Source organism: Lonchura striata, chromosome 18 (assembly GCF_050655825.1).
Source record: "Lonchura striata isolate lonStrDom1 chromosome 18, ASM5065582v1, whole genome shotgun sequence".
Taxonomy (NCBI): domain Eukaryota; kingdom Metazoa; phylum Chordata; class Aves; order Passeriformes; family Estrildidae; genus Lonchura; species Lonchura striata.
In genome coordinates this window covers 11,243,871-11,365,766 of record NC_140720.1, presented here as the reverse complement: position 1 = coordinate 11,365,766, position 121,896 = coordinate 11,243,871, and the positions used below count along the sequence as shown (strand labels likewise).

Here is a 121,896-nt window from a genome sequence, read left to right as displayed (position 1 = left end):
GGAGCGCGTCCCGGGGGACCGGCCCCGCTCCGGGAGCGCGTCCCGGGGGACCGGCGCTCCCTGCCCCGGCTGTGCCCGAGCTGGCAGCAGCTGAGCTGCCGCGGCAGCCGCAGAGCCCTGAGCAAAAGCAGATGTGGGAGATGCTGCGGGCGGGAGGCGCTGCCAGGGGCACAAACACCGTGCCTGGAGCGGGCGGATGGAAAAGTGTCCTTGGAGGGACTCCCGGTGTCCCGGAGCGGCGCCGTTTGTCGGGAGGTGTGAGCACCCGGGCCCCCTCTGCCTCCCTGGGCGGCGGCAGGGCAGGGATCGCCCTGTCTGGGGCGGCTGGCAGCACAGCGGGGGCTGTGCCAGGGCTGGTGCCAGGGGCGGTGCCAGGCTCACGGACTCATCCCCTGGCCCGACCTGCTCTGAGGGGACGCGCCCAGGGCAGGGCTGAGCCTCCCTCGCTGCTCCGCCCGTGCGGAGAGCGCCGGGGGACGGAGCCGCGCTCGGGGCCGGCTCTGGCACCGCGGGGCTCCTCCGCCGGAGAGGAAATTGTCCCGAAATAACTCGGCGCTTCCCCTCCGCCCCGCGCGCTGTGAAGCGGCGGCAGAGCCCGGGAGCCGCCGCGGCTCCGCCGCCACCCGCGGCCGATGTCCCCCGCGGGACCCTGCCGTGCCCCCCGCGCCGGCCGGGCCCCCTCGGGGGGCTGCGGCTCCCTGGGCCCCCCGAGCCCGGCCTGAGGAAGGTAAGAGCCCCGGCTCCGGCCGCGGGGAATGCCGCGGGGAATGCCGAGGGGAATGCCGAGGGGAATGCCGTGGGGAATGCCGCGGGAATGCCGTGGGGAATGCCGTGGGGAATGCCGTGGGGAATGCCGTGGGGAATGCCGTGCCCCGCTGCTCTCGGGGCTGCTCTGCCCCTGCCGAGGGCTTTGTCTGGGGACTGGCACCGTCTGCAGCAGCGCTGGATGCCAGGGCTGACAGAACCCGGGAGGGCTCTGGGGGCAGAGCCGTTCCTTTTCCCGGGCAGGACGAGGGGAGGGAGCCGCGGTGGTGCAGGAGATCAGGAACGCGATGCTGCGGGCGGAGCAGCAGTGCCAGCTGCCCTGCCAGCCGGCGGGATCCTGCCGGGCAGGGGCTGGAGCCCGTCCCAGGCAGGAGCGCGGGGCTCCTGCTGCCCGAGCCCCGGGGCCGGCACCGGGCCTGGCAGGGCGTTGTCGCTGCTCCGGCCGTGCCAGCCCCGCACGGCCCGGCCCGGCCCGGTAAGTGAGCTCTGCCCCATCCCGGGGGCTGCCTGGCACCAGCCCGTGCCGCTCCGCTTTGTTCTGTGCTGCCAGGGACAGTCACCTGCCCAGTGCCACCCCGGCCACCCCCGGGCGCCCCGTCCCCGCTGCCCGTGCCCGGGGCTGTGCTGGGGATGTTGGCACGGCGGGGGTGACTCGCACGCTGGCCCTGGCTGCGTGTGCGGTCCTGTGGCTGCCCAGCTGGCCCGGCGCCTGGGCTGTCCCCTGGGGCCCCGAGCGGCGGTGACAGGGCAATAGAAGCGATGGCAGAGCGATAACGAGCAGAGAGCGGGGCCCCGTCCAGAAAGGAAGCAAAAATCTGCGTGCTCGGGGCTCGCTGCGAGCAAAGGCACGTGAGCCAAGCCTGCGGCGGGCAGGGCTCAGTCCTCCTGCCCTGAGCGCCTGGCTCGGCACCTCGGGCTGCTCAGAGCCGCCTCCCGTGACTCTTACCTGCTGGGGATGCTGCTCCCTCCCACGGCAGCTCGCCAAGCAGGGAGAGCTGCAGGAGCTGTGCTGGGCTGGGTGTGACTGAGGGCAGGGAGAGCTTCAGGAGCTGTGCTGATCCAGGTATGATTCAGGGCAGGGAGAGCTGCAGGACCTGTGCTGGGCTGGGTGTGATTCAGGGCAGGGAGAGCTTCAGGAGCTGTGCTGATCCAGGTATGATTCAGGGCAGGGAGAGCTGCAGGAGCTGTGCTGGGCTGGGTGTGATTCAGGGCAGGGAGAGCTTCAGGAGCTGTGCTGATCCAGGTATGATTCAGGGCAGGGAGAGCTGCAGGACCTGCACTGATCCAGGTATGATTCAGGGCAGGGAGAGCTGCAGGACCTGCACTGATCCAGGTATGATTCAGGGCAGGGAGAGCTGCAGGACCTGTGCTGATCCAGGTATGATTCAGGGCAGGGAGAGCTTCAGGAGCTGTGCTGGGCCGGGTGTGATTCAGGGCAGGGTGCTGTAGTTCTTCAGGCCAGACTGAGTTTTCGGGAGCTCACTGAAAGCAGAGGAGCTGTTGATGTCTCTGCCCTGTAATTAAATCGCCTTTTTGACCTTGTTGTCCTGGTGCAACCCTAAACCCTCATCCCTTCCTTGCTAAGGGCTTCTCTGTGCCCTCCCTGCCCACAGCTGTCACATCACTGTGTTCCTACGGTGCCAAGAGAGCACCCCCAGCCCTGGCACTGCCCCCGCAGGGCTGGGTGCCACGCAGTCACTCTGGTCACCCTCTTCCTGTCATTCTCTTCCTGTCACCCCCAGGGGTTCCTCTGTGCCCTCCCCAGGTCACCCCCACCGCGGCCACCTGAGGCAGCTGTGGCAGAGGCAGGGGATGGGCAGCAGAGTCCTGCACAGAGCCGGGCACTGGGGCACTGCTCTGTGCCAGCCGGTGGCACCGAGGCGTGTGTGACAGTGCAGGGCTGTCCCAGTGACCGTGCAGATGACAGTCCTGCCCAGGGCATGGCTCTGGAGGGAGGCAAGGAGCAGCTGTGCCCCCCCTCAGCCCCTCCCAGCCCAGGAAACAGCCTGGCCCTCCCAGCTGGGCCACATTTGGGAGCCTGAGCTCTCCCTGCTTTTATTCCCCCTCAGGTGGGCAGTGCTTGCCTGGGCTGTTTGTGAGCACAGTCCTGGCCGTGGCTTTCAAATCACACCTATTTTTTCCCTGTGATTGTTTTTCCAAAGTTGACTCCGGGGATGGAAAGAGATGCTAAATCTAAAAAGCTGCTGTTTCCGGAAGACTCTTTCCTTTCCTTAGGAAGAATGAAATGTGATGTTGGCAAGGAAGTCTCCAAACAGTCGGTGGTGTCCAGGAAGCTGCTGGACTTCCACAGCTCCAGCAAAGGCTTGGGGGCTCCTGCAGAGCTGTGGCTGATGAACGCTCACTGCAGGGCCAGTGAAGGAGTTTCATTCCTGAGCTGGCCCCGAGAGCCCTCCGTGCTCTCCCCCTCTCCGGGCAGGACCCCCGGCAGGGCTGTGCCTTCCCCGAGCAGCCAGCAGGCAAACGGAGCCTCAAGGAGATGCTGGAAAGCCGAGCCTGGGCTCGAGATTCTCTTCCTTGGCAGTAGGAGCACGAGGGAGAGCATCTGCTTTCATCTCAGAGTGCTGCCAGGGCTGGAGTTAAATCTGGAAACGAGAGCAGGAGGGGGCTCAGGTTGGTATGGCCAGCCCAGCTCCAGGGATTTGGGGTGGGAGCAGAGAGAGGATCCTGGACATGCTGGAGCTCCCCAGGGCAGCCTCGTTTGCTGCCAGCACAGCTCCCACCACCCAAGGCTTTGGGGCTGGGTTTTCTTCCGTGGCTTCAGCTATTTCTGCCTCGCTTCAGCTATTTCTGTGCCTCTCGTGTTTCACCTGGTCGCGGGGGGGAGGTTGGGGTTTGGTGATTTCCGACAGCGTTACAGCCTGCGTGACAGAGCAGAGGTTTTTGGGGAGCTGCTGCAGCCCCACATTTCCAGGGGCCAGCCTGAGTCACCACGGCCCCAGCCCTCAATGGGATTTTCAGTGAGGTGAGAGGAGGCAGAGGCTGGAGGATCCCGGAATGGCACAGAGCTTCACCTGGGATTAGCTGGGCTGGGACAGAGCACTGGTACAAACTGCCCAACCCTGCCCCCGGGCTGCTGCCCTGCAGAGGAGGGGCTGAGGAGGGTTTGTGGGGCGCTCAGCACCCTGTGCTCAGCCAGGCCCTGCTCTCGCTGTCTCCAGCACCTGCAGTTTGGAACAAGAGGGTTCCCTTTAAGCCTGCAATTCCCCTTAACCCATGAATTTATCTGCCAGGGTCCAGGGTGAGCTGCACTTTCACTGCCAAGTCCTGCATTTTGAAGCATAGAACCAGTTGTTCCCCAAAACTGCTCCAAACCCTTGGGGAAGGCGGTTTTGGGGTCATTTAGGGTTTTTCTCCTATGAATCTCAGAATTATCAAATCCTGAAGGGAGAATTGCGACTTCTGTTCTTGCCCTTCCTTCTTCATTTTTCTCCCTGCAAAAGGAATAAAATCCAGCTGATGCCATGGGTATTTTAAGAATTGCGGAGAGGAAGCAGAGATTTGCAGCTCTGCAAAGAAGTGGGATGAATGCAGAGAAGGCTCTGGTCTTGCTGAGCTGGCAGACAGCAAAGCAGCCGGTTATTATGGGATGAGCTGTGCCTCGTGTCTGCTGCAGGGGAGGCAGCAGGTCCAGGGGGACGAGGGGCACAGAGAGCAGACCCTGCTGGGTCTGGGATGGGCACAGGCAGGGCTGAGGGGCTGTGCCCTCAGCCTCGGGCAGCACAGCAGGCAGAAAACACGCCAGGGAACCGGGGCAATTTCTGTTCTTTGGGTTCAGAAACATTCCCTGGCTTGGGTTCCTGTGCTGGTCAGAAACATTCCCAGGGAAAAGGGGGAATTTCTGCTCGTTTGGGTTCCTGTGCTGGTCCTGGCCAAGGGAGGAGCAGTGGCTGGAGCCTGGCAGGGCCATGCCTGACCCCGCTGTTCCTCAGAGCCGTTCCTGGGCGGGTCCTTTCACCCTCTTCTCCCACGGCACCTCCTGTCCTCCCCGGACAGCGTGACCGTGTCCCGAGCGTGCCGGGGACCACTTTTGCCTCTTCCTGTTGGATTTTCCCGGGACACCCAAGCTCTGGGAGCAGCAGAGCGCTGTGGGCTCAGCCTCAGCTGCTCTTCGCTGCCGGGAGGGAAAGGAGCCCTGCCGGAGCAGCCGGGAGAAGCAGAGTTCCTCGGGCAGGCCGGGCTCACGTCGGGCTTTGCTAAATTTGGAAGCTGTGGCAGGCGGGCAGCGCCCGCCCCCGCAGCGCCAGGAGGATGCGGATGTGGGAAGCCACCGACACCTTCAGCCGCATTTGGCTGCCGCTTCCTGCGGCGGCGAGAGGAGCCCGAGGGCGGAGCGGGGGTCTCCGTGCCCCGGGACTGGCCGTGCCCCGGGACTGGCCGTGCCCACCCGGGACTGGTGGAGCCCCGGGACCGGCCGTGCCCGCCCGGGACCGGCCGTGCCCATCCGGGACTGGTGGAGCCCCGGGACCGGCCGTGCCCACCCGGGACCGGCCGTGCCCATCCGGGACTGGTGGAGCCCCGGGACCGGCCGTGCCCACCCGGGACCGGCGGTGCCCCGGGACTGGCGGTGCCCGCCCGGGACCGGCCGTGCCCACCCGGGACTGGCGGTGCCCCGGGACTGGCCGTGCCCACCCGGGACCGGCCGTGCCCACCCGGGACTGGAGGTGCCCGCCCGGGACCGGCCGTGCCCACCCGGGACTGGCGGTGCCCCGGGACCGGCCGTGCCCGCCCGGGACTGGTGGAGCCCCGGGACCGGCCGTGCCCACCCGGGACCGGCCGTGCCCACCCGGGACTGGCGGTGCCTCGGGACCGGCCGTGCCCACCCGGGACTGGCGGTGCCCGCCGCTCCGAGCTGGGGCTGTGCCCCCAGCACCGCCCATGCCCAGCCCTGGGCTGTGCCCCTGCCCGCGGGGTCCCGCGGGGTCCCGGTGCCCCCCAGGCCCATCCCGAGCCCCAGCCCGGCCGAGCCGAGCCGAGCCGAGCCGTTCCGTTCCCGCAGGCACCGTGGCGGCTGCCAGGCCATGCCCCAGCGCCGTGGGGAGCTCCGCGCTCGGCGCCCGGAGCGGCAGCGCCGGCCCGGCCATGGAGAGCTCAGGTGGGTGATGCCGAGCGGGGCCGGGGGGAGCCGGGAGCAGGGAGCCCCCTGCCTTCCCAGGGGTTCCCAGCGCTGCTGGAAGAGGGGAAATGAGGCACAGAGCGGCGCAGGGGCAGCCAAAAGCTTGGCTGAGTGTGGGGCACTCACATCTGACAAAACATTTGTGTATTAAAGTAGTTTATTTTATAGTAGTAGATTTTATTTTTAATTTTACAGTAGCATATTTTATTATTAATAAGTTTTATTTTATTATTCTTAATTTTTTATTTTATAATAGTATATTTTATTTTTAATTTTTTATTTTACAGTAGTATATTTTACTATTGATAATTTTTATTTTATTATTATTATTAACTGTTTATTTTATAGTAGTATATTTTATTTTTAGTTTTTCTTTTTTAGTAGTATATTTTATTATTATTTTGAATTTTTCTTTTATAGCAGTATATTTTATTATTAATATTTTTTTTATTTTATAGTAATTTTTTTTTATTTGGTGTGTATTTCACTCCATTTCCCCCCGTGTTTAATTTTCACACCGTTTCAGAGGTGCTGTTGATTTCCCAGGGTCAGGATGTCATTGCTGAAAGGTTTTATTCCATTTCCAAGCCGCTGCTCTTTGTTGCCGGGTTTATTTTTTGCTGTTTTTAGATCAAAGTGCCTCTTGTTTGTGCTGGGTCAAACTCTTTGCTCTGCACCTCGTGAGGGAGCCTCGGCGCTGGGGCTGCTTTGATTCAGGAGGGGAGGACAGGACTGAGGGCAGTGCTCAGGAAAACCTCCCCTGGAGGGTGCAAACACACACAAAGGAAAAGAGCAGGACATTGGACATTTCAAACAGTCCGCGCCAATAAACAGGAGAGTGACACCAGGGAGCTCCCCAAAATCCCAGGAGGAAGGCAAGAGTGAGGAAAGAGAAGTTTCCGAGACCTTTGTCCGAATGACGCCTCCAAACCAGACAAACCCGGAGTATTTTTTTGTAAGGATATTTTTGGGGTGGCAGGGGGGCAGCCGGTGCACGCACAGACCCTCAGCAGGGGGGTCTGACCCGGGTCTGCGGCTCCTCCCTGGCACGGCTCCCTCCTGGGAAAGCCAAAATCGTCCCCAGGGCAGGAGGCGCGTGGGAAAGGCAGCAGTGCCAGGACCAGGCGGGCATTTCGGAGCAGCTCACGCTTCCCTGGGAGGCAGAAGTGAGGTTTTGGCCAAGCCTTTGGTCTCTGCTCCCAGGGAGGGCTGAGGGAGCTGGGCACAGGCAGAGCCTGCGGGCATTTGCTGTGCCAGGTCTGGCATTTGCTGTGCCAGGTCGGGCATTTGCTGTGCCAGGTCAGGCACAGCCCAGCTGGGCGCCGCAGGCTGGGCCTGTGCTCACTCACAAGTGATGGAGAAGTCAGTGATTTCCTTAAACCACAGGTATGAGGCAATGGCAGCACCTTTAGGATGGTACCATGGCGACAAAGTTCAGCCTTTTGTCCTGTGCCAAGCTGTAAAAATGAGCGTGGTGCCAGGAAAGCCTCTGGAGCGGGGGTGGGACAGCCCGGGGTCACCAGCTGCACTCCAGAAGAACTCCCAGCCAGGCTGGGCCAGCACTTTTGGGCTTCTGTGGCACCCTTTGGCACCTCCAGCAGCCTTGGGCACAGCTCTGGGTGTGCAGGGCGGCTCGGGGGGCTCGGGGGGCTTGGGGGGCTCCGAGGGCACTGAGGGCATTGGGGGCTTTGGGGACTCTGGGGGATATGGGAGCCATGGGGAAGGCTCTGGGGGCTCTGGGAGCTCTGGGTGCCATGGGGAGGGTTCTGGGGGCACTGAAAGCTCTGGGTGCCATGGGGAGGGCTCTGTCCCGGCTGTCCCCTGGCAGTGCCAGCCTGGCTCAGGCGCTACTGTCCCTGCAGAGCTGGAGTCGGACATCCTGCGGCGGGTGCGGGCGCTGCTACGGGAGCTGGACGGGCACCACCCGTCCTGCCAGAGTGACCGAGGTGAGGGACTGGCACCACCCGGGCACTCCTGCCCCGACCCCCTCCCTCCCACTGCCAGCGGGGACACGGCGGCTGCACCCATCCCCCTTCCCCACCCTCTCCAGAGCGGCCAAATCCTTCAGCAGCTGTGTCCATGCCCCAGCAGTGTGTGCCACCCCGTGTGCCACCCCGTGTGCCACCCAGAGCCAGGGCAGGGGCCCAGGGGCACAGCTGGGAGAGAGGGCACAGGAGCTGCCGTGGCCCTCAGGGGTGTGCCAGGGCAGTTCCGCACCGCAGTGCCCGGCTCCCGGGTGCCCGGGACAGCTCAGCCGGGTCCCCCCGTGGTGGCCTGAGCTCCCCCGGCTGTCCCTCCCAGGAATGCTGCGCTGGACCCTGCACAAGAGAACGGACCAGAACCCCAGAACCAGCTGTACCCTGGTCAGCATCCTGGTGAAGGAGCTGGAGAGGGTGAGTGCCACCCCAGGGAGGGGACAGTGCCCCCCCAGAGACCCTGGCCCACGCTGGGGGCTCTGGGGCTGCCCTGCCCAGCGCGGTGCCCTGCCAGGCCCTGACTGTGCCTGTCCTGCCCTGTCCCAGGCCGAGCGCGGGGACCTGCGGCACTACATCATCCCCCTGCTGCACACGCTGATGTACACCTTGATCCAGGTGAGTCGGGGGCCGGTGCCAGGCTGTGCCAGCCCGGGAACATCGGGGCCAAGGAGGGGCTGCTGGGGCACCCAGAGCCTGGACCAGCCCCCCAGAGCCAGCAGAGCCCTGGCACGGCCCTGGGCAGGCTCAGCTGGGCATGTCCCGTGTCCCTGTGGCACACAGAGCTCCAGCTCCACCTGAGCCCTTGTGGTGCCTGCAGAAGCCACACGCTGGCAAGACAAAGTGCCCCAAGCTCCAGCGGGTATTGCTGGAGGTTCCCAAAGCACTGCGGGACCCGATTCTGCCCCTTGTTCTTCTCTGTAGTGAATTCGGTGCCGGGAATTTGGGGCAGATTTAGGGGTCACTGCCTGTCGCCCCCCTGTTCCCCTGCAGGCTCCCTGCATCCCTGACGAGCTCTGTGCCAGGGTTTATGACTTCTGCAAGAGGCTGCTGACCCTGCCCAAGCCCTTCTGCACCATCGGGCTGGACTATGCCAGCAGGCTGCAGCTGGAGAGGACAGCCCCAGGTAAGGGGGGCTGCCAAGGCTGGGCCCCCCAGGGGAGGAAACCAGCTCTGAAGCAGCCCCTGGACACGGGGGTGTCAGTGGGGCTGCAGGCAACAGCCCCGGTAGGGAGCAAGCCCAAGGACACCTGGTTCCTTTTCTCTCTGTGTTCTTTTTCTCTGTTCCCACTAAAGCTCTTCCAGGTCAAGTTTTCCTTAATAGGAGCCTTTCAAACAATCCTTTAGAGCAGAGCAAGGTGCAGACACCCTGTGAGGTGTGGGGAGGGGAAGCAGAAGAGACCTGGTGGGGGATTTTGGTGCCATTTTGGGGAGCCTCAGGCCACACCCCAAGCACTCCTCCCCAGCACTGCCTCCAAGGGGCTCCTTTCCCTCCCCTGAGCTTTAGTACAGGCATGGCTCAGGTGGAGAGAGGGGGGCTCCAGCAGGGCTCCCCTCGGAGCAGCCACAGGGCTGGCCCTGAGCCAGGCTGGGACTGTCCCTGGGCCAGGCCAGGGCTGCCAGGACTGTCCCTGGGCCAGGCCAGGACTGTCCCTGAGCCAGGCCAGGACGGACCCTTGCCCCAGGCAGGGCCAGGGCAGTGCCTCCCTCCTGATCCACAGACCCTGCTGCTCCTCAGGTGTCCCCAGTGCCGTCCCCAGGTGGCCCTGGGGGCAGAGCTGTCCCTCCTGCCTCCAGCTCCGCTCCCAAGCTCCCAGACAAAGGAAGGGAACCCCAGCAAAGCATTGGAGTAGAAGGGGGTTTCTTTTCCTGGGTGTCCTGGGCTGGTTTTAGTTCTGGCCCCATTCCTGGCAGCTTGGGGCGTGCCCAGCGGGTGTTCCCTGGCAGGGCAGAGCCCGCTCAGGCTGCAGAGCTGGAGCAGCCTGGGCCAGGCACGGTGCCCCCGCTGCCAGCGCCGTTTGTGCCCACAGGGACCCTGTTCCAAAGGATGGTCATCTCCGAGCACAGCCTGCCCAGCACACCCTTCCCCTTCCAGGAGAGGTGGGTGCTGCCCCTGGCCAGGGCTGGGCTTTGGTTCCGTGCCCCCCCAGGGAAACCCGTCCTTTTCAACACTCGGAATTAGTCTTGCTTGGACCAGACAAGCTGGGCCTGAGCCTCGCGGCCTTGGGGGACGCTGCTGGGCGAGATCCAGTCCGTCACCAGATTCGGGAGGGAACGTTCTCCCCCATTATTTTGGGATGTAGGGAGCTGCCCTTGGTGGGGAGACGGGGTGGAGAAGGGGAAGATCAACAGCAGCAATAGAAAAAGTGAGACAAGAGCTGCTCCTGCCAGCCCTGGTGCCGCTGATGCGAGTCTGCCTCTCCCCCTTTGCCCACCCTGCTGCCCCCCAGGATTTTCATCTTCGCTGACCCCGAGCTGCTGCCCGAAGCCATCTGCAAGGCGCTGGCCACCGACACCGAGGCGGCCCAGGTGTCCCAGAGCCGCCGGGGCTGCATGAGCTGCGTGGTCACCCACGCCCTGCAGGCGGCCCTGGGTGACACCTGCGACACCCACGGCCTCAGGGCGCGGCTCCAGGTAACACAGCAGCTCCTGACCTGCTTTTCCCTGGTCCTGCTCTGCCTGGACACCCTGGAGAAGCAAAAGGTGTTTTGGCAAGTGGAGAAACTCCCCAAGATCCCCAGCGCTGGTCTGCAGCCCCAGGGCTGGGCTGGGGCTGAACTCAAACACCCTTCGAATGCAAAGCAGTGGCTGCAGCAGAGCCAGAGGCTGGAACTCAGCCTGAGTTTGGTTTTGCACAGCAAAGCTGAAGCAGAGTCTCTGTAGTCTCCTCTGGGAGCCCCTGGGCACTGCAGGAACCTCTCAGGGGAAAGGTTTCAATCAGTTTTCTCCCAACCCTCCTGAAGGAGCTGTGGGCTCACAGTGACACAAACGTCTGCCTCAGAAACTCTGCAGGCCACCTTCGTGTGCCTGCTGTCCCCATGTCCCCAGAGTCACCCCAGGTGCCAGCGCTGACGGGGGACACGCTGCCCTTCAGCTGCAAGGCTGCCCAAAAGGAGCTGGGAGCAGGCAGCACAGGCAGCGTCTGCTGGGGCAGGAGGGCGTTCGTGTCCCCCGGGGCAGTTTTTGCAGGACTCCTTTGCTCTCCTGCCCCTCCGCTGCCTGGCCCCATCATTCCCGATCATTCATTGCCGATCATTCCCGATCATTCCCGATCATTCCCGATCATTGCCGATCATTCCTGTTCCCCCGTTCCCCGGTTCCCCTGTTCCCCTCTCCCACAGGCCTTGCCCGCGGGGGACGTGGAGCTCTGCTTCCAGCAGGTGGTGGCGGCTGTGGAGGGCAGCGCGGGGGGCTCGGGCCGAGGCCAGCACAGGGCACGGCTGGAGAGGATCTACCAGGGCATCCTGGGCTCCTCGCCCGCAGGTGAGCCCCGGGCAGGCCTGCCCTGGGGACGGGAGCCCTCGTGTCCCCTCATGTCCCTGCCATGGCTCCTGCCCGTGCCTCAGTTTCCCCCTTCCCATTTCTCCCTCCCTCCAGTGGTGCAGACACTTGGCGATGGCTCGGTCGTTGAGGGCTGGGTCCTCCCAGCCTCACGTCTGGCCTCACCCCAGCAGCTCTGGGCTGGGAGAGCCCCAGGGCTGCCTCAGCCCGTGCTCAGCTCGTGCTGCTGCGTGGGGAAACGCTGCCATGTGCTCCAAGCATCCTTGTTTTCCCAGGGAATGCTCCCCAGGAAGGGCTGCAGGGGACCCCCCTGCCCAACCCCAACATCAGCTTCCACCTGTGGACAGAGGATGAGCAGCTCTGTGAGTGCCCCGGGGTGCGGGCTGGGCTCTGAGCCTGGGGGTGCTGTCCCAAGGGGTGCCTTAGCCCTCACCCCTGGGCCGGGAGTTTGGGCAGTGCTGTGCCAAGCTCGTGCAGCTCTGTGCTGCTGCCCCAGCGCTCCCTCCTGGCTGCTGAAGGAGCCGGGGCTGCAGCAGGACGTGCCCACAGCGCCTGACTGGTGTGGGTGCTCCAGCCCCGGCGGTGTCCAAGGCCGGGCCGGGTGGAGCTCGGAGCAGCCTGCTCTGGTGTCCCTGCCATGGCAGGGCTTGGGAGCGAGATCGTCCCCAGGGTCCCCTCCAGCCCGGGCTGGGGCCCTGGCACTGGGTGGCACCGGGTGGCACCGGGTGGCACCGATCTCGCTCAGCTGGAGCGGGACGGAAGGGCTGGCTGTCCCGGAGCCGCTGGCCGAGCTGTCGGCTCCGCGGGAGGAGGGCAGCCGGGGCAGGAGCGGGCTGTGCCCCTCTCCCCGCTGAGCGCGGCCCGTGCCCGCAGGGAAGGAGCTGGTGCTGTTCCTGCGGCCGCTGTCGCAGAGCTGCGAGCCCGAGGGCCCGGGGCAGGGGCTGGAGGCGGCGGAGCTGCCGGAGCTGCTGCCGGGCTGCGGCTGCTGCGGGCAGAGCCGCTTCTCGGTGCTGTCCACGGACAGCGGCATCGAGCGGGACCTGCCCGCGCCCGACGAGCCGTGCGCGCCCTGCGCCGAGCGCCGCCGGCTGCACAGGAAGGGCGGCATCAAGAAAAAGCCGTCCCCGCTGGACAGCGTGGCCCTCCTGCAGGCTGGCAGCGCTGTGCCCGGGGAAAAGCCCCCCGGCAAGACGCCCGGCAGGGCAGGGATGCCCCCCGAGCCCGCGGCCCCGCGCCGGAGGCTGCACACCGCCCGCGTGGTGCTGCTGGGGGACGATCGCATCCTGGGCCGCCTGGCACAAGCCTTCCACTCCCTCAGGTACCCGGGGGCACCCGGGGGTTCGGGGGGACACCCGGGCTGGGGGAGCAGCCAGGCTGGCTGGGGCGGCGGGGCTCGGTGATGCCCGGGGGGGCTCAGCGGTGCCCGGCCCGGGCTCGGGTCCCGCTGCTGGCTCCCAAACGCACACGGCCGCTCCCCCCCTCTGTCCGGGCGCTCGGTTCAATGAACAACAAACGGGGCAAGGTGATTTTCCGTGCCCAAGGGACAAATCCTCCAGGGAAGCTGTTTCCCAGGTGATGTCCCCAGCTGGTGCCCCGGGGTGGGTGACAGTGTGGGCAGCCTGGGAGCAGAGCTGCGTGTGCAGGGGCACCAAGCCCTGACAAAAACCTCTCTGAGGCTCCCCATCACCTCCTGCGCTTGATTTGGGAACCCAGGGCACATCCTGGGAAAGGAGGCATCGAGGGGCCCCGTGGCAGAGCAGCCACAGCGTCCTGGCACTGCCAGCCTGGCCCAGGAGCCGCCTTCTGCCCCTTCCCCTTGGGACATCTCCGCTTTCATTCCAGGAAACGGGAGGCCCGCCGAGTGTTCCTGACGCCCAGGCTGGACCTGCAGTTCTACCACATCCCCGTGGTGCCCTCGGCCGCAGCCGTGAGTGCCGGGGCTGGGAGCCTGGGGGGAGAGCAGGGGGATCAGGGATTCCCACCCGGCCCTGCCCTGGCCCCGAAACAGGGAGGGGGGGAGCCAGCACGGGGCTGTGGGGCTCAGTTTGGGGTCACAGCCCTTCAGTTCTGCCTCCAGGCCTCGGCTGCAGAGGCTCAGCTGAGCCCTGCTGCTTCTCCCACCTCCCAAATGCTGAGGGGAAGCAGCTGCTGCTCACTGAGGGCTTTCCCTCCTTGGCCATGGCCCCGGTGTTAGGTCTGTGAGTCTCTACTTGTGGTTTATGTCAGGCACATACCCTCCCCTTGGACAGAGGCAAATAATTGCATTTCGGATATTTTAAGCTGGCCCAGAGCCGGCTGTGACCCCTGACAAACAGGCCGTTAGAAAATCAGAATTCCTTCTTTTCATTCCTCAGGGAAGTTTTGTGCTTGAGCACCTGCCAAATGAGCAGGAAGGGGAAGGGATGGGGGAATGTCACAGGTGTCTCTGCCTCCTTATGGCTCCTGGTACGGTGAGCCCCCTGCTCCTCCTGGGCTGCAGGAGGCTTCCCAGAAGTGTGAGCCGAGTCCCACAGGAGCTGGATTTAGGGCTGGGGGGGTTCTCCAGGACCTTCTCCTCACGTTTTGCTCGATACAAGCCCAGGAAAAGCAAAGGATCCCCAGGCTGGAGTGGCTGTGAGCTGTGTTTCCCTGCAGGACCACGCTGGCCCCGAGGAGCTCTGCGAGGTGGCCGGGTACCTGGGCAGGGCTGACCCCTGGTACGAGAGCAACATCAACACCCTGTGTCACATCATCCCCAAGCTGGCCACCATGGTAGGAGGAAACCCTTCCCATTTCCCAAAAACACCCGCAGCACCCGAGGAGGAGTCTCTCCATCCCCAGGCAGAGATTTCCCCTGACACTGCCCCAGCCCACAAGAGCCATTTGCTGTGATGGGTGGCTTTGACCAGGGGACAGGAAATGGCAGCTCTCAGGAGAGAAAGCTCTTGCTGAAATCCCCCCAGCTGTCATTTCTGTCATTTCCCGGCACTTGGAGCCACGGCTGCCAGCCCTGCCAGCCCACGCACACGGGGCGGGAGGTGGGAGGCCAGAGGCCAGCTCATCCCTCCCTCTGTGACCAGGAGGGTGTCAGACTTTGTGGCAGGGTTTTGGAGAAGTGTCAGGGGCTGAGCCAGCCTGTGATTTGCCCCCAGCCTTCGTCACCGAGCAGGGCCCTGGTGACCGACCTGTTCCTCCCCGATGTCATCGCCTACTACGCCCGCATGGGCACCCAGCCCGTCCTCTTCCAGGTGCACTCCGTCAAGGTGAGTGGCACAGCTGGCACTGGCTCCAGCGGCCCTGCAGGGGCTGGCAGGGCCCTGCAGAGCCAGCGGGCTCTGGGGGCACCCAGCACATCCCAGCCTGGCTCCCCGTGCCCCCAGCCCGTGACCCTGGAGCTCCGCTCAGCTGGAGCCAATGACCCTGGCAGGGCGGTTTGGGGATCTCAGCTCAGCAAAGGGAGCCTTGAAATGCCCCACGGGGTCAGGGATGTGCTGCTCTGCTGGGCTCGGGGTGCTCAGGAGCCCTGGACCTCCTCCTGCTTCACGTGCTGGGAGCAAGCAGGGCTTTGCTGAGCAGCCTTGCCAAAACCTCCTGTACCTGCAGGGGCTTTGCAGGGTTTCCTGCAGCACCGTTTCACTGATTTCCTGCCAGCTTTGCTCTGAAATGGTATCAGAGCGAGGCCTGTTTGATAGGGCAGCAAAGAAGGGCTAAATTTGGGCATACAACATTAACCCTTCCCTCGCTGCTCCTCTGGCAGCTCTGGCAGCCCCTCCCCACAGGAACCCTGAGCGCCATGGTCAGGTCCCAGCTCCCCACGGCTGCTCTGGAGAAGCTGTCCAGGCTGTGAGCCTCGTGTGACACCTCAGGGTGACAGAGGAGACGTCCCCAGCGGTGTTCCTGTCAGGCTGTGTCTCCCAGAGATGTCCCTCTCAGGGCTCTCCCTCTCAGGGCTGTCCCTCTCTTTCAGGTCCTGTTCCAGGACCCAGCACAGGACCCAGCTGAGGACGTGTTCCTCACGGAGCTGCTGGTGCAGGTGCAGGAGAGCCCCTCGCACAGAGGTGAGCGTGTCCCACCAGCCCGGGCGGGCTCCTGCCATCCCCAGCTCCCAGCCTGCGGAGCCCCAGGCCGTGGGCAATGCTCCCTGCTCCTGGCAGGACTTCCCTGATGGCCTCCACCTCCTCCTGGGCAGGAGCCCGGCTGGTGCCAGTCCTGGCACCCCTGGCCCAGGTTTGTTCTCTGCCTCACTTGGCCCAGGACGCTCGGGACTGGACCCAAGCCCTGCTCTAGCTGAGGAAACAAGCTGGGCTTCCCAGCCAGGCCTTTTCCTGCTAGAAATCCAGTTCCTCGAGCTGCCAGGGATGGAATAACGCTGTGTGGAGGCTGGGCTGTTCCAGCAGTCCCAGCCGGCCCCTCCATCGGTGCACTCTGCTGCCCCATCAGTGCACATTTGCCACCCAGGCTGGCACAGAGCCCCCCATCCCGAGGCAGGGGCAGAGGGGACAAAGTGTGGCAGAACACTTGGGGGTCTCAGTGTGGGACACTGGGGGTCTCAGCCCAGGGGAGGATCCCTCTGCTGAGCACAGGCAGGTGGGGTGAGGGAGATTCAACCCCTCCCTCTTCCCTCCCGGCAGAGCTGAGCACAGCCAAGAGGAAAAGCACCCTGGATGGGCCTGGCATGGATCTCACCGTGACCTACAGGAGGGTGAGTGGGGCTCCTGCACCCCAAATGTCTCTGCTCCAGGGCACAGATCTCCTAAAAGGGGACTGGCCCTGCCTCTTTGCTCTGGAATTGCTGTCCAGGCAAGGACAGAGGGGCTGTGCAGAGCCTGTTGGCTCCCCTGTGTTTGTGACAAGCTGTGCCCAGCCCTGCCAGGGCTGTGCCAGGGCTGTGCCAGGGCTGTGCCAGGGCTGTGCCAGGACGCTGACCCTGACCCTTCCCGCAGGTCGTGCTGAGTGACCGGCAGAAGGAGCTGGCGCTGGCCCTGCGCTCCACGGGCCTGCTGATGAAGGCCATCCCTGCTGAGGAGGCTGAAGGTGGGCTCCTCCTGCTTTGTGAGGTTCCTGGGGCTCAGGGCACTAAATCTGGCCACGGTCCTTGGTGCCAGCTGTGTCTGGGCTCTGGGGTGGAATTAGGCACAGGAATATTGGTGTTCCCATGCTCTGGTTGGGTTTTTCTCAGGAATGATGTGTCTGAGGCTCAGAGAGGATTTCAGCTCCAGCCTTCCTCTTCCAGCTGGCCCTTGGCACAGCCTCTGACCCCACTCTGGGCACGATCCCACACGATTCCTGTGCCCACTGAGCCTGCTGGAGTCCCGTGTGCCCATAGCCAGTGCACCCAAATGTGGGGCAGGGCCCCGGGGAGCTGAGCTGAGGTTGTGCCATGGCCCCAGACCAACCCTCTGCTTCTGTCCCAGGCCTGGGCTGCCTGAGCGTGACCGTCACCGAAATCATCAAGAGCAGCCACTTGGCAGGCCGCTCCTTCTCAGTGAGTACCCGTGGGATCCTCAGGGCCAGATCCCTTCCACAGCAGGGACAGGGCAGCTCTGAGGGGAGGAGAAGGCTCTGGGGCCACCCTGCTCCGAGGGCGTTTGGTGATTATTTTCTGTGGAAAAGTCTGGATGTTTGAGCCAAAGCCCCAGACACCCTGGGTGCCCTCCCTGCTGGTCAGTGCCATCCCTCTGGTCAGTGCCCTCCCTGCTGGTCACTCATCCCTGCTGGTCAGTGCCAGGTTCTGAATACAGAGAAAGGATTCGCTTTGTGCCACATCTGAGGTTAAAAAAGAAAACCAGAGAAATGCCATTTTCTGTCCCTGCCACGCCCAGCACGCAGCCCGGGGAGGGCAGGGACAGCCTCAGCGGGCTCTGCCTCCTCTCCCCATGCAGGCTGTGGCAAACAGGTTCAGAACACGGATTATCAAGGTCAGGAGCCCAGAGCAGAGACCCTTCACGGTGCGGCTGGACAAGGACAGCAGGAGAACCTACAGGGACGTGATCGGGTGAGAACCCGGGGTGCCGGGCCCTGCACGCCTGCCCTGCATCCCCTCCTGTGTTCCGGGAGCCCCGATCCTCATCCCTGACAAAAACCCCACGTTCCCTCTCCGGGGAAAGCGGGGCACGCTGGGGCTCTCCTCCATTTGTGGTTTTGCGGGGTGGTGTGAGGATCAAATGGTGCTTGACACAAAAGCTGCTGTCATGGAGGCAGCGGAAGCGCGGGCACCCCCAGGGACAGGCAGAGCTGAGATCTCCGGAATGGTGAATTAGATCGGGATGCTGATGCTCTCTGCACCACTGCATCCCTGCCCCGGGGGCTCCAGCAGGCGCAGGCGGGGAGAGGTCCCAGCCCTGTGGAAGGGCCGGGATTGATGTGCCTGGAGCAGCTGCAGTGGCCTGGGATGTGCTGGTGGCTCAAGGTCCAGCCAGCATAAACTGGGAATTCCTGAGTCCCGCTGAGCCAGGCTCGGGACCTTGGGCTCGTGCCAAGCACTGGCACAGCAGCTCATCTCTGCAGTCAGACCCAGCTGCAAAAAGCAGAAATGCAGCTGCACCTGGCGGGGGGAGAGCCCTCCCCAGAGGCAGTGGGGGAGCTGGGCTTTGCTCAGGGATGCAGGAAACGTGTTCTGTGCTCTTCCAGCCTGGACGTGTCTCCCTGCCTCGAGCCCAGCTACTGCCTGCAGAAGACGAGGACCACGAAACTCAGCCCTCAGGAAACAGAAGACGTGGGGCTTGTGAAATACCTGCCCAAGTCTCTGCTGCTGCCCATCAACACTTTTGCAGGAGTCATCCCGTGAAGGAGACGGGAGAAGGGGCTGTGAGTTATGACGTGGGGTCATCACAGAGGACGTGGGGAAAGAAAACGCACTAAAAGCCACCAGTGGTGACTTTAAATGGTGACGGTGTGAAGAGCTGCCCCAGCAGAGGTGGATAGGCTTGGAGGGCACAGCCCTGCCCCGCCGGTGACAGTGTGACAGTGCCCCATGCCCCTGCCAAGGGCACAGCCACTGCAGGACTGAGCTCTCACCTTTTGCACAAGTCAGGGAAAAGCTCTGAGCTCCTCCATCGGGGAGGAGAGAGGAAGACCCGCGGAGGTGGCGCTGGCTGTCCTGGGAGCCCAGGGCCGCCGGCAGCAGCAGTGATCCTTTTGGAGATGCCTCAGAGCCCGGCAGGGGTCAGGTTTTCACCTCACAACCCAAACGCTGTTGCTGCTCCCCTGTGCCAGACCTGAGCAGCAAACATTGAGTCCCTGAAGGAAGCTGCGGGGCGGCAGGAGCTCTCAGGCACCTCGGATACCCCCCAAAAGCAGCTGCTGTTGTTGGGGTCGTGCGGGCTTTAAGGGGTGAGCAGTGGCTCTGCACCCCTCTGCCTCTTCGGGGCTGCCCTGTGGGGCTTGCACACACAGACAAAAGGCTCCAAAAGCCAAAAGGCTTGGAGCTGGGCTGGAGGGTGGGCTGGTGTCCAGAGTTGTTCTGTACAGCTGTAAATGATGTAGATGGATGCTAAATTATTTGTATAGGAGTCATGGATGAACTTGTACCGGAGAGCGCAGACCTTTCAGTGCCAATTGAAAGAATTGAAGCTGCCCCTTGGTGGTTGTTGTGTGCTGGCGGCTGGGGACGGGTGCTCAGGAGCTCCAGCTGAACGTGCGGTTCCGCTCTTCCCTGTGCCCGGGACAGATTGTCCCTCCCCGGGGACACCCCACACCCACCTGGACCCAATCCCGTTCCGTGTGGCTCCCGTCCGCGCCCCGGCGGGCCGGTGAGGGCGAGCCTCGGGCCGGTGCCCTCCGAGCCCAGCGGAGCCGCAGCCGCCGCTGCCCGCTGCGAGCGCTTCCAGCCCGGGATCCTGCGGGACGGGAACGCCCCGGGCCGTTCCCGTGCCGGTCCCGTGCCGGACCCGGGCCATTCCCGGGCCATTCCCGTGCCGTTCCCGTGCCATTCCCGTGCCATTCCCGTACCATTCCCGTGCCGGTCCCGGGACGTTCCCGTGCCATTCCCGTGCCGGACCCGGGCCATTCCCGGGCCATTCCCGTGCCATTCCCGTGCCGGTCCCGGGCCGTTCCCGTGCCATTCCCGTGCCATTCCCATGCCATTCCCGTGCCGGACCCGGGCCGTTCCCGTGCCATTCCCGGGCCATTCCCGTGCCGGCCCCGTTCCCCGCAGCAGGGACAGCGCTTTGGCCAGCCCGGGAGCGCCACGGCGACAGCCGCCCGTACTGCCCGGGACGGCCGGGCGCCGCTGTTCGCGGGCACCCCGTTGCTCGTGGGTGCTGCCAGCTCTGCCACCCACAACCTCCTCCTGGGGCAGCTGCAGGGCCAGGGCGGAGCGAGCTCCGCACGGGGCTCTGGGTGGCCCTGGGGCCGCTGGCAGAGCTGCCCCTTCCCCGCTCGGGGCGCAGCTGCTGCGGGCGCCGCCGGGCAGCGGAGGTGGGCCGGGGCTGCAGGCAGGGGCAGGGACGGGAGGGAGCGGTGGAACAGTGGGATCGGAGCGGAGGGAACAGTGGGATCGGAGCGGAGGGAGCGGCGGAGCCCCCGCCCCGGCGGAGCGCGGCGCTGCGGATGGAGAGCAGCCGCGCTTCTCCCCGCTACGGATCCATGGAATCCCCCCGGTGGCCGCCGGCCGGCGCGGGGCCAGGTGAGCGCGGCGGGACCGGGATGAGACCGGCGCCGGCACCGGCAGCGGCACCGCCCGAGCCCGGCTTCCCCCGCCGCCGGGCTCCGGGACAATCCGGGCACACGAGCCCCGGGAACTGGCGGGGAACCGGCGGCTTCATCCGGCGAACGGAGCCCGGCCGGGTCCCCGGACCGGCACCGGCACCGCCGGAGCCCCGCGTGGGGGATGGATGGATGGATGGATGGATGGATGGATGATGGATGGATGGAGTGGCTGGGGGAGAGAAAGGACGGGGAGAATTGGCTGGGAGGGAGGGAGGGTGGCGGCAGGGAGATGTCTGGAGGGACACACCGGCAGAGCACGGTCACATCTCGCTGCTGCTGCCCTGCGCGGCCCTGGCACGGCTGGGAGCGGGGCACAGGAGGCCTCGCCCTGCCCCTCACCGCCTTTGTCCCCCTCCGAGCGGTTCCTCCAGCAGGAGCGCGGGGGATGCCAAGCGGGGAATTGCCTTGAGCAGAGCCCTCGACCTTGCGCTGGGAGGAAGGGTCGCAGTGCTGGGCTGGGCGGAGGGAGGCGCCTGCAATGCCTCTGCCCTGCCACCCCCCGACCCCTCCCCTTCGCTGGCCCTCTCTGCTGCCCCTCACCCCCAGCACCCAGCGGGCACGGACGGGCAGCTGGAGAGGCGGGGAGGAGGGACCAGCCAGCTCCAGCATCCTGCTGGGCACTGCCTGGGGCCGTGCGGTGCCCACGGAGCTGCTCAGCTCCTGGGTGAGCTGTGGGAAGTTTTGGTCCTTTTCCTCTGTGCCTTCCCTGGCAGTGTGTCCTCCCCTACAGATCCCGTGGGGCTCTGAGCACTTCATCACCCAGTGCTCGGCCCAGCAGCTGGGTGACATCGGGGTGGGCCAGGGACTGCACCCAGGCTGCTGGGTGTGGGCTGGACACCCCCATGGGTGCCTGTGAGCAGGGCTGTGCTGCCTGTGATTTTGCTGGTTCAGTGCAGTTCTGTGAGCTCCCAGCCCCTGGGGACCTTGGGGCAGGTGAGACCCTCGGGACAGGTAAGAACCTGGTGACAATCTCTGCCTGCTCTTGGGATGCTGCTCTGCTGCTTGCTCCCCGCCAGGAAAGCTCAGACCGAGCCTGTGCAGTGCTGAGCTCCTGGAGCCTCTCGTCCTGCTCAGGCTGAATGTCCCTGTCCCTGCTGCTCTCAGGAATGGGGACTGACTGGGACAGGCTGAATGTCCCTGTCCCTGCTGCTCTCGGGAGCAGGGGAAAACACGGCTGAGTGCCCCACAGAGAGCTCTGCCCCTCCACTGGGGGCTGTCCATCAATATCCCAACTTTAGTCATGAAGAAAATTGCTGGAAGCTCACCCTGCACTGCTGGCTGCGGTGACTCATCCCAGCTCGCTGCTGCCTGTCCAAATGTTTTCCCCAAACCATCTGGAGTGGAAGGCCCTGGCTATTACACTCCTCATTAGTGGCGAGCCCTCCCTGGGCTGGCTGTGATGATTAGAGCACCTCCAAATTTCTGTCAAAGCTTTCTCGCCCTCCTTGGTTTGCCAGGCTGAGACACTGCCAGGCAGGATCCCTTTGCCTCAGGTGCTGGGGGGTTTTCTGTGGGGGGTTTTCTATGGGGGGTTTTCTGTGGGGGGTTTTCTGTGGGGGGTTTTCTGTGGGGGTTTTCTGTGGGGGTTTTCTGTGTGGGGTTTTCTGTGGGGGGTTTTCTGTGGGGGTTCTATGTGGGGTTTTCTGTGGGGCGTTTTCTGTGTGGGGTTTTCTGGGGGTGTTCTGTGCATGGCTGTGCTGCTCTGGGCGAGCTGTGGGAGCAAAGGGACCCCAGGGCAGTGCGGCCACACAGGGGTCCCTCCCTGTCCATCCCCAAAGGGAGATTTGGACTGTGGGCTTGATCCCAGTGAGCACCCTGCCTTGGGTGTCCCCTTCTCCACGTGCTCCCTCCCAGCATTTGTGGGTTCATTTTCCAGGAGTTCTCTCCTGGCACTGCCCTCCCTCTGCTTCTGCCCCGAGTTCAGCAGCTCCAGGCACACGAAGGTCCCATCCAGCACTGCCTGCTTTGGGGAGCAGCTCCTTGGAATTCCTGAGGGCTGCAGAGTGCCAGGACCTGACCACAGCGCCTGAAGACACAGCCAGGGGCTGGCACAGCCAGGGGCTGGCACCCTCCAGCTGAGCCCCGGCTGGGCCGTGCTGTGACCTTCCCTCTGTCCCCACGTCACAGGACACTCCTGACCTGGTCCTTGCACATCTGGCAGCATCTGCTGCAGGCTCCTGCAGCTATCCCCAGCTGCTCAAAATATCCCAGGCCAGAGGAGCTGGGATAGCGGAGCCCCAGAATGCCTGGGATGAAGGACCTCAGCATCCTGGTCCCCTAGCAACCGCGCTCGGGTCCCTTAGCAACCACACGGTGATGCTCTGGCAGCCACAGGCCGGTCCCTCGGCAACGGTGCCAGGAGGGAGGCAGGGAGGGGCTGGGCAGGGGATGGGCAGAGCCTGGGCAGGGGCTGCTGGAGGCTCCCCTATCCCCACAGCTGCCCCGAGCCCCAAGGAGAAAGAGCGAGGAGCTGTGCCCTGGCATCAGCTCAGCGTGCCTGGGCAGAGGGACCTGTGCCCAGACAACCTCCGAGAAACCCCCATGAGTTTCCGAGCCAGAAACAGCAGAAAACTCTTCCCCAAACCCCTCACACGAATCCAAACCATTGGATTTCCACAATAAGCCTTCCCTGCTGGAAGACTTGGCAATGTGTCCCAGTCTGGGGATGATTTCCCGAGCAGTGTTTTGTGATGGGGAGAGGACAGAGGTGCAGAGTGTTCGGTCCTGTGCCCTGGAGTTTGTCTCTTCCTGCCCTGTCACCCTCGGCACTGGCCTGGCTCCTGCTTGGAGCACCCAGAGCACACACCCTGCACCCCCAGCACCCCTGCCTGGAGATCTGCCCCTGGAGCAGCTTTCTGTGCTTTCTGTACCCCCTCTTCCTGCACGGGGACAGTCCCAGGGCTGCAGGAAGGGGACGTGTCCTGCGAAGGCTCAGAGAAGGCAGGCAGCCCCCCAGGATGTTTGGAAGGGTTTGGAATGTTGTCCCACAGCCTGGCTGGGATGGGATGAGGGTGCCACTGCCGGCTCTGTGACAGCTCAGTCTGAGAGCCACCCGAGCCAGGAGCCGGCCTGGAGCAAATCCTCAGCTATTCTATAAACCTGGGAGTCACTGCGGGACCCACACGGCATCCAGAGAAATCGGGACAGGCTGGGGCAAACGAGTGGGATCTGTGTGTGATCCAGGGCAAACGAGTGGGATCTGTGTGTGATCCAGAGCAAACGAGTGGGATCTGTGTGTGATCCAGGGCAAACGAGTGGGATCTGTGTGTGATCCAGAGAAATCTGGGACAGGCTGGGGCAAACGAGTGGGATCTGTGTGTGATCCAGAGCAAACGAGTGGGATCTGTGTGTGATCCAGGGCAAACGAGTGGGATCTGTGTGTGAGTCACAGTGGGGGAGGCAGAGCTGCTGGTCAGAGCCATGGACGGAGGTGGGTGGGCTTTCATCCTGTCCATCCCTCTAAAACATCAACTGCAGCCCCTTTAGCCCACATCTTGCTGTGGAGCTCCTGCCCCTCACCCTGAGCAGGTGATCCTCCCTTTCCTGCCTCAGTTTCCCCCTGTGGGGGCTGGATGTGATCCTCGGCACTGCAGAGGGTGAGGGAGCTGAACGGGGGGCCTGGGAAGGATGGGGGTGCTCATCCAGCGTGGGATGGGGGGAGCAGCAGGAGGAATTCCTGTGGCTCCTCACTCTGAGCTTTGTGTGCCCAGGGTTTGCTCCTGGCCTTGCAGGAGGAGGTGCTGGGCAGGCTCAGCTCTCCGTGCTGGATGTGCTGGAGGCTTCCATGGCTCTGGGAAAAGAAAGGGACATTCCTGAGGTCCCCTCGGGCTGCCTTGGGCTCCTGCTCAGGGGAGACCCCCGGGAATTCGGGGCTCTGTCGGCTCGGGGAGCAGGGCCAGCGCTGCTGCTGCTCCAGGGCTGCCCCGAGGGCCCTGCTGCTCTCCTGCTGCTCAGTCCACTCCTCTCCTTCTGCAGAGGACGGGGTGGTGTCCATGGCCGACTCCAGCAGCACCATGGACGACATCGAGGGAGAGCTGTTCCGGATCGAGCGCATCCGGGAGGTGCTGGTGCGCCGGGAGTCGGAGCTGCGCTACATGTGAGTGCCAGAGGCCGGGCACTGCCCGGGCACTGCCCGCCCCTCCTGCCAGCAGCGTCCCAGCCCCGGGACCAGCAGGGCTGAGCCCGCTGCCCACCCTCTTCCCATTCCAAAAACCCAACAAGTGCTGGAATGAAACTCTCCAGGCCCTCACACCCAGACCCCTGTGTGCAGTGGTGCCCAGCAGCCCCGGGGGCACACGGGGCATTTTCCCTGGCTCTGCGCAGAGATTTCATGTGGGAAATGCCAGAGAAACCATCCCAGCCAGGGAAACCATCCCAGCCAGGGAAACCATCCCAGGCAGAGAAACCATCCCAGCCAGGGAAACCATCCCAGCCAGGGAAATCATCCCAGCCAGAGAAACCATTCCAGCATTCCCGGGGGTCTGAGCTCTGGGAAACCATGAGGCACCGAACGCTTCTCCTTTGGGGCAAAGGAAATCTCTGGAATTCCTTGGGAGGTGCAGCTCCACGCTGGGCCCCGGGTGCTCCCCGGCTCTGGCTGATGCTGCCACAGGTGTCTCTGGCAGGGGTGGAGGCAATCCCAGCCCCACAGGATCCTCCTGGGCGCTTGTCCCTGCAACCCTTCCTAATTCTAATTGAAAAAAGAATTTATTGTCTTTTATTCCTCCTAACAGTTTTTCCTGAATTAATTTCCATTTAAATGCAACAATCATCCAGCTCTCAACAGGACTGTTCATTTTCATTTAAATCAGTTTAAATCCCCAGCAATCTCTGTTGTCCTTGTGGCCTGCTGGTGCTCTGCACAGCCTTTCATGTTTCTACCTTTATTTAATTCTGCAGGAAGGTGGCATAAAATAGGTCTTTTCTGTGGCAGCAGCTCCCACTTCTTTTCACGTTTTGCTCTTTGGGATTATTTTCTGGGACCGGGAGAAACGCTGCAGCTCTTGCCTGGCAGATGGGCCAGGTTTTGATAAGGCTTTGTTATCTTAAAGGTGATGGAACTTTCTCTCTGCCAAGCATCAACACCCCAGGAAAACTCTGGGATGAAGTGGGCTGGCATTTCCCATTTCCCTTCAGGCAGGGAAATCTGGGATCCCCCCAACTGGCACCGGCTGGAGCCTCTCCTCTCCCTCCTCCCCTCAGAGGCTCCGTTTGTGTCTCTGCAGGATGGACGACATCCAGCTCTGCCAGGAAATCAGCCAGCTGAAAACGGAGCTCCAGAACCTCCTGGTCCTGCCAGGTGAAGCTCAGGGTGCTGGGATCCTGCTGGGGGCCCTGGGGTGCTGGGATCCTGCTGGGATCCTGCTGGGATCCTCAGGATTCTGGGATTCTCAGGATTCTGGGATCCCCGGGGTCTTGGCAGGGGTGGCCCCTGTGGGGGTGTGAAACGTGCTCCCTGTGGCTGTGAATGGGGCCCTGTGCTGCAGAGAACCAGAAATCCAGCGAGGAGAAGCAGAGGGAAGAAGAGCTGGTGCAGCAGATCCACAAGCTGGTGGAAAGGCGGGATTTCCTGGTGGATGACGTGGAGCTGGAGAGGCTCAGGTGGCGGCTCTCAGCTCCTGCTTGTGCACCCCATCCTCTGAGCTGTGTCCTGCTGCTCCGGGGGCCTTGCTGCTCCTTTCCCAGCAGTGACAAATTCTTTGTCCCAGGGAAAGGGAAGAGGACAAGGAAATGGCCGAGTTCCTGCAGAGCAAGCTCTCCAAAAGCCACCTCCAGAGAGCCAGTGGGTGCCACGGGGCCCCTGCCTGCACGGAACCCCTGGCACTCCTGCCCTGTCCTGGCACCCTGCCTGCAGGGCTCCACTGCCGGGGGCTGCCTGGCCCGGGGAGGTGGGGGAGCAGCTCAGGGGGTGCTGCTGCTCGGGCTCAGTGCGTGGAACGCCTGGAACCCATTTCCCTCCTGGCATTCCCCAGCGTGGCCCATGGGAACGGGGCTGGGGGTGGGTCTCAGAGCTGCCAGCCCGCATCTGGCCCCTGAACATTGGCTCACACCTCGGCTGGGTGCAGGATGGGCACCACGTTCTCTGGGCTGTGCCCCGGGCTGTGCCCCATCCCCAGGTTGTGCCCCATCCCCAGGTTGTGTCCCAGGCTGTGCCCTGTCCCCGGGCTGTGCCCCATCCCCAGGTTGTGTCCCAGGCTGTGCCCTGTCCCCGGGCTGTGCCCCATCCCCAGGTTGTGTCCCAGGCTGTGCCCTGTCCCCGGGCTGTGCCCCATCCCCAGGCTGTGCCCCAGGCTGTGCCCTGTCCCCGGGCTGTGCCCCATCCCCAGGCCGTGCCCCTGGCTCCTGTTCCCGCAGCTCCTGTCCAAGAGAAGAGGATGACATCGAGGGGACAGCAAACCTCGGCTCCCTACGTGACCAAGACGGGCCTGACCCTGCTCAAGGAGTGCTGTGGCTTCACCTGCTCCGTCATGTAGGGCACTGCCAGCCCCAGCATAGGACACGGCCGTGGTAGGGGCACAGCCTGGGCACCTGGGATGGGCAGGAGGGCGTTCCTTGGTGCTGGCCCTTCCCTGGAGCTGGCTGGGTGTCCCTGGAGAGCCCCACAGGGATGAGCCATGATTTTGGGAGCAGGGCTGTGCCGTGACAGCGGCTCAGGGCAATCCTGTGGCAGCTGAGCCAAGCAGGCAGTTCCCAGCCGTGCCAGGCAGTTCCCAGCTGTGCCAGGCAGCTCCCAGCCTGTGCCAATGGCTCAGGACAGGATGATCAGAATTCCATGGGCATGGCACACCCCCAGAGGTGCTGCCTGCCCAGCAGCTCCGGGCTCCCCGCTCAGCCCGGAGGGAGCTGGCAGAGATTTGGGGGGATCCCCAGCGGAGCAGCCGTGCCCGGCTCTGGCTGCCCCCTGCCCTGTGCAGGGCCCTGCTCCCAGCCCCTGCTGCCCAACCTGGCATTTGGAGGGGCTCTTTTGGGCCAGCAAGGCCCAGACAGCTTGAAGGGCTTCACCCCACGGGTGCCGAGCACAGAGCGCAGCTCCTGAGCCCTGGACAGGCTCGGAGTGAGGCAGGGGCTGCTGCCAGAGGTGCGGGGGCTGCAGGCCCTGGGCAGGACTGATCTGGTGCCCGTGCAGCTCTCCGTGTGCCCAGAGGCAGCGGGAGCCTCCTCAGGGCAGGGCACTCTGCAGGGCAGGGCAGGGCTGGCTCCACGGCCCCGGAGAAGGAGGCACAGGGGACAGTGCCCGTGATTCCTGCTTCCCCTCCTGCAGCCTCTGCTCCCCAGCTCTGCAGCCAGAGCCACTGCCCGCTCTCCTCCGAGAGATCCAGCGCCCGTCACTGCCCACAGCTCCCTGCAGCAGCACCGAGCGCCCGGCCGGCCGGGCAGCCCCGGCGCTGGCACGGCTCCTGGTGGCCCCGGGCTGGCACAGCTCCTGGTGGCCCCGGGCTGGCACAGCTCCTGGTGGCCCCGGGGTTGGCACAGCTCCTGGTGGCTCCAGGCTGGCTGGGCAGCTCCAGGGCTGGCACAGGTCCTGGTGGCCCCAGGCCCTCCCTGGCAGTGCAGACACCACGTCCCACCTTGGCCTGGAGACTGTGCCAGCAGCAGGGAGCCCCTGGCACGGGGCAGAGCATCCCACACCGGGCTGAGGGATGAAAACCCTGCTGCCCGGAGAACACCCTGCTCCACCCTGGGAGGGTCCATGGGAGGTTCCAGCCCGGAGCTGATCTCATCCTGGAGCTGATCCCGTCTGGAGCTGATCCCGTCTGGAGCTGATCCCGTCCTGGGCCACTCCAGAGGTTCTCCAGCGCTGCCTTGCTTGGCCCACAGGGATTTCTTAGTTCCACACACCAAAAGCTCCTCTCTGCCCTGCCAGGGCCTTACCCGGACAGTGAATGACCCAGCCAGTGAGTGTGGTGGGGCTGAGGGGGAGCCAGGGGAGCCCCGGGCTGCAGAGCTGCCCTCGAGCCAGCCTGGGCTGGGAGCGGGGACAGGAGCAGGGCTGGGAATAGGGCTGGGAACAGGGCCGGGAGCAGGGACAGGAGCAGGAGCAGGGCTGGGAATAGGGCTGGAGCAGGAACAGGGCTGGGAGCAGTGCCAGGGCAGGCAGGAGGAGGACCAGGCTCTGTCCGTCTGTCCCACCTGCGGCCGCCCCCCGGGCACACGGCACTGAGGGAGGGGCTGGGAGAGGAGCCCAGCCCTCGGGAGGGACACTGCTTCGTGCGCATCGATCTCAACCCAAACCAATAAACCTCTGCTGGAAGCTCCCGGTGCTTTTCCTCCCGGGGCCGCTCAGGAGCTGGCTCAGCTGTGACCCCGCAGGGGCAGGGTGGGCAGAGAGGAACAGACGCTGACCCTGGACGGTTAGGCTGGGCTCGGGAGCTCCCTGGAACCCCCAGAGCAGCTCCTGCTGCTGCACAAGACCCCCAACCCTTCCATTTCTGCCTCTGAGCCTCACTTCCCTTCCCTCAGTGGCCTCCACAGCCCCTGGGCACAGCCGTGTCCCCACTGTCCCTCGCAGGGCAGGGGCAGAGCTGCTCCCATCCCATGAGCTCCTGCCAGCAGAGAGAGGGGCCCAGGTGGGTGTCAGGGTGGCCATGGGTGGCCGGGGGTGGCCGGGGGTGGCTGTGGGTGGCTGTGGGTGGCCATGGTGGCCGTGGGTGGCCGTGTGGCAGGGCAGGGACAGCTGAGTCGCCTCTCAGGAGGGGTGTGGATGGCCCTGTCCCTTGGGCAGTGTCACCACTGGGATGAGAGGCAGGGCACAGAGGCACGGCATCCCCTGTGCCCTGTGGTGAGGCAGAAGCTCTTGGTGGCACCGTCAGTGTCCATGAGACCCCTGGGAGCCCCGAGAGCCAGCAGGGCTCACTCCCCTCTGCTTTTCTCTCCCTTCTGCTCCTGAGTCTTTGGGCTCACAGAAGAGCAGGGCAGATCAGCAGGAGATGAAGAGATGCCTTAAAATATTTGCTGTTTTTTTAGTCTGCAGTATCTGCGGGGTTCTCTCGTCCTCCCCTTCCCCTGCCCACCCTGCTGCTCCCTCGCTGGCAGGGCGGCTCTCACAGAGCTCGGCCACGCTCCTTCATGTCCTCCGTGAAGTCCTGGAGGTCGTGGATGAACTGCTGTATCTTGGGGGGGGAGAGGGCAGGGTCAGGCAGGAGTGGGAATGGGAGGCAGAGGGGAGCCTGTCCCCTGTGGAGGGCAGATGTCCCCAAGGTGAGGGACAGGACAGGAAAGCAGGTGCAGCACCAGAGTGCCTCTGTGGGGGAATGGAATGGAACCAGAGCCTGGCCGTGGATCAGACCCTGGATCTGCACCCCTGTCCTGCTGGCCGGGGTGGCCGTGCTGGCGTTACCGTGTCCAGCTGCCTGTGGCTGTCCCCAGCTGCCACCCTGCCCTGCGGCTGCAGCCGCACGCTGGCGGCCTGGAACAGGCTGTGGATGGCCATGGTGAGGCACTTCAGCTCCGTGGCCTTCCTGGCAGCCCTGTCCTGCAGCTCGGCCCAGCGATCCTCCTGGGGACAGCAGACACGTCCCAGCACAGCTGCTTCAGCCCCAGGAGCCCGGCTTGGACCCCGAATTCCAGATTCCTCCGGGCTGGGAAGGAGCCGGCGCAGCCCGGTGCGCTGGGAGCAGGGCCAGGAGCCAGCCCGGCTGGGCTGCAGCCCTGCAGTGCCACCCTGGCACGTCCCCTGCCAGCCCCGTGCCCACCCCGCAGCAGGGACAGCTCCCTGCAGGGCTGCCCCCAGCTCCTCTGGTGACAAACCTGCCCCACAGCCGGGCTCTCCCTCCTCCTGCAGCCCCTGCAGGGATGGGACCGGGCATCTCCTGCACCTCACACTGCTGCCCTGAGGGTCGGGCATCACCTCCACCTCACACTGCTGCCCCGAGGGTCGGGCATCTCCTGCACCTCACACTGCTGCTGGGCTCTGCCACGAGCCCCTGGCTGCAGGAGAAGCCTCTCCTGGCCCCCAGGCCTTGGAGAGCCCCTGTGAACACCCCACAGCTCCTTACCCACTGGCGGATGTCACTCTGAGCCTGCTCAAAAGATTCCTTGAGCTGCAGGAGGTCGTTCTTGCACTGAAGCATCTCAGCCTCCTTCTCTGCCCTGATCTGCTGCTGCAGGCTCTTGCCCTGCTCCGTCAGCTGCCGCTGCCACCACTGGGACTGCAGCAGGTCCTTGCGTGTCCTCAGCAGGGCCTTGTAGTAGGTGATGAGGTCATCGATGTCATGGAACTGCAGCACAGGGTCCTGGGTCAGGGACACCCTGCCCTGGGTCAGGGACACCCTGTCCTGGGTCGGTGACACCCTGTCCTGGGTCAGGGACACCCTGCCCTGGGTCAGGGACACCCTGCCCTGGGTCGGTGACACCCTGCCCTGGGTCAGGGACACCCTGCCCTCGGTCAGGGACACCCTGTCCTGGGTCAGGGACACCCTGCCCTGCCCTGCCCTGCCCAGGTTCCCCTGCCCTGAGCAGGCCAAGGCTCCCCCCTGGAAGGTTCTCCCTCCTCCATGGTCTTGCTGTCCCTGAGCACAGCCACGTCCCCTGGGCCGTGCCGTGCCCGGGGCCAGGCCCGGGACTGGCAGTGGCACAGGGAGGTGGTACAGCTGTGCCCAGGGGAACAGCGCTGGGACAAACACAGCAGCTCCGGGTGCCCAGGGGAGCAGCAGGAGCACGAGGGGTGCAGGGAGAGGTGCCCCAGCACCCCTGAGAGGAGGCACAGCTTTCCTCACAAGCGCCCGCTCCCGCTCTGGGCAGCTCTCACCTCTGCCAGACCACCGGTGTGACCTGGAATGGTGGCACCAAGGGGACCCTGCTGCCCTCAGCGCTGAGCTTTCCCCTTTCTCATGGTTTTTGTTCCCTTTTCTCAGTTCTCTGTTCTGGTTCCCTCCTGCCCCTGCTCCCTGTGGCCCGCCTCGGTTGCCAGGGGACCCTTCCCAGCCCTCCTGGAGTTCTGGCTCTGATCAGGTGTGCATTTCCCTGGCCCTGCTTCGTCCCCTCTGGTCCAACCCAGGCGAGGCCGTCCCCGAGCCTCGTCCACGCTCACCTGTGAGTTCTCCACCACATCCTCCAGGTACCTCTTGAACAGGGAGTACTTCTGCAATTTCTTTGAGAGCTTCTGGCGCTGTTTCCTCAGGGCTTCTAGTTCCATCCTAGCCCTCAAGACCTCACTCTCCTTTTTTGAATTCTCCTCTTTCTCTTCTTTGGCTTTCTTCAGAGCTTGGGTTCGCAGCCTTTCCTTCTCCTGGGGGGGGTTCCCACACCACGCTCAGCCAGAGGGGGAGGGAGGCACGGGAAGGCAGAGCTGGGTCACCCAGGGCACTGCCAGGACACCCCGGCACTGCTGAGCACTCCCTCCGTGTCCCAGGGCCACCCTGGCAGTGTCCCTCAGGCCTGGGGGCAGCCCCGGTGGGGCTGTGCCTGCCAGACCAGCCCCTCCTCACCGGGGCACAAACCCCAGCCCCGGCCTCAGGGGGGCACGGCCGGGAGCGCCGAGCCAGGGCTCTTCCAGGGAGAGGGGGGAGCGGGGGCAGTGTGCCAGGTGTGCCAGGTGTATCAGGTGTGCCAGGTGTGCCAGGTGTATCAGGTGTGCCAGGTGTATGAAGTGTATGAAGTGTACCAGGTGTGCTGATGTGCCAGATGTATGAAGTGTGCCAGATGTATGAGGTGTGCCAGGTGTGCCTGGTGTATGAGGTGTGCCAGGTGTGCCAGGTGTGCCAGGTGTGCCAGGTGTACCTTTACAGTCGCCCCCGATGCCACCACGTGTGCTTTCAGCTGGGCCCTCCTGGCGTGCAGGTCCCTCCACTGCTCAGCCAGGGCCTCCATGCTCTGGGTGAAGGACTGGCAGCGGCAGAGCGGGGCTGATGCTGCTGTCAGCCAGAGCCACCCCCGGAGCCCCTGGAGCCCCCCGAACCCCCGGAGCCCCCCGAGCCCCGGAGCCCCTGGAGCCCCCCGAGCCCCCGGAGCCCCCCGAGCCCCCGGAGCCCCCCGAGCCCCCCGAGCCCCCGGAGCCCCCAGAGCCCCCGGAGCCCCTGGAGCCCCCGGAGCCCCCCGAGCCCCCGGAGCCCCCCGAGCCCCCAGAGCCCCCGGAGCCCCCAGAGCCCCCGGAGCCCCCAGAGCCCCCGGAGCCCCTGGAGCCCCCGGAGCCCCCCGAGCCCCCGGAGCCCCCCGAGCCCCCAGAGCCCCCGGAGCCACCCGAGCCCCCGGAGCCCCCCGAGCCCCCGGAGCCCCCGGAGCCCCTGGAGCCCCCGGAGTCCCCCGAGCCCCTGGAGCCCCCCGAGCCCCTGGAGCCCCCGGAGCCCCCCGAGCCCCCGCAGCCCCCCGAGCCCCTGGAGCCCCCGGAGCCCCCGGAGCCCCCGGAGCCCCCCGAGCCCCCCGAGCCCCCGCAGCCCCCCGAGCCCCTGGAGCCCCCGGAGCTCCCGGAGCCCCCGGAGCCCCCGGCCGTGTCCCTGCGCCCTCGCGGCTCCCTCACCTCCTCCGTCTCCTGCACGGCCTCCTCCACCAGCCGCACTTCCTTCATCTTCTTCAGGACGCAGATGAAGGAGTTGCTGGAGTCCTCCTCCGCCGCCCGCAGCTCCCTGCCGCCGTTCCCCAGCTCACGCCGCATCCCGGGGGATGCTCCGGGGCTGGGCGTGCCCCGGCCCTGGGCAGGACCCCAGCCCCACCGGGGACCCCCCGGCAGCGCGGCCCCCCAGCCCTCCCTGCAGGGACCCGGCAGAGCCAGGGCGGGAGGGAGGGACGGGAACGGGAAGGGGAAAGGGATGGGAAAGGGAAAGGGAAAGGGAAAGGGAAAGGGAAAGGGAAAGGGAAAGGGAAGGGAACGGGTGAGGGACGGGAGCCTGCAGGGCAGGGAAGGGGCGCTGCAGACAGCGGGGGGCTGCAGGATCCCTCACCTGAGCAGAGGCAGGAGCCTGCTCCGGTACTGCCCCCGGTAATAGCTCACGTCCTCGTGTGCCATCGCTGCTGGCCGGCCCCGGGCAGCCCCGGGGCACTGCACGAGCCCCGGGGCTACTCCAGCCCACCGGGACAAGCCCTGTGGCTGCTCTCGGTCCCGGAGAGAGGCACTGTGGCTCCCCCAACCATTGTGAGAGCTCCAGTGCTACTCCTGGCACTGTGACAGCTCCAGATGTTCCTGCACCCATTGTGACAGCTCCAGGGGCTCCTCCCGGCACTGTGACAGCTCCTGTGAACTCCTTGGCATCAGGGGACGGCCACTGTGCCCAGAGCGTGGAATTTTTGCATTCCCTTCTCTTTTTCATTCATCTTCACTTCTTCTCTGCCCAGATTTGGCCCTTGTGCCCTCTGCTGCCCTGGGGGTGTGTCAGGGCCTCTGGCAGCCCCATCCCCGTGTCCCAGCCCTCCCTGGCAGCCCCATCCCCTTTCCCAGCACCCCAGGCCCCTTTCCCAAAGCCCGGCTGGAGCCCAGAGCTGGCCCAGCTCAGGGAGGGCTGAGAGCTGCTCTGAGCTCTGAGCTCTGCCCAGGGCTCCCTCTCTGGGCCAGGCTCAGCTTTCCCCTTTGCCAAGAACCAGCTGCTCAGTTTTTAATTGATTTCATTTTATTGAGCTTTATAGACAACGTGTAAAATATATAAAATGAAATTTATAGCATAAAAATATCTAAAGAGGCAGATTTGCTGCCTTAATAAAGTTTTGCTTGCTCTTCCCCAAAGCACTTCCACAAACAGAAGAAATGAGAAGGCTTTTAGGATCTCTGAAGTTCTCACTGATTTTTGTTACACCAAGGAATCCCGGGCAGCTGGGGACATCTCCTGGCCGTGGGATGGAGCAGCCCTGCTGGAAAAGGAGCTCTGCTGGAAAAGCAGCCCGGAGCAGAGCCCGCAGCTGCCCGGCCACGGCAGCGCGGGCACTGTGCTCCGGCTCGGGTGAAGTCAGGACAAAAATGGGAAACAAACCCAACTTTTTTTGCTAAAAGTGACTAAAGCCTACTTGTTTTAAATCACTGCATTCCCTTCACCACCCTGAACAGCGAAGCAGAGCCTGCCTGCTGCTCCTGGATACATTTCATTTCACAAATCTGACTTCCCTCTTCACCCCCTGAAAACACCCGCCACAATCAGCATTTCCAGGTGATTGATCCTTCTCTCCAACGCCAGACCCACACACAGCCCAGGCTCAGGCCCTTCGTGGGCTGGGACACGATGCTGGAGCCTCCCAGACCTGATTCCCACGGGAGCTGTCTCTGTCACTGCCCATTTGGGGTGAAGGGAGACAGGAGCAGACATGGGGTGGGAGTAACGGGCAGTGCCCCCAGCTCCTCCTGCACTGCCCAAAGCAGCCATTTCTGCTCAAAGCCAGGATTCTGGAGCAGAGAAACGCTCCCCTTTCCTCCCTTCTCCCCTCCCTGCCTTCCTCCCTGCCCTCTTCCCTCACTCGCACCAAGTGCAGCTTCCAGAGCCTTGAAATGGGAAATCCCTCGGGTCCTTGCAGCCAGGGAGAAGATCCCAGAACGTTTTTATCTCCCACCACTGTCAGATCCATTTCCACCCTTCCCATTTCCCTCTCCCAGCTCCGTGCAGTGATTCCCTCCCACCTGCTGTGCACACAAACACCTCCTTGTCACGGCACTGTCACCAGCTCCTCGTGGAGCCACATTTCGTGTCCCATGGCAGGAATTCCGGGTGTAGCAGAGCCTTCAGTGCCACGGGAGGGGTTCTGCAGATGCTTTCTTCCAGTCAAACCCACAGCATTTATCAAAACATCCATCCTTCTTTCCACACAATTTAGTCCCTGGAATTGCTAACCCTGGGCCAAGGGTTGGTTTTGTTTCCCCCCTGCAGAGCTGGGTGATTCCATAGGCATCTTTGGGCTTTTCCTTGGAAAAGCAGCAGGTGTGGGTTTGGGAAATGCCCGCTCTGGTGCCCTGCAGAGCAGAGCTGCCCTGGGCTCGGCAGGGTCTGGCTGCTCCAAAGGGGCTTTGGGGCGTCCCGGGAGGGAATTTCCCCTCCTGGAGGGGAGCTGGGACTTGCAGCCCCCCTGATGGCACTGTCCCTCCTTCCCTCCTTCCTGGGGGGTTGTTTTCACCACTTGGTTGTAATTTATGTGCAAAATACAATCCCAGAATGGTTTGGGTTGGAGGGCACCTCAAAGCAGTGATGGCAGGGTCATCTCCCACTGCTCCAAGCCCCAGAGTCCGACCCGGCCTTGGCACTGCCGGGGATGGGGCGTTCCAAAGCTGTGTTTTAGGGAACAAACATCACCCTTTATCCCTAAAACCTTGCTCACACTGGGAATTAGGAGCCCCTGGCTCTCCATGAAACTCCAAACGTGGATTCCACAGCCCCCCAGGAGGAGTTTATCTGTAAAGAAAAGGTTTAGATCTGCTGGGGGAGGGGGAGATGTTTATTGCAAACAAGTCGGGTCAACCTTAAAGGAACTCTGCCTTCAGATGCAGAACGTGTTTATTGCCTCGGGCGGATCTGAAGATTCCTTTGTTTGTGTTTTGAGAAGGAGTGGCAGAACTTTAGTGGGGTGGTGATGATGCTCCTGCTTTTCCACCTACGTGGAATCATCTGTACGTGCATTTCTGCGAGCTCTAGAATACAGGCATGAACAACAAAATTGCTTTTGATCCCCGTCATAGCTGAGCAGCTCCAAGGCTGCCGAGGCAAAGGGGGATGCACCACTGGAAATGCATTTCCAGAAAGGGTTGATTTGAACTGAAAGAAAATTAAGAGATATTTAAAGGAGGTGAGCTGGAAGAGTTCACAGGAGATCAGAGCAGGACAAAAAGCAAATATTCCTGCAGGGGAAGGGGTGGGCAGGCGGGGTTTCTGATGGTGTTTTTATTTATAATCACACTTCAAAGCATCGGGTTCTTGCCGTAAGGAGTAAATAATGAATGGAGATATTTTTAACCTCCTACACAGCCTCTGTGCTCCATCCACGAGAGGTCTGGCAGCACCGATGGGGCTGCCTGGCTGCTGGGGCAGCGAGAGCACTCTGAAGGAATGCAGGGGACACAGGGAACACAAGGAATGCAGGGAATGCAAGGGACACAGGGAATGCAGGGACACAGGGAACAGAAAGAACACAGGGGACACAGGGACAGAGGGAATGCAGGGAACACAGGGGACAGGAGGAACACAGGGGACACAGGGAACACAAGGGATGCAGGGAATGCAGGGACACAGGGAGTGCAGGGAACACAGGGGACACAGGGAACAGAAGGAACACAGGGACACAGGGAACACAAGGGATGCAGGGACACAGGGAATGCAGGTGACACAGGGAAGGATCTTCCCCCTGCCCTTCCCTGTTAGCTCTGCCCTCTCTCCTGCTCTCAGGGCTGTCTCCCAGTGCCCTCCTGCAGGACCCTGGCAGGCTGCAGGAACAAGTGGCAATGCCTGCAGGCTCCAGCCAGCCCGGGCTCTCATCTTGTCACTTCTGTGACACCTCTGGGAGCTCCCCAGGGGAGCTGTGGCATCGTGTTCACTGCCTGTGGCTAAATCCATGGATTTGCTGCTGAACCTGGGGAGTGGATGCTGGTGAAGAGCCTTTTGAAGTCCTTGGTGTTACTGGCCCAGTTTCTGCTGCGGGCCCTGAACTCTGCCGGGCACCGACCCCGCTTCAGCTGGAAAGGAGTAATATCACAGTTCCCCTGGAGATTAGCCCACCCTGCCGAAATCAAAGGGATGTCTGAGGATTCCCCTGCCTGTGGGGAAAGAGGAACAGGCTTAGGCAGAAGAGGGAAGGTTTTGATTAGAAATTAGGAAGAAATGCTTTACTACAGGACTGGTGAGGCCCTGGAACAGAGAGGCTGTGGGGTCTCCATCCCTGGAAATGCCCAAGGCCAGGCTGGACAGGGCTTGGAGCAGCCTGGGACAGTGCAAGGTGTCCCTGCCATGGCAGGGGTGGCACTGGATGAGCTCTAAGGTAATTTCCAACCCAAACCATTTGGGGGTTCTCAGATTCCAGGTGCTGCCAGCCTGGGCTGGAATTCCCCAGATTTGCACAAGCAGCTGGAGCAGAGCTGCGGGGCTGCCGCTCCCTCAGCCACTCCAGGGGATCCTTTTCTTACAGCTGAGGTAACTCTCAAGCATTTGTACAATTAGAGGAGCCTCCATTTTTGTATGTCCTGCCATGCATTTAGCAGATCCCCCGCAGCACTGAAGAGTGGGTCTGACTCACTCAGGGGCAGCGGGATTTCGCTGCTCGGTTCAGATCGGCGTGAAGGGTTCCCCCCTTCTGAGAATCACCGTGGCTGTTGTTCCAGCCCTTGGTGCTGTGCTGCCACCTTTCCTGGCTCCTGGCACAGCCTGGCTCGATCTGCTCCCTTTTGGAGGCTCTCTGGCTTTCACTCCTCTCTCCTCCCTCCCCCTCTTCTGCCCTGCCTTTAATGAATGACTTGTTGTGTAAATTCAGTCTTCTGTGTTTGTTTTAATTTGTCTGCTCCTGATTAAGGAAAAATTCAGCTCCAGCTCCTGGCATTTACTAGGAAGCTCTTTGGAGCCAAGCTTTTAACCCCCGTTCTCAAAGGAACCCAGGGATGCTTCTTTTGCAGTGTCCAATTTAAACTCTTCAGGGCCTGGCTCTGGAGAGTGCAGCCCCTGCGAAAGCTGCCGGGCAGTTTCCAGCCTGGCACACTCGCATTCCCGGCCTGATTCTTCAAACAGCCTCCAGATTCCCGCAGCAGAAGTGCTTATTACTAACTCAGGATCACATCTAGGATTAAAAGCAACAGCTCTCAAGTTCTGTTTGTGCAGAGATCAGTGCAGGCAGCAGCCTGGGAGCTGATGCAAGTGGAGGATTTCTCTCGCAGGCGTTGGAGCCCTGGGAGAATTCTGTCATCAATTCCAACGCAGCAGAAGGCTGCAGCCCCTAATGCTGAGGATCTCAGATGCTTCAGTTAATGGGGATGATTTATCTCTCCACCTGCACTGACAGCTCTGCTAGGGGACAGGCACTGGGAGGTGTCATTGCTTGTTTTCCCTCACGTGTCGCTGGAAGCGTTTCCTGCTTGCAGCACACACGGGCGGATCCTTTGGACTGTGCCCCTCTGCTGGCCATCAAACACCATCAAATCCTCTTCCTTCTGCCTGAAAACCCCCTGCTCGCACTAATGGAGCTTCAGCACAGGAATTCAGCCACTCCAGCCTCTCCTCCTTTGGAGCCCTGAGCCATAAACACTCCAGCAGGTTCTGCAGGCTTTGGGATCCAGGATCCAGCCACGGGAATGTGGGACAGGCTGGCACACCCCCTGTGCCCGTGCGGGACACTGAGGAGGGCACGGAGCCTGTGAGAGCCACCCAGGGCTCCCAAGGAGCTCTGTCACTGCCAGCTGCCCGGGGGACAGAGTTTGGAGGTGCAGAAGGGGCTCGCACCCCTGCCCTGGGTTTATTTACCCCGGTTTGGATCTCCCCAGTGAACCGAGCTGCTGCTGCCGGGCTGGGCCGGGCTGGGCTGGGCTGGGCCAGGCTCGCAGCTCTGCCGGGGTTGATTTCCCCCCCTCGGAGCTGCCCCAGCCCATCTGAGCCCCGGGCAGCCCGGGGGTTTCAGGCACAAGCGCTGCTCAGCTCTGGTGCATCCCGGCCCCGCTCCTCCCGGCCCGTCCTGGCCCGCAGGGATAAAGGGTGGGAGAGCCTGGAGACCCCCGCTCAGCAGAGCAGCCGGGGGGGAACAGATGCATTAACCCCGAGTGAGATTGCTGCGGACAAAGTGCAGCAGCTCTGCAGCTCGGGGTTATCTGCTGCTCTCCCATTCCGAGCCGACGGAGCGTGGCCAGCTCTATTCATCAGCCCGCGCCCAGAGCCCTGCAGAGGCAGAATTTCCCTGCCTCGGTGCTGTCCCTCCTCAAAGAGGCTCCCGAAAAAGGCAGGCCCCATGCATCTTTCATGGGGCACTAAATAACTCGCTCTGCTATCTATAATTCAATCCCAGCTGCAGAGGCTGAGCAGGGAGGCTTTCGAGGGGGAGATTTCTCTGCCTGCCTTGAGCCCTGGAACTGCTGCAGGCAGGGAGGGGGCAGGGAGGGGCAGGGAGGGGGCAGTGCCAGCCTGGCTCTCCCAGCCCCACCCGGGCTCCCCCAGCTGCCCCCAGGCCGGGAGCAGGACGGGGCTGCTGAAAGCACATTTCCACTCCACAGCACAGATGTTCCCAGCCCGTGCCAAGAGAGCGGGAGAGGCTCAAAGAAAGCAAACATTGTCCCAGGGCAGAGCACAGCGAGCAGGGAGGAAGGTTTCTCTTTTTTTTTTGCTGTTATTATTATCACAATGATTTGGCAGCGTGGAAATGGATTTCTCTCGGGCCTGAGTCAGTTCAGCTCAGATCTATTCAGGATTTTATCCTGAAATCCAAGTCCCTCCCTGGCACAGGAGCTCATGCCCATACCCAGTGCTGTCCTGTCCCGTGTTTCCCTAATCCAACCCAACCCCTCCATGTTTATCCATCCCGGCTGTCTGCTGTCCCAGGCAGCTCATGCCATAACAACAAGGAATTTTCCATCATAGGGACCAAGAATTTCCATCCTTTCCTTGTGTTTGACGCTCAGATTTTGCCCACCCCACATTTGCTCTGAAGCAGAAGCAGGAAATGGCAGCTTGAGAGGCAGGAGCTGGAGAGAGCCAGGAGATCCCAAAAAAGGCATTTTAGGCAGAAAGTGCTGATGCAACCCAGCGGTGCCGGATGCTGCAGCATCGATAAATATTTGATTTAGACTGAATAGGAAGGCATCACGTTCAGAATGACCTGAAAAAGAGGGAAGATGACAAATACAGTGCCACTGAAAGGCAGATTCACACGGTGAGCATTCCTGAGGCTCACTCCGGTGTGCAGACTGCCTCAAATTGGAATGAGCAGGAGTTTCCCGTGGGAAGGGCACCTCTGCCTGCTCCAGCCGGGGCTGTGCACTGACAGCCATGGGATGCCTCTGCCCCTGCTTGGAAAGGCCCTGATTCAGTTTTCAGCCGTTGGCTGACGTGTGCTGCCAGATTTCCTGCACTGGCATCACAGGGGGCAGCTGGGGGGGCTGACAGGATCCTGGGAAGATGCTTTCACCACCCAGTACTTCCCAGTCCTGGCAGGTTTGGGGTTTTTGACATGACTGAGTTTTGCTCTCTCACTTTAGAGCCATTTCCCTTGGCTCTGTCTCTCCCTTCCCTTCCACCCCCTCTAACAAACGCCAGGTTCTGATCCAGTTCTCAGTTCAGCTCCTGCCTCCGGGCTTTCTGCTCCCTTCGCTTTCCTTCAGGCTTTTCCTCACTTTCCTTAAGGAGCTGCTTTGTGTTTCTGGCTCCCTGGGCTCAGCACGAGCCCTGCCCCGGCTCCCTCTCCCCCCACTGCACTCAGCCCTGGCTTGCGTGGGATGCTCGGGGCTGGAGTGTGCAGCCAAAACCGGCCAGAGAGAAACAACAAGTGCTTTTCTCCTCGGTGGGCCGGGAGCTGCTCTAGATAAACCAATTCTTCCCACGCTGCACGAGGCACAACCTGCCCCTGTCAGAGACTGCAGCCAGGAAAAGCCCCACGTCCTCACAGGAGCGCTCCGGCGGATCCCAGTTCCCATCTCCTGGGGTCTGCAGCGGGCTTTGCAGTGGGTGGTGCTGGAGCAGGGCCAGGGGCCTGCCAGGCGCCCCAGGGAACACTCTGTGTACGGTTTGTCATCCTCAGAAGGGCAGGGAGCCTGCTATTAGGGATGTTTTTCCCAAAGGAGCATTTTCGCCATTGGCTGATGGATTTCACGGCTCTGGCCAGGAGGATGCTGAGAAATGAACTTCAGCACTGGATGCAGAGCCAGGCCAGGAGTCAAACTGCTGAGCTTGGGGGGATTGTAGCTGGAATTTCAGCTCAGCCCAGACTTTCCTCGAGTGCCTGGGCTAGCGAGAGCCCCGCGCTGCCAGCAGCTTTCCTCAGGCAGGCTGGGAGCCGGGAGCCCTCACGGTGCTGGGGGGCTCTGCGGGGCCAGGGGCTGCCCTGAGCCCTGCGCTGCACCCCCGGCCTGGAGCGGCTCCGCAGGCCGGGACCACCCCCGGCGGGGCTGCTCCATCGCCATTCCCATCCCCCGGAGGAAAGGCTGCGAGCCCGGGGTGGTGCCAGAGTGGGAGCTGCAGTCCCTGCAAGGCGGCTGCTCCCTCGGGGGGCTGGCAGGGGGCGGGGGGTGACCCCAGCCAGGCTCTCAGGGGACATCCCGTGCCAGCCGGGGCTGGCTGCGGGCGGGAGAAAACTTCGGCCGGGCTCAATCCTCTCTCCTCTCCGGATAAGCAGCTCCTGAGCCCGGGGCAGTCGCGGTGGAGCCGTCCCTGGGGACCCACGGGCGGCTGATCCCCCTCCATCTGCTCAGCATCGGCAGCACGGGGTGGATTTAAGCTGGGATCACTCCAGGCGCAGCACACGGCCCCGTGCCCGACCCGTGCCCCTTGGGAAGTCACCATCCTGTCACCACCCCCGGGCTCACACCCCGGCCCAGGACACCTGCCCTGCGGGGAGGAGAGACCGTGACACCCGCCAGCACCCCCTGAGCCTTCCTCTGCCGTCCTGCTGCACCTCCCTGACCCCAGAGGACACCAGGGCGTGGTGCCAAACAGCGCGGGGTGGGCAGGAGCCTCTGGACTCCGGCAGCTCTGGGCTGGAAACTCCCGTTTTGTGTCTCTGTGCGGAGGAACTGTCATGTCCCAAAGCTCAGTGTGGACGGGCAGAGGTGCCCGCGGTGCCGCTGTTCCAGCTCGGAGCGCCGGAGGAGGCAGGACTGGGGCATCCCAGTGAGGCTGGGACAGCCCGAGGCGATGCTGAGGGCAGCCGGGCAGCTCCCGCGGAGCAGGGACGGCGCTGCCGGAAAGCCGCGGATCGCGGAGGGACAGGGCACGCGGAGGGCTGGGTCAGCCGGGCGGTGCCGCGGTACCGGGGTGACGCTGGGGACACCGGGGCACGGCCGCCCGAGCGGCACCTCCCCGCTCCCCCGCCTCCTCCGCTCCCTCTCCCTCCTCCTCCCGTCTCCCTCTCCCGAGCCAGCCCGGCCGGGGGAGGAGCCGGCCGCGCACAAAACCTCCCGCCCGGCCCCTCCGGGCCCCGCTCCGGCACCGGCACCGGCGGCGCCCAGCGCCCGCCCGGGGCCATGCGCGCCGCGGCGGGGCCGGGGCCGGCGGGGCCGGGGCAGGGCGGCGGCCGCCCGCGGCCATGAGCGCGGCGGGGCCGGGCGGCGGCCCCGGGCGGCGGCGGCGGGCGGGGGGCGGCGGGGCGAGCCCGGCGGGGCGGCCGCGGGCCGGGCCCGGGCGGCGGCGGCGGGCGCTGCGCTCGCTGGGCAGCCTGGCCGGGCGGCTGCTCCGCACCTGGGCGCGCCTGGCCGGGGGCCGCGGGGGCCGCCGCGCCGCCCCCGAGGATGACGAGGGCGGGTTCCGGGGGGGGTCGCGGCGGCGGCTCGGCGGGGCGGCCCCGGCGGCGGCGGCGGGGGGCGGCGCGGGGAGCGATGCGGGAGCGGGCGGCGGGGAGCGGCCGCCGGGCGCGCAGGGGCTGCGGAACCACGGCAACACCTGCTTCATGAACGCCGTGGTGCAGTGCCTGAGCAACACGGCGCCGCTGGCCGAGCGCCTGGCGCTGGGCCGGTACCGCGCCCGCGGCGCCCGCGCCGAGGTCACGCAGCGGCTGGCGGCCCTGGTGCGGGCGCTCTGGACCCGCCAGTACACCCCGCAGCTCTCCGCGGAGTTCAAGGTACCGAGCGGCCCCCGCGCGGCTCCTCTCGCCCCGGCCCCAGCGGCATCCCCGGCTCGCAGCGGCACGCCCCGCTCACAGCTCCCTCCGGCCCCCCGAACCCACTGAGACCTTCCCAGCCCAGGGACCCACTGAGACCTTCCCAGCCCAGGAACCCTCTGACACCCCTCCCAACCCCCTCAAACCCACGGACGCCTTCCCAGTTCACATCACCTACTCCCCTGCCTCATCCTCCCCGTGGACCCTGCCCTGCCAGACACCCCCAGCCCTGCTGCTGTCCCCTCCCTCTGGCATGTCACCTCCCGCTGTGCCCCGAGCTCCCGCGGTGGGTGAGCTCCCAGCCCTGGCCGTGCCACAGAGCCCTGAGGACGAGCCGGTGCTGGATGTGATCACTGTAAGGCAGGATGTTGTCCCAGGAGCCAAATTTGGTGGCCTCAGGCTCTGTCCCTGAGCGTGTGCCACACCTCTGCCAGGCGCAGGCCAGGGAACAGCGCGTCAGGGGTATCACAGCACGTTCAGCCTGGCATGGATCTCCCCACGCTCAGGGACACGAGTGGCATTTTCTCGGTGCTGCCAATAAACCGCTGCTGCCACTGAACTTCACAAAGCGCCCGGGGGAGCTCCCGGGAAGCCGAGCCCTGCCCTGGGATGGGCTACGCTGAGCGGATCCCATCCGAGTGCTGGGGGCAGGTGGGACCTGAGGGTCCCCATGGCTGCGCTTGCCCATCTGGACTTCATTGCGGTTTTCCCTGTGTCCCCTCCTGGCCGCTGGAAGCTGGGACACCACAGAGCCTCTGTCTCAGCTGCGTGCTCGGTGTCCCCCCCGCCCTGATGGCCCTGCAGAGGCAGGACGAAGGCAGAGGCTGTTGCAGGGATGGAGCAGGGATGGTTTTGGGGTGGGTGCTGAGCAAGAACCCGTTCATCAGCGCCTGCCACACCCGTGTCTTGCAGAACATCGTCTCCAAGCACAGCTCGCAGTTCCGGGGCAACGCTCAGCACGACGCGCTCGAGTTCCTGCTCTGGCTGCTGGACCGAATGCACGAGGACCTGGGCGCCGCCTCCCCCGCCCAGCAGAGCCGCGGCCCCACGCAGGTGGGTGCCCCCGGCTGGGGGGAGGCGCTCGGGCCAGGTCTGGGACCGGGGCGCCGGGATGTGGTGCCGGGGGTGGATGGAGCTGGGCCCCGCCCCGCAGGGGATGGGGATGCTGCGGCTCGCTCCGTGCGCGGGTAAAAGGGTGGTGGGAGCCGAGTGCTGCGGGGCTGGGCAGGGGCTGGAGTGCTGGGAGAGCGGGGGTGTCGGCAGGAGCCCATCCAGCAGAGCATCCCGGCTCTGGGGGGCATCCTGGTCCTTGGTGAGGAGGAGATGCAGCTCCCCCCGCCCCCGTCCTTCCCTGCCTCCAGCTAAGCCCGCTGTAATTACAGCTCGGCGGCTTTGCTGCTGGCAAAATGAGTAATTAAGTCTTCCTCAATCCATCTGCGCTCAGGCATTGCCCTGGCCCTGGCCCTGGTCCTCCCTGCCTCCTCCTGCCTCCTCCTGCCTCCTCCTGCCTCCTCCTGCCACCTCCCTCCCCGCCTGCTGCTCCCGCCGGGCGCCGCTGTTGCAGGAGATGGATTTGAGCTGTTGCCGTTTGACCCATGAGCTCAACTCAGCCGCGAGCTGTCCCCACTCTGGGGGTGACACCCGGCCCAGCCGCGAGCTGTCCCCACTCTGGGGGTGACACCCGGCCCAGCAGGGAGCTGTCCCCACTCTGGGGTGACACCCGGCCCAGCAGGGAGCTGTCCCCACTCTGGGGGTGACTCCCGGCCCAGCAGGGAGATGTCCCCACTCTGGGGGTGACTCCCGGCCCAGCGCTGAGCTGTTCCTGCTTCGGGGTGACACCCATCCTGGTCACAGGGACCTGGGAGCAGCTCCCCGTCCCCGTGCCCAGTTTGGGGGTGCCGTGGCTGTGCCCTGGGTGGGGGTCCTGGGCAGACCCTGCCAGCCTCCAGCACAGCTCTGTCCCACAGGGAGAGCTCGGCTGTGGTGCCCATCCCTGGCGAGGCTGCGCCGCCTGCCCAGGGCCCTGCAGCCATCCCTGCACGGAGCTGAGCTGGCCTCGGCCCTGCCGCCTTTCCCGGGAGCCATTTGGATGCCCCAGGCTTTTTGGGAGAGCCCGGCAGCTCCCGTTGAACGTCAGGTGCCCACGTGTGCCTTGAGCTGTGCTGTGACATCGCCTGTGCCACCTGGAGCTGGTGGCACGGCCATGGCCAAGGACCTCCCAGGTGCTGGAGGGGACCCTTTGTGTCCCTCAGCACCCGTGGTTTTGCCTGGCATCCCTCAGTTTTTGTCCCTTTTGGCATTGCCACCAGGGACAAGGCTCGGCTGCCAGGAGGGCTGGAGGCACCTCCTGGATTTCTGGGGAATTCTGGGGGCCCTGTAGGGCACAGATACCATCCAGGTCCCCTCTCAGCCACACCAGATGGACCCCAGTGCCAGGCAGACCGTCAGGACACGTCAGGCCCAGCAGGACCTGGTGCCAGCAGATGGCATTCAGGAAAATCCACCTCTTGGCCAAAATCCTCAGTGATTTTCAGTCTTACTCATCGAGATACCAGAAAGTCACTGTCTTACCCCAAAACAGCCCAGGTTTTTTTACTGATGCTGCCTGGAGGGCAGTGCCAGGCATGCAGGTGCCAGAGTCTCTTTGGCATCACCTTCATCCTCGTGCCGTAGGGACGCCAAAGCCGGGCTTGGTTCACTAGGACGTGTCCCTGACACCCTGAGGGACACGTCCCTCACCCTGTCACCTCACTCACCACTCGCCTCTTGCCCCTGCAGCCTGGCAAGGATGGGAGCAGCGGTGCCAGCAGGTCTCCCCCAGGCAGCCAGCACCCGCAGGGGCAGAGCTTCGTGCAGAGCCACTTCCAGGCCCAGTACAGGTCAGTGGGGGCACGGATCCTGCCCACAGGGGCTTTGCCCTTCTGCGAGCACTGGGTGGGCACTGTGAGCCCAGGGAAGGGATGAAACTGCAAGGATCTCTATCCATCCATCATCCATCCATCATCCATCCATCCGTCCATCCGTCCATCATCCATCCATCCATCCATCCATCCATCCATCCATCCACCCATCTATCCATCCATCCATCCATCCATCCATCCATCCATCCATCCATCCATCCATCCACCCATCCCAGCCATGGGACCTTCTTGCCCTACAAGCAGTTGAAAATGTCCAAGGCCAGGCTGGACAGGGACAGTGACCAGCTCCAGTGGCGGTGTCCCTGCCCACAGCAGTGTCCCTGACCACAGCCATGTCCCTGCCCACGTTGGTGTCCCTGCCCACGGTGCCCTCTGAAGGTCCCTGACAACCCAGACCACGCTGTGCTCCTGCCACAGCACTCGGGGTTGTCCCAGCACCCCAGCACGAGGTGCCCTGCTGTGGGACACCCCACACATTCCTCTGGCCGGGACTCGTGGGATGCTCAGGCCACCCTGTCCCCAAGGCACGGCACTGCAGGCAGCAGGGGACACATCTGGGTCACAAGCCCTTCCTCCTCTCTCAATTAATCCCTCGTCCTATATATGAAAAAAGGCGCTTTAATTATCCCTGTTCCACGTGCCGGAGCCGTCTGTGCGCTGAAGGATTTATTAATTTGTGTGGCTGTTTCCCAGGGAGCTCAGTGGCTATTCAAGGTGACAAATAACGAGGACCCAGGACTTTGCTTTGGATTTTCATTTACTTTTTCCCTTTTCGTTTAAGAAAAAAGGCGGGGGAAAAATCCCCCCCCAAAACAAACAAACAAACAAATAAAAAAACCCAAACAGAAGCAAAAGCAAAAAAAATCCTTAAAAAACAGAATTAAGGAGAATCAGCAGTAGGTACCAGGGTACCAGGGATGATGGATTTGGGATGTGGTACCTGGGATGACAGATTTGGGGTGTGGTACCTGGGATGTCGGATTTGGGATGTGGTACCTGGGATGTCGGATTTGGAATGGGGTATGTGGGATGACAGATTTGGTGTGTGGTACCTGGGATGATGGATTTGGCGTGTGGTACCTGGGATCAGCCCCAGGGTGGGCTCTCGGGGGGCCGTGCCCGCTCCGCTGACCCTGCCCATCCATTTGCCAGGTCCTCCCTGACGTGCCCTCACTGCCTGAAGCAGAGCAACACCTTCGACCCCTTCCTGTGCATCTCCCTGCCCATCCCGCTGCGCCAGACCAGGTGAGGCCACGCGCGCCCGGCGGGACGGCAGTTTGCATTTTTTGGGGCAGATAAGGAAGGCGGGAGGCGGCGGCAGCCCCGGCGGCGGTGGCGGCGGTGGCGGCGGGTGTTCGCCGCGCTGAGCTGTGTCCCGCCTGTCCCCAGGGCTCTGAACGTCACGCTGGTGCTGCAGTGCGAGCGCTGGCGCTTCGTGCGGGTGGGGCTGGCCGTGCCGCTGCTGGGCACCGTGGCCGACCTGCGGGAGATGGTGGCGCGGCACGGCCGCGTCCCGGCCGAGCAGGTACCGGGGCGGGCACCGGGGCGGGCACCGGGGCCGGGGCCGGCCGCGCGGTGCTGAGCGCCCGCGGCGGTCCCGCAGGTGATCCTGGCCGAGGTGTCCCCGCGGGGCCTCCTGCGCTCGCTGTCCGACCCCGAGGCGCTGCGGGCGGCCGGCGAGGCCGCGCCCGTCTACGCCTTCCAGCCGCCGCCCGCCCGCCGCGCAGGTACGGCCGTGCCAGCGGCCGCGGTGTGCTGGGATCGGTGGAAGAGAGTGGATCCCTCACTGGGACTGGTGGGAAGGAGTGGATCCCTCACTGGGACTGGTGGGAGGTGGAGGATCCCCTCGTTGGGGTTGGTGGGGCAGTGGGTCCTGGTCAGAGGCAGCTGCACCCACCGGCAGTGATGGGAACAGCGGTGCTGGGCGGGGCCGTGGCACTAATTAACGCAGCGCTAATAGAGCCCCTCGCTTCCCGGCCCCAGGGTGTCCCCGCAGCCTCCCCACGTCCCCCGCGGCGCCGCGGCCCGAGGGGCCGAGGCTGCTGCCCAGCGCCGCCCGCTCCTCCGACTGCCTGCACCGCGCGCCCGGCGGCCGCATCCTGCTGCTGCTCTGCAACACGGCGGGCACGGGCCCGCAGCTCGCCAGGTACTGCCGCCTGTGTGCCACCTCCTGCCACCCGCCTGCCACCCTGTCCTACCCACCCCCCGTCCCTGTGACACCCAGCCTCGTGTGCCCAGGTTCGGGCCGCCGCTGGTGCTGCGGGAGGAGCGCGGCGTCTCCTGGGAGCAGCTGCAGCAGAACATCCTGGCCCAGCTCAGGGGGGTCCTGCGGGGAGAGGTCCGGCCACAGGTGAGCCCAGGGAACGACCCTGTGCCCTGAAAGCCATCAGATTTTGGGCCTGTCTTTGTCCCGTGTCCCAAATCCTGGCTTGGCCGGGTGCTGCTGCTGGGCAGGGGATCCCTGTCCCCCGGTGACCCCACAGCCGCCTCTCCCCTCACAGGGCACGGGGGCCCTTTTCCGGATCCGCCTGGCCGGGGGCTCGGCCCCCTGCACCTACCTGTCCCCTCAGGATCCCCGTCCCCTCTGCCACCCTGCCATCGACAGGTAAGGGGCTGCAGGGACAGGACTGTCCCCGGGACGTCCCCTCAACCCCTGGGGGCGGCCAGTGGCATCACCATGAGTGGGCACAGCATCCCTGTGCACGGCTGTGTTGTCACCGTGGGTGGCCAGCCATGGGTGACACTTTGGGTAGCCGCAGTGGTGGTCACAGCTGCCCCAGCACTGGGTCCCCGGCCCAGCATTCCCACTGAGGGAGGTGGTGGCTGTCCCTGCCTGCCACCACAGGCTGGCAAGGAGGTGTCCCCACGGGGCCAGGGGCTCTGGGGACATTTCTCCCTGTCCTCCCCTCAGGGCCCTGCAGCTGTGCGGGGCCGGGGGCCCTCCCCACGTGAGGCTGACGGCGGAGTGGGACACGGGCACCAAAGAGCGGTGAGTGCCCCGCGCCCGGGCTGGGGGGACGCCCGGCACTCGGGCAGCCTCGCTGGTGACGCGTCCCCCCAGGCTGTTCGGGAGCATCCAGGAGGAGGCGGTGCAGGACGCTGACAGCGTGTGGCAGCAGCAGCAGGCGCACGGGCAGCAGCACAGCTGCACCCTGGACGAGTGCTTCCAGCTCTACACCAAGGAGGAGCAGGTACGGGCACCCCCGGGCAGGCCCGCGCCCTGCCCACCCCGGCACAGGGGCGCTGGAGCTGGCTGTGAGGCGGCAGGGGTGACAGAGAGGGAGGTGGCCATGATGTGGTGTCCTCAGCTGGCCCCGGACGATGCCTGGCGCTGCCCGCACTGCAAGGTGCCCCAGCAGGGCACGGTGAAGCTCAGCCTGTGGACGCTGCCCGACATCCTCATCATCCACCTGAAGCGCTTCCGGCAGGTGGCCGAGCAGCGGCACAAGCTGACCACGCTGGTGAGGTTCCCGCTGCGGGGGCTGGACATGGCCCCGCACGTGGCGCAGCGGGGCCAGCCCGGGGTGCAGCTCCTGGGGCGCTGGGCACCCTGGCAGCCCCCCCTGCGCCTGCCCCCGGGCTGCCCCCGCGACCACCTGTACGACCTGTACGCAGTCTGCAACCACCACGGCAGCATGCAGGGCGGCCACTACACCGGTGAGCGGGGACACGGGGGACGGGGGGTGCCACGGGGGTGCCACGGGGCAGGGCAGAGGGGAGCCAGGGTGAGGGGACATTCAGGATGGCATTGCAGGCGCCCCAGGGCAGGCAGGGCACCGGGATGTGTCCTCCAGCACCATCCCGCTGCCCCAGTGTGTCCCCGCACCGTGGGGCTCCTGTTCGCCCCTGCACCCCGGGGGTCGGGGCATCCCGGGACAGAGCCCCGGTCCCCGCTCACCCCGCGCCCCCTCGCCCCCAGCGTTCTGCTGCAACGCCCTGGACGGGCGCTGGTACAGCTACGACGACAGCCGGGTGGAGGGGGTGCGGGAGGCCGAGGTGAGCACCCGCAGCGCCTACATCCTCTTCTACCAGCGCCGCCGCGCCGCCGCCTCCGGCACGGGTAAGCCCCCGATCCCCGCGCCCCGGCACTGCCGTGGGGTCACGCTCAGCCCTGCGTGTGCCCCCTGCACACGTGTGCGCACAGAGCTGCCGCACCACCCCTGCGCGGGTGCGGGCCCGGTCCCACCCTGCCCCAGCCCGGCCCACGCCCGCCGCTCCCCGCAGGGCACTGGGTGTTCCGCCTGGCCGCCGCCGAGCCCCGCACCGACCCCGAGCCCGAGCCCTCGGGCTACGCCGGCGCCGCGGAGAACGGTGAGGCTCAGGACACTCCATCCGCTCAGGATGCGCCCCCCGCGCCCCCCGCCCGCCCTGACCGCGCTTTCCCCGCAGGCGGGTTCGAGGCGCGGCCCCCGGTGCGGGGGCTGCAGGGGCTGCCCGCTCGCAGCCTCAGCGTCCGGACCGCACCCCCGGGACAGGGGGAGCCGGGCCGCCCCCGACGGCTCCGCCGCGCCGCCAGCGCCGAGGGGACCCCGCGCCGGCCGCCGCCGGGCCCCGGCAGCCCCGAGGGGCCGCGGGGGGACGCGGGTGTCCCCCCGGGCCGCTGCCCCCCCGGCCCCTCGGCGCTGGGGCGGTCGCGGAGCTCGGCCAGCCTCCCCCCCCGGCCCGAGGCGGGGCTGCGCCGGTCCGCCTCGCTGGGCAGGGGCGCGGCGGGGCCGGCCCCGGCCCGGGCTCCCCCCGGGGCCGCCCCGCAGCGCGGCCGGCAGCTCCCCGGGCCCCTGCGCCCCGCGGCCGTGCCCGAGTCCAGCTTCTGAGCCACGCTGGGGGCACCGCCCCGGCAGCTCTGCAGCTGGTCCCGAGCGGAAAGGGGAGCGCCCCGCGCCGGGTGTCCCACCGCAAGGGTGCCTGAGCCAGGGATCCCAAACCAGCACATCCCGGCCGAGGGCGTCCCGACCTGGGGGCTCCCAGCCCAGGCACTTCCGAGCCCAGGGAAAACCAAGCCAGGCTATCCTGACCCAGGTGCTCCCAAATGGAATCCTGCATGGGGGCTGCTGCCTGACCCAGGGCACCCCAGACCCTGATCCAGAAGCATTCCAAACCGGGACCATCCCTAGCCGGGGGTTTCAGACCCGGGCTCATGCCAAAGTGGGCTCATCCCAAAGTGGGCTCATCCCAAAGTGGTGGCTCTGAACCCTGGAGTCTCCCAGCGCGGGGCCATCCCAAACAGGGCAGGCGGGTGCATGGTCCCCAGCTCTGCAGCACCAGAGTATTTATTGTACCAGGAGAGTTTTATTCAGAGACGCTTTTTGTTTTCTAAAAGGCGACTATTTGGGGGTGGGGGGTCCCCCACACCTCCCCACACCTCGGTCTATGCAATCCCCGATTCCTGCAGCCAAGTTTTGTACGGGGCTCTCCCCCACCGCCGGCGGTTTCTATTAAAGACACGTGAAACAAGCCCAGTGTCCATCCCAGGGGAAAAGGGCTCTGTGTCCCTTGGGGGTGGTTCTGCTCCTGCAGTGGGGACCGGCCCGGGATCAGGGGTCAGTCCTGGCTGGATTCTGCCGTGTGGGGCGGCTGTTTCTGGGGGAGGCGGACCCTGCCCCATCCCATGGCACCTGGCCCATAATGTCCCTGATAAAACACCAAACCACCGTTTTATCAGCCAAACGCTCTCCACCTCCCATTGCTCCCCCCAAGGCCGGGGCAGGAAGGAAAGGCCAGCGCCGCCGGGCAGTTCTCAGCGAGTGGCACACGGATTTATTGGATTTATTGATTGCTTTGGGGTGCTGGTGCCCCCCCCGGTGCCCACCTGGGGCGGGGGGCACGGTGCGAGCGGGGCGGGGGCGAAGCGCTGCCATTTCCATCTCCCTCTCACCCCGACCAGGCAGGAATGGCTCCAGATAAAACAAATCTCTCTATAATTTCTCTCTCTCTATACAAATATAGAATATATATATATATATCTGCCGATATATATATACAGATCTTCTCTCTCTGGAAAGGATAAAAGGTTAATTTGTCTGTGCATGCACGACCAAAGCCACCAAGCCCCAGGGACAGCAGGTGCCGAGGGGCGTGCACCTCCCCTGCCAGCACCCCGAGAGTGGGGGGACACATCCTGCATCCCCAGGTTATTGCTGGTCAGGTCCCATCCTGCTCCCAGACAAGCGGAGGGGGAAGAAGCCAAAGAAAGGAAATCCCACTGCAAAGCGCCAGCGAGCTCCTTGTCACCTGGCCAGCACCCAGTGGCACCCACCGCAGGGCACGGAGGACGTGGTGGCATCGCCCCAGGGTCGTGGGTGCTGCGGGGCGGGGGGCAGGCACCCGGTTCGAAGGCAAAGTCTGGATAAGGCGAACAAAAATGAACTAAAGAACAGCGGCCGCCCCCAAACCGGGCGCTTTGCCGCCCAAAAGTGGCGCGTGGCCCTCGGTGCCGGTGGCCGGTGCTGGCCCCGCGTGCCGCACGGATGAGCTTGGGGACAGGGACACTGTCATAGGGCTGTGCTCTCCGATTCCTCCTCCTCCTCCTCCTGCCGCGGGGTCAGGCTCGGCCCCGAGAGTCTCTGAGCTGCCTCGGGCGGGTCCCGGCACAGGGCGGCGTCCGGGGACACGTGGAGGGAGGGGACCTCAAAACGGAGCAGACCTGCGGGAGGGCACGGGAGGGCACGGTGCTGGGGACACCGCCGGGGCTGGCACCGCGCTACTGCCACCACCGGGGTGTCAGCACCGCCCTCTGCTCTGTGCGCCCCGCCCGAGCCAGGGCGGTGACACCAGCTGTCCCCACACACTGGCCGTGTCCCTCGAAGCTCTGTGCCACCGAGCGCGGGTGACACCGCTGTCCCCTCTCGCAGGGGACCCTCAGGGTGAGGCTGCACGTGGGAAGTGACAGGGACAGCACAGCCACAGGCAGGCGGTGTCACCGTGTCCCTTCCTGAGAGCAGAGCAACCCCCTCGGACAGAAGAAGCACCTCTGCCACTCCTGCCCAACTCAGGGACATTTCACAGGGACATTGCCCAGGGATATTTCTCAGGGACATTGTCCAGGGATGATGCCCAGGGATATTTCTCAGGGATGTTGCTCAGGATGTGACTCAGGATCTTGTCCCACCGTGGCACAGGGGAGCTGCACCTGAGCCAGAGGTGATGCCAGGTGTGATGCCAGGGCTGCACCCATGCCAGGGTGCCCTGCCAGGCCCACAGCAATGCGTTGGCAGAGCCACACCGGTGCCAGTGCTACCCAAAGGCAGGAGGCAGCCCTGAGTCCTGCCAGGTCCTGTGGAAGGGACACTGGGACACCCCCCAGCCTCTGTGCCCTCCGTGGCCCCCCAGTGCCACCTGCACTCCCAAAGCTTCCCCCTGGCTGTCCCCCCACAGCAGCACAGGGATCCCGGGGGACCCGGCACCAACAGAGCCCAGGGCAGAGCGGGCAGAGCAGCAGGGCCAGCAGCACAGCTCGCGGGGATGTCGCGTTCCTGGTGACACTGCCACCTCCCAGGGGACACAGACAGCTTCTCCATGCATTGCCACCTCCCTGGGCTCCTCACCACCGTCCTGGGGACAGTTCCACTTTTCCAGAGGCATCACCACCTTCCTGAGTACATGGGCACCCTCAGGGGGATGTTGGCACCCTCCTGTGCAGGCACCGCCTCGCTGGGGACGGTTCTACCTTGCCTGGGCTGTTGTCACCTTCCTGGGGACATCACCAACCTCCTGGGGACAGCTCTACCTTTCGGGGGACATTGTCACCTTCCTGGGGACATCACCAACCTCCTGGGGACAGCTCTACCTTTCGGGGGACATTGTCACCTTCCTGGGGACATCACCAACTCCCTGGGGACAGTTCTGCCTTTCCAGGGACCTTGTCACCTTCCTGGGGACATCAACAACCTCCTGGGGAGAGCTCTGCCTTTCCAGGGACATTGTCACCTTCCCGGGGACATCACCGCCTTCCCGGGCACAGTTTTGCCTTTCGGGGGACAGCTGCAGCTCTGCGGGGAGGGTGCCACCTTCCTGGGGACATCAGCACCTTGCAGGGCGCGCTGCCGCCTTCTCGGGGCCACCGTCCCCGTCCCGGGGGACTCCGCCACCCCCCCGGGAGCCGCCCCCGCCGGGGTTACCTGTGAGGGCGCCGTCCCCGGGGCCCGCGGCGTCCGGGCGGGCCGGCTCCGGGGGCGCGGGGGCGGCCGGGGGCGGCTGCGGCGGGGGGGGCAGCGCGGGGCGCGGCCGCGCCTTGGGGGCGGCCCGGGCGCGGGGGGCGGCGGCGGCGGGGGACGGCAGCGGCGGGGGCGGCGCGGCCGCGGGGGCGGCTCCGGGGGGCCCGTACGGGGACGGGGTGCTGGGGGGCGTCGGGGACAGGCTGGCCGGGGACGGCTGCCCCTCCCGGGGCGGGATGGGCGCCAGCTTCCTGCTCCCTGCGGGACAGAGAGCCACAGCGGCAGCGGGGTCAGCGCCGGCCGCCCCGGGACCCCCGCCCCGCCCGCTCCTACCTGTGCGCAGCGAGTGCGGGCTCCGCTCGGCCGCGGGGGGCGGCTCCGGGGCCTTGAACGTGCTGGGCGGGCACGGGGCACGGAACGGGCACGGGAGAGCCAGCGGGCAGGGAAGGGAAAGGGAGAGGAGACGGGGAAGGAAAGGGGGAAGGAAAGGAAAAGAAAACACCTCGCAAAACGGGAAAAGGGAAGGAGGAAAAGGGAAGGAAAAGGGGAGGAAAGAAATGGAAGGAAAAAGAAGAAAGGGGAAAAAAGCCACAAAATAGAAAAGGGAAAGGGAAAGGGAAAGGGAAAGGGAAAGGGAAAGGGAAAGGGAAAGGGAAAGGGAAAGGGAAAGGGAAAGGGAAAGGGAAAGGGAAAGGGAAAGGGAAAGGGAAAGAAAGGAAAGGAAAGGAAAGGAAAGGAAAGGAAAGGAAAGGAAAGGAAAGGAAAGGAAAGGAAAGGAAAGGAAAGGAAAGGAAAGGAAAGGAAAGGAAAGGAAAGGAAAGGAAAGGAAAGGAAAGGAAAGGAAAGGAAAGGAAAGGAAAGGAAAGGAAAGGTTTCAAGCATATAAAGAATTAAAAAAAATTAAATTTTAAATTAAATTAAATTTAAAATATAGTTAAAACAATGAAAAACAAAAATTAAACAGTCAAAGAATTCGAATTAAAAACAAAAATACAAGATAATTAAATAATAAAGTTAAATAAAAAAAAGCAAAGAAAACTCAAAAAACATGAAAAATGTGTTTAAAAACAAAACAAAACAAAAATAAAACCAAAAATCAAATAAAAAGAACACGTAAAAGATAACCCATAACAGCAAAAAAGAAAATTGAAAATAAACAGTGGGAGAAGGAGAAGAAAAAGAAGAAGATGAAGACGAAGAAGAAGACGACGAAGAAGACGAAGAAGATGAAGAAGATGAAGAAGATGAAGAAGATGAAGAAGATGAAGAAGATGAAGAAGAAGAGGGAGAGCCGTGAGCTCCTTCCCGCACCCGGTGCTCCGCCCCGCTGTTCCCCGCCCAGCCCCTCGGGGTTCCTCAGCCCCCGGCGCTTGTGGCCCCCCGACCCCGGGGTCCCCCCGGCCGGCGGTGACGCCCCAGCCCCCCGGGCCCCGCGGTGACCTCGGACAGAGCCAGGGGGACAGGGGGGACAGAGCCAGGGGGACAGGGGTACAGAGCCAGGGGGACAGGGGGGACAGAGCCAGGGGGACAGGGGGACAGGGGGGACAGAGCCAGGCGGACAGGGGGACAGAGCCAGGGGGACAGAGCCAGGCGGACAGGGGGACAGAGCCAGGGGGACAGGGGGGACAGAGCCAGGGGGACAGGGGGACAGAGCCAGGGGGACAGGGGGACAGGGGGGACAGAGCCAGGGGGACAGGGGGGACAGAGCCAGGGGGACAGGGGGGACAGAGCCAGGGGGACGGGGGGGGCAGAGCCAGGGGGACAGGGGGACAGGGGGGACAGAGCCAGGCGGACAGGGGGACAGAGCCAGGGGGACAGAGCCAGGCGGACAGGGGGACAGAGCCAGGGGGACAGGGGGGAACAGAGCCAGGGGGACAGAGCCAGGCGGACAGGGGGACAGAGCCAGGGGGACAGGGGGACGGGGGGGACAGAGCCAGGGGGACAGGGGGGACAGAGCCAGGGGGACGGGGGGGACAGAGCCAGGGGGACAGGGGGGACAGAGCCAGGGGGTCAGGGGTTCAGGGGGACAGAGCCAGCGGTTCAGGGGTGCACAGGGCCATGGGGACAGTGACACGCGGCCAGCAGGGGCCAGCGCGGGGGTCAGCGCCGGGCGGGCAGCGGGGTGGGGGCTCGGGGGGTCCCCGGGGCGGAAGCACCATAAAAACCGGCCGCAGGAACGCGAAAGCGAAGGGAAAATCAAAAAGGAGCAGAAGCCTCGGTGGGCGCGGGGCAGCGGCGCGGGAGCCCTCGTGGTGCCGAACCTCCCGGCTCGTCCCACGGCACGACCCTCCCGGGGCCGCCCCTCCCCAGGTGTGAGCACCCCAGCCCGGCTCCGCTTCCCTTTTGGGGCAGAAAAGTGCGATTTAGGGGCTTTCTCCCACATGAGCTGGGCAGAGTAAAGTCGGACTCAGAGCCTGGGCAGACAAATGTCTCAGGGGTGCTGGGCTCCCTGAGGCCTTTCTCTGCACCTTCCTGCAGCACCTCCGGCCCAAACTCCACTAGAGCCCAGTGACAGCCGGGCAAGGAGCCCTCGGATTTCCTGAAGGCAGCACGGTTCTCATGGGAATGGCAGGATGGGGAGGTGGTGGTGGCTGCGGAGACGCAGAGCATCCTCTCCCGTGCCCCCGGGACTCTGCTCCTCTCCCGGGGACGCAGAGCATCCTCTCCCGTGCCCCGGGGCCCTGCCCCTCTCCCGGGGACGCAGAGCATCCTCTCCCGTGCCCCGGGGCCCTGCCCCTCTCCCGGGGACGCAGAGCATCCTCTCCCGTGCCCCCGGGACCCTGCCCCTCTCCTGCTGCTCTTGTTTCCCGCTGGCCTCACTCGCGGGGAGGATGCCCGGCTTGGGGACCGGGGCTGCGGTGCCTTACCTCGTCCGTTCGGCTGCCGGGGGGAAGCCGAAGCTGGCGGGAGGCGGGGAGGGCGTTGCCGAAATCTCCGGGGGCTGCTCGGGAATGGGCGAGTGCGGCGTGGGGGGCGGCTCGGGGGGCGGCGCCGGGGGCTGCGCGGCCGGGGGCGCCGAGGTCGCCTTGCGCCCCGCGGAGGTGCCTCGGCGAGCCACCCACGAGGTGTCCATCACCCTGACGCCCATGCTGGGGACACAGAGACGGGGATCAGCACCCGCCCGGCCGGAGGGCACCGCCAGCACCCCCTCGCCACTCCTTCGGGGTCCCTAAAAACGCCTCTTCCGCAGGGAAACTGCTGGGAATGAAACTACAGGGCAGTAGGGCAGGGCCGTGCGGGATGGGTTTGTGTCACCCACCGGCCACGTCTCCCTTCCCCAAGAACCAGCAGGCACCAGCACCCTCCAGCACCCACCGAGCAGCCTCCCAGCAGCCTGCAGAGGATACGGTACCTTTGGATTTTCCTAAGGCTGCATGGGCAGAAACAAACGATTATTGATGTGAAAACCCCCTGAAGCTGCAGAGTGCCCAGGGACAGAGGTCACTGCTGGGCAAAGGAGCTGCGAGGCCGAGGGGCTTTGAGAGAGGGGCAGAGGGGCTGAGCAGGGACCAGGCCGTGCCAGTGGTGGGACAGCGTGGGATGCCTTCTGTAAATGGGGACATTTTGGGGTGGGCAGAGTTCTGGGGAGTTTCCTGGAGCCCACTCCACTGTTCGAGGTCCCTGTGAGGTGTCATGGAGGGGGCACATGCACAGGCTGGCAATGGGGAGCTTTCCCCTGGAGCAAATGCTGCAGACCTTGAGGACACCGGGACACCTGTCTCTGGCATGGCACAGCCCCAGTGTCACCCATGGGCCACCCCACTCCCATCTGCAGTGGGCTGGGGGCAGGTGTGGAGCCCTGGGCCCACCCCAGCACCCCCAAAAGCCTGGCAGGGAAAGCCGGGGGTCCCTCCCCTGTGGGAGCACCCAGCCTCCAGCAGCTCAGTGCCACCCAGCCCAGGCACGCTGAACACCCTGTCCTGTGCCCCGGGATGGTGCCACTGCCCCTCCCTGTCCCCAGGCCGGCAGTGTCCCTACCCATCCTTCTTGCAGAACTCCAGCATCATGTTGTCGGTGGCCACGCTGAGGGGCCGCCGGGCCGGCTCGTGCTGCCGGCGCTCGCCCTGCTCCATGTCCGGGGATGGCACGGAGCTGTAGTTGGCGTTGTGGTTGACGTGCAGGGGGCTGCCGTAGTTCCCCGTCACGTTGAACTCGATGTCTGCGGGCACAGAGGGTGTTGGCACTGCAGGTGTGCTCAGGGGGTTTTGGCACAGCAGGTGGGCTCAGGGAGTGTTGGCACTGCTGGGTTGAGCTCAGTGCCGCTCTAAGTCTGGCCGGAGCCCTGCCTGAGCTCCAGCAAGCAGAGGGGGCTGCCAGAACCAAGCCTGGGGGCTCTGAGCCCCACCCCGGGAGGTGCCAGGGAGCCCAGGTGTCCCCGGGGCCCGGGCACGCCCTACCTCCCGGGAAGAACCAGTCTGCGTGCTGGATGAGCGGCTCGATGATGCCCACGATCTGCAGCGACAGCGTCGTCATCATCTCCGTCATGTTCCTGTGAGGGGTGGCAGCTCAGCAACCCCTCAGGACAGCAGGGTCCCAGCAGGGTCCCAGCAGGGTCCCAGCAGGATTCCCAGCAGGATTCCTGGCAGAGTTCCCAGCAGGATTCCCAGCAGGATTCCTGGCAGAGTTCCCAGCAGGATTCCCAGCAGGGTCCCAGGGGATCTGCCCCTCACCCCGCGCTCACCCCTCGGCCTGTGGCCACAGCAGGTTGGGTCCCAGCACGATGGCCACGTTGCTCGGGGTCATTTTGTTCAGGTCCTGGTACTCGGTCAGCTTGGCCAGGAATTTAATCACGTACCTGGAAGGCAGCTCCCAGAGGGGTCAGTGCAGGGCTCACAGCCTCCCAGTCCCCTCCCGCGCCCTGCTGGCCCCAGGCTCACCTGATGTTGTTGTAGTTGGCTTTGGGCAGCTTCTCGCAGGCGTTCCAAAGAGCCTGCAGCCGCTTCTCCTGCTCCGGGATGCTGCAGGCAGGTGGCAGAGGCCGTTATCCCCCATCCCCACCCTGCCCTGGGGCTGTGGACCCCGCCAGCCCCACCCTTGGGGACCCTACGAGACCCCCAGGCTGTCACCACCATTGTGGAAGCAAATTGAGCCCCAAAAGCTGTCCCAAGGAGAAGGAATCCCTTCTGGACCTCTCAGCACTCCATGGCTCTCGTTGCCCAGAGGAAACATCCCAAATGATGTGAACCGTGCCAGAAAAAGCCCAAAGCATCCCTGGGGAGCCAGGCTGTCCCTGCCCGTGCCACAGAGGCACGGGGACATGTCCCAGACTCACTTGGAGGCCTGGATCCACTCCTCGTACAGCTCGAACGTCATCAGGGGCTCGGGCAGCTCCCGCAGGTAGGACTTGAGGGCTCCTGTGGCACACAGGGGACACAGGGTTGGCACTGCAGGTGGCATCGGCTGCTGGGCACCAGTGGTTTTGCTCCTGGGCACTTGGACCCACATCCCCCCAGCCTTTCCCCACACCACACCCCAGAGCACCGCCGGTTGTCCCTGCTTGGGGCATCCTGCGGGACCCCCGACCCAGCGCCCGCCTTGCCCCTCTGGGCACCTTCCCTCTGCATGGCAGCACCTCTCTGGGGCACTCGCTGCCCCAGTTTGTGTCACCTCACTGATCACCCTGCCCCGTTAGCCAGGCCACTCGTTAATGACAGAATTAATTGAACAAAACCAGCCCCAGCACCAAGACTGGACCGCACCACTGGTTCCTGGTCTCCAGCAGGACTTGGTGCCACCGACCCCCCTCAGGGTGCCCGGAGGGGCCACCCGGGCCGAGGAGCCCCACCTGCGATGGCATGGGGGTCAGCTGAGTACTCCTGCACGTCCACCACGCAGCAGTCCAGGGCAGCCTTGAGCTTCTTCAGCTTGGAGGCCGAGGGAGCCACTCGGAAGAGCCCCTGGGCAGAGATTGTTGGACAGGGCGGGGGGCTGGGCACGTCCCTGGAGCCCCCCAGATCCTCCCCCTGGCCCTGGGGACACCTGTGACAACCCAGCTCCTCCTGCATCCCTGATTCCAGCAGGGACCCAGCTCCTCCTGCACCCCCAAACCCAGCAGGGACCCAGCTCCTCCTACATCCTCGGCAGGGACCCACCTCCTCCTGCATGCCACACTCCAGCAGCATGGTGACACAGGCCTCCACGGGGAAGGCAATCTCCCTCCCGCTGACAGCCAGGTGCTCCTCCAGGGGCTTCCCAAAGGAGGGCTTCTCCATCCACGCCTCTGTGACGGGCAGAGGGGGCAGGGGAGGGGGAGGGTGGTGCCAGATCCAGCAGCCCCTCCCCAGAGGTCACAGCTTTGGCAGCACAATGCTCTGTACGGGTGCTGTTAGAACAGGAGCCTGCAGCTCTGGCCTTCTCCAGCCATCACAGGATTTCAAAGGATAACATTTCCCACAGGGATAACCACAGGCAAACTTTTGCAATATTCTTCCCTCCTTCCATCCCGGTGTAAGGCAGGGATGGGATGGGATGGGATGGGATGGGATGGGATGGGATGGGATGGGATGGGATGGGATGGGATGGGATGGGATGGGGTGCTGGGGATCCCCTCCCAGGGGATGCAGGCAGCACAAGCAAAGGGAGGGTGCTCAGCTGTCCCACAGGGTCACAGAGCCCGTCCCAGCCCCTGGTGCCACGGGCAGGGCCAGAGCTGTGGGCACTCACCCTGCTGGGCTTTGATCTGTGGCAGGAAGTTCTGCAGGAGCGCCAGGGACTTGCGGTGGTACTCGGCCTGCACCTCGATCAGCTGTGGGGACACCAGGGTCACCGCGCTGCCGGGACAGGGACGGAGGGACAGCCCGGGGGGTGGCACTTACAGTTTGAAAATAGTTTGCATAGTCGACTTCTTTGGCCACGAAATTGTACATGTCAGCCGAGAGCTGGTCCTGCGGGGGCAGAGGATCTGTCACTGTCCCTGCCCCGCTGCCCTGGCAGGGAGCAGCCTGGTCCCAGCCGTGGCACAGGGTTAAGGTTGGGTGTCAGGGGAGCTCAGGAGCCTCCCCCACCGCAGCCTGAGCAGGGCCCAGGTTCCCCCAAAGTAGAAGGGAGTTTGGAGTCTCTCTTATCCCAGGGAAGGGGGTGAAAGCCCCTCTTAGTGCTTGGAAATGACTGAAATCAACCCAGCACGGAGAAGGTGGAGAAATGTCTCTGCCAGTGCCAGGGCTGGATGTGCCTGAGCTCCGCCAGGATGGGTTCCCGAGGCATGGAGCCCCTCCAGCCCTGAGGGATGTGCAGGATGGGGACGGAGCAGCTGGGGACGTCCTGCTTGGCTGGGGAGCATCACCCGGAGGTGCTGAGCTGGGTCTGGGGCCAGCCAGGGGAGGAGGTGCAGAGGGCTGAGAGGAGAGGCTGCAGCTTTCCCCCGAGCCGGGAGCCCCCAGCCCCCCGGGCCCCAGAGCCCGTACCCGGCAGATCTCCACTCTGTTGGCTGCCTCCTCCATCTCCTCCCTGAGAGCGTCGGCCTTGGCCCCCGAGGGCTGCAGGTTGCTGGCCAGGCCCGAGGACTTCACCGACTGCTGCCACCTGAGGGAGGGACAGGGACCGGCCCAGCGGTGACCACATCCAGGGCGGCAGGGCTGAGCAGCGCGGGGACATCCCAGCCCAGCTGGATCCAGCCCCACTCCCAGCCCCGCCAGCCCCACTGCCCACAGCGAGGCAGGAATTCCTTCAGCAGGATAAGGAGCCCTATCCCGGGAAGGAATTCCTTCAGCAGGATAAGGAGCCCTATCCAGGGAAGGAATTCCTTCAGCAGGATAAGGAGCCCTATCCAGGGAAGGAATTCCTTCAGCAGGATAAGGAGCCCTATCCAGGGATGGAATTCCTTCAGCAGGATAAGGAGCCCTATCCCGGGAAGGAATTCCTTCAGCAGGATAAGGAGCCCTATCCAGGGATGGAATTCCTTCAGCAGGACAAGGAGCCGTGTCCCGGAGGGAAGAGAGAGGAAGGGGATGGCAGAGCCTGGGCACACGCTGGGCACTGTGGGCACCTCTCAGACCTGTCCCAGGGCAGGCTGGCGTGGGGGTTGGACAGCTCAGCAGTGCCATGGGACAATGCCATCCCAGCTCCCCTCGCTGCCACTGCAGGGGCAGGAGCACCCAGGTCTCTGCATCACAACTCACCGAGACAGGGAAATAAGCACAAAACAACCCTTTCTGCCAGAAAAAAATACACTTTTGCTGCGGAGGGCAGGCCAGGAAACCCTCCCGGGTTCTGAGGACAGGAGCAGAAATGGTGGCTCATCGCAGGGCTCGACTCGAGCCCCCAGAGCCACAGCCAGGGCTCCTTGTCCCGGTGTCCCGGGACCTGCGGTGCCAGGGCCCCGGAGCTGCTGCCCTGGGAGCCACCCGCGGCTTGGGAACGTTTGTTCCTCGTGAAGCACTCGGAGGCACTTCCTACCTCGTCCTGGAGGAGTCCATGTCCAGCACGAGCTTCGCCAGGTGCTTCCTCTGCTTTTGGATATTTGGGATTTCCACCTGCAGCAGCACGGGGAACAAGAGGGGTGACAGCCCTGGAGAGGTGTCCGGGGTGGGTCACACACGGGGGATGGGCTGGGGGGTGAGGATGCAGCTCCAAAACAAAACATCCTCAGGGCATGGCCCGGCCGGTCCCTCCTGGTTCCACCCGAAACGAGCTCCAGAACCCTGAGGAGCAGCCCCGGGGATGGAAACTCCCGGGGCTGGGAGAGGGCAGGAAAAGGGCTCTGGGAGAGTGCATGAAAAGACAGGAAAAGGCAGAAAAAGGCAGTAAAAAGGCAGGGAAAGGCAGGGAAAGGCAGGGAAAGGCAGGGAAAGGCAGGGAAAGGCAGGGAAAGGCAGGGAAAGGCAGGAAAAGGCAGGAAAAGGCAGGAAAAGGCTCTGGGCAGCACACCTCAGCCAGCAGAAAGAGCGGCTCGATCACATCCCTCTCCACCTGCAGCTCGAAGTGGATCAGCTCCTGCGCCAGCTGCTCCTCGGCCTCCCCGCACAGCCGCAGCATCCTCCTGCGGGACGGGCACGGCTGCGGGCACGGGACCCTCCTGTGCCCCGAGCGCCCGGAGCGGGGCCGGCCCCGGTGCCAGGATGGGCACGGCTGCGGGCACGGGACCCTCCTGTGCCCCGAGCACCCGGAGCGGGGCCGGCCCAGGCACCAGGAGTGCCAAGAAAGCTCATTCCTCCAGTATTGCACTTAGCATGATATCATAGTAGCTAAAGTATCATTATGCTATATAGTAATAATAATATTATATTATATTATATTATATTATATTATATTATATTATATTATATTATATTATATTATATATATTAAAAATATAGAATAGATATCTTAGAATAGAATGTATAATAATATATAATTTATATTATTAATATATATTATGACATATTCAGCAATATTATTGTGTTATATATTTATACTATGTTATGTATTATCATTATATTATATATGATTATTAGGGCAGTCTGAAATTGTATGGACTTTAAATATCTATATATAAATAAATATAAACTATAAACTATAAATGGAAAAATATAAAATATAAAATATAAAATATAAAATATAAAATATATCACATATAAAATTATAAATATTCATAAAATACAGGTCACTATATAAATTGTAATATGGTAATATATAAAATGTACAGATATAAATATATTAATTAGAGTAAATCACATATAGGTATATAAATAGTAGTAATTAAATTATAAATATATAACATATAAAAATGCATATAAAAGTCAGTATAAATGTCTATATATGCAGATTACATTGCATGATTGCAGGACCCCAGCCTATACACGGAGGAGGAAAATGAATTACCAGTGAATCCCATTATATGGCATCGAGACAAGGAACAGCAGCACCCCCAGTGCATTCCCAGTGAATTCCCAGTGAATTCCCAGTGCATCCCAAATGCATTTCCAGTACATCCCCAGTGCATTCCCAGTGCATTCCCAGTGCATCCCCAATGCATTTCCAGTACATCCCCAGTGAATTCCCAGTGCATTCCCAGTGCATTCCCAGTGCATTCCCAGTGCATCCCCAATGCATTTCCAGTACATCCCCAGTGCATTCCCAGTGCATTCCCAGTGCATCCCCAATGCATTTCCAGTACATCCCCAGTGAATTCCCAGTGCATTCCCAGTGCATTCCCAGTGCATCCCCAATGCATTTCCAGTGCATTCCCAGTGCATTCCCAGTGAATTCCCAGTGCATTCCCAGTACATCCCCAGTGCATTCCCAGTACATTCCCAGTGCATTCCCAGTGCATTCCCAGTGCATTCCCAGTGCATTCCCAGTGCATTCCCAGTGCATTCCCAGTGCATTCCCAGCACATTCCCAGCCCATTCCCAGCCCATTCCCAGGGCAGTCTGGCCCCGGGCGGCCCCAGCCCCCCTTACCCCAGCAGGGAATCGTCCCCCAGCACGGCCGATCCCTCCATCAGACACTGCGCCAGCGTCGTCAGGGGCAGCTTTTTCTGCAGAGAGAGGGGCTGTGTTCCCCCTGGATTCCCGCATCCCTGGATCCCCCAGATCCCTGGATCCCGGATCCCCCGGGTCCCTGGATCCCGGAGCTCCGTCCCCGCCGCCCTCACCGAGCGCTTGTCGGCGTCCAGGCCCTGCTGGCCCTGCAGACAGGCTGTCAGCTTCTTGTGGGTGCTGTGGGACACCTGCTTCACCAGCTCCAGCCGCTTCTCCACCTGCGGGAGCGACGGGGCCGTCACCGGGGACCCCAGCACCCCAGGATCCCGTAACCAGGGATCCCAGCACCCCAGGATCCCATCACCGGGGACCCCAGCACCCCAGGATCCCGTAACCAGGGATCCCAGCACCCCAGGATCCCATCACCGGGGATCCCATCACCGGGGATCCCATCACCAGGGACCCTTGGGATGCCGTGGCACCGCCAGGGAGCTGCTGATGGGTGCAGCCCCCCGGAGGTGCCCAGGCACCCATGGACACCCCGGGATGGCTCCGAGGGAGCCTCACCTGCAGCAGATCTTCGCTCAACACCTCGGTCTTCTCGGCTCTGCAGGACAAGAGAGGGGAGCAGCCGTTGGTGAAGGGTTTGGGACACGCAGCAGCACCCCCTGCACCCCATGGACCCGGGATTTGCTTTTCCTTTGGGATGCAGGGGGATTTTGGGATCTCTGCTCCATCAGCCGTGCCTCACCTCCTAAAGCAGGAGCTGATGGAGCACCTCCACGGCTCACTGCCAGGTGCCACACCAACCCAGGGCCTGCCTCCCACTCTCCCTTATTTTTCCGTTCTTCCCAGGAAAACGGGGCTCGAGACTCCCAAAGGAAGCGGGCAGCGCTCGCAGAGAGGCGCTGCGGCCGCTCAGGCGCGGCTCCCTGGGCTCCGCTCCCTCCGGAGCCGCCTTCACGGGCAGCCACGGGATGTGAGGCGGAGCTGCTGCCCGGGGCCTCGCCAGAGCCTTTCCGCTGCTCACCGGGGATGGATTCCCCGCTCCAGAGCCGCCTTCCCGAGCTCGCAGCGCCGGGATGCGGGAGACACAAACCCGCCGTGCTCAGCCCATGGACCCGCAGCAGCCAGAGCCCGGGGCCCCCGCACCACAGCTGCTCGGGTTCATTTAAACATCACATCTGCTCCATTTTTTCTTTATCCAGGGTTTTTAACAACTTCTGTGCACCCTTTCCCTTGGAAAAACGAGCTCTGTCAGTTTGAGCTGGGGCAGAGCTGTCGTTCAGCCAATCCGTCCCTAAAGGTTCCTCAGGGGGCAGCGAGAGCGTGCTGCTGTCACCCTGCAAACAGCTCCTTTATTTCCTGAGCCTGGTCCCCCCCTGCCCTCCCAGCTGGATTCTCAGCTTGGAGACAGGGAGGGGAGTGCTGGAGCAGTGGAAATGAGGAGCAAACACAGAGAAAGGGTCAGACAGCGAGCAGGAGAGGCTCCTGCACAAATCCATCTCACCCAAAGCCTTGCAGAAAGTGCAAATCACAGAGTCACTGAATGGTTTGGGTTGTGAGGGACCTCAAAGCTCACCCAGTGCCACCCCTGCCATGGCAGGGACACCTCCCACTGTCCCAGGCTGCTCCAGCCCTGTCCAGCCTGGCCTTGGGCACTGCCAGGGATCCAGGGGCAGCCACAGCTGCTCTGGGCACCCTGTGCCAAGGCCACTCCAAATCAACTGCATTAAATCTGCTTTGGGCATGGAAGATGTCTCAGCACCTGATTTAAGGTGGTTTAAAAATAAATTTAAAAAAAAATCAACAAACCCTGCTTATTTTAATTTAAAAAATTGGTTATTGAAATGAACAGGTTGGATCCTCTCCAAGGAGCACTGCCCACCTGGGAGCAAGAGCTGAGCAGCTTCGCCTCCTCCTCTGGGAATCACCTTCACTGTCATTTAGACAGGATTGGAAGTGACACAGAATTAGCACAAACAGGGAAAAAAGCAGCAAATATCCACGGGCACAGCCACAACGCCCGTCCCCGGCTCGGGATATTTTTAGCATCCTGAAGGAGTGGGAGGTGGCAGGGAGTGAGGCGCCGCTGGCACATCCCTGCTGCTCACTCCCCAGGAATCACTTCCTCCCTTGAACAGAAGAAGGGATTTTTTCCTGTGTTTTCTCCTCTCCCAGGCAGGAGCTGGGTGGGATTTGCACATCCCTCTCTCCCAGCAGTCACATTCCAGCCCGTGCTCTGCTCTGAGGTGTGTTTGGGCAGCAGAAAACAACATTTCAAAGAGAATAACAAAAACCCGGCCTTGGTCTGTTTTACAGCACATCCTCAGGGTGAGAAACCCCCGTGGTTTCACTGGAGAGCATCTCCCTGTGCCAGCCCTGCTGGGCAGCCTGCCAGGGAGGAATTTGCCTTTAAAAGGGGGAACAAGCAGGCTGCAGCATTTTATGGATTGGGATAAGCAAAGGGGCTGCTCCAATCAATCCCACTTAAGGAAGAGTGACGGTCCCTGTGCCTCCCAAGAGAGGGGGGCAGGCACCCCCCAATTTCCCTGTCTGGTCCCTAATTCCCCAAAATTCACTCCATAGGAGTTACACACATCCCGAGGGAGCATCCCCTGGGGCCACAGCCAGCACTCCCAGCTCCCAAAGCTTTTCCTCTTTCCTTTTGGCAAACAAAATCCTCCTGCTCCAGATTTCCACCTGAGCCACTTTCCCAGCACAAAGCCGGGCCCTGCTCCAGACCTGTCCCTGCAGGAGCTGGGAAAAGGGACAGTGACCATGGAGAGCTGAAGCCAGCGAGGGGGGACACAGCCATGGCGTGCTGGGCTTGTGCTGCTGCACGAGTTCACTGCTGCCAGCAGAAATCAACACCGATCAGCAAATCATGTTGATTCCCACATAAATACATGAGTTTCCAAAGCCTTGACCTGGGGAGGTGCAGCAGAGCCGGTGCTTCCCTGGAGCATCTCCTGTGCCAGCCCGCTCTGCCTGGTTGGAGCACCCATCGCTGTGCCCTGCCGCTGTGCCCCTCGGTGCCACAGCCACCCACGACACGACCCTGAGCCTGCAAAACCCCGAGCAAAACCCCGAGCAAAACCCGGAGGATTTCATGGCAATTAATCTCTGAATGGGAAAGCATCACGCCCGGTGTGGGCACGGCAGGAGCAGGGATGAAACATCTCCAGAGGCAAGGCCTGTCCATGGTGCCCCAGAAAATCCCCCGCCTCCATCCCCTGTCCAAAAACCCCTTTGGCCCCAGCCCCAGGCTCCCCTCGCTGCGGCCTACCTGTAAATATTTAATCACTATTTAATTACCAGCACTGATTCCCTGATTTCTCCTTGCTCTAGCCCAAAAATAGCTCCAGTGCTGGTGAGGAAGCACAGACCCCCCGTGCCGGCAGTGCCGATTCCTGGGTGGCTCTGTCCCCATCCCGCACGGACACGGCACAGCGCCCAGCCCAGCCGCTCCTCCTCCGGTGCCGGCCACAAAATTCCGGGTGCTGGAGCCCCGAAGCCCAGAGGGAGCCTGGGGAGGGGTTCATCCACAGCCCCAGGAAAAGCACTGGGCATCCTCCGTGTTCACCAGAGGAGAGGAAGCCCCTGGTGCCACCCACAGCCCTGGCAGCGCCGGGCTCCGCGATCCGGGCTGGATTCTGCTCCAGGGCTGCGCTGTGCCCCCTTCTGCCACCCCTGAGCCCTCCTGGCCTCCCTGGGGACAGATCCGGCGGCTCAAACTCGGCACCCGCCCGGCCCCGGCGCAGCCGCGGCTTTTTCCCGCTGCCTTTTCAGCAGGCAAGAAGCAAAACATCAAATATTGAAATCCTGAAATCGCTGCTCAGCTCCCCCGGGAAACGGCTCCGACTGCAGCATCCGGCCGGCGCCTCCTCCGGCGTGTCCTGCCTCGGGTGACACAGAGCCACAGCCGGGATGGGCACAGGGATGCTCTGCAAGCTCTGGCCAAGCCCTGGGGAAGCTCCAGGTGCCCCATCCCAGGGAAGAGGGGCCGCACGCCCCCGCCGGCCCTGGGTACCTGCAGGGCCCCCCAGCTGCCCAGCACATCTCCTGAGAGGATTTTTTGGGGTTATCCGAGCCCCGGCCCCACTCCCAGGGCTGTGGAAGGGCACAGTGGATGCTCCAGTGGATGTGGGAGGGAGGATGCCCTGGCCCTTGCCCTGGCACCATTTTGGGGCCAGGGATGGGAGCAGTGCCCGGCTCACGTCTGCCACACTGTGCGGGGGACCTGGGGACACCCCTTGAGCAGCCCCCATTCATTACCAGAGGGTGGGAAAGAGTCCAACCCCCTCGAAGGGGCCAGAGAGGGGCCTGGCCTGGCACAAATGCCACAGGAGAATCCCACCTTCTGTGCCCAGAACAGCCTCCCCTGCTGCTCTCCACGGCAGGCACTGGGACTCCCAGTGCTCCCACACCACACACAGCACGCTCCCAGTGCCACCTTCCCTGTGCCACATCCTCAGTGCCACCTTCCCAGTGCCACAACCTCAGTGCCACATTCCCTGTGCCACCTTCCCTGTACCATGTTCCCAGTGCCACATCCTCAGTGCCACCTTCCCTGTAGCACATTCCCTGTGACACATCCTCAGTGCCACATCGTCAGTGTCACAACCTCAGTGCCACATCGTCAGTGCCACATCGTCAGTGCCACATCCCCAGTGCCACCTTCCCTGTGCCACGATCCCACAGCACGCTGGCACCACACACACCCCATCTCACACTGCACATTCCCACTCCACTCCCGTGCCAGATTCCCGCACCGGACCCTGGAGCTCCCGAGCCGTGATCCCTGCCTGGACTTCCTGGCCGGCACTCCCTGCCCCACACTCCCTGCCCTGCAATCCCGTACCTGCCCTGCACTCCCTGCCCCGCACTCCCTGCCCCGCACTCCCTGCCCTGCAATCCCGTACCTGCCCTGCACTCCCTGCCCCGCACTCCCTGCCCCGCACTCCCTGCCCCGCACTCCCTGCCCGCACTCCCGCACCTGCCCGGCGCTCCCGCAGCCCCGTCGGGGCCGCTCCATCCCGGCCCGTGCCCGCTCCGGGCCGTGGGGCAGCGCTCCCGGTGCCGGGGGCACACGGGGACGCGGGCGGTGCCAGCCGGAGCCCTGGCGATGCCGAGGGGATGCGGGGCTGCCGCTCCAGCTGTGCCGGTGCCCCAGAGCCGCGATGGGGAGGGAAAAGAAATAAATCCCCTTCCCCCCACCCCCCCTCCCGCTGCAAAATCTCCAGGAATTACACAACAAGCACCATCAAGCGCAGGCCTGGCCACGCACACGGCATTCCCGTGGGCATTCCCACAGGCACGGCCCCGGCTCCAGAGTCCCAGAGTGCCCCCGGCCCCACGGCCAGCAGGGCCGCCCTGGGCTGCTGGGGGGAAGCAGTGGGGCACCCCACGGCATCGGGGCTGGGCAGGGTCCCGCAGCCCTGGCACCCAGGGGACGGCAGGACAGGGCACAGGCAGGGAGCAGCGGGTAAAAGGGGCAGGGAGTGGGGCAGGGCAGAGGTGGGCGGACAGGCAGGGGTTAACCGGCAGGGAATGGGCAAGAAGGACATGAGGGGTGGGCACGGGGGCAATGGGGCAGGCAGAGAACAGGGAGTGGGGCACACAGAGGGGCAGGGAACAGGGAAAGGGGTAGGGAGTGAGGCACGGGGAGGACAGAGGGTGTCAGGGCTCAGACAGGGAGCAGGGCAAAGGGCACACAGGGAGCAGCAAGGATGTGGGGCAGGCAGGGAGTGGGATTAGGGCCAGTGGGGCAAGCGGGGCTCGGGCAAGGAAGCAGGCCCGGAGCAGGAGCAGTGGGGCAGGCAGTGTGGCAGTGGCACAGGAGCAGCATCAGGGCACTGGGGCAGGAATGGAGGAGGGGTGGAGGGGCAGACAGGGAGTGTGGGATGAGGGCAGTGAGGCTGCCAGAGTGCAGACAGCGGCAGGACACGGGTAGGGGCAGAGTCAGGGCAGTGGGGCAGGCAGGACACAGGGGATCGGGGCGGTGGGGCCGGCAGGGAGCGTGCAGGGAGCGGGAAACGAGCAGGTGCGGGTGCGGCGGGGGGCGGGAGCAGGCAGGGTGCGGGATGGGGGCTGCGGGCAGGGCTGAGTCCGTCCCCATCCCCATCCCCATCCCCATCCCCATCCCATCCTATCCCATCCCATCCCATCCCATCCCATCCCATCCCATCCCATCCCATCCCATCCCATCCCATCCCATCCCATCCCATCCCATCCCATCCCATCCCTACCTGCCCACGGTCTGGTTGGCGAGCTGGCGCATGCGGTTGAATTGCTTCTTCATGGTGGCAGCGGTGCGGGCGGTGCGGGCGGGCAGCGGGGCCGGGGGCCGCGGGCCGTCCCTCCCGCATCCCCGCCCGGCGCCGAGCCGGGCCGGGCCGAGCCGAGCCGAGCCGGGCCGAGCGGGCCCCGCCGCCCCTGCGCCTCTCCGCGCCTCCGCCTGCGCTCCGCGCCCCCCGCGCCGCCCCGCACCGCCCCCGGCCGCGGCGGCCATGGGAAATGTAGTCCGTGGCCGCCCGCCCCGGCGGGCTCTCCGGGCCGGGGGTGGGTCTTGGAGCGAGCCTGGAGCCGGGCACCCTCTCTGGCATCCCCTGACATCCCCCCGGCATCCCTGGGCATGGCCCCGGCATCCCCCCGGCATCCCTCAGCATCCCTCGGCACGGCCTCGGCCTCACCTGGCGTCCCCCGGCATCCCCCGGCACGCCCAGCGTCACCTGGCATCCCCTCGGATCCCGTGGCACGGCCCCAGCGCCGCTCCAGCATCCCTGGCATCCGCCCGACATCACCTCGGCATCCCCTGGCACGGCCCCGCATCCCCCGCGGTCTCCTGGCACGGCCCCGCATCCCCCGCGATCTCCTGGCACGGCCCCGCATCCCTCGCGATCTCCTGGCACGGCCCCGCATCCCTCGCGATCTCCTGGCATCCTCCGGCAGCAGCTCCCCGACTGCCCCGGCCCCAGCTCCGCTCCCGCTGCCCTTCCAGCCCCGGCTCCCAGCCCGGCACCCCACCGCGTCTGTCCCAGCCCCTGGGACTCGGGACACGCGGGACACGCGGGACACGCGGGACACGCGGGACACCCGGGACACCCGGGACACGCGGACACGCGGGACCCCCGGGCCGGGGCAGGTTTGAGCAGCCGGGGCAGAGGCGGCTGAGCCGGGCTGCAGGAGCCGGGGGAGCCGGGGCTCCCTCAGCGCGGGGATGGGTGAGGGACCCGGCTCCCGCTGCAGGAACCAAAGCCTCTGCTGATGCCCGCTGTGGGATCTTTCCCTGGGACGGTGCCCGGGGTGCTCTCCTCCCTGGGGTGCTGCTGCTGCACCACGCGCCTCCCTCAGGATCTGGGGATGTTTCAGAGCCAGGCGGTCCTGGCATCTCCCCTGGCATCAGCTGCTGCAGGTTCAGCACTTCCTCTCCCCGTTTTCCCATTCTAAATTGCACCATTACTGCGGGATGGAAAAGGCAGATATTTTATGTGGTGTCCGGGGATGGAGGCAGGGAATTCTGGCTTCTCTGAAGAGGGACAGGGAGCAGCACGGATCAGAGCCGTGGTTCCCACCATGCTGCCAGCAAGATGTTCCTTCCGCGGGCACAGGAATAGTGACACTCACGGACAACACCGAGCCAATCAATCCCTGTAGGACACAGTAACGCTGCCCAGCTCCCCCTGGCCCAGAGGCAGCTCCAAAACCCCTCTCAGGGCGCGTCTCTCCGCCTTTGCCAGCTGCCAATAAGGTCAGTCCAAGCTCTAGCCCTCCCTCCACACGGGGACAGGACTGTCCCCTCCCGTCCACCCCAGCAGCGCGGGGCCGCTGAACCTCCAAGATCTGATAGCGTCGGCCCAGATGGGTCAAAGCCAATTAGTGTCAGAGCAGCCCAGTTCACCGCAAACCATCTGACAGAGCAGCGCGGGGGCAGCGCCGGCCCCTCCTGCCCCTCATCCCTCCCTCCTCCCCGCATCCCTCCCTCCTGCCCGCATCCTTCCCTCCCTCCTGCCCGCATCCCTCCCTCCTGCCCCTCATCCCTCCCTCCTGCCCCGCATCCCTCCCTCCCTCCTGCCCCTCCTGCTCCCCAGCCACGCCACCGCCGCTGCCGCGTCCCTCCCGGCCCCTCCTCGGGCTGCGGGGGCACCGCGGGTGGGGGCGGCAGGAGCCGCAGCCCGGCAGCGCCAGGGCAGCTCACGGCCTTCCCGCAGGCTGATAAGCGCCCTGTGCGAGCGCTTTAATCACATTTCCCTGTTTGCTGCTCCGGGAGGCACAGATAACGAAGGGTGGCATGGAAGCGGTGTCCGTGCAATCCCCGCAGCAGGAAAACGGAGAAAGGGAGGAGGGGAGCAGCTCCCACCCCTTATCCCTGCGCTGCTGGGGACAAGCGATGGCCACCAAAGCCCGGCTCTGTCCTGGCTGAGCCGTGCAGGAGCGGGAGCCTTCAGCCCCTGCAGGATCGCGTGCCGAGCCCAGGAGGCAGCGGGCCGTGCAGGCTGTGCAGCGCTCCGTGTTCGGCCCCCGCGCAGGGCGGTAACCCCGCGCCGGGCAGGAGCGAACGCCCCGGCAGCGGGCTCGCTGCCCGGGCCGGCAGCCCCCCTGTGTCCGCCCTCCCGGCTGTGCCTGGCCGCTGCGCCTGGCACGGGGCTGTGCCCGGCCGGAGGAGCAGCCCTGCTCCACCTGCCATCTGCGGCGCGGCCGTGCCAGCGCTGACATGCGGCCCCGGAGCTGCCCCGCTCGGCCGGGCCGGGGCCGGCGCCGTGCTCGGGGCCGCGGCCCGCAGGGACCCCCGCCCGCCGCGCCGAGCCCGGGTTCATCGCCCGGGAGGGCGGCCCTGGCCGTGAGCAGGAGGGGCAGAGGCGGCCGCAGCCGCTTGTCCCCAGGGTCGTTTGTCGGGAGCACAGGGCACCCCGAGCCCCACCCTGCCCTCCGGGGGTCCCGGCCCGGCCCCCGGAGCCGGCACCGGGCACAGAAATGCGGAGGAAGGCGTCGGCACTTCCCGCCGGGGAGCCCCGGCGGGAGCTCCCGGTGCCACCGGCAGGGACACGGTGCCGGTGCCCGGTCGCCGGCCCGGCTCCCGCGGTGGGTGCCGCTCCCCCGGAGCTGCCGAGGAGGGTGTGAGCATCACCCTCCGCTGCCTGGAGTGCTGATTTCCCCTCTCATTTTAATCAGGTTTATGGATGTGATAAATACACAAACGGGGAGCAAAGGAGCCCCGCGTGCCGGGTAAGGGCCTGGGGTGTTTGCCAGGCAGCAGAGGAGAAGGGGGGATTTTTTCTCCTCTCTGTAATTACTGCAGGAAGGTGAACAGCAGGACGGGAAGGTTCCAGGGCAGTGCAGCTGTTCTAAGGAATCCCCAGTATTCCACATCCTTCGGGTGATTTTCCCAGCAGCTCCCTGACATCCTGCTGGGACCCGGCTCACCGCCGGGGAAAAGGGAGCGGCTCATTTTCCAGAGCACAGGGCAAGGTTTGCCCTCTCCAAACACGGTTCAGGAATAGAGCCGTACTTATGGAGAAGTGGGAGCAGGGCTGGGTCCTGCGAGGAGTGAGGGCTCAGGGAGCGCTGCAGGCTCCTTTCCTGGAGTTGCACTCATACTCCAGACCCACACAAGCCCCCTGCTGCAGCCAACCTCGCTCTCCAGGGCATTACAGGAGGGATAAATGAATGAATGCCGGCTAATTAAGCAATTAATTACTGCAGGCTCTGTGGGCAGTGCCTGGTACAGCTGCAACCCTCCCAGAGCCACCCTTCACTCCTCACACCTGTCACCCCTCGGATGGGCAGCAGGGGAAGGGGGGGATCGGAAATTAAAATGCAATTGGAAAGTTTAATTCTATCTCCAGAATTTGTCCTCCCCCGCGGCGCTGGCGATCGCTGCGCGGCTGGGCTGGGTTCCCGCACGGGGTCAGAGGGGCTGTGCCCGCGGGCAGAAGCCGCTCCAGCGGCGCATTCCCGAGAGTTGGCACATCCCGGGATCCCGCCGGGATTAGTGGCAGCCCGGGGTCGGTGCCCTCGGGCATCCTGCCTTTGACGTGGGGCTCTGGAGCGGCACGGAGCCCGCGGGCACCGCAGACAGAGCAGCTCCTCCGCCTCCCGTGCAGACCCGTCAGCGGGCAGAGCGCCTGGCTCCCGCGTTTCCAGCCACGGAAGGATCCAAATGAAGGCTGGCTGTCCCTGCTTAGCCACTACCCTTCCCAGTGCTGGGATTGTGCTTGCTGCGCTGTGCCACCCCTGTACAGATCACCTGCTGCTGCTGCTCCATTGCAGCTAAAACCGGGAGCAGGTGTTCGATATTTACCGAGGGAAAGTGAGGACTGCTTCATCTTCCTCTTCAATTACGTCTTCCTGCCTGGGAAGACCTGACACAGAACCCCCTGGCTGCCTCACAGCCACAGCAGGTCCCACCCCTGGTGTCCCACAGGGCTCCCAGGGACCCATGTCCAAGGTGGGATCTGGGAATTAGCTGGAAAACGGCTTGGATGGGAAGGGTGTGAGGAGGAGGGCAGAGAGGCTGGGAGCTCCCCAAAGCCTGGGGGAGCCTCATCCTGTGGCTGCTCTGAGAGATGCTCTGCTGGCAGGCTCCGCTCTGCCAGCACCACTGAATTCCCTCTGCTGAGGGCTCCTTCTTCTGCAGGGGCCAGTGTGGACCCCAACCTCCTCCCTCTTCTCCTGCAGGAGGAATCCCACCCTTTCCTGGGAGCTGGCCTGTGCCCAGCTGGCTCAGCCCAGAGGGGGGTGACTGTGTCCGTGGGGTGACCATGCCCGTGGGGTGACTGTGTCCATGGGGTGACTGAACCCGTGGAGTGACTGTGCCCATGTCCATGGGGTGACTGTGCCCGTGTCCATGGGGTGACTGTGCCCCATAGGGTGACTGTGTCCATGGGGTGACTGTGCCCCATAGGGTGACTGTGTCCATGGGGTGACTGTGTCCATGGGGTGACTGTGCCCCATGGGGTGACTGTGTCCATGGGGTGACTGTGTCCATGGGGTGACTGTGCCCCATGGGGTGACTGAACCCATGGGGTGACTGTGTCCATGGGGTGACTGTGCCTGCAGGGTGACTGTGCCTGCGGGGTGAATGTGCCTGCTCACCCCCACCCAGAGGTGGGGTGACTGCCTGTGCCAGATGTCCTTGTGTGCAGCCAGATGTGCAGGTGCTCAGAGCAAGCTTGCAGGAGCCCAGGGAAGGGTTAACCCACACCTCCAACAACCACAACACCTCAGGCTGATGTTCCTCCAAAGCCCAAGAGGAACCCCGAAATATATCAGAAAAAAAGGTGTTTTTTCTATTTTCTGACCCATTTTCCATCAGAAAGGAGCTTGGTGGAACATTGCCACCCCGCAGGTGTGTGGCCAGCACGGTGCCCCACTCACAAGCTGCCTCTGCTGAGCAGGACACACTCTCCTGGGTCAGTGCCCTGCTGAGGAGGCACTGACCAGCGGGGCAGTGACCGGGGGGGTATGAAAGGCTTGGCCAGGACAGTGACAGTGCCATCTTCTTCTGCCGTGTGCCACCACGAGGGAGCAGCGAGCAGAGGTGACCAGGGGCGCGGGCAGGGGACAGCCACCCCTCCGCAGCGCTCCCGCGGGGTCTCAGAGCTCCCAGTGCCCAGGACGGCTCTGAGACCCCTGCACAGCCCAGCGGGGACAGGCGTGGCCCGGCTGGGATGGAGCAGCACCCCTGGGTCCCTGAGCAGCACCTCTGGGTGGCTGAGCAGCACCCCTGGGGCCCCGAGCAGCACCCCTGGGTCCCCAAGCAGCGTCTCTGGGTCCCTGAGCAGCACCTCTGGGTCCCCGAGCAGCCCGGAGCCCCGGTGCCGGGAAGGGCTGTGCCGGCCCCGAGCAGGGCAGGGCACACCAGCAGCCCTGGGCTCTGCTCTCTGCCCACTTCCCTCCCTGGAATTCCTTTCCCGCTCGCAGCTCGGTGAGGGAGGATGGACGCTGGCTCGGCCGGGCTGCTCGTCGCTCTCCTCCTCCTTCTCCCCATCCTGTGGTTCCTGGCCTGGAGGAGTGACAAGAAGAGGAGCCGGCTGCCCCCTGGCCCAGCCCCGTGGCCCATCCTGGGCAACCTGTGGCAGAAGGATGTCCTGCCCCTCTACAGGCACTACGAGAAGGTAAGGGACAAGGGACAGGGGACAAGTGGCCGTGCTGGACCCATTCACAGGACAGCAGGACAGCCAGTGGGGAAGTCCCGTGCCAAAATAAAAGGGGAATCCTACGGGTGACTCTTCCTACCTTTCTTTCCTCTTCTTCCCTCCCTCATCTCTTGCTCTACCAGAATTGCCTAAATCCCTTCTGCTGGGAGCAGAATCAACCCTGTTACTGAGGCCTCTCTCCTGTAGGGCACCCACAAGGTGACAATGCCCCTCCAGGCTGCGGTGCTGCCACTGTCCACAGCTGCTCCTGGAGATGCTGCTTTGAACCCCCAGAGTGGCGCTGGGATAAAACCCACAGGGACAGGGCCAGGGCTGGGATGGGGTGAGGTCACAGCTTTGAGGGAGGCACTTCCCCTCCCTGCTGGGCATTCACCAGGGCTGTGGGCTCGAGCCCCAGTTTGAAATGCAGCGAGTGAACTGGTGTGGGACCCTGGCTCACGGAGCTCCCCATCCCCCAGCTCAGCAGCACCTACGGCCCCATCTTCACCGTGTGGCTGGGGCTGAAGCCAGTGGTGGTGCTCTGCGGGTACAAGGCCGTGAAGGACGCCCTGGTGGGACACTCTGAGGAGTTTGGGGGCAGACCCCAGATCCCCCTCCTGATGCAGCTCTCCAAAGACTACGGTGAGTGCCTGGATCTCCCCTGGATCCATCTGGGCCAGCAGACGGCCATGCTCCTAGTCTAGGGAAGGGCTCAGCACCCAAGACCTCAAACACCAGTTTCCTGCTCTGCAAGACCCTTCAAGTCCTATGGCAAGGGCAAGGACAGCATTAACTCCAGTTAGGCAGTTCCAGCTTTGCTCTGAGTCGCTGCAGAGCTCCTCACCCTCTCGTGGACGCTGTGCTCACCTGCATCGTTCCCTGGCTCGTTGCTCTGTTGCTCCTCAGCCTGGCTCAGAGCAGGGTTCAGCAGGGTGGGCAGGGTGGGCAGGGGCTGATCTCCTCTCTGTCCCTCCAGGATTTGTCTCCAACAACGAGAAGAAGTGGCGGGAGCTGCGGAGGTTCACCCTCAGCACCCTGCGGGACTTTGGGATGGGGAAGAACTCCATGTCCCAGAAGGTGCAGCAGGAGGCTCAGCACCTGGTGGAGCTGCTAGCAAAGCTTGAAGGTGACGTGGCTCCTGTCTTTGCTGGCCTTGTGGCAGGCAGAGGACACACAGGAGCCCCATGTGTGTCCCGACACATGGACACGTGTGGCCCCAGAGCTGTTTGCAGGGCTGGGTGTGGGTGATCCCTGCAGGGAAGGGCTCAGATCCAGCCCACCCCACCCGGGAGCTGCAGGGATGTGCTACAGGCACAGCTGAGGGGCCAGGAAGGAGATCCTGCTCTGAACTGGTGCAGGGATGGCCACAACCGAGGAGCATTCCCTGCAGGAAGAACAGGAATAGGGAATAGGAAGAACAGGACTAGGGAATAGGAAGAACAGGACTAGGGAACAGAACTGTGTGTGCCTGGCAGTGCCCAGCTAGGCACTGACCCGGTGACTCGGGCTTGTCAGGGTGATTTCCTCCTCCCCAGCAGTGCCCAGCCCCTGCCAACACATCTTCTGGGGCTTCCTGCAGATGCTGTGCTTCCGTCAGTCCAAGCTGAGGGAGGGTTTAGGGCATGGAGGTGGATGAGGAGCCCTCAGCTCGGGGGGCTCTTTGCTGTGGCTGCCAGGCCCCGCAGATCAGCCAGGGTCCAAAATCAGGGGCTCGGAGTGCGGGGGAAGGCGTGTTTTCTGTCTTGAAGCAGGTAAACAGCCCGTGACCTTTTGGTGCTTTTCTCACCTCCCGTGGCTGCAGGCGGTGCCTTTGAGCCGATGACCACGTTCAGACACGCAGTGGCCAACGTGATCTGCTCCGTGGTCTTCGGGAGCCGCTACAGCTACAGCGACGCGGCGTTCCTGGAGCTGCTCGACGCCGTCAGCAACTACGTCAGCTTCTTCCTGTCCCCCCTGGCCAAGGTGGGAGCCTGGCTCAGCACCCCCGCCTGCCCACAGCCCCGCGGGGGCTCAGGGTGCTCCCTGCCCCTGGGGGACAGCGTGGCTCTGAGGGAGGGACAGGGACTGAGCCCTGCCGTGTCCCCGTGCCCGCAGGTGTACAACACCTTCCCCGGCATCATGGACCGGCTCCCGGGGCCGCACAAGAGGGTCCTGGCCGACTGCCAGAAGCTGAAGGAGCACATCCAGGAGAAGGTGCAGTTCCACCAGCTGACTCTGGACTCCAGCTGCCCCCGGGACTACATCGACTGTTTCCTGATAAGAGCAGAGAAGGTAGAGGGGGGGCTGCCCTCTGGCCTGGCTGCAGCTGGAGCATCACCCAGACACACGGAATCCACCCAGCACACCCTCCTGCAGGAGCAGGGCAGCCCAGAGCCCATGTACAGCCACGAAGACCTGATCATGTCAGTGTTCAACCTCCTCGGTGCCGGGACGGTGACCACCAGCAACACCCTGGTGTTCTTCCTGCTGATGCTGGCAAAGCACCCCCATATCCAAGGTACGGCAGCAAAACGCAGCTGCTCCTGCACCAGGGGTGCTCGTGGGGCACCCCTGGAGGGTCCCGACTGGGGGCAGACCCCAATCTTGCTGTGGGGGTCACCCAAGGTGGGAGCTGATAGACTCCCACGGGCCAGGGGGATCCGTGTGCGCTCCCTGAGCTCCATCCCTGCCCGCACGGGTGGCCTGGCCTGTGGAGATGCTCTGAGCTTGCCTGATGCAGGGAAGGATGGGGGCAGAGATCTGTTTCTGGGCTTTACAAGGGATTAGGGCAGGTTGCTCCCCCTCTAGCCACTCTGGGTTTAGGATCAGTGCCCGTGGAGGCCAGTGAGAAACTCTGGGGAGGCTGCATGGCCGGCACCCAGCCCCTGCTGTCCCAGCCAAGGTGCAGGAGGAGATCGATGCCGTGGTGGGCCCTGGCCGTGCCCCCAGCACGGAGGACAAGCTGCGGATGCCCTACACCAACGCCGTGATCCACGAGCTGCAGCGCTCCCACAAGTCCCGCATCGAGAACTTCCCGCGCATGGCGACGCAGGACGTCCTGTTCAGGGGTTACACCATCCCCAAGGTACTCGGGGTGCCCGGGGCTCTGTGTCCCAGGCAGGGCTGGCACTGCCCTTTGCCTGTGTGTGTCCCTGAACTGTTTGCACACATATGAAGGTCTCGGGTCTTTCCCAACCCTCGGTAGCAATGACCTTTCACAGGGGAGCGGAGGCACGTGAGTGTGTGCCTGTCCTGCCCAGAGCCCGTTCCCTTTCCCCCAGCCCTGGAAAACAGCTCTTCCCCTCCCCCCCACAGAGCCCTGCAGGGCTGCGGGCCCGGCCCGGGGTGGGGCCAGGCCAGACCCCCCCTACCCTGGGCAGATTTGGGACAGCCGCCCCTCCTGGCTTGACCACGAGCACTGTGTGCCAACCCCACCCTGAGGGAACATCTCCTGCTTTGGATTTGGGGCACTGAGAGGGGCTTGAATGGGAATCCATGGGAGTAACTTGGGCATTTGTGTCCCACGAGATACTGGCAGGACCACGGGGACACCAGAGCCCCACGTCACTTGTCCCACAGAGCCACCAATCCAGGCTGCTTCCCCTCGGGAGCAGCCTGGGTATTGGGGTGCACACCAGCCTCCTCCCTGGATCTCCCCCAGGCAACCCACCGCAGCAGAGCCCACGGCCTGGCACTGATGTCCCTCCTCACGTCCCCGCCCCATCCCTCTCCCACCACAGGGCACTCCCGTGATTCCGGTACTTTCCTCTGTGCATTCCGACCCAACGCAGTGGGAGAACCCTGGAAAAGTGGATCCCGCACACTTCTTGGATGAGAAGGGCGAGTTCAGGAAGCGCGAGGCCTTCATGGCATTCTCGGCAGGTCAGTGCTCCCGCCCTGCCAGCTGCGTGCCAGGAGTGCCAGCACAGATGCCCAGTGGCAGCGCAGTGCCCCCCTCCCCATGGGCGGCCTGCCCACCCTCTGGCCCCCATTGCCCACCGGGGTCGCCCCTCTCTGTGCCCAGGGAAGCGGATGTGCCCGGGGGAGGCGCTGGCCCGCATGGAGCTCTTCCTGTTCCTCACCACGCTGCTGCAGAGCTTCACCTTCCAGCTGGCCACAGAGCACAGCGAGCTGGATTTGTTCTCCCTGTGGCTCCAGATGGAGAGGAGAGCGATTCCGGGCAAGTTCTTCGCTCTCCCACGCCCGGTGTCCTCCTAAGCCAGGAGAGCAGGACAAGGAAAGGCTCTCCAGGTGCCTCCACCCTGGCCCAGAGCGAGCCCTGCGGCCACAAGTGCACAGCCACAGCCACCACAGGAGGGACACTTCGGGCTGAGAGCTTCTCCTCTGAGACCTGTCGGGCACCGGTGCCACAGCTCCATGAGCAGCCTGCTCCCAGCCCTTCCCTCCCCATCCCAGGAACACGAGGAAGGCGGCACTGCTTCTCCTCCCCCATCCCATCCCATCCCATCCCATCCCATCCCATCCCATCCCATCCCATCCCATCCCATCCCATCCCATCCCATCCCATCCCATCCCATCCCCGCTGTCCGAGCTCCTCCTGGCAGGGCTGTCTGGGGCTCCTGGGCTGCCTGGGGCTCCCTCAGTTTGGTGCAGGATTCCGAGCAATACAAATAACCACCACAACAGGATGCTGGTGTTTATGAGAACACTCGTGGTGCCTCTTGCATCCAGTTCTTCCCAATGCAAACCTCCCAGATCCAGGATTTCAGCTCCACGTGTCTTCCTGGGGTTCCTTCACCTTTCCCAGAACAGCTCGAGCCAGGAAATCACCCAGGCATCAATCCAGTGCCACCCCTGACATGGCAGGGACACCTCCCACTGTCCCAGGCTGCTCCCAGCCCTGTCCAGCCTGGCCTTGGGCACTGCCAGGGATCCAGGGGCAGCCCCAGTTGCTCTGGGCACCCTCATGGAGAGGAATTTCTCCCCAGCAGCCCATCTAACCCTGCCCTGCAGCAGTTTGAAGTCACTCCCCTTTGGCCTGTCACTTTAGTTCCTTGTCCCAGGTCCCTCTCAGCTCTCTTGGAGCCCCTTCAGGTACTGGAGAGGGCTCTAAGGTCTCCCTGGAGTCTCTTCTCCAGGCTGAACGATTCCAGTTCTCTCACCTTCCAAAACACACTTGTTATCACACTGCTGGGCTGGGCTTCTCTGATTCCTTCACATCAATATTTAACCCCAGAAATTGCCCTCGGGAGCCAGCTCAGCGCCATGTGCAGCTGCTGGAGTCACTCTGGGGGTCCTGGGGGGAGCTGGCAGGGTGGGATGTGCCCCCAGCCCCCCGTCCCTGCCCGGGGTGAGGCTGCTGCAGAGCTGCTGAGTCAGCACTGGGGCTTGGGCAGCAGTGAAGCCTGGGACTTCAGGCTATGGGGAAAATTGGGGTTCTCCAGGGCTCTCGGGCTGGTTTTGGTGGGGGTTGCCTTGCCGAGGTGCTCCTGCAAACACGGAGAGGGGGACAGCAGGGACGCTGCCCTGGGGGAGGTGGCTGAGCCCTGCTGGAGGGAGGTGAGATCCAGATCCGGTTAATCCTGGGGTGCCTTGTCCCAAACGATGCACAAACCAGCCTTTACTCTAAGTGCGTTTGTGACTTTTAGATTACTAAATCAGCTCTTTTCTTAATCTGGGGAAGCTCAGGCAGGCAGAGCCACCTGCCAAAAGTGTGTGTGACCGAAGCCTTTGCTCAATCTCTGTCTGAAGCCCTGTGCCAGCACTGTGCCTGTGAACTGGGTGACATCTGTGTCTAAAACCAGACACCGGTGCCCAAAGGCCACCCGTGCCTGCTTCCCAGGCTGTTCCATGCCCGTCTGTGTCACTGCCCAGCCCCGCTGTGCTTGGGGCTGGCACGGTGCCCTGCCCTGACTGCGGGTCCCCATCCCGGGGGGCTGCTGGCATCCCCCGGCACTCTGACATCCCCCGGCACCCCAATATCGCCTGGCACCCCAATATCGCCTGGCACCCCGACATGCCCCATCACCCCGACATCCCTCGACATCCCCGTCCCCGACGTCCCCCGGCGCCGGCTGCTGAGGGGCTGCGCGGCTCTCGGCAGCGCAGCGGCGGCGGTTGGGGGTGGCGGTGACGGTAACGGCGGTGGCAGGGTCGGTGGCGGTGGCGGTGGCGGTAACGGCGGTGGCAGGGACGGTGGCTGCGGCGGTGGCGGGTAACGGCGGTGGCGGAGCCCCGGGCAGGTGAGCGGCTCCCTTCCCGTCCCTGGGCACTGTCACCGCTCCCGTCGTTCTCTCGCTGCTGGAAATCGAGCGCTAAAGGCGGAGGATTTCCCTGCGCTCAGCAAATCCGTGCGATGCCCTCGGCACGAGTGGCTCTGCTGTGGCCCCTCGGAGCCTGGCGCTGCCCCTGCCCGTGCTGCTGGAGCTGGAGCTGGAGCTGGAGCTGGAGCTGGAGCTGGAGCTGGAGCTGGAGCTGGAGCTGGAGCTGGAGCTGGAGCTGGAGCGGGGGGTGCAAAGCACAGAGCAAACTGCTGCACCGCGGCCCTCTGCTCCCTCGCCACCACCCAGGGCAGGGCTGAGGGGAAGAGGTGTCACCCTGTCCCTCAGCCCCGCTGCTGCCAGCTGTGCTGCAGACCAGGAGCGTTCCCAGCGCTCTCCTGCCACGTGCACGGTGCCAGAGCGATGAGTTAAAGCCGCCCGGCTCTTCAGGGCAGCGCTGGCAGCGCTGCTGTCCAAGGTACCAAACTCGAGCCCTTGAGGACTGGAAATTCCCTTTTTCCCAGGTGGCCAAGCACTGGAACGGGCTTTTGGCCCGAGCCACTGAGAGCCCTGCCAGGAGGGTCCCGATGCAGGGGACGCTCACCTTTGTCCTCAGCTGATGCAGATGCCACCATGGTTCCTGTGTCTCTCCGGTCACACTCTGATGCCAGCCAAGCCAAGGACTTCACTCGTGTCCTGCCGATCCAGCTGTCCATGGCCATCCTGGGTAAAGCTGCTCTGATGCTCCAGTGGTTTCCCCTAGGGGTAAGGGATAGTTTCCAGCGGGGATCAGCCAGCCTGTCCCTTTAACTTGCCAGGGCTTTTGGATCAAAAATCCCTGGATGCCTGTGCTGCTGTCAGCGCTCGCTGGGAATTCCTGGTCCAGCGGCTCCGGGAGGACAAGGAGTGTCGGAGCACAGTGCACAAGAGCCTCCTGCAGCTGCAGGTGGGACACCCGGGCTCCTGCCATTATTATGCACTTTAACAAAGGGGGTTGCTGCTGCCCAAGCTGTTAAATGGAAATTCCTGTACCAGAGGCTGCCCCAAACTCAAACTCTGCCATGGCCCTTCCACCTCCAGCTGCAGAGCAAAGCCAGCTGACGTTTCACACTGTCACAAGGATGGTTTTAGTCTTCTTTAGAGAGCCTGAGACTCTAAAAATTGATCCAAACATTCTTCAGGAAAGTAGGCTTTGGTCACAATGAACATTTCCAGAGGCGGTGGAGGTTGGGCAGAGCTACAACAGCTCCCAGGGCAGCTCAGGAAGGAGCTTCACTCGCTGCACATGGGGCAAGGGAAAGGCAAGGTGAGGAGCTGGGGCGGTGGCTGGAGCACAGCAGCGCAGAACTCCTGGGAGAGGCCTGGCCTGGCAGCAGGACCTGCCCCAGACAGAGCGGGGGCTGAAGGAGCCTCCCCCAAGAGACAGGCTGAGCCTCTGCTGCTTTGGGCTGTGGAGGCAGCATAGAAACTCAGCTCTGTGCTGGCCTCCAGAAGAGGCTTCAGGGAAGGTTTCACAGGCTAAAAATGGATCTTGAGTGTTGACCGAGGTGCTCTGAGAACCTCGCATATCACTGAGTTTGAATTCTGAGTCAACTGAGTGCCTACCAAAGATGGGATGAGCTCAAGATTTTTCTGATTATTAAAAGCACAAAACTAGAGTTTGGAAAAACAAATCAAAAGCAATTATTTTTCACCAAAAGTTAAACCTGAGGCAGACAGAGTGCCAAATGTAAGCCAGGTCTCAACGAGAAGCCGGAGTGTGCAGCTCAGCGGTGCAGGGATGAGCAGCACGCCCTGCCAGCGTGGGCTCTGCAGTAACTGCTGCCTCTGTTGGTTTATTCCAGGAGTTGTGTCCTAGAAAAACCATCCCAAACTATGCTAAAAGAGTCGATGTGCAAATTCCCCAGTTAAATGATGAGGGTGAGGTCATTGAAGTGAAGGACAAGGAGCAGAAGAAGAGGCGTAAATCAAAGGTTTGTTGGAGGCTGTTTGCCTGCCATGAATGCTGCATGTCAGTGTCTGGGGAGGAGAGAGGACAGCACAGTGAATTTGGAATTGCTTCGTTCTTTCCCACTCCTGCTTTTGGATTGCCCCATCGTGAGCAGTTCACAGGGACCAGGGCTTGCTCAGCACCTTCCCACATGGGAGGGAGTTTGGGAGGCATCCCCAGACTTCTGCCTCATCGCTGCGTGTCTCCAGTCATGGCACAGCCCTGGGGCCAGGGGCCTTCTTCCCTCAGAATAAAGGCTGCAGCTCTCAGGGCTTCCATTTATGCCACAGAGCATGGCCTGGGAACAACCCTGGACTAAGCAAGGTCTTGCTGCACTCTGGTTTTCCTTACTCTGGGCTCATCCCTAGAGCTGAGAGGTTCAATACTATGCAATAATTCTGCATTCCTGCCTCTCTGTTACTTTTCTTGCCATCAGATGGAGGAGTTCAGTCTGCAGGAAGCCTATCGGGACCTGAAAACTCACAAGATCCAGCTGGAAGAGAGGAATGTCTTCTGTGGCCCCTACAAGACCTGTGTCCTCATGGAGCAGTGAGTAGAGTGCTCAGCTGTGGGGCCGAGAGCAGCTGTAGGAGCTGTTCCATTCCCTGTGCTCTTCCTGATGGCTGGAGAAGAGTGCCTCAGTGTCAGTGTTAAGAAATATCCATCTTTAAAATAAAGACACCAAGATAAGCTGTTTGTAAAGGAATGAGGGTTGGTGATCCACGGTGTATCCCAAGGGATATGGGCTGGGAGGAGCCCTGGCCCCTCTGCCCACCCTGATACGAAGGGGGATGTGTGGTGGTGCCCTGCAAAGGATTCAGCACCAGAGTGCTGCCCACCGTGCCCAGTTAAAGGCAGGGAAGTGCTGAGCCAGGCCTGCAGCTGGTTAAACTCACTGCAGGCACTGCAGCTGGTTAAACTCAGTGCTGGCACTGCAGCTGGCCAGACTCAGCACGGGCACTGCAGCTGGCCAGACTCAGCACGGGCACTGCTTTGGCAGGTCTGACGGGAGCAGGAGAGCCCATTACAGCGGCGGGGCCTGGGTGGCCGCTGGCAGCAGGAGCCTGAGGCTGCTCCACGTGCCGGGAGGGCAGCAGGAGCCGCGGCTGCTGCTCGGCCACGCCGAGCCCGTCAGAGCTCTGTGCCTCCGCGAGGACAAAGGGCTCCTGCTCAGCAGCACCGGCCTGGAGCTCAGCGTCAGGTGAGCCGTGCCTGGGACCCCCAGCCCGGCACAAAGGGAGAGGGAAGGACGGGGTAAAACCTTAATGCAACGCCTGGCCTGACCACTGCAATTCCTCTGACACCTTGGTGGGACAGCTCCTGCTGTGTGGGAGCAGAGAGAGGCACACTAAACAGGGAATAATAATGGAACCACACGGAAGGTTCCTAACGTTCTCCTCCCTGCAGGTGCTGGGATATTCACAGTGGTGCCTGTGTGAGAACCTTCACGGGGCACTATGCCACCGTCGGCTGCCTGCATTCCCACCAGGAGCACTTTGTGTCGGGAGCTGGGGATGGCACGGTGAAAGGTGGGAGAGAGGAGCTCCGGCCAGAGGGAACCGCTGCACAACGGGCAGGGGGCTGGCGGAGAGGGAAGGCTGTGAGGCACAGCTGGGGACACGTGCACACACAGCCTCTGGCTGTGTCAGGGACTAGATTCCCATTATCTCTGCTTTTATTTAGAATTAATGCCTTTGTGGCTGTAATGCCATCCCAACTCTTGGGCAATCAGCTTCCAGCTTTGCCAGAAGTTTCCTTTTAGAATAGAGGTGACTTCACATTTAAATTGTTTGCCATGTTTTTTAAGCCAACACTCAGCTCCTCACAGAGCTGCAGGTACAAGGTGTGACTGTAATCCAGTAACATTTTCTAATGGATGTTGTACTCCCAAAACTCACCACTGGGGCAGATGCATTCTGAATTCTCCTCCTTGTTGCCCCAGTGTGGAGCCTGAGGAGTGGGAAATGCCTCAGGACTCTGCTGCACAGCAGCCCGGTGCAGGCAGTGAGGATGGACGGGACCCACGTGGTGAGTGCGGGTCACCAAGGGCTGGTGAAGGTCTGGAGTGCTGAGACGGGGGCTCTGATCAAGGTGAGTTTCCTCTTGGGTGGATAATTCTGTGCTAGACAGTCAAAATTCTCTGCTAGTTCATCACAGGTTATTTTTGCATTTGCCAAAGGCTTTCCAAAAAAGAAAACAAATCCCCCAAACCAACCCCAAAGCAGTCTAAACCAATCAAGGTAACTGCAGATAATTAAAGAACTGCCTTGCAACCAGCTGCTGATTTTAAGGCAGTGATTTGTGATTTGCCTTACCCCCATCACTGCTCACTCTCTGCAGAGTCATCTCTGCTCCCACAGAAACCTTCTGAACCTGGGGAGGTGATGGGAGAGCTTCACCAGCCTGGGGCTGGAGGCTCCAGGGTCAGCCCAAAACAGGAACCTTGCTCTCAGCAGCAGCTTCTGGAGCCGAAGCAGCTGTGGGAGCTCCGAGCCTGTGAATTCCCCGGTCGGGTGTCCATGATCGGTGTCAGTCCCTACCTGGGGGAGGAGGGAAGTTCTTCATCTGCAGAGAAAGGGAGAGAGAACCCAGATATCCCAGCTCCAGCTGAGCCCCTTCCCCCACAGCCAGGGCAGCCACCTCTTCCCTCCTGGCACAAAATTCCAGAGACCACGAAGGTTTCAGCAGGTTAACAGCTCTTTATCACAGGTAATAGAGATGGAAAAGGGATGTCATTCCATGCCAGGCACCAGCAGCACTCAGCAGCAGCACCAAGCCCAGAACGTTTCAGTGACTATAAAACAAACACAGTGACCATGGGGTGCACTGGTACAATAACACTCTGTAAAACCATATCAGGCCAGTGTCCTGAAAGCCATGGACACCTCAGACAGATTTACATCCAGATTACTGATTGTCTTGCACCTTCTTCTTTTACTTTGCAGACATTAGAGAGGCACCAAGGCCCAGTTCTCTGCTTGTCCTTTGACCAGTGGCACCTCGTCACAGGGAGCAGTGATGGATATGCCCTGGGATGGAGCATGTTGGGAAAATTTAGGAGATGCCTGATAGCTTTCTTCCATCCCAAGTAGGCATCAGATGTGTTTCAAATTGTATTCAACTATGGACTGAATCTGTAAAGAAAAGGTGCCCCTTACAGGACCAGAAAATCCCTTAATTACCAGTGTGAGGATTTGAAATATCCCCACTTTCACTAATCTTTATCTCAAAGGCTCTGTCAGGCACCACATGGTCACAAGCAGCATTTTCAGTTAAGACCTGGAACAACCCGAAATGCAAACTCACAACACTTTATCACAACCAGGGATAAAGACAGACAGGGCACAGCCCAATATTCCAAGGATGCCCTGCTGCGTGCCACAGGGTGTCACATCACCTGGGCAGGAATAGAGGCGGCCCAGCTTCATGCTGACCAGCAGTGTGTTATGCCATCCTCTGAGACTTAAACTGTATCTAGAACTGTGAGAGCTGGAGAATCGTGCAGTTTTCATTCATTTTCCTGGACATAGAACTGAAATTTCAAATGCAGCAGATGGCCACGACCATATGGTTGCTATGGGGAGCATGGAATCACAGAATCCCAGAATGGTTTGGGTTGGAAGGGACCTTAAAGATCACCTCATTCCACCCCCCTGCCACGGGCAGGGATGCGTTCCAGCGGGAGGATGCACTGGGCTGTGGGTTTGGATGTGATCTGAGAGATCCGTCAGAGCTTTCCGTGTCTGGGCAGCTCCTCAGGGCAGGCTGCTGCTGCCGCCAGAGCTCTGCTCCTCCTGCAGGCCGGGAGAGCTCGCTGACCACTTCCTTGTGCAGGCACCATGGAAGTGCCAAGCCCACCGCTGTGTTTTCAGGGAAGTCCTGTCCCTGGAGTTCCTGTACCTCAGAGTCATCAGCGGCTGTGCTGACGGATGCATGCGGATATTCAACTTCCTGACTGGCACCTGCCTCAGGGTCTTGGAGCCCACCAGCAGCGGGGACCCCGTGTCTGCTCTCTATGTGGCAGGAAACAGGTGGGTGACAGCAGCTGCCAGCAGGCTCTGACCCAAATTCAGGAGATTACACTGAAATTTAAGGAACTGGGTGTTTTTCGTTCTTGCAAATAACTTTTAAAGGGCTCCACTATTTATAAACTGCTTCAATAATCTGGTTTAGTTCACAATGGCTGTAAAGATTTCTTTAGTCTCTTCAGCAATGTACAATTTCCTGTTTCTCTACAGCTGAAGATACAGACCCAACTGTAAAGCTGAATTCAGAAATTCTTAGGAGGTTGGAGAACCAAGCCAATACCTGACGGTCTCTGCCTGTTCCCTGTCCTACAGCCTCTTTGTAAAGGCCAATAATGAGAAATCCTTCCAGGTCCATTCACTTTTGCACCTCTAACTAAAGGTGGCTCCCAGCTTCTGTGGGAGCAATGGGTAAAACACTGCTGTGGTTTGAGGGCTGGGTTGGCCACACTCTAAAACACAGCAATAAATTGGCAGCTATGAAGAAATTAATGCCATCCCAACCAGACCAGCACAGCCCTTCAACCCACACTTAGTTGTCCCTGACAATATGGTATTTGTAGTTAGGTACTCCCATCCCTTACCACTACTCTGATCTAGCTCTGTCCACTGCTGGAAATTTTCATCCTAATTATTTTTAAATAATTTTTCCGTGGAGCTGAATGGAAAGAGCAGCAGAGACTCACACAGAGCACAAGTTAAAATGTGCAGTGTCTGACTGATGGGGTCAGTTGCTGCTGCTCCTTCAAGGAGAGACAATGATCTCGGGTCTGTGTTTCACAGGCCGTGCCCATGGTTCCTGTGCTTCCATGGCTCTTCCCTCCCTCCTCCAGGGTGGTGACCAACTCCCCCAGCAGACTGCAGCTGCTGCAGTTCCAGGATGTGCTGTGGGACTATTCCCTGCCCGCTGACAGAGAGGAGCTGAAGAAGGACAGGAGGTCCCGGAGGGGGAAGCGCCAGGGCGCCAGCGCAGAGCAGCAGCGAGCTCGGGACAAGTCCCTGAGATCTCGCCAGGGACCAAAGAGCCGTGGAAGACCCAAAAGTATCACACTGAGCCTCTTCTTTTCTGGTTTTCTAAACCGACTTACAAACCACGCAGCCACTGCCTGCAGCCCAGCCAATATTCAGACTCTGCTGCTGTCAAGAGCAGATGTGCTGTTCCATTTCAATGGTTCTGTCATTTTCTAGGCTTCTGTGAAACCTCTCTGCCTTTTTACAAGGGTTTGGTGTAACTTCAACACATTTTTCAAGACAGGCACCGTCATTTTCCAACTGAGTAAGACAGAAATCAGTAATAGTATTCATATTCACCCAGCTGGTGGGCTTGGAAACACGCTGCTGATTCAGGGCTTGAATTATTCATTACAAACACCCGAGAAAGTGAGAGAACACCTACATTCAGGATCTGCCATCACTGGGAAAGGCAACTGCACAGAAACAGGCACCTTTTCAGTTGTAACACAGTGATATTATTTTGGTTTTAGTCAGAGCTATTCAATACAGTGTGATGACAAATCCTCTAGCTCCACAAACTGAGTATTGCTGATAAACTGATGGGCTGGGAAAATGTTCCTGCTTTCCAGGCCAGCAGATGCTAACTGATGCTCTGCTTGGTAAAAAACAGAAGCCAGGGAAGAGCTGGAGCTGTGTCAGGGAGGCTCAGGCTGGATTTCAGGGAAGGGTTCTTCCCCAGAGGGTGCTGGCACTGCCCAGGCTCCCCAGGGAATGAGCACCGCCCCGAGGATGCCAGGGGTGCCCAGGTGGGGTTGTTGGGGTCTGGGCAGGGCCAGGGGCTGGGCTGGGTGATCCTTGTGCCTTCCTCCCAGCTCAGCTTACTCAGTGACTCTCTGACTATGCTCTGCAGTGTGTGGGAAAGCCTCTCAGCGCCAAATGTGCTGCTCTGTTTTTGCCTACAGGTGATGAAGCCGAGCAGGGCCCTGCTTCCCCTGCACCTGAGGAGGCAGAGGCCGCTTGGGCGCGTGAGCTGCCCCAGAGACACCCAAGCCGTGCAATGACTCCTGACAAGTTCCTCTTAACAATCGGCACCCTGCAGAGCTCCTGCAAGCCGGCGCCAGGCAGCCGCAGCCCCAGTTTGCTCTCTGCGAAAGCCGGGGCAGCCCGGCAGCGGCGCCCTGGGGAGGTGCCCGCGTCCGAAGCAGCCCTGCAGCGCAGGGAGCAGCAGGCGGCCCAGCTCCAGCGCGCCAGGCTGCACAGCCGCTCTCTGACCGTGACAAAATCCTCAGCGCCCTTCCAAACCAAAACGCTGCGGCTCAGGCTGAAGAACTCTTTGCACAGCCCCACTCTGAGATCATCCATCCCCGCTCCCTGTGTTGTACGTCCCAAGCCTTGTGGCTCGCCGGGGGAAAGGAAAACTCCCGGTGGCCATGGGAAAGACACTCCTGGTCCCAAAGATGGGGCTCGGCTCATCGATGTCTGGAGAGCTTCCTCAGAGCTGATCCAGCCAACAGCTGGCACGGCTGCAGAGCTGAGGAATGAGGCGCCCAGGAGAACAAAGCCCTCCTGCCCCTACAGCTCCCGCAGGGACAGCGGGCTCAGGCTCCGTCCAGCAGAGCTGTGTGAGGCAGCTGCAGCTCAGCATCACGCACAGCAGGCAGGGCCCACGGAGGATAAAGGAAGGGCCAGAAGGAAAGCCTGGCTGAGGAAAATGAAAGGCCTGCCTGTGGATTCTTTTACTGGGGAGAGGAAAACACTTGCTCCAGAACTTGGGCATAACGCATTTATCTGAGGTGATCCCCAAGTCCAGCCGACAGCCACGGCCTGGCATTCTGCTGTCCAGCTGACTCTGCCATGTGGCTTTAATCATAAAATACAGATATACTCCTTTTTATATATTTTAGTATATTTAGTTTGTTTAAGTATACTCCCTGGGGTTTTAAGTGTAAAACACTTCCCCAGGGTAAGTTTTCCTAAGAAATGCTGTTGGTATATTCAGCTATTTGTGGATCAATATCTACGTGTACTTGATTGTGGAAAGTTTCCCGTCCACGTCAGGGGAATGGAACTGGATGGTCTTTAAGGTTTTTTCCAACACAAACCACTCCGTTAATTTGTGGTTTCCAGTAATGTTGAGAACTTAATAGGATCACAAAAACTCAATGACTTGCTAGTATTTGAGAAACGCTATTTATCTAGCTTTGAGTGTCCAGGCTGGCGTACCAAAAACCTGTTGTATCAGAGGTTTAAGAGAGGCCAGTTCTGCCGACGGCCATGTCAAGGGGCTTTCAGCAGCTCTTCTGGTTTGAAATGAAAGTCTTTGAAATTCTCCCCACAGTGGGGTTGTGATTAGCGTTGGTTTGTTTAATTCAACGCCACCTTCCACTCGCAAACCCTTGGATGCAGCCAGTGGAGAACAGCCGCAGGGAGAACGGCAGATGGAAGCTGTGCTGTGGCACAGGGCTGCGGCTGCGAGGTGGCTGCGCCGGGCTCGATGCAGGGATGGAGGGCTGGGATGGAGGGATGGAGGGATGGAGGGATGGAGAGATGGAGGGATGGAGAGATGGAGGGATGTCACAGCCCGCCACAGGATGGCAGCTTCTCCCAAGGAATGAGGGAGCCCACCCCGCTGCGGCCAAGGAACCGCGCCGTAACACGCGGGGAAAACGTGTCCCAAGAAAGCCTGGTGGGAAAACATCACGGAAAGGCTGATTCCTTTTGGGCGGCGACGAAGGGAGGAGGATCAGGTTCCCCGGGCTCCCCCCGCTGCCCTCAGCCGGTGCCGCTCCCCGGGATCCCCTCAGGATCCCCCGCTGCCCTCAGCCGGTGCCGTTCCCGTGTCCCCCCGCTCCCCCCCCCCGCTCCCCTCAGCCGGTGCCGTTCCCGTGTCCGCCCGCTCCCCCCCCGCTCCCCTCGAGGCCGTTGGCGGCACCGCCCCCCCAGCCACGTCTCGCGCCCGGCTCGCGCCAGCGCGCACGCGCGGGGGGCGCAGCGGGCGGGAGGGGCCGCGGGACGCGCTCTGATTGGTCCGCGGGGATGACGCGCGCGGCGGGGCGGAAGTGGCGGCGCCGACCATGGTACGGGACCGGGATAGGGACGGGATAAGGACCGGGACAGGGACCGAGATAAGGACCGGGACAGGGACTGGGATCGGGACCGGGACAGGGACTGGGATCGGGACCGGAGAAGGGACAGGGACCGGGGCAGGGATCGGGGCAGGGACCGCGATCGGGGCAGGGATCGCGATCGGGACCTGGATCCGGACCGCGCCCAGGGGCTTGGACATGGGCCACAGGACCGGGATCGGGATCCGGACCCGGACTGGGATCAGGGCTCGGCCGTGGGTCACAGGACCGGGATCGCGGGCGCGGGCCCGGAGCAGGGCCTGGGCAGGGATTACAGCACCGGGACCCGGAGCAGGACCCGTTTCCGCAGGCCCGGGCGGGCTGCGGGGCTCGGAGGCGCTGTCTGCCGCCACGGGCCGTCCGTGACAGCAACCCCACAGCTCGGTGCCCACACCCACAGCCGGTGCCCGGATCCACAGCCGGTGCCCGGACCCACAGCCGGTGCCCGGACCCACAGCTCGGGGGCCGCTCCGTGTTTCTGCCTGCACAGCGACTCACGCAGAGCGCTTCTCTCAGGGCACTCTCCGTGTTGGCACAGCCCCGGGCACAGGCTCTCCTGGCACGCAGAGCAAAGGGACTGCCCTGGCTGCAGCAGGGAGAGCAGGACAGTGTCCAGGGCTGTGTGTCACAGCCGGGGGCTCCCATGTGTCACAGCCGGTGCTCCCGTGTGTCACAGCCGTGTGTTCCCATGTACAGCCGGTGCTCCTGGCACACCTGTGAGCAGCAGGCTTTGTGATCAGCTTGGGGCTCAGCTCACCAAACCGAGCCCTCAGATCATTTCTCAGATCACAGTGTAGGCTTGTGTGTGGTTAGACCTTCACGTTCTTCCCAAATGCATTCTGATCCCGCCTCTGTGGTTTTTGGGTGATGAACACCACGCCAGGTTGAAGTTGGAAAGTGTTTCATCTTTCTCCTGTAACCCTTTGTCTCTGCTCCCACCTCAGGACAGCAGTGATGACATTGAAGATGTGTCTCTCTTCGATGCAGATGATGATGTATCCAGGAGATCCAAGAAGTCAAAAATAAGGTTGGTGGTGACAGAGGGAGTTTCTGGAATGTCTCTTCCTTGTGTCAGCTTCCAGGCAGTTATTGCCCATATTTCCAGGACACTGGGTCCACGTTACAGTGCTGCCCCTTATCCTGTGCATTGCTGGGAGATCCCTAGGCAGTGTCACTTGTCTGCAGGAGCTGTGACCTTGTTGTCCTTCGTTCCAGGCACCCAGTGGCATCATTTTTCCACTTATTCTTCCGGGTCAGTGCCATCGTTGTGTACCTGCTCTGTGAGCTCTTAACCAGCAGCTTCATTGCCTGCATGGTGACCATCATCCTCCTCCTGTCCTGTGACTTCTGGGCTGTAAAGGTCAGTTCCCCTTGTGCTTTTTGTTATCTTTGCCTTGCTGTGTAAAAATAACTGACAGTGATACTCATGTCTCAGAAAAATAATTTATTTTGCCTTTGACACAAAGTGTGTCACCGAAACTCCTTCAAGTGCTGTGATGGATTGCAGAGAGCTATGAAATAAACTCTGGCACCTGTGTGCATTTGGTTCCTTTTGAAAGCCGAGTGGAGAACATTTCTTAGACTCCCTTTTGAGGCTTTGTTGCCAGCTCAGAACCACCACGACCCTGCCCTTGTGCTGGATCTCACAAAATGGCTTGTTGTGGATCTGGCTCTCCCAGATGTGAGGCAGACGGGCACCATGGGAAGCAGCAGCCCGGGCCCTGGGCTGTGCAGAAGGTTTCTTTGGCAGAAGACCCAGAGCTTACAGGTTCTGCTCTCTTCCAGAACGTCACAGGGCGGCTCATGGTTGGCCTCCGCTGGTGGAACCAGGTGGATGATGATGGCAGAAGTCACTGGGTGTTTGAAGCCAGGAAGGTCAGTGGTTTTGTTCTCACCTGGTGCTCGTGTCTGCTTTGTGACCCCCCTGATGAGTGGTGCTGCTACTGCTGAGGGGAGGCTGCACAGGGAGCATTTACTGGCAGCCACAGACCTCGTTTTGTGCAGGCTGCTGGATGAGCTTTTTGGTTGTTGAGTTATTAAAAAAGTCTCATGATGTATTGATCTGGCTTAATGCAGGTAATGTAAGTGTGTGGATTTTGGAGGTAGGAAATTACTCCTTTGGCTGTTTCTAAGCTTTGTAACAACCATGCAGGAAATGCCATTTTTCCCAAACTTACCCTTCTAGCCCCAAGCATTCCAAGAGGTTTTGATGCTGCTGTCTCCAGTGATTGTGAGAGGAAATGGAAGAGATTCCCTTAAGTGGAAGCACTTTCTGTTGCAGAGATGTCTTTGTGTGATGTGGAAATGAGTCATGGAAGCAGCCAGTGCTGTTGTGTGGAGGGAAATCCCAGGAGTGTGGGGGTTGTGCCCTGGTTTTAAGGACATGGGATCTGTGGGATGGAGCAGCCTGCTCACTGCCATTTCCTTTCTGTTTCTAGGTGTCAGCACAAGGGGGTAAAACCTCTTCTGAAGCAGAGTCCCGAATTTTCTGGCTGGGTCTGATCACCTGCCCCATGATCTGGGTGATCTTTGCCTTCAGCGCTCTCTTCTCTTTCAAAGTGAAGTGGCTGGTGAGTGCCCCGAGCCCCGCTCTGGCTCTGCCCTGTCTGAGCCAGGAGCTGACAGCTTTTTCCTGGCACAGGCAGTGGTGGTGATGGGGGTGGTGCTGCAGGGAGCCAACCTCTACGGCTACATCAGGTGTAAAGTTGGCAGCAGGAAGACCCTGACCAGCATGGCAACCAGCTACCTGGGGAAGCAGTTCCTGCGGCAGGTGAGGCCTCCAGGGCTTTGGCACCCCTGGGAGAAACAGGAGGGGCTTGTTGGTGTTCTGAGCTGTGCAGTGGGACCCTTCCCACGCTGCTGCCTGGGAGCCTGAGTGCGTTAATTAAGGCTCAGAGCACTGCTAATTGCTGCCAGCCAGCCCCACGTGCAGTGCTGTGGTATCGGCTGGTGCCATGGGCAAATGCCATGGGAATCACGGGAGTGCTGGGAGCAGCTCCTGGCTGAAAGGGCTGCCACTGCCCTTTGTGTTCTCCCCCACTCCACCCAGCTTTTTCAGCAGCTCCTGCTCTCCCTCAGCTCTGGGTTTCCTCCTTCCAGGAGAGGGAACAAATGTTCCAGCAGGAACAACCACCCCAGTTCCACTTCACTGCTGCTGGGCTGCTTTTTCTGGCTGTGTTGATCTCTGGCAGCAGCGTTTGGCTGCCACAGGTTCATAGATCTGTGCTGGAATCACTGCCATTAGTGTGATCAGAAGCTCAAGCTCTGATGGCCTTTCTGGGCACTCTGTGCTGGGCCCATCCCCTTCTTGGTTTGCTCCTGAATTCTTGTACCCTGGCAGGGGTTACCCAGATGCCCAGGCCAGTCTGAGGCTCTGGCAGAAATGAATGTTTTGCCCCCAAATCCCAGCAGTTCTCCTGCCCTCTTTGACCTTGCCTCCTGCAGACCATGGCTACAGAGGACCAAGCAGCATCCTGAGCATGGTGGGAGCCTCCAGCCAGGCTGCATTCCCAGCAGTGACCAACAGAGAAGTTGCTCTGACTAATTTGGGAGCTGCACACAAGGTGTGAATCAAAAGAAGTAAATAAACTGTTCAAGACTTGAGGTTAACACTCCTGGCAACTTATATTCCATTTTCCACTAGCAGTTTGTGTTTAAGTCTTCTCTTTAGTTTGATTAACAAGAATTAATGTGCTTAAACTTTAAATTAAAAGATAGCCTGAGTGGGTTCATAGAGGTTTAGAACTACTGGATGAGTTTAAAAAGAATTGCTGGAGATTCTTCAGAAAAGCCCTGTACGAGCCGAGCCCTGGGAACTCTCCTGCTCCTTCAGCACCGGTGCCTGGGACTTTTCAGCTGTGGGCAGATCTTGCTCTTGGAGGTTGTTGCTGCTTCTGCTACAGGTCAGGGAGGGATTTTTTGGCCCTGCATCCCTCAGTGTGTCTGGAATGGCTCTGAATGGCTGCAGTGAGCGAATGGAGCTGCTGGGAAGATCCCTGAAGTCTCACGGCAGCTGCAGAGGGTGACCTGTGAGCAGGCTCTGCTTTTCTGAAGCATTCACAGACCTGGAGAACACCCTAAAGCCCTGCGTCTCTGGGAATCCCTGCAGGCCTGGGCTGTCTGCAGAGTGGCAAGAGCAGGACCAGGTTGCAGGCAGGGGCAGAGAGAGCAGCCCTGGTGTGCCCGGCCTGGCACACCGAGGCCGTGGTGTCCTGGAGGGGACACTGGGGCTGTTCCTGGGGCCAGCAGCGTGTGGGGCTGTGAGTTCCTGGCACACTGGGGCTGGCAGGGTGGCACCTCACGTGCACCCTCTGTTCCAAAGCTCCCCAGCAGTCTGAGCCCTGCGTGGGCTGGCAGTGCTGTGCCTGAGCCCATCCCTGCACAGGGGCCAGCTCCTCCTCTGCGCTTCTGTCCCTGCAGCTGGTGCTCTACAGCAGCACGTGCTGAGCCTTCTGGCTGAGGAATTGTACATGAAGAATTTACATCATGGTTTGTTTTTGTCTCTGGGTGCTGTGCACTGTGGGGTTGCATTACTCTGGTTTCTGTCCCTCTGCTCTGCAGGACTGGCAGCTGTACATTTGTTTAACTCTGGATTGATACCTTCCTTTTGTAAATACATATTTATAAAATCTTGAAATTAAAATGCTGCTTTGTTTAACCAGCCCAGACTTCCCTTCTGTGGTTCATGGCCCAGCCTAATTTCTGCCCTGTGTCCTTGTCAGGCACCTGTAGCAGGAGTTTGTGGTCACTTGAGCAGTGCTGTTCCTCCAGCTCTGGCACAGCTCTGTCAGCCAGGGCTCCAAACGCTGCCCCAGTGCTGGAGCTGGCACCACACAGAGCTGAAGTCGCCATCTCCCAAGGCTCATCTCCTTTTGGGGGCACTCAGAGGTGCCCCTTGCCCTGACCCTGCTCAGTCCCACACCAGAGGAGCTTCAGTCCCCACTTCCATCCAAGGGATCGTTCCTTTCTAGGGACTCAACGGGAAGAGGCCAAATTCATGCAAACCCCCGAGTAAAGACCCTTCAGCAGCATCGTGGGACCCGCAGGGAGGAGTGGGATCCTTCCTGCTCCAGCCCAGCCAGCCCCTGTCCTCTGCTGGGCCAGGGGCTGGCACAGCTCCAGCCACGGGCTCCTGCTTCTAAAATGTGTTAAAAGGTTTGTTTATTCACCTGCTGCCAGAGCTCCCCCCAGACTCCTGGGAAACAGGGCTTTTCTGGAAGTTGCAGTTTATTTAACCAAGGACAGAGGCCTTTCTTTGTAGGTGCCTTTAAATAGAGCCTTCTTTGGGTTATTTTTAGCTCTTGGCAAACAGTCAGGGTTTTGGCTTCTGAGAAACTGGCAGTTTATTGCATTCCTGTCATGGATCAGAACCAAATTTCTTATCTCTGCTGCAGTTGGGTGTGAGTCTGGTTTGATTCTCACTCGCTGGGATTTCCTGGGGAGCAGGAAGTGGGAGTTGCCTCAGAGCAGAGAAATTCTCTGAATGTGCTTTTTTCTGCAAGCCCCAGGACTCCAACTGAGCCAGATTTTTGAGCATCAGCTGGACAATGCTGGCCCCACCTCAGACCTGGGTGGGGCTGAGCTTGGAGGGTTTAGAGAGCAGAAATACTCCAGGAGTAATACAATAATAATAATAATAATAATAATAATAATAATAATCTTTGCTCTGAAATAGCGAAAGACAGCTGGGATGGTGCAGGCACAGCTGGAAGCTGGGTTTGGGATTATCCTGCTTTCACAGGCAGAGCCCTGTTTGGGGTCCCTGGGGCCAGCAGAGGAGGAGCTGGGCTGGCCCAGGCCCTGGGGCTGTCACCATGATCCCTGCTGCCGCTGTTTGGTGACACTGGGGACCCGTCCCCTCCCTCCCTCCCCCGTGCAGTGCTGGATTTAGAGGCAGTGCTTTCCATGCCCTGTGCTTTAACACATTCCTGGATGCATTGGGACCTTCTAACCCCAGAGACTTCCCGGGCAGTTTCCCCCACTCCCCTCCCCTCCCTGGCGCTGGGCAGGGTGTGAGGGTGCCGGGCAGCCGGGTCTGGGCACTGGGGCCTGCAGGAGCTCCCTCCTGGCTGCCCTCTGCTCGTGGGGGTGCCCAGTGGGCACAGCAAACCCAGAGGCGCCGAGGATGGCTGGGCTTGCCTCTCGTGCAGCCCGGAAGGCAGCATCCTGCTTTCCTAAGGGATTCTTCAAGAGGAGAAGGAGGAGACAGGATTTAAAGCCCGGGAAGCAAACCCGAGGTCATGTCAGGTGCTGAATTCATTCTTGCCCAGACAAACGAAATCCGCTTCCAGCAGCTGAGTCTGCTCCTGCGGAAATGGCCGTGCTAAAGGTGCCCCTAACTCCAAGTGCCCTTTCTGAGCCTGCTGTGTGCTGCTGCTGAGGAATTGCTGATGGAAAACCCAGCACCCCTCTGGCACCTGGGACAGCCTGCGAGCAGGAGCCCAAAGCTGTGTCTGCACCCCCAGCTCGGACAGCTCTGAAGTGGCTCAGGAATTACAGCCATGGAACCTCCGTGGCAGAGAATTCCATACGGAAACCGTGTGTTCCTGGGGAGCCCCTCTGGTGACTTCTCCGGGCACAGATCCTGACGTGCTTTTGTTTTATTCCCACTCTTTTGAAGGATTTCCTCCCCTCAGCTATTAATTTGTAAATGACCCAGTTAGTGGCTGTTCGTGCCAGGTCAGCCCATCCCCCATTGCTGCACATTTCCAAGAGCTTTACTATTTCCCAGAATATAGGCCAAAGCCACGCGGAGTTCTCAGCTGATTGCTCTCTCCGTGAACCCGGCTCTGTAGAAGTCCCAACCGTTTGCTCCACAGGGGAGTTGAACTTTCTGCTCTGTTGTTCCTCACATTCCGGCAAGAATCCTTAAAAACCACCAGGATCACACTTGCCTCATCCCACCCATCCGGCACCGGGAGAAGCATCAGTCTGGGGATGAACTGCTCCCCGAGCTCATCCCGAGCCCTCTGGACTCCTCCTGGAAACCTCCAGGGCCTGTGGAGTTCTCCGAGTTCTCCCTCTCTGTGTCACCTTCCATGTCGCTCATTTTGGGTGAGCTCTGTGGCGTTTCCCCTCCTGTTCTTCCCAAGCCCAAGGCTCTGTGTAAAGCCGTGAGTCACGGAGCTGTTCTGCCACGCTCCTGCTGGGACCCCAGAGCAGGGCAGGGCTCAGCCCTTACCCGCCCTCCTCCCGAGGGCACCCCTGCCCTGCTCTGCGCTTCGTGTCACCCTGCCCCAGTGGGACCTTCTGTGCGTGTCACCCGTCCCCTCTCCAAGCTTTAAACCCACCTCAGTTTGTTTTCACCGGTTTCTGGGTTATGTTTTCTTCTTGTTGGAGCCCTCCCTCACACCCAGACCCTGTTGCAGAAGGAATTTGTGTCACCTCTGGGCTTGGGAACTTCCACACCTCCTTCCCAGCACCTGAGAGCCCACTGAGGTGCCACCTGTGGGCAGAGGTCCCAGCCCTCACCTAAAACATCCTTGGATGAGGGAAAAGCTATTCCCTTGCCTTTGGCTTTCTCCTGTTCTAGATCGCAGGGTGTGCCCAAAGCCGGGTTGAGCGAGGACTGGACTGGATGCAGATGGGGACAGGGGCTCTGCTTGGATCCTGCTCCGTCCCGGGCGGGGCTGGGGCGGGAGCCGGGGCAGGGCTGGGTGCAGGCTGGAGTTCTGGGATGTGGAGCTTCCGCGGGCACCCCGGGGATGTGGGGGCTCAGACCGAGCTCCCCCGGCCTCCGGCAGCTGCCCGGCGCGGGGCTCAGCGCCAGGACCGCGAACGCCCGTGGGGCTTTCCCCGCGCTCCGCGGCACCACGGGGAGGGTGGCATCCCCTGCGCCGTGCCCAGCTGGACACCAGCGAGCCCCGGGCAGAATCGCATCGCCAGGGCCCGGCTGTCCGGGGCAGCGGCAGCCAACATCTGGAGCCGCACATCTGGGCTGCCCTGCCCGGATCGCCGCTGTGCCGCCCGCCCTCGCCTCTGCGGAGCCGCGCGGCAGCAGAGGGAGCCCCACGGCTGTGCTTCAGAGCGCAATTAAAGAAATAATCATTTCCGAGCCCAGCGCAGAACGCTCCCAGGGCGGGCTCGCCGGAGCAGGGTCCCGCATCACTCTGCGGCCGCGGCACCGCGCTGGGCACGGTGCCACCTCCCGGTGCCGCCCGGTGCCACCTCCCGGTGCCGCCCGGGGCCACCTCCCGGTGCCGCCCGGTGCCACCCAAAGCGGTGGCAGAGAGGGGAACGCCGCCAGCGCCGGGCCGGGCGGGGCAGAACGGGCTGTGAGGATAAAACGGGAACACGGTTCCCTGCTCTGGTCACAGGGGAGAGCGGCCCCGCGGCTGGAAAATCCAGCAAAACGCGGATTTCTGCCAGCTCTGCGTGTGCGGGACGGGCTGCCCGGGCTGGGGCTCCAGCAGCGCCCGGGCCCGCCCCGATTTGGGGGAATAAGCTGTGATTTAATAAATCCTCCCTAGGAAGGGATTCGACCCAGGGCCTCAGGTGGAGAAGTTCATTAAAAATCAGAGGCCAAATGGCCAAAGGAGGATTTTCCATCTGCATCCAAATCTGCTGTGAATACAGGCATTTGTAGGAAGAGCTGTCATCCTGCACGGATTGCTGCCAAAAAGGAGAAAGTCCAGGCAGGGAATGACAAATGGGAGTGGGTGGGAATGGGCTGATCCTTGGACTGATTTGGGATGGATTACATGGATTTTTGAACTTCAGTCCCTGCTTAATTTAGGCTCAACACCACCCAAAGTGTTGGAGCAGCAGGAGCCTTGCAATTCCCACAGGGAATAGCTCCCAGCTCTCCCCTGAGCATCCTCCTCGGGCTGGGAGCATCTGCAGCCCCAGATGTGAGCCCACAGCTCGGGTCTCTCCTGCTCCAAATACGTACCAGGAGGAAATTCCAGGCCTGGCCCCTCTTGGCAAAGCTCTCGGCTCTGCTCTCGTGGTTTGAGCCGCAGGACCTGTGACTTCCAGCTGCAAAAATCTTGCAGTTACACAAGAGGAAGCAGCACAGCTCATGTGCAGGGGAATTATCCCGTGTCCTACAGCTCTGCCGGGCCTGGAAGCCATCTGTGTGACCCTTCCCAGGGTCGGAGGGGAGACATTCCGTCTTTCCTGTGTCATCGTGAATAAAAAGCCAAAATCTGGCTGCTGCTCGCAGCCCTGGCGGCCGCCGGGTCCGTGTGTGGGACACTCTGAGCTGTTTTCCCTCCATGTGATCCAGCAACGCCCAAGCGCGTCCAGCCGGGAGCCGCCGGGGCCCGGGGCCGTGCCGGGGCCTTCACGGAAAGGGAATAAAAAATGAGCACAGCAAGAGGGCTGAAACCTCGGAGGTCTGCAGGACCCAACAGCCACGGGGGAAACTGGTGACGATGTCGCTGTCTGGAGGGAATTTGAGGCGTGGACATGGGTCCAAGCTGTGGGAGCACTGCCTGGACATGGCGAGATGTGGAATTTATTGGAATTTATTGGAATTTATTGCCATTCCTGACCTGTATTTGCTGGTAGCTGAACAGTGTCAGTCACCAACAACCAGAGAACGTTCCAATTAACTGATTTCACTTTTAGTAATTTGTTCAAACCAACCCCATACAGGTGAAATCAAATCCACCCCTATTTAAGTCCATGGAGCAGCCCTCAGGACAGCCCCACATCCAAGGAATCGGTGTCCCAGGAGCTGTCAGCAGTGGGATTGCTGTGTCCAGCTCCAGCGGTGACAAACCACCCCCAAAGCGCCTCTCTCAGAACAGAATAGAAATTACTTTTCATATTTAATTACTGGCGTTGGAGCTGGGTGTCTCCTTACCGCCCCTCTCCTTCCCACCAACACAAACGTGTGCCAGGGCTGTGCAGATAAACCACAGAGAGGGTCTGTCCCTGCTCCTGGGGTGGGATTTTTGGGGAACCCCTGCCTGGCTGTGCAGATAAACCACAGATGACCAGACTCCCAGGGATTGTCTGTCCCTGCTCCTGGGGTGGGATTTTTGGGGAACCCCTGCCTGGCTGTGCAGCTCCAGCACGGGGAGGTCACTGTGGCTTCGCTGTGTGGGAGCAAGGCCAGAGCCCCAGAGCAGGAGCTTTCCATGCTGGTACTTGCCAGGAGTGGGGTGGAAGGCCAGGCTGTGTCCTCAGGCCGGGTGGGACACGAGGCTGATGTGACCATGGGTGACAAAGCCCCCTGCTCCTGCCAGAGCGTGCCAGGGCCGTGTCTGAGCCCCCCAGACCTTCTCTGAGCCGCCCTTTGGAGGTGGCACCCTGGGATGGCTGCGGGTCCCAGGGTGGCTCTTGGCTCCCCAGAACAGGTCCCAGCTGTGGACGGGGACAGGGGCTGGCACAGGAACGCTGCGATGACTCCTGCAGGGCTGAAGGAGGGCCAGCAGCCCGGGCAGGAGCGGAGGCAGCGCCCTGGCCCTTCCCGAGCTCCCCGGCAGGAAAAGCCGCCCTGCCTCGCCTGCCCGGCGGCTGAGGCTGCTCTGCTGCGCCGGGAGGGGCTGGGGCTGTCCGAGCTCTGGGACAGCTCCCACCGCTCCTCCCAGCGGAACCAACGCCGGCTGACTCAGATTTCCCGGAGATGCTCTTATCTGGTCCTGCCCTCCGCCCGTCCTCTGCTGTGCATCCCACACGCTCGGAGCTCGGAGAGCCCAGGCAGGGCTGGGGGTCAGGGCAGTCTGTGCCCCCAGCTCGGTTCTCCTGCAAGGAAAGGCCCCGTGGAGCTGGGCATGGCTGAGCAATCCCGCCCAAAAATCCTGGGAAACCCCTCCAGGGCTCAGCCCAGCCCTGAGGGTCTCTCCACCAGGCAGAGGAGGAGGAATGTGTGTCATGCTGGAGGGAAAGGGATTTTCTGGGACTCTGGTGAGACCTCGTGGATGTGATCCCGGGGAAGGGATGACTCGGAGGTGGCTCCACAGGCATTTCCTTGTGTATCCCTCAGAGAACGAGCACCTCTGGCTGTAAAAAATAAATCCTGGAAATTGTTCCACTCTCCCTGCACATCCCAAAGGCATCTGGAAAGGAGCCCAGGCCCTGGAGGAGGACGGTGCAGGCCACCACACGCTCTGCAGGGACAGGGATTTGCTGGAAGTGACGCAGAGTTTGGCCCAGCCCGGCCGGATTCGTGTCACTCCAGGAGTGGCCTTGATCCCTGTCCTGCCAGAGCCCAGCCCGGAGCTGCACTGCCTCAGGTCCTCCCCGTGCTGCTCTTCCCAGAGGAAGGGATTATTCATTTCCAGGAATGTGTGAAGCAGAGGGAGCTCCTGGACTGCTGTGTCACTGGGGCTGGAGCCCTTGGCCAGGGCTGTTTCCATGAGTGCAGGTAACCATGGAGCTCCTCCGGGCCTTGCAGTGGGACAAGCACAGGACCTGCCCCAGCCTGTCACGGAGTGAGCACAAACCCAAACCCCTCGTTTTGTCCTGAACCTGCATCCCCTGCTCTCCTCAGCACGGCCTCGGGGGCTCTTTGGGAGCTTTTCCCTTCGGTCCCCGCTGCTCTCATCCCTCTGGGATGGGCCGCCAGCGTCCCGAGCAGAACCCTGCAGCTTTTCAGGTGGAATAAGCTCCTGCTCAGCTCTGATCCCCCTTGTCCCCAAGCTGGGGGAGCTGGGTGCACCCTCCAGCCCTCGCTCCCTGCAGCTCCAGCCCAGGGCGGGACCGCTGGGGCCGGGACAGGAGTGAGCTCAGCGCTGGAACTGCTGCCCTGGCAGGGCTGGCCCTGGGAGCAGCCAGACCCCGTTTATTTACGGTGCTCCGTGCAAGCTGGCACTGCCCAGGGCTCAGCCGCAGCAGCCCCTGGAGATGGGGGCACTGGTGTGACCCCCCAGCTCTGCCCACCCTGCCCGGGGCTGCCCCGGGCACAGCTCAGCCCCGCTCCCGGTCTCGGTTCGGGTGGAGTTCCGAGGCTCGCCTGCATTTGTTGCTTCCTCCTGCCGCCTTTCTGGGAGAATTCTCCCATGCTGTCCCACCCACCTCGGGCCCCTCCAGCTCCCACCCTCCGCCCCTCCGTCCCCTCCTGCCCTCTGACTGCGCTGCTCAGGATTGCGGTTGTGAAAATCCGCCCCAAAACTCGAGAAAGACGCGCTGACCCTCCTCCGGGTGCGGCTCCGCCTCTCCCGTGGGGACACGGCGGGGTCACAGCCTGTCCCCACCGCGGGGTGAGCCCCCCGGGCACTGCCAGCGCCCGGGCACTGCCAGCCCCGGGCACTGCCAGCCTCGGGCACTGCCAGCCCCGGGCACTGCCAGCCCTGTGCCCCGGGCTCGGAGTGGCCGTGCCCGGGTGGTCCGGCTGTCCCTCCCTGCCCCGGGCACCCCCGGGGCTCCCGTGGCACACAGGCTGTGTGACACACTTCCCCAACTCGCTGCTTGCTGCCAGGGACGCGGCTGCGGCCACCGCGAGCATCCCGGTCCCACCCGAGCCAGCCGGGCAGGAACCGCGGCCCGGGGCCCGCGGGAGCCCTCGCCACGGGCTGCGGGAAGATCAGCTCCTGCCGAGCTCCGCGGTGCAGGGGGAAAATCTGTGCTGTGCCTGCGGCGGACAGGGGCGGCACAGACCGGGCTGCAGGGAGAGCTGCTCCTCTCCTGTCCCCTCCCGTCCCCACACGGGCACCAGGAGGGCGAGCACGGCAGCCCCTGCAGAGCACACTCAGCCCTGCGGAAAGAGGATCAGGGGCAGGACGAAATCCCCGGAATTCCCTGGGGAGCGGGATCCTCCCACAGAGCCCGCTTCTGCAGCCATTTGTCCTGAGAAACTAACGGGAAGCCCTGGGAGGGATCACGAGCTCCAGTTTGTTGTGAAAAGCAAACTGGAAGTCCTGGGAGGGATCACAAGTTCCCCAAGGCTTTGTGCAGAAAGCCTCCATGAGGTCACCCCATTCCTGCTCTTGCAAAACCCTTCCCCCTGTGGATCTTCTGTGGAGGGCGGAATCTGCCCTGAATCCAGCTCCCTGCTCCAGCAGCTCCTGCGGCTGGGCTGGAGACTTTTAAAATACGTGGAGATACAAGCAGAATGTTCAGAAGGGTGTGTGAGGGGATGCACAGGCAGCACTGATGCCCGTGGCTGTGCCAGTGCTGTGTGCTCCTGTGCAGGGGCACCACCCCTGCCCGGGTGTGGGCTCAGGGCCAGGCTAACAGCAGCCCCCAAGCTGCTGTTCCATGGTTAAGGCCAGGAACCAGCTTTTATAGGAGCCAGGACACCGAACCCACACTGCCACCCTGGGGAGCCCTGCAGGACTCTCCCTGCCCAGGAAAAGGCACATCCTGGTGGAGGGGATGTGGAGGTGGCATTCCAGGGCACACAAACACTTGCAGACAGATGAGGCCGTACAGGGGCCATGTGCAGGACAGCAGGAACAACAGGAGACAGCCAGGCTGATTTTGGGCTGGTTTCCTAAAGAAATGAGCTCAGGAGCACCGAGTGCCCTGGGAGCCCCCACAGCACCGGGCTGACCCAGCTGGAGCCCAGGAACGGAGGAATCGCCCCAGCCACAGACCTCAAAATCCCCTGATTTTAGGGGGTGCGGGCCTGGCTGGGGTCGGGCTCAGCTGCTGGCACTGGCTCAGGAGGAGGCTCGGGGGATAAAAGAGCTGGGCTGGGCATCCCCTCCCCCTCCAACGGGGCTGGGGGTGCTTTGTGCTGTCACGGCACCCGGCTGCGTTCCGGGCTGTGTCCCGGGCCCGTGGTTCCAGCTGCCGCTGCCCTGCCCCGCGCTCGGCATCCAGGCACGGCGGGGAGAACGGGGCTGGGCAGGCTGGCACCTGCGGAGCCGAGCCCGGGCAGCCAGCAGCGACAGAGGGCACGGGAGGGGCCCGGGAGGGTCTGACCCCGGCCTGAGTTCTCTGCCCAGCTCTGCCCAGCTCTGCCAGCTGTGCCGGTGCCTGCGGCACCGCCGGCCCCGCTGCAGGCCGGTGGGTGGGAGTGCGGCCCCCAGCAGGGCTCCTGACAGGGCAGACGGGGGGCTCCTTCATAACCCGGGTTCAAGGAGCGCACAGCGAGGCAGGGTGGGGCTGGGAGATCCCTCACCAGCTCCAAGCCTGGCTTTTCTTCAGAGCGGGTGACTTCGGCCCCTGGCGGTGCTTTCCAAAGCCGTGAGCAGCAGCCAAAACTCCAAGGCAGGTCCCGAGGCTTTCAGTCGGGCTCCTGAACCAGTGCTGGAGCACGGGTGCTGATTCCTTACTGCTCAAGGTGTCCCCGGGTGTCCCCGACGGGTCCCGGTGTCCCTGCTGGGCCCAGTGTCCCTGATGGGTCCCGGTGTCCCCGCTGGGTACTGGTGTCCCCAATGGGTCCCGGTGTCACCGATGGGTCCCGGTGTCCCCGATGGGTCCCGGTGTCACCGATGGGTCCCAGTGTCCTCGCTGGCCTCGTGCTTAACCTCCTGCGAGTTTGACCTCCTGCACCTCAGGGGGATGGACAGAGGGGTCGGTGCAAAGTCCCCTGCAGAGCCCCCCAGAACTCCCCAGCCTTGGGGGGAACTGTCCACTCGTGTCCAAGGGGGGATGTGGGGAGGGCTGCACCTCCCTGGTGCCTCAGCCCAGGGAGAAAGGCAGCGCACGGCCGGGAGCTGGGGATAAAAGGAGGCTGCAGCCCCAAAACCTCCAGGGGTAGGGCCCAATGGGCTCTCCCTTTATTCCAGTAAACCTGCGGGCTCCTCCGTCTCCTCTAGGGACACTGGCTTTTCGTAGGGCGATTTTTTGCACACCCCTGACCTCTCCCTGAGGGGGAACAAAGGGAAAACACCTTGTGGCCACACGGCCGAACACTAACTTGTCTGTTTTGTACCCCCACTGCAGATTCGGTGAGACACATGGCGAGTTTTTTAAAGACAATCCTGGAGCCGCCAGAGGAGGAGGCGTTGGAGCACTCGGCATGGACGAAGAAGTCTTGTATCAGCATCTCCGGGGGCCCGAGCTCAGGTGAGGGCGGCGGCTGGCAGGGTGACAGCAGAGCATCCCCGCGGCGTGCACCGCCAGCCCGGGCATTTCCCTCCGCTGCTTTCCGGCTGAACTTCGGGACGTTTTTACCGGTAACCCTGAATGTCCCCTGGGCTGGCACTCAGCTCGTGGCTGCAGGAGGAGTTGGTTTGTGTTGTGCCAGGGTGAAGGGGCAGCGCTCTGTTTCCCCTTGGCTCCGCTGCCCTGCTGTCCTCCGGCACCGCGGGAAGCCGTGGGGATTTCTGCAGCTCCCGGGGGAGCCAGGATTTACTCTCGGTAAATGTGGGACCATTCCCTGAAATATCGGCAAATACTCGGGTTTCCTTTCAAGCAGCGCAGCAGAAAAGCGATCTCACTTTTAAGTTCCTGCGGCAGTTCGCTGCCCCAGGTGTAACTTCCCCCTCTCTGTAATTGATGTCCATTAGTGGCTACTGGCAGCCCTCAGCGCCTCGTTTGTCGCGGCTGCTCGGGCGGGGAGTTTGTGTTTGCAGGGTTTGTGTTTCACCAGGTGGCACTGCGATGATTTCCTGGGTGTTTGGGCGCGGTTGGCGCGGAGGAACACTGAATTTTGCGTGTCCTGTGCAGAGACAGCGGAGCCGGCCTGTGGCTGTGCATTGCCCCACTCCTGCGGGAACCCAGGGGTGGAGTCTGTGGCATGAAGCGATTACGGGGTCTGTAATTTAATTCTGGGTAGTTTGAGTTTCCCTGCGTGTTTGCCCCTTCTGGCAGCTCTGTACTGGCTGCTGCATCCTGCCTGGGGTGGGGATGTGCCCCCCGGCCCAGCTCTGGCCACCCCGGGTCGGGTGGAGGAGCCCGTGGGGTGCAGCCCTGCCCCGGACACCCCGGGCTTGTGACCGGCCCGTGGAGCCCGTCCGTGCCCGGGTGGAAGGGCCGTGTCCCCTGCCCAGATCCTGCTGGGCTGTTCCTGTGGGGGGTCACTGTGGGCATCCCTCCTGCTCACGGCAGCTCCTCTGTGCCCTCACCTGTCCCAGGGCACGAGGGCTGGGTTCCTGGGGGAGCTGCTCTGTGCCCCCTCCCGGGTTCGCTGGATGCGTGGGTCAGACAGGGCCCTGCTGTGTGCAGACAGACAGACGGACAGCCAGCAGCGTGCTGTGCGCACCTGGAGCGCGGCCAGGGGAACATGGAAAGCAGATGTTGGACTGGGACCTGCTGCAGAAGCCCCGGGCCCTCGCTTCCCCCTGGGCCTCTGCGGCCGGGGCTGGAGCTGGGAGCTGTGCGGGGCTCAGCCGAGCACGGTGCAGGGAATGTGCAGGGAATGGCTGCAGGGAATGTGCAGGGAATGTGCAGGGAATGGCTGCAGGGAATGTGCAGGGAATGCCTGCTCACAGCCCAGTGCAGGGAATGTGCAGGGAATGTGCAGGGAATGGCTGTTTACAGCCGGGTACAGGGAATGGCTGCTCACAGCCCAGTACAGGGAATGGCTACTCACAGCCCGGTGCAGCCTGGCCGCAGGGAATTCCTGCATTGTGGCATTTGCAGAGTGCAGGAGCAGGAGCTGAGGCACTGGGGAGTCGTGCCCACACTGCGTTTCCCTGTTCCTGAGGCAGCCTGAAGCTGCTCTGGGTTACCCGGGGTGGCAGCTGGGTGTTGGTGCCCCTCAGTCTGCCCTGCCCGCCCACACCAGCCCTGCTGTTCTTTGGGGATCTGGGCCAATCCTCACATCCATTGGAACTTCCCAAAGAAAGACCCCGATGGGTGAGATCCCAGCTGGGCCCCGCAAACCTCCCTGACTTCCACCAGCCAAGGAATGGGAGTTCTCTCACTGTGCCACCTCGTGCTTGCTCCCCAGCTCGGGGGCTGAGCAGTAGGGGATACATGTGCACCATGACAGAGGATCCTAATTCAAGGCTCTACAGACATTCCTGGTCCTGCCAGCCCCGGCTCCTGCAGCTCGGATGTGGCAGAGGAGCAGTTCCTGCAGCACAGGAGGTGTCTGGGGGAGCTGGAAGCTTTCGTGCAGCTTGGGGTTTCTCTGCTCTCAACACAAAAAAAAAGAAAAAAAAGAACGTGCAGGAATTTTATTGTGTCTCGTCCATAGGCTTTGCTTGCAAATTTCCAGAGGGATTTGATGGTTCAGGGCTGGAGAGAGCAGACAAAGGTTGCTGCGGGGAGGAGGGATCCATTTTGCTGAGTGGAAAGACTTCAGTGGAGTGATTTTGCTCTTGGAGTGAGCAGCAGCACTATTGGGAAATCCACGCTGCAGAGGATGTTCGGAAGGACTCGTGCTTTTCCTGCTCCAGGCCATGTGTGCAGCTGGAGCAGCCCCAGCCCTGGCTGCCTTGCAGGGCAGATTAGGGAAACTAATTGGATCCAAAGGCCCTGATCTGGCTCCCCTGGCTATGCAGTGTCTGAGGCCCAGTGGGTGATTTGAGGTGTTCAGTGGCTCTTGAGTAGGGCTGAGTCCCACAGGCGAGGGCCTGGATGTGCCTGATGGCTTGGACAGGAATTTCTCTGGAAAGGAAAGCCAGAGAGCACTTTGGAGGGGATTAACCTTTCACTGGGAAATTCTGGCCAAGGGTGTGTCACCATTGGCAAGAAGAATCTCTGGATGCTCTTGGACATAGTGGTCTGTGCGTTCATTTGAGGGTGCCTCTGGTTTTAGGATTCAAGCACTTTATGGAGTGCTAATCCAAGACATCCCTTTCTACCAGCTCAGGGAAGGGGCAGGGTGGGGAGGGGGCGCTCAGTTTGACTGTTCTTGGCCTTTGCCTTCCTTGCCCTCCTGGGAAATTCTGATTTCCACTTCCATGTCCCAAGCACTGAGAGAAGGCAGAGCCATGCTCCAGCAGGAGCTCAGTGCGAGGTTTCCTTGAGCACAGCTCAGGAGGGACAGTGCTGTGATTGTCCTGTGGAGGGCACGGCTGCTTCTGGGACACCGAAACCCTGGGCACTGCTCCGGCGCCCAGGGAGCGGCAATCCCATCCTGGCTCCTGGCAATCCCATCCTGGCTCCTGGCAATCCCATACTGCACTCCCCAGGGATGTGTGAGGGACGCAGGAAACAGCAAACAAAGCTCCTGGGGACACTTGGAGAGAAGCAGAGTGGGGGTTTCATTGTGGGGTTTCACTGTGGGGTTTCACTGTGGGGGTTTCACTGTGGGGTTTCCACTCTCGGGGTTTCACTGTGGGGTTTCACTGTGGGGTTTCACTGTGGGGTTTCCACTCTGGGGGTTTCACTGTGGCTGGCTGATCTGAGGGTTTCCATGTGCCACTGTGTCCTCCTGGCCCCTCTGTCCCCCGAGCAGCTCCCGGTGACCTCTGGTGTGTCCAGGGCTGAGTCCTGCTGATGGAGCAGCCTGTGCACAGCCTCTCCTCTGGACAAGAGGATGGACAGAAATCGCCACAAAGCTCCTCAGGTCGTTCTGGGTGTGCTGCAGGACTCTGGGAGTGCTGCTTTCCCTTCTGGTGAGGTGTGGTGTGAAAACAGGGAGAATTTCCTGTGCTGAGGGAGGCTGGAAGCTGGCAGGAGGCTGCTGCTGGTGGCAGACACAAGGGGTGACACGGGTGCTCCCCTGATGACCGAGCTGTTCACAGCTCCCCTTGTGCCTGCCCAGCTGGATCCAGGGGAGGGCTGCTCAGGCACCAAGCCCAGCTCCCTCAGCAGAGTGCTCCTGCTGCCTCTGGGACATTCCCCATGGAGTCCAGGCCTGTCCTTTCCTCTCGGAGATAAATGGGTCTGGGGTGTGTGACACACACCAGGGACAATGAGTAGGAAAGTGAAGTCAACCAGACATTGCTTCAAGTGACCTCAAATCACTCAGGTCATTCCAGGAGGCTCCCAAAAACACACAGCAACCACAACTCCCAGAGGGAATTCCTTCCCTGGATGTGTAAATTTTATTTTTGTCCTCATGTGCAGCTGCTGCTGTGGCAGAAGCTCTGGAGACCCCGGGGCTGGGGGATCTGTGCTGGGGGGAAGCACAAGAGAAAGGAGGGACTGCAGCTGAAGCGCTCCAGAAGGTCACTGAACGAAACAATAAACGTGACAAGCCCAGCATAATCCATGTGCAGGCCAGGCCCGTGTGCCCCAGCCCTGCCCGGGCTATATTTGGTGGTGGGTCTGGGCAGGGTTTCCTTTTCTGCCCTGGTGTTTGCTGAGCAGGAATGAGGGACTGGGAGCCCATCCTGGGTTTCCTGGGGACGGGCAGGGGAGGCTCCCTCGCCAGGGAAGGGGAATGGAACAAACAGAGATGGGTCTGGTTGGACACTGAATGTTCCTGTCTCACATTTCTGGCGTGGCAGGGAGGTGTCACAGCCCTGCAGCATCTTCCTGCTAAAAACAGCTGCTGTCCCAGCCCTGCCGGTGCCCAGGACACTCCTGTCCAAAGGCCTGTCCAGAATGTGGGGCGGATCCGGGCTGTGTGCTGGGCTCTGAGGGGACCTGGGGGTGATGTGACCTTCTCCATCCTCTCCTGCTCCACCAACAGCCTGCCCAGGCCGCGTCCCCATCCCTGGGATTTAAAAGCTGTGCATGTGACACTTAGGGACAGCGTGTAGGGTGGCAGTGCCGAGGGAACGGCTGACTTGGTGATCCACTTAATGCCATGAGTCTTTGATTTCAAAGGGCCAGGCTGCTCGGGCAAGGCCGGGTTTTGGAAGGCTGAGAGCAGCGAGGCCAAAAGCCTGGCGCAGCCTGGGGCAGGGATCGCTGTGCCGAGCGGAGCTGGCCCGCAGCTCGGGAGATGTTTGGGCTGTGACATCTCCCCTGGGCTGCAGCTGGAGGGGGGCTCAGCCCAGCAGGGGCCACTCTGGGAACATGCGAGGCTGGGGGATGAGCAGGAACAACCCTGTGCCGGAATGTCCCCGGAATGTCCTGCCTGGTGTCACTTGTCCTGTCACTTCTCCTCTCAGCCCACGTGCTGATGGGGCTGGCTGAGAATGTTTCCCTGTGCTAAGGGGAATTTCGTGGCAGAATGAAAACAAACACTGCAAGTTTTCCATTTGGAGGGATTGTTTGCACTGAAAAGTGAGATTTTCTGTTCTCTTGCCTGAACACGTTTTTGATGCAAAGTGGATGTTTTCCAGTTTTTCATCTTGTCAAAAAGTCAGCAGCTCTCAAAAGCAGATTTATTCCAGCAAAATACTTTCAGGCTGGAGCCGTTTCTTCCCATCTCCTTTTCAGCCAGTTTAACTCATTTTAGCTGTTGGGGTTGGATGTCTCCTCATCCGAGTGCCTTCACACAGAAATCCTTTTCCCATATTAGAGAGCAGGATTTTAGAGAAAGCAAGAAAAGCCATCAAGCAGAAGAGTCTCCATTTTGTTATTAAAAGCCTGCTGGGCACTGCCCAGGCTCCCAAGGCACGGGCATGGCCCCGAGGCTGCCAGAGCTCCAGGAGCCTTTGGACAGCGCTCCAGGGATGCCCAGGGTGGGATTTTGGGGGTCTGGGCAGGGCCAGGGCCCGGGCTGGCGATCCTGAGGGTCCCTCCCAGCTCGGGCCGGTCCCTGGCTGTGGTTTCCAGCAGGACACGGGCAGGGGGCGGGCGAGGCTGGTGCCGGTGCCCCGGGAGCCGGAGCTGGGAGCGGTGGTTCTCCCGTGGGATGGAGCTGTGCCGTGCTCCGGGCCGTGCCGTGCTCCCTCGGGACTCCCGGGCAGCGCTCCCGGGCCGGTCCCTCGCTGCCCGGTGTGCCGGTGCTCCCTCGCTGCCCGGGCCGGTCCCTCCGGTGCCGGGCGGGACTCGGAGCGCTCCTGCCCCGCCGGGGTGACACGGTGGGACACGGGGCTGTGTCTCTGCGGCAGCACCGGGGCTGTCCTGGAGCACCCTCGGTGCCCCGGGAGCGGTGCGGGCTGCAGAGGGAGGGATGCCGCTCTCGGTGCCCCGGGCTGGGTGAGGAGGGGATGCCGCTCTCGGTGCCCCGGGCTGGGTGAGGAGGGGATGCCGCTCTCGGTGCCCCGGGCAGGGTGAGGAGGGGATGCCGCTCTCGGTGCCCCGGGCTGGGTGAGGAGGGGAAACCTCTGCGCACCGCAGCGGCCGCAGCGCTAACGGGGCTCGGACCCTGGAGACTTTTCGGGAAGGAATCCTTCCCCGGGATGGGCAGGCCCCGGCAGTTTCCTGCCCCACGGGGCTCGGAGCAGCCCAGAAACACCTCCGGGGCAGAGCTGTGGTGTGCAGTGCCCAAGTGAGACTGGGAGGCGTCCCCTGGGGCAGCAGCACATCCCGGTCCGTGCGGGGCAGGAGCGGCTCGGGTCGCTCCTGGGACACCTGGGGACTCTCGGGGATCAGCAGTCCCAGCACGCTGGAGCTCAGCGGGGCTGCGGCTTTGTCCCTTTCCAAAGGACAGTGGTTCTGTCCCTTTCCAGAGGGGCTGGGTCCAGCACGGGCTCCCTGCAGCATCTCCAGCTGTGGGAGCTGCTGGGAGCCCTGGGGCAGCCCCCGGCTCTGCCCCGAGCCTGCTGCAAGCACTGAGGGTTTGGGGCAGGGTTCGGGGGGGCTGTGGCAGCAGCAGGGCAAGAGGCGGCTGTGGAGCCACCTCTGAACATCTTGCCCTTTGCATCCTGCTTCATCTGCATTGGAGCGCAGGGCACTGTGTCTCCCGGGGGGAAAAATGCCCAGAAATTCCACAGACCCTTCAATATGGTTTCTGTTCTACAGCGAGACAAAAAGGGGCCCTTTGTGTGAGGCCTGAAAGGAACAGCCCAGTCCCACAGCCTCCCCAAAAGCTTAATGTCAACTATTTGCCTCCTTGTGCTTTCACATAAACAAGCACTTTCTGCTGAGTTCCCGTGCTCTGGTGGCTCCCCCAGCTCCTGCTCCCTGTTTGGAGGCTTCCGTGGGATGGACACGTCCCTACTGCCCATCTCCCAGCCAGGGGCTGCCTGTGCAGGGGGGTACGGGACCAAAGCTGGGCTTGGGGAGAAGCCAGCAGCTTGAGCAGAGTTGAATTCAAAACTCTGCTGCTTGTGTGACAGCAGGGATGAGCTCTTGCTTGTGGATCTGAGCTGGCTGAAGCAGCAGCAGCCTGGTGAACCCCCCTGCTCACACCACTGGAGTGTCTGGGGTGTTCTGCAGTGATCTCTGTCCTGAGCTCTGTCCCGTGGGTGTGTTCTCCCCCTCTTTGTACCAAGAACAAAGCAGAGGTGCAGGAAGGGCTGGTGCTGTCTGCAGAGAGCAGGCTGGGCTGAGTGAGAGGCAGCAGCACTGCTGTGGTCCCTGGTCATTGCTCAGGGCTCCCAGCCCCTGCCCTGGCTGCTGTCTGTCCCCAGGAGCGTGGCACTGCCCAGCAGTGTCCCAGTGTCCTGGGCTGCACTGCCTGCACCTTCTGCTGCTGGGACATCCCTCGTGCTCGTCCCTCCTCCTCCCCTGGTGCTTTCCAGCTCCCAGAATCTGAACGTGGCTCCTGGGCTTGGTGAGGACAGTGAGGGGGATGTGATCCACAGGGATTCATTCCCACCTCAGCACCAGTTAGGAAATATCTGGGAGTGTGGTGGCCCCTGGCCTGGGGTGGGACCGTGGCTAATCAGCCAGCCCAGTTAGCCCCTGGCTCAATGCCCAGTGGATCCAAAGCCCGTGAAGGCAGAGGATGGGATCTTGTCCACTCCACCTGATGCTGGGTCAAGGCTGTCCTGGAATAAACAGGAATAGAATATCTGTTGAGCTATTTGTTCGTTCTCTTGGCTTTTCACTGCAGCCCTAGCACCTAGACAAGGTTTTTCACCTTCCCTGGAATCTGTCAGGGGATCCTGACTTCCCAAATCTGCCGTGCTGCCCCTGCTGTTGCTCTGTTCCTGCTCCTCCCTTCAAGAGCTGGTGATCCTCTCTTTCCATCTTCATCACACAGCCCCCAGCTCCACAGGCAGGGAGGAGCTTGGCTTGGGAGCTGCTCGTGGACAACTTCAAACAGTGGAATCAGATGAATGAATAAAGGGGATTTTTGTTGCTCTTATCCTTTCATCAGCTTGATTTGGTTCCCAGCAGTTGATTTTGCAATTGCTGTTCCATCTTTGTGCTTAGGGTCAAATGAAAATCCTGCTGGGGATGGGAGCAAAGTGCTGTGGAGTTGTAGGGACAGGGAAGTGCTGAATCCTGCCTCTGTCAGAGGAGCACTTGCTTCTCCTCATCCTTGAGCTGAGAGGCTGGAAAACCATTGGATGGGAGCCTCAGAGGCAGGAAGTCTCTGTGCTGGGGCTGCCCCAGCCATGCAGGCTGAGCACATAAAATACAGCTTTAGGATGTTCCCAGTGGTGCCTGGCAGCCTTCTTGGCCCGCAGGCTTTGGGACAGGAGGGGCATCAGCTGCTGCTTCGTCCCAGGGTGGTGCAGAGTCCGCCGTGCTCTGCCTGGCTGGGGGAAAGGAGATGTCTCAGTGTGAATGGAAAGCCCGTGTCCGTGGGGAGTGCAGGGCCATTACTGCTGGGAAAGGGCTCCAGGCTGACTGCAGCCATGGCTCTCACAGCTCCAGCCCCGCCAGGCCCCTTCTCAGTGCCGGGCTCCCGCCCCAGGCAGGACCTGGCCCCGAGCCTGGTGCCGGGGCTGCGGGGAGCTGGCAGTGCCCGCTGCTCCTGCCCCGGGCACCGGCAGCCACCAGCGGGCTCTGCTGGCCCAGCCCTGCACCCGTCAGCTCCCGCAGGCCAGGCCAGGCGGGAATGGGGGCAGTGAGGGGGCCCAGGGCCTGACAGCAGGACTGCCTTAGGAACAAATGAAAGAGCAGGGGGAGAAATATTTCTGGTGACTGTGAACTTTAGGAACAGAAAATAAAAGCTTGCTCTTTCGCAGAGGTCCCTCTGCAGCCTGTAATTTCATTTCCCCCATTTGCTTTTACTGCTTGCTCTGGGCCCTGTCAGAGCCCCCTGATTTACAGGCGACAGCTTTGGCTGTTTGTCAGGCGAGGCTCTCTAAATATAAGGGTGTGAAACCTGTCCCGCTGCCAGCAGCTCTGGGAATTAAACCCATGAGCTGCAGCATGAGGCAGAGCGCTGGGTGCTGATGGTGCCGTGGCTCTCAGAAAAGCCACGCTCCCTCCTCCCTCCGGAGAGGTTTCCCTGACACTGCAGGGGATGCCAGGGATTCCTGCCCTGCAGCTGGGCAGTGCGAGCAGAGCAGGAAGGGGCTGTTTGCTCTCTGCAGCCCTGCTCAGCCCTGGCTTGGCTGGGCACAGCTTTACTGAGCCAGGCTTTAGCCCAGGGCTTGGTCTCGGGTTTTGTTTTATTTTCATTGTGAAAAGGTAAAGCAAATGAGCCACATGCAGCCCCACACAATGGCAGTGACACAGCACAGCCTGCTGATGAAGGGAATTGATAATTATGTTTGGAAACTGGGGGAAGCCTGAGCAGATCTCAGCATGTGCTTTAAGCTCTGGCTGATAAGGAGAAGCTGTGTTCCCTGTGTGATGATACTCCTGTGTATTTCTCTGTTCCTGCCTTTGGTGGTGCTTTTTTGCATGGTGTTAAAGTAATGTGCACCTCTGCCTGTCAATGTTTTGAAGCTCAGCAGCATTAATTTAGATTTAAAGTGGGCCATGTGTGTCCCCACTCTCCCAGAGATCATAATTCTCTCATGAACTATAAAATTCTGGGTTTGCCCATTTTCAGCATCACAAAAGGGTCGTTGTTTGAGCAAGGGGGCTCTTACACTCTGCTCTGCAAAGGGGCTCCTGTGCAGCCCCAGCAGCCTGGGCCTGATTTCCAGCCTGGCCGGGCTGGGCAGGGCAGGGCAGGTCGAGCAGCCTCGGGGAGCCCTGGCTCTGCTCTGGCTGCTCAGCACAGCGGGTGCAGGGGCAGCTGGGCTGCACAAAGGAGCCTTTTTGCTTCAGTTCTGGGCTGGGGCAGCGAATCTCAGATTGCTTTGGGTGGGAAGGGACCTTACAGCTCACCTGGCCAGGGCAGGGACACCCTCCTTGGGGGGAAGGCAGCACGGTGACGCCGTGTGCTGCAGGGCTGGGGTCTGTGTGCTGCTCTGTGCTGCTGGGCAGGCTCTGAGACCCGTCCCCGCCCGGTGCTGCTGCAGCTCAGGTGGCAGCTCCCACAGCCCTGCAGGACGTGGCTGCAGCTCTTTTCATCCTCCGGGTTGTGCAGAGGAGCCGCTGCAGGTGCCCTCCAGGTGGTGACCAGGCAGAAAAACAGCACACGGAATTTTGGGGTGTCTGTGTGCTCTGGGGCCTGGCTCGTCTCAGGTGTTGGGGCCTGGAGGGAGCACCCAGTGCCACCAGTGCCCCGAGCTGGGGCTGGGACAGGAGCCTGGGTGCCACCAGTGCCCCCGAGCTGGGGCTGGGACAGGAGCGTGGCAGCGTTTCCCGCTGGAGCAGCTCTGATCCCTGGGCGTGGGCAGCCAGGAGAGCCCCGGGCAGGGCAGGGGCAGCAGCCATCCTGTCCTGAGGCAGAGGGAGCCGGGCCAGCTCTGCCCAGCCAGCCCTGCCAGCTGCCAGGGCAGTGCTGGGCCGGCTCTCGCTGCCAGGTGCTGCGGGGAGAGCAGCCCGTGCTCCAGCATTCCCAGGGATCTCGTGGAGCCCCTTCTCCCTGGCCTCTGGAATCACTTCCAGGCCAGTAGCCAAGCACAGGCTGTAAATAACAAAGTGTGCCTGATGATCCCAGCTCCTTCTGCTCCGGGATGTTGTCACCTCCGGGCTTTCCCATGGCACCCTCTCTCCAGTGCTTTGCATTCCCATCCTCGGCTCCAGGGCACTCCTGTCAGCTCTTGGTGCAAAGGATTCACTTCTGTGGGGCCTCCCCGGGGATGTAATGCAGGGAAAGCTGCTGGACCCAGGCTCTGCAGGAGGGAATGTTCGTGTGTCCTCTCCCTGTATCTTCTTTAGCGTTTCTGCTTTGGGAAGGGTTAGAGAGAAGGTCAGAGGAGAAGTATCTGGGATTTGCATCAGCCTCTGTCTCAGCTCTCCAGCAGGGGAAATTTGGCAGATCTTGTAGCCTTGTCTGGGGTTCTTTGCACCCAAGCACCCACAACCACCCAGGAAAATTCCAGACTTTCTCCTGACACCAAAAGTTCCCACACCAATCAAAACTCCAAACTGGGGATGCTCTCCATCACATCACTTTTTTACCATTTAGCAAAGTGTACAACCCCTTTACTGCCCTGTGAGACGATGCTGTGGCAATTGGGCACTGCAGCTGAGCCCGAGGCCCTCTGGAAACCCTGGGAATATCCCGTGAGTGGCAGTATTTATCCAGCACTAATAGCACAGCAGCCATTCCTGCTGCATGGCTTGTCCTGCTGACCTGGCCATGGGAGCCTGGCAGCCTCTGCAGCCCTGGAGCTGGGAACATCTGCCAGGGTGCAGGGAAGGTGAAAACTCCAAGGAGAGCCGCGGTGGGAGGTGTGGGCTGGCCCCACGTCCTGCAGCCGTGCCCCATCCTTCCTGCCCCTCGGGGGCTGGGGTGAGGGCCGGAGCTGCAGCTCTGCTCTGCCAGGCGGGGTGCCTTTGTCTGGTGGGGACGAGCAGCAGCTGCTCCCCAGCTCCTTTCAGCGGGGTCCTGCCCACGCTGGGCTCTGTCGGGGGGCTGAGGTGAGCGGAGCCCCGTCCCTTGGGCAGAGCCTGGCACCCTGCGCTCAGCCGCAGAAATAAAGGCTCAGGGGCTGGCAGTCGTGGCTAGCAGCCGCTGCTTCCATGCATTATCTGGGTCTCGATGCAGAGCAGCCACAGGCACTGCTGTCCCTCGGTGGTGCCCCCGTGCCCACGGCAAACCACGGCTGGTCCCAGGTGCCCCCAAGGGTCTCCTTTGTGACCCTTCCCGGGGAGGGCTGTGCTCTCACGCTGTGTTTTTGGGTTCCAGAGGATGCGCTGCCCTCGCCCAACGTGGGGCTGCCCAGTGCCCTGATCCCCCGGCAGCCACCCGGAGCCGCCTACGTGACCCACACGGGCCCTCTGGTGCGGCGGCTGCGGCAGCAGGAGCGGCTGGGCAGGGCCGGCCTGGCACCGCCACCGGCACCGCCACCGATACCACCACTGGCACCGATACCACCACCGATACCACCACAGGCACCGGCACCACCACTGGCACCGGCACTGGCACCAATACTGGCACCGGCACCAGCCTGGCCCTGGCCGAGCCCCGCACCCAGCGCAGGCAGCGGTGCCGCCGCCGCCCGGGAGGGTCCCACGGGAGCCCCCGGGGACCGGCACCCCTCGGCACCGCCCGGCGTTTGCCACGCGGTTGTCTTTGCCAGAAAAGCGCCCGGCTCCAGGCACACGGAGTGACCGGCTGCCGCTGAGGCCGAGGAGAGCGAGAGGATGCTCCCGAGTGCTTTCCAGACTCCATTAAACTTCCCCTGCAAGCAGCATTTAGCTCCTGGAGTCTTTCCCTAAAAGGCTGATTGGAATGAAAGCAGGAGGGGGTGGAAATGCATCCTGGTCTCTGCTCACAGTTCTGCAGCAAGCCACAGCTCTGCATTTGAAATGAAATATTTAACTTGTGGAGGGGGGAAAAAATGGACCCTTTTTTTGCTGTCAAAATTAAATTTGCTTAAGGAAGCCGTTTGTCCTGGAAAACTCTGCTGGAGTTATAAACAGTTTATCTGATAATCCCGAGTATTTTCTGCTGCATTTATTGTGCGGTTCCTGCTGTGCAGCCCCTGGGATTTTGGCTGCTGTGGGACTGGTGCCACTTGGCTGCTGAGTGCTTTGGGAAAGGGTGTTTGGCTTCTGCAGGGAAAGAATGTGAAGAATGAGAAAATGTGGCAAATAAAAAAAAAAGAGAAACTACCACGTTCTGGGCTGGATAAATAAATTTGTTCCCTGTCCTATTTTGAGCCTGGTTCCTCTCGCCGTGCCTGAAGCACGTCACGAGCCCCGTGCTCAGGAGCGGCCCTGCCAACCCTCAGTGCTGGTCACGAGCCACGGAACTGGGAACAATCAAAAGTAAATAAAGAAGTAAATAAATAAATAGAACTCCCTTTCCAGCTCTTCCCTGGGGCTTTGTTTGGGGGATCCTGGAAAGGGACCTGGCCAAGTGCTGCCTCCCTGCTGAGGGGTGGGGCAGAGCCAGCGGGGGCCGGGAGCTGTGTCCTCCTGCCCGTGGCGGGGTCACTGTCCCCGGCAGAGCCCGGGCTGGGGGCTCAGGGCACCCTCTGGGGCTCAGGGCTGGGCGTGGCTGATGGGATGGAGCCCCTGGCCGAGGCTCCGTGGTTTGCTGTTCCCAGGGGAGGGGGAAGGCACCGGTTTCCCTGTTTCCCTATTTTCCCTTTTCCCCATTTCCCATTCCCCATTTCCCCATTTCCCATTTCTCCATTCCCATTTCCCCATTCCCCATTTTCCCATTTCCCCATTTCCCATTTTCCCATTTCCCATTTTCCCATTCCCCATTCCCCATTCCCATTCCCCATTCCCCATTCCCCATTCCCATTCCCCATTCCCCATTCCCATTCCCCATTCCCCATTCCCATTCCCCATTCCCCATTCCCCATTCCCATTCCCCATTCCTCATTCCCCATTCCCATTCCCCATTCCCCATTCCCATTCCCCATTCCCCATTCCCATTCCCCATTCCCATTCCCCGTTTCCCCCAGCACTGTTGCCAGCCCACCCTGCTGGAGCAGCTGGGAGTTGTTGGTGCTTGCTGAGGGATGGGGAGAAGGCAAGCAGCCCCTCTCCTGTCCTGGCTGCTGCAGAGGGGCTTTTCCAGGGTCTCCTCTGGTGTGAAACCATTTCACTCCACTCCTCCTCCTCCAGGAGCGGCCTCCTCATCCTGCAGGTGGATGGCAGAGCTATTTACGGGCACTCCTGTGGCAGGAAACGGTGTAGGAAAAGGTTGGAGTCGTCCCTGGAGAGGCAGGAATGGTGGCCGAGGTGGCTGAGAAACCATTCCCTTTCTCTTTTGCGCCTGGGAGGGTTTGCACGTGTGCTGGCGCTCTGTGGAAGGTGTCACAGTGTCCCTGCAGGTGGGGAGCCCTGCCCGGGCCGATGGAGCTGCCAGGGGCTGCTCCCTCCTCTCCTCTTCTTCCCACAGCCGATTTCAGTTTTCCCTGCAGCAGGGACAGTTCTGTGCAGCTGGATCCTGCCTGCAGCTCTGGAGGCTTGAAGCTGCCTCGGAAATGTTCTGGCAGGGCAGCTGCAGCAGCAGGCCAGGGCTCTGAAGGATCCGAGGCAGGGAATGATTTTACCATTAAAAACTAGTTGAAAATGCATTATGTCCTTAGTGAAGGCTGAAGTGTTGCTTCTTCAGGACAAATTAGAGTAAAATGGAAACAGGCGAAACCAAGTGTTCTGAAAAGTGGGAACAAAGGGGGAAAGCCCACAGTGAAAGCAAAAGAGAGAAAAACCCAAACCCCCAACAAACCCAGACTTGCTGGCAGTGGTAATTCCTAAAATGAGTTTTTTAGTAACTTAACTTTATGAGAAATGTTGACTTTTCTGTTGTCTCTGAGG

The 121,896-nt window shown here is 62.1% G+C and overlaps 9 protein-coding genes across 20 annotated transcripts; 7 read left to right on the top strand and 2 right to left on the bottom strand.

Annotated features, from left to right (window-relative positions):
- The first annotated feature begins 478 nt into the window (after positions 1 to 478).
- Positions 479 to 18,928, top strand: PIK3R6 (phosphoinositide-3-kinase regulatory subunit 6). Of its 4 annotated transcripts, none has more exons than XM_077787313.2 (20): positions 479 to 727; positions 5,783 to 5,878; positions 7,762 to 7,845; positions 8,201 to 8,292; positions 8,422 to 8,490; positions 8,866 to 8,998; positions 9,903 to 9,972; positions 10,323 to 10,506; positions 11,214 to 11,355; positions 11,649 to 11,735; positions 12,247 to 12,691; positions 13,216 to 13,300; positions 14,008 to 14,124; positions 14,505 to 14,615; positions 15,320 to 15,410; positions 15,984 to 16,054; positions 16,296 to 16,386; positions 16,767 to 16,837; positions 17,235 to 17,347; positions 17,983 to 18,928. In XM_077787313.2, exons 2-20 carry the CDS (start codon positions 5,866 to 5,868, stop codon positions 18,137 to 18,139), a joined length of 2,226 nt encoding a protein of 741 aa, XP_077643439.2. In that variant the 5' UTR covers positions 479 to 727; positions 5,783 to 5,865; the 3' UTR covers positions 18,140 to 18,928. The 4 variants fall into 4 exon arrangements, with proteins under 4 accessions (XP_077643439.2, XP_085413014.1, XP_085413012.1 ...); XM_085556888.1 differs by having other exon boundaries at positions 497 to 727; positions 10,323 to 10,575; XM_085556886.1 differs by lacking the exon at positions 479 to 727 and adding an exon at positions 6,734 to 6,854 and having other exon boundaries at positions 5,789 to 5,878; positions 10,323 to 10,575.
- A 435-nt stretch (positions 18,929 to 19,363) lies between these two features.
- LOC116184271 (bMERB domain-containing protein 1-like) lies at positions 19,364 to 28,312 on the top strand. Of its 3 annotated transcripts, XM_031506379.3 has the most exons (7): positions 19,530 to 19,978; positions 24,037 to 24,157; positions 25,287 to 25,360; positions 25,548 to 25,662; positions 25,770 to 25,843; positions 26,416 to 26,568; positions 27,323 to 28,312. In XM_031506379.3, the coding sequence occupies exons 1-6, from the start codon at positions 19,903 to 19,905 to the stop codon at positions 26,532 to 26,534; spliced, it is 579 nt and encodes a 192-aa protein (XP_031362239.3). In that variant the 5' UTR covers positions 19,530 to 19,902; the 3' UTR covers positions 26,535 to 26,568; positions 27,323 to 28,312. The 3 variants fall into 3 exon arrangements, with proteins under 3 accessions (XP_085413010.1, XP_085413011.1, XP_031362239.3); XM_085556884.1 differs by lacking the exons at positions 26,416 to 26,568; positions 27,323 to 28,312 and having other exon boundaries at positions 19,364 to 19,978; positions 25,770 to 26,233; XM_085556885.1 differs by lacking the exon at positions 27,323 to 28,312 and having other exon boundaries at positions 19,373 to 19,978; positions 25,548 to 25,843; positions 26,416 to 26,567.
- A 152-nt stretch (positions 28,313 to 28,464) lies between these two features.
- Positions 28,465 to 32,689, bottom strand: CCDC42 (coiled-coil domain containing 42). The gene is made up of 4 exons (XM_085556883.1): positions 32,516 to 32,689; positions 31,780 to 31,884; positions 31,091 to 31,288; positions 28,465 to 30,278 (listed from the first exon to the last, which is right to left on the bottom strand). The coding sequence occupies exons 1-4, from the start codon at positions 32,648 to 32,650 to the stop codon at positions 29,916 to 29,918; spliced, it is 801 nt and encodes a 266-aa protein (XP_085413009.1). The 5' UTR covers positions 32,651 to 32,689; the 3' UTR covers positions 28,465 to 29,915.
- A 910-nt stretch (positions 32,690 to 33,599) lies between these two features.
- On the bottom strand, positions 33,600 to 70,667 carry ARHGAP44 (Rho GTPase activating protein 44). 6 transcript variants are annotated; one of them, XM_085556878.1, is made up of 21 exons: positions 70,461 to 70,666; positions 64,777 to 64,816; positions 64,383 to 64,487; positions 64,189 to 64,265; positions 62,675 to 62,786; positions 62,204 to 62,280; positions 61,213 to 61,330; positions 60,625 to 60,693; positions 60,473 to 60,554; positions 59,902 to 60,029; positions 59,595 to 59,706; positions 59,082 to 59,163; positions 58,687 to 58,767; positions 58,491 to 58,604; positions 58,207 to 58,298; positions 57,788 to 57,968; positions 57,162 to 57,179; positions 56,677 to 56,898; positions 54,143 to 54,204; positions 53,774 to 54,067; positions 51,391 to 52,299 (listed from the first exon to the last, which is right to left on the bottom strand). In XM_085556878.1, the coding sequence occupies exons 1-21, from the start codon at positions 70,511 to 70,513 to the stop codon at positions 52,148 to 52,150; spliced, it is 2,271 nt and encodes a 756-aa protein (XP_085413004.1). In that variant the 5' UTR covers positions 70,514 to 70,666; the 3' UTR covers positions 51,391 to 52,147. The 6 variants fall into 6 exon arrangements, with proteins under 6 accessions (XP_085413008.1, XP_085413004.1, XP_085413003.1 ...); XM_085556877.1 differs by having other exon boundaries at positions 53,774 to 54,204; positions 70,461 to 70,667; XM_085556880.1 differs by lacking the exon at positions 54,143 to 54,204.
- Positions 42,169 to 51,110, top strand: USP43 (ubiquitin specific peptidase 43). The gene is made up of 15 exons (XM_085556876.1): positions 42,169 to 42,699; positions 43,651 to 43,791; positions 45,517 to 45,617; positions 46,812 to 46,904; positions 47,049 to 47,184; positions 47,263 to 47,386; positions 47,643 to 47,805; positions 47,898 to 48,009; positions 48,161 to 48,264; positions 48,571 to 48,648; positions 48,721 to 48,850; positions 48,968 to 49,316; positions 49,579 to 49,719; positions 49,884 to 49,970; positions 50,049 to 51,110. Exons 1-15 carry the CDS (start codon positions 42,169 to 42,171, stop codon positions 50,468 to 50,470), a joined length of 2,712 nt encoding a protein of 903 aa, XP_085413002.1. The 3' UTR covers positions 50,471 to 51,110.
- Positions 70,668 to 76,069: 5,402 nt separating the features above from the next.
- LOC110475152 (cytochrome P450 2C5) lies at positions 76,070 to 80,993 on the top strand. The gene is made up of 7 exons (XM_085556875.1): positions 76,070 to 76,328; positions 76,829 to 76,991; positions 77,326 to 77,475; positions 78,151 to 78,846; positions 79,226 to 79,413; positions 80,069 to 80,210; positions 80,353 to 80,993. The coding sequence occupies exons 1-7, from the start codon at positions 76,149 to 76,151 to the stop codon at positions 80,544 to 80,546; spliced, it is 1,713 nt and encodes a 570-aa protein (XP_085413001.1). The 5' UTR covers positions 76,070 to 76,148; the 3' UTR covers positions 80,547 to 80,993.
- A 2,073-nt stretch (positions 80,994 to 83,066) lies between these two features.
- On the top strand, positions 83,067 to 91,439 carry LOC110475143 (F-box/WD repeat-containing protein 10). The gene is made up of 11 exons (XM_021539059.4): positions 83,067 to 83,276; positions 83,368 to 83,495; positions 84,394 to 84,522; positions 84,976 to 85,088; positions 85,540 to 85,740; positions 85,947 to 86,068; positions 86,482 to 86,630; positions 87,485 to 87,627; positions 88,412 to 88,570; positions 89,398 to 89,606; positions 90,481 to 91,439. Exons 1-11 carry the CDS (start codon positions 83,183 to 83,185, stop codon positions 91,308 to 91,310), a joined length of 2,277 nt encoding a protein of 758 aa, XP_021394734.4. The 5' UTR covers positions 83,067 to 83,182; the 3' UTR covers positions 91,311 to 91,439.
- A 1,129-nt stretch (positions 91,440 to 92,568) lies between these two features.
- On the top strand, positions 92,569 to 97,303 carry TVP23C (trans-golgi network vesicle protein 23 homolog C). The gene is made up of 7 exons (XM_021539068.3): positions 92,569 to 92,595; positions 93,588 to 93,670; positions 93,859 to 94,003; positions 94,429 to 94,518; positions 95,082 to 95,213; positions 95,285 to 95,413; positions 96,088 to 97,303. The coding sequence occupies exons 1-7, from the start codon at positions 92,593 to 92,595 to the stop codon at positions 96,118 to 96,120; spliced, it is 615 nt and encodes a 204-aa protein (XP_021394743.1). The 5' UTR covers positions 92,569 to 92,592; the 3' UTR covers positions 96,121 to 97,303.
- Positions 97,304 to 103,095: 5,792 nt separating this feature from the next.
- On the top strand, positions 103,096 to 120,233 carry LOC146765830 (uncharacterized). Of its 2 annotated transcripts, none has more exons than XM_085556873.1 (3): positions 103,096 to 103,957; positions 107,425 to 107,547; positions 119,306 to 120,233. In XM_085556873.1, exons 1-3 carry the CDS (start codon positions 103,948 to 103,950, stop codon positions 119,728 to 119,730), a joined length of 558 nt encoding a protein of 185 aa, XP_085412999.1. In that variant the 5' UTR covers positions 103,096 to 103,947; the 3' UTR covers positions 119,731 to 120,233. The 2 variants fall into 2 exon arrangements, with proteins under 2 accessions (XP_085412999.1, XP_085412998.1); XM_085556872.1 differs by having other exon boundaries at positions 103,096 to 104,024.
- Positions 120,234 to 121,896: the final 1,663 nt, after the last annotated feature.

Coding starts and splice junctions, on each gene's coding strand:
- LOC146765830 (XM_085556872.1), top strand. CDS start 103,964: ATGGAGCTCCTCCGGGCCTTGCAGTGGGACAAGCACAGGACCTGCCCC. Junction 104,025..107,424: donor CTGCCCCAGCCTGTCACGGA/GTGAGCACAAAC, acceptor CCCCCACTGCAG/ATTCGGTGAGACACATGGCG. Junction 107,548..119,305: donor CTCCGGGGGCCCGAGCTCAG/GTGAGGGCGGCG, acceptor TTTGGGTTCCAG/AGGATGCGCTGCCCTCGCCC.
- USP43 (XM_085556876.1), top strand. CDS start 42,169: ATGAGCGCGGCGGGGCCGGGCGGCGGCCCCGGGCGGCGGCGGCGGGCG. Junction 46,905..47,048: donor ATCCCGCTGCGCCAGACCAG/GTGAGGCCACGC, acceptor GCCTGTCCCCAG/GGCTCTGAACGTCACGCTGG. Junction 48,010..48,160: donor GGGGAGAGGTCCGGCCACAG/GTGAGCCCAGGG, acceptor CTCCCCTCACAG/GGCACGGGGGCCCTTTTCCG.
- LOC110475152 (XM_085556875.1), top strand. CDS start 76,149: ATGGACGCTGGCTCGGCCGGGCTGCTCGTCGCTCTCCTCCTCCTTCTC. Junction 77,476..78,150: donor GCTGCTAGCAAAGCTTGAAG/GTGACGTGGCTC, acceptor CCGTGGCTGCAG/GCGGTGCCTTTGAGCCGATG. Junction 78,847..79,225: donor AAAGCACCCCCATATCCAAG/GTACGGCAGCAA, acceptor CTGCTGTCCCAG/CCAAGGTGCAGGAGGAGATC.
- LOC110475143 (XM_021539059.4), top strand. CDS start 83,183: ATGGTTCCTGTGTCTCTCCGGTCACACTCTGATGCCAGCCAAGCCAAG. Junction 83,277..83,367: donor GCTGTCCATGGCCATCCTGG/GTAAAGCTGCTC, acceptor TTAACTTGCCAG/GGCTTTTGGATCAAAAATCC. Junction 86,631..87,484: donor AGACGGGGGCTCTGATCAAG/GTGAGTTTCCTC, acceptor TTTACTTTGCAG/ACATTAGAGAGGCACCAAGG.
- PIK3R6 (XM_085556888.1), top strand. Junction 7,846..8,200: donor GTCCTGCCAGAGTGACCGAG/GTGAGGGACTGG, acceptor TGTCCCTCCCAG/GAATGCTGCGCTGGACCCTG. Junction 13,301..14,007: donor TGGTGCCCTCGGCCGCAGCC/GTGAGTGCCGGG, acceptor GTTTCCCTGCAG/GACCACGCTGGCCCCGAGGA.
- CCDC42 (XM_085556883.1), bottom strand. CDS start 32,650: ATGCGGCGTGAGCTGGGGAACGGCGGCAGGGAGCTGCGGGCGGCGGAG. Junction 31,289..31,779: donor CATCGGGGGCGACTGTAAAG/GTACACCTGGCA, acceptor AACCCCCCCCAG/GAGAAGGAAAGGCTGCGAAC. Junction 30,279..31,090: donor ATGTGGTGGAGAACTCACAG/GTGAGCGTGGAC, acceptor CCTGTGCTGCAG/TTCCATGACATCGATGACCT.
- ARHGAP44 (XM_085556877.1), bottom strand. CDS start 70,513: ATGAAGAAGCAATTCAACCGCATGCGCCAGCTCGCCAACCAGACCGTG. Junction 58,605..58,686: donor GCCAACTACAACAACATCAG/GTGAGCCTGGGG, acceptor GCTGCCTTCCAG/GTACGTGATTAAATTCCTGG. Junction 57,969..58,206: donor AGACTGGTTCTTCCCGGGAG/GTAGGGCGTGCC, acceptor CTGTGCCCGCAG/ACATCGAGTTCAACGTGACG.
- LOC116184271 (XM_085556884.1), top strand. CDS start 19,903: ATGGAGAGCAGCCGCGCTTCTCCCCGCTACGGATCCATGGAATCCCCC. Junction 24,158..25,286: donor GAGTCGGAGCTGCGCTACAT/GTGAGTGCCAGA, acceptor GTGTCTCTGCAG/GATGGACGACATCCAGCTCT. Junction 25,361..25,547: donor GAACCTCCTGGTCCTGCCAG/GTGAAGCTCAGG, acceptor CCTGTGCTGCAG/AGAACCAGAAATCCAGCGAG.
- TVP23C (XM_021539068.3), top strand. Junction 94,004..94,428: donor GTGACTTCTGGGCTGTAAAG/GTCAGTTCCCCT, acceptor GCTCTCTTCCAG/AACGTCACAGGGCGGCTCAT. Junction 95,214..95,284: donor CTTTCAAAGTGAAGTGGCTG/GTGAGTGCCCCG, acceptor TTCCTGGCACAG/GCAGTGGTGGTGATGGGGGT.